Source organism: Embiotoca jacksoni, unplaced genomic scaffold (genome assembly GCF_022577435.1).
Source record: "Embiotoca jacksoni isolate LCO1_2020_lvr unplaced genomic scaffold, fEmbJac1.0.p SCAF_5, whole genome shotgun sequence".
In the NCBI taxonomy this organism is placed as follows: Eukaryota; Metazoa; Chordata; class Actinopteri; family Embiotocidae; genus Embiotoca; species Embiotoca jacksoni.
The window spans coordinates 17,744,086-17,863,059 of record NW_027185403.1 but is presented as its reverse complement, the minus strand read 5'-3'; the positions used below and the strand labels follow the sequence as shown (position 1 = coordinate 17,863,059).

The window sequence follows — 118,974 nt, the reverse complement described above, 5'->3', positions numbered from 1 at the left end:
CTGACTGGAATAGTTGGCCAATGGTAGGTTTGCAACCACATTCTACAGCCGATCACTCAGACTACTTTTAATGTCACAATGAAAACACTTCATTCACTGAATGAGACAAAAAGCAAAATAATTGTTATTTAACATACTGTATTTTTGACATTCTTTGTTTTAATTTAGACATTTCAAAATAACCTTTGGGGCTTGTTGCTGTTTTTCACTATGACCCTGAGAATGTGATGAATATTTGGTTTTAAGCATCAAGTTTTAGTTTATATTGGTTACGAGGTTAGATGCTATACACTGAGTACAGGTGTTGATACAGGAAATGTACAGTATTCAATATGGTGGTCTCATTAAAACTTCTGTGCACTGGGATTGACAGAAGTGGGCCTTTACCCACTAAGAGTCCGTATGTGATTGCTAAACACCCGGAGGCAGCCTTTATTGTTGCGGGTGACTTCAACCACTCCAACCTGAAGTCTGTACTCCCCAAATTTTACCAACATGTCTCCTGCCCCACTAGAGGAGACAAGATCTTGGACCATGTTTACATCATCATGGCTGAGGCCTACAAAGCCATTCCCCTCCCCCACCTGGGACAGTCGGACCATCTCTCATTGTTTCTACTCCCCAAGTACACACCACTCATCAAACGTGAGAAACCAGCAGTGAGAACAGTTGAAGTGTGGCCAGAGGGAGCAGACTCTACACTACAGCACCGGTTTCAACACACGGACTGGAGTATGTTTGCCACTCAGGCCACCTTGGACTACCACACGGACATAGACTCTTTTGCCTCCTCCGTTCTGGACTACATCAGCACCAACACCAATAGTGTCTCCTTCCTCAAACACATTACAACGTTCCCAAATCAGAAGCCATGGATGAGCAGAGAGGTCCGCCTACTACTGAAGGCACGAGACACCGCCTTCAGATCAGGTGATGCGCAAGCCTACAGCTCATCCAGAGCCAACCTGAAGAGGGGCATCAAGAGGGCCAAGCACAGCCACAAGCTAAGGACTGAGGAGTACTTTAACAACAACTCCGACCCCTGACGCACGTGGCAAGGCATCCAGGCCATTACGGATTACAAACCCTCCAACACCACCCCTCCATCCAGCGATGCCTCCCTCCCTGATGAGCTTAACAACTTTTACACTCTCTTTGACAGGGACAACCAGGAGGCGGCCATGAAGACTGTTCCCCCTGCAGACCACCAGGCCCTCACCCTCTCCCCCACCGACGTGTGCACTGTGCTGAGCAGGATCAATGCATGTAAGGCTGCTGGCCCTGATGGCATCCCTGGATGCGTGCTCAAGGCCTGTGCTGGGCAGCTGACTAGGCTCCTGACTGACATCTTCAACCTGTCACTGGCCCAAACAGCTGTACCCACATGCTTCAAAACCACCTCAATCGTGCAAGTGCCAAAACACTCCAAAGCAGCGAGCCTAAACAACTTCCGCCCTGTTGCACTTACCCCCATCATCATGAAGTGCTTTGAGAGGCTGATCCTGGCTCATCTCAAAACCTGCCTACCACCCACACTGGACCCCCTCCAATTCGCCTACCGCCAGAACAAGTGTACAGAGGACGCCATCTCCACAGCACTTCACTCCACCCTCTCCCACCTGGACAACAAACGTTGTATGTGAGAATGCTGTTCATCGATTTCAGTTCAGCATTCAACACCATCATCCCCTCCAAACTGAATACCAAACTGGGTGACCTTGGCATCAACACCTCCCTCTGCACCTGGATACTGGATTTCCTAACCAACAGACCCCAGTATGTTAGGTTAGGCAATCACACCTCCTCTACCCTCACCCTGAACACTGGCGTTCCACAGGGCTGTGTGCTGAGTCCTCCCCTCTACTCCCTGTTCACCTATGACTGCACGCCTGTACATGGTTCTAATACCATTATCAAGTTTGCAGACGACACAACGGTGGTCGGCCTCATCAACAACAACGATGAGTCGGCCTACAGAGGAGGTCCGGCACCTGGCGGTGTGGTGCGCCAACAACAACCTTGCCCTCAACACCGAAAAGACCAAAGAGCTTATTGTGGAATTTAGAAAGTCCAAACGCTGCACACACACCCCCGTTCATATTAATGGAACGGATGTTGAAGCGTGTCACCAGCTTTCGGTTTCTGGGTGTCCACATCTCAGAGGACCTCTCTTGGACCTTCAACACCTCAACTCTGGTCAAGAAGGCACACCAACGTCTTTTCTTCCTGAGGAGACTGAAGAAAATTCATGTCTCCTCCGATCCTGGTAAACTTCTACCGATGCACCATCGAGAGCATCCTTACAAACTGCATCACAGTTTGTTATGGCAACTGCTCTGTCTCAGACCACAAAGCACTGCAGAGGGTTGTAAAAACTGCCCAACGCATCACCGGTACACCACTCCCTGCCATCGAGACCATCCACCTCAAGCGCTGCCTGCGGCGGGCGCGTAACATCGTCAGGGACACCACACACCCCAGCCATAGACTGTTTGCCCTCCTTCCCTCTGGGAGGCGCTATAGGAATCTCCGTTCCAGGACCAGCTGTGCTCAGGAACAGTTTCTTCCCCTCAGCAGTCAACACTCTTAACTCTGCACCACAGTGATAGCCCCACCACCACCACCAACAACAACACCTCCCCTCCCACACACACACCAGACACCTTCCTCCAATGACTATACACACATACTGTTTATACTATATACAGTGGTGTGAAAAAGTGTTTGCCCCCTTCCTGATTTCTTATTTTTTTGCATGTCTGTCACACTTAAATGTTTCAGATCATCAAACAAATTTAAATATTAGTCAAAGATAACACAAGTAAACACAAAATGCAGTTTTTAAATGAAGGTTTTTATTATTAAAGGAGAAAAAAAATCCAAACCCACATGGCCCTGTGTGAAATAGTGTTTGCCCCCTCCTGTTAAAACATAACTTAACTGTGGTTTATCACACCTGAGTTCAATTTCTCTAGCCACACCCAGGCCTGATTACTGCCACACCTGTTCTCAATCAAGAAATCACTTCAATAGGACCTGCCTGACAAAGTGAAGTAGACCAAAAGATCCTCAAAAGATAGACATCATGCCGAGATCCAAAGAAATTCAGGAACAAATGAGAAAGAAAGTAATTGAGATCTATCAGTCTGGAGAAGGTTCTAAAGCCATTTCTAAAGCTTTGGGACTCCAGCGAACCACAGTGAGAGCCATTATCCACAAATGGAGAAAACATGGAACAGTGGTGAACCTTCCCAGGAGTGGCCGGCCGACCAAAATTACCCCAAGAGCGCAGCGACGACTCATCCGAGAGGTCACAAAAGACCCCACAACAACATCCAAAGAACTGCAGGCCTCACTTGCCTCAGTTAAGGTCAGTGTTCACGACTCCACCATAAGAAAGAGACTGGGCAAAAATGGCTGCATGGCAGAGTTCCAAGACCAAAACCATCGCTGAGCAAAAAGAACATTAAGGCTCGTCTCATTTTTGCCAGAAAATATCTTGATGATCCCCAAGACTTTTGGGAAAATACTCTGTGGACTGACGAGACAAAAGTTGAACTTTTTGGAAGGTGTGTGTCCCATTACATCTGGCGTAAAAGTAACACCGCAGTTCAGAAAAAGAACATCATACCAACAGTAAAATATGATGGTGGTAGTGTGATGGTCTGGGGCTGTTTTGCTGCTTCAGGACGTGGAAGACTTGCTGTGATAAATGGAACCATGAATTCTACCGTCTACCAAAACATCCTGAAGGAGAATGTCCGGCCATCTGTTCGTGACCTCAAGCTGAAGCCAACTTGGGTTCTGCAGCAGGACAATGATCCAAAACACACCAGCAAGTCCACCTCTGAATGGCTGAAGAAAAACAAAATGGAGACTTTGGAGTGGCCTAGTCAAAGTCCTGACCTGAATCCTATTGAGATGCTGTGTCATGACCTTAAAAAGGCAGTTGGTGCTGGAAAACCCTCTAATGTGGCTGAATTACAACAACTCTACAAAGATGAGTCGGCCAAAATTCCTCCACAGCTGTAAAAGACTCATTGCAAGTTATCGCCAACGCTTGATTGCAGTTGTTGCTGCTAAGGGTGGCCCAAGCAGTTATTAGGTTTAGGGGGCAAACACTTTTTCACACAGGGCCATGTGGGTTTGGACTTTTTTTCTCCCCTTATAATAAAAACCTTCATTTAAAAACTGAATTTTGTGTTTACTTGTGTTATCTTTGACTGATATTTAAATTTGTTTGATGATCTGAAACATTTAAGTGTGACAAACATGCACAAAAATAAGAAATCAGGAAGGGGGCAAACACTTTTTCACACCACTGTATATATATATATATAGAGAGAGAGAGAGAGAGAGAGAGAGAGACTGTATATATCTGCATATATGTATATATGACTGTATATATCTGTCCATACCGTTTATACTTTTTATACTTTATTTATCTAACACACTGCACTGCACTTTTATTGCTTTCTTTTGCACTTCTGGTTAGACGCTAAAACTGCTTTTCGTTGTCCTAGTACTTGTACTCTGTGCAATGACAATAAAGTTGAATCTGAATCTGAATAAACTAAATTTGCTAACCTGTTGTGTCATTATACTGAGAATCAGAAGAAAGAGTGAGCCAAAAATGGACGGGCTAATTTTGTTAGATTGGTCCTCCATTTCTGCTTCTTTTACGGTGTTTGTCTTGTTTTCTGTCTCTAAGTTTCTGACTCTGACAGACTGACCTACATTGGCAGTGCTTGCATAATGATCTGTCTTCCTGTTGGTCCAGCTCCCCCCCTCTCTCTGTCCTTCAGCTGAACATGAATACTCTGCGTATTTATTCTCTGTAGCTCCAAGATGTATGTATGTAAGAAGACAAGCTGACACTTTAACCGCTTGTGGTTAAAATTTTCTAAAGCTTGACCACCCCCACCCCCTCTCACTCTGTGCTTGGTCTCTAACATCGCCATGTATTCTTTCACACATTCTCACACACATTATTTGTATCGGGGAATTTTCTTTCTCTCAGTTTTGTTCTCGTCAACAATTTTTTTCTTGGATTCTCAAACTTGTCTATTCCGCCTTATACACACACACACACACACACACACACACACACACACACACACACACACACACACATATGCACAAACCAGCACCTTCCACCCCACCCTCTTCTTCCTTGGTTTGCTGCCTTCACTCCAGAGACCCTTAATGTTTTCCTGACCCAAACTGATGTCATGAGCATGTTGTGCAGACTTACTGTATCGACCATTTGGGTTTAGTTCAGCTCATGTTACGCCAACAGCTAAACTAATAATATGGAATAATGTTGAAGAGTGATTCCTCATTAAAGTAGTCCTGGTGTGTGGTAACATAGCCAACATGTGAACATGTGAGTCAGAGTTGCAATCATCTATATCCATCATGCTCCAAATGTTAACCTACTTCATTCCTCCACTCTGACTGTCTACAACTACAGTTTAACCTCTTCAAGTCCACCGTCTCACTGTAAGTACAGTCAATGTAAATGCATTTAGAACAGACCTGCAGAACTTCTGGAGTGGATCCGAAGGGTTCCAAAGATACCACATACATGTGAATGAGTCCGTGCAAATCAATTCAATTATATTTGATCTATATAGCACTAAATCACAACACTGGTTATTTCAGGGCACTTAACGCAGTAAAGTCTTGCAACAGAACTTTACAGAAGAACCCAACATTTCAATAAATCCCACGTAAGCTGGGAGGGGGAAAAAAAACTCCCCTTTAAGGGAGAAAAACCTCAGAGGGAATGAAGAAATCTCTTTTAACAGGAAGAAAACTCAGACAGAGTCAGGCTCAGAGGTAGGCGGCCATCTGCCTCGACTGGTTGCAGTGAGGGGAGACAATAGATAGAAAAGGACAGCATAGAGATCCAAAACATGAACAATGTAGAATCTTATGAAATGGTGCAACTGTAGCAAAAGCATGGACTTTGGGGTTTCTCACACTGTAACTATCTTATAGCTTCAATGGGCAGAAATAATAACAGGATTATTAAAAAAGAACCTTAGGAAGTCACTTAGTGGATCACAGTGAAATATAAGCAGTTAGAATCATCAGGCAGACAGAAGCACACATAACTTCTGAGTAAAACTTCCGTCTAAAACCACAGCTGACCAAGTTCACAAAGACTCGTTTCAGAAAGTATTCAGGCCATATGCTTTGGGTCACTGTTGCGTTGAAGGGTGAATTGTTGCCTCCTCCTCAGCTCGCTTCACTCTGCGGCACATTTCCTTCAAGGACCTCTACGTACTTGGCTACATTCATCCTTCTTTCGTCTCTGACCAGTCTCTCTGTCCCTGAGAAGCACCTACGTAGCACTATGCTGCCGCCACTTTCACTTTATCATTATGTTATTGAGTGTTGTACAAATGCCACTTTTGTCCATTTAAATTAAATCTACAATTCAATAAAGTGGGCTTAAAGCGAATGGGTCTGAATACTTTCTGATGCAGCCACATGTCAGAATGTGAGGGGTAATAAAGTAAAAGTAAAACAGTCAGACCAATCTGTGCACTTGTTTTGCATAACTAACTGCAGTGAGCAGCTTGAAACTATAAAAACCAGCTGCTATTTCTAAAGATACAATAAAACATTATTATTAAAACATATATTTGCTTAAAAGCAAAGCAAGAGTTTTAATGGTTTTGCTAAATACATTTATTTGTTCTTTTGCCAATAGTCAAATTACAAGTCTGATATAGTCTCATGTCTGTATGCTACATATGAAGCTAAAGCCAGAATATGGTTAACTTAGCGCAGCACAGACAGTTTTATATTCAGCTGAAACAAAGAAGATATAAATTGTTAACCATTGAATTATTGAACTTTAGAGGTGCTGCTTGGAAGATTTTGTTTGGACATAGCGAGGCTTGTTGTTTCCCCCGTGGCTGCTTTACTGAAGAATGGCAGTGTAACATGGAAGAGGACCTGCTCCCTATGTAGATATGAGGGGCTCATTATACCACATCAATTCTTCTTTCATGTGATTGTATACTATACAGAGCCCCCTAAAACCTACACAATGAACCTTTAAGAAACCAGATAAGCACATTTTCCCAAATGTTGACCTATTCCTTTGAAGGTTTGAGGCACTTGGAAACATTTACGATCCTTTAGTGGAGAGTGTAATCTTTTTTTATGGCTCTCTTAGGTAAGTCCATCATAACAGCTTTAAAGAAAGGCTGTATTGTTTTGAAACCTGCCACCTATCCCTGTATGAAAATCCGGCGAAATTTTTGTTTCAAAATTTTATTGAAAACGCTGACTCACTGAAAACGGCAACGCTCATAGACTTGTGTTTTGAAAGTATTCATTTGAGATGAAGCACATGATTCATTGTGAATTATTGAACACAAACTCAGTCATGTAACAAGTAATCTGAACTGCTACGTTCTAACACAGCCGACCCTGAAGAACAGAAAGAAAGGAGACGTCAGACTCATGTCCACTCCAGTTCGTTCAGAATCCCAAACAGGATCGAGAACACAAACCTTTTGGTTTATTCACAAGTTGTAGCTTCAGACTGTACATTTGCAAACGAACGCATACTAAAGTTTTACTGTCAAAAACAGACATGAACAGACAACATCAAAGATGTCAAGACACACATACATTCATCTTGTGTGAATACACCTGGACGCATTTAGAGGCCATGAAGTTCTGGGGGAGTTGAACAACCTTTAAAGGAGGCAGGCCATTTAGTAACGGAAGTCAAAGCAAATATTTGACAATATCGGGAGCGCTTGGTGTTTTTCTGTAAATAAAGATGAAGATTTCTAGAAGTTACCCAGAATGTTTTATCAGAGTAGGTTTAGGCAAGACAGTTACTGCCCCTGAACGCAGCACTTAGCCTCAGACACTCCTTTAATCACTTCAACAGAGGCCTGTCATTGATTTTGTTTCTAAGACGCTGCTCAAAGTGACATATCAATAAGTGTGACGTGTTTAAAACTGAAGATGTAAATTTATATTTACATTTGAGTACTGAGAGAACTCTGATGATATACATTGTTTAGACTCTCAGTTATGTACACAGTTGAAACAACAATCACAGGGAAAAAAAATAAAAAATCGGAAGCATCATTTTTCTTTTTCTTTTTTTGGAAGTTCTCAAGGAGGATGCCAGAGGTAGTTACACTTCCTAAAAGGTCAGTGGTTGAATCCTTAAAGGTCAAGATGTCACTGGTCAACAGACATTCATCCAAGAGTTAATGCATAGCTAGATGTGCGAAGATCTAATAGATCCAATTTCTTCTGCACTGTTGTTTGTTTCAGTCACTGAACAAACTGGAAGCAGGGACGTAGGATGCTCTGTTAGGCCAGCACTAAAAAACAATGAAGGAAATGTTCGTGGCAGGTCGTCAGCATGATCACAGTTATGAGATTGGAGTGCTACAAAATAAATGACACTGCTAAACACATTTAAGGAATCAATACCTGAGGCTGAGTCAAATGCCACTGTATTCACATCTCAACCAGATCACAGCCTAATACTTGTGCTATCTAATAATAAACAACTTTGCTTCTGAAATCACCTCTGAACCTACAGAATCTCTTCAATGGCAAAACTATTCTCCCATTTTATTATATTTGAAAAAAACACACACAAAAGAAAATAAATAAATATGCGCAATCATGTTGTTTGCCAGCGTGTGAAACAATTATTTGAATCTCACTGGTTTTGGAATATTGTGACAGTATATTAGCAAAGTGATTAGCTTTGATAATATCACACTGATTAATTGAAACCATCAGTTGTGTATTCTTGTTCTATGAACTCCTTTACATTAAGGAAGTCTAATTAAGCACATTTTTACATTTTGGGAAGTATATTTGCTTTCCTGCCAGGAGTTAGGTGGGAAGTTTGTTTGTATGCTAAATATTCAGCCAGCAGCAGCTTAGTTTATGTTAAAATGAACACTGGAAGCAGAGGAAACAGTCTCCTGGTTAAAAATCTCTAAAGGTCATTAATTAACATGTTATTCCTTATTTATTTAACAACTCAAAGTAGAAAAGAGAAAGAAAGAAAAAATGACAAATTGTGGTTTTAAGTAGGTTTACATGCTGCTAGGCTACGGAATTGGTCTCATCTTCATCCTGGCAAGAAAGCAAATTAAAAAAAATCCCCAAAAGTTAAAATAGCCCTAAGAAATAACGTAATGTTTTTGATATTTGATGTTTAACCCGAGATTATCACACACTACCTTATCATAATTTCCATTGCAGTTAACATGAAAATGGAAGAAGTCCGACTTAAGGCACTAGAACTGCTGTCACAAATTAACAATAAATCTCGGATATCAGTCTTAATGCAAAATCCAATACATGTGAAGTGATACTTCATCTTTTTTTTGCTTATAGGGGTGGGGGGCTTCTGGAAAAACTCCTCATTACTGTTTCGTTGGGAACTTTAACTCATGTTGACACATTGTGAAAATGAGAGCATATAGAATTACATTTTATGTGAATTTTCCCTTTACTTCAACTGCTTTACATCGATCAGGATATAGATTGTTCTATGAAACTGAAATTTATGAAAGTGATATGCTTTTACTCTGATGTACGTTTAAATGTAATTGCTGTTCCCTTTCCTGTCCAGTTTGAGCTGACTCGTCATAACTTTTTAGCAGTTTATAATATTGGCAAACATTATGGTGGCAGTTATTTAATTTTCAGGAATACTTGTTAGTTACTACAAACGCCTATTAAGACAAACATATCGCGTTACAATTTAACACTTGGGGAATTACAAAATAGATTATAATGCCATATTTGCAGTAAATGGTACAGTATTGCTGTTTGACTCCATGTCATATTGCAACCATCGGACTGCAGTGAAAAACTGAAATAGTGTATTAATACCATATTAACAAATTATTTCCAGCTTGACATGGCTTTGGCCCTTTACAAAACAAGAAAGGTGGATGGTTTGACATGATACTCGCTGTACTATTACACATGAAATCAGGAGAGACAAATACAGCAAAAACTGAAGAAAATCATAAAATACAAAGAAGCTGATTAACATAGAAACATGTAAAATCAAACATGAATATAAAATAAAAAAAATATTGAAAGGCGAAGCAACAATCTCTTTAAATTTTTCAGAGATCAGCTTTTGCCACTTAAAAATAGTCATGTCACAGACATCAGCAAGGCCTCAATATTTTACCATTAGCATATTTTTCCTCAAAAATATGTTTGCAGGTCTTCTCAAAAGGGGCTTCTGTTGTTTGTTTTTTTCAATGTATACTGTTGTGAAAAATGAGTTTTGAATGAACAACTTTCCATAAAAGGGGATAAATGAGCCTTGCATGTAAATAGGTAGATAGATAGATGTAGATAGAAGGCACTGGCCTTTACTCATAACATACTTCAGCAACACTCCCATGAATGGAGATCTTTTGCTGTTGTGTCGGCCTGCTACAACATGCAGGCAGGTTACATCACACTTTAGGGACGATGTTTACCACAGTAATTCAAACCACCAGAGCATTTAGCTGTGTGGTAATCCAAAGTCTTTCGTATTCAGACTACAACATACTGAGGCATGTCGTGCTGTTTATTTCCCTTACTTAAATGGAAGTGCAAACTAAGTCAGAATAAATACTGAATAAATACACTTAACAGATAATGGCATCAGAAATCCAAATGTTGGTGGGAATAATTCCACTGCTAGTAGCTGATAGTGTCTCTTTATGCCTGTACAAGCATCTCAAAGGTTACTGCCAGCTCGGGAATCCAAATATGTTTAAGTCAACATGGCTCGGATAATGACCAATAAAAGCACCACGTAGATTTGGGTCACCAATGGTCTAATAATATATGTTCTGGGAAGGAATCTGCATGCAACATGAGTTCCCAAAGTTTCTCCTGTGCAGTCTTCAGTGGCAGCCATGTTGGCTCCATTATGTTCCCCCATTCTGGTTGTGTAAATTATGTTTTTGTGAGTTATTGGTGACAGGAAGGGTCAGATTTTTAAGCAAAAAAAAGCCTTTGGAAAATGAGCAACTCAGCATCTCTCTCATTGCAAAATGTAAACAATGTCACTGCATGCATAAATAATGACAAAATAAATAATGAAAAAAAAAATCGAAAACATAAAAAATGAATGAATAAAACACAAGAACACGAGCCTTAAAGCAAGCCAATGTAAAGGTTCAGTCCATTCTTATTCAGTTGGATGAGAAAAAGAGAGAAATGGAAGGAAGTGATTAAGGAAAGAAGAAGGAAGACAGAGGAGCTGTCAAAACTGATTATTACAAAATACCTCACAAATGAGTAAACACTCAGGTTTATCTGTAAATAGGTTTTCATTCAAAGGATGAATTAATTTCTAAAATGAAAATAATAATATTTAATGCATATTATTATCATTATTATTATTATCATTATTATTATTATTATTATCATCATTCACTCGATTGTATTGAGTGCATTTACACAAAAAGGCAGATGTATAGTTTGGTCTCTTGCAGAATTTATATTTACATTTAAAGACATACAGTAGGGGACATGATTGGTTGCTTTAATAGCAGTTGCTCTTTGCAGTAGATGAACTTGATGCTTTTAAACTGCGGATATTTGCTTTGATTTAAAACTAAGTTCAGACAGGAAGCTCAGTTTAGTTGGGGGGGTGGAGGGAGGTGGAGGGAGGTGGGTGATAAATGTCTGTACTTTAGTTTTTCTAAGAAGTCTCACCACTCAGCTCAAACTGCAAAGTGTTGCAAGAAATGCAAGAAGAAGAGCAGAGAACTGCAAACATGGAAAAGAGCCAGAAAGGCAAAAGTGGGATCTGGACAGATGAAGACACAGTTGTTCGACAAACTTAGCATGTGCGCATTAGCTTTGTTGCAGTGAAATACAAAGTTGTAACAGAACATGATGATTTTGTTTACACCCACATTTCGACACACTCGAAAATTATAAAGACAGTTTAAGAAATCAGATTTCTCTGCTGTCTGAACGTAGCTTATGTCTGCTAGCGTGCTTCTCTGTATGATGTGAAGGGAATATAATGCATTAAAGATGTTTATCTATTCAGATCTACATTATCGTTGTTGTTGATTTTTATTTTAAGTTTGCTGTTGATGTGTCGATGAAATCTGAGCTACAACAGGGAAGATGCAACCAAATCCATGTCAGTTCTTTGTGCATCAAAAGGAAGAGCAACAGTTCAACTGCTGCTTTGGGGACGGTGTGTGCGGGGCATGTGGTTACTGCATTTGTCCCCGTCATCGGTGCCTGTTCTGGGCCATGAAGAGCAGCACCTTGCGGATGCCGCTGAGACGGTCTTTCAGCGAGGTGAGGGCCAGGAAGGGGAGCTGGGCTCGGCCCTCTAAAGGTAGAACGGCTAGTAGCCACCAACACCACGACGGGCCGTTAGGACTGGCCTGCAAGGAGACAGAAAGGTGGAGAGAACAATGAGAGGGGTTTAAAGACTAAATTAAGGGAAAAGAATTCTGGCAGTTTTTAAACTGGATCTTATTTTTCATATCTGCTGTCCGAGTGTGGGCAATGCTAACTTCTGACATCTGTGGTAGAGGCTCACAAATCGTGACTGTGGCAAAATATACAAGCCTCCCAAAGATTTCCAATAAATCAGTCCTTTTAAAAGTTGGCTTCTGACAGCAGATGATCAAATAGCTAGTTTGCAAAGCCAGCAAGTGGCCCCAAAAGATGCTAAAGTTAGCAACCATGGCTAATCCAGGTGGCTAATTTCTGTGTTGCCTTATATCAGTCATTAACAAGATTTGATGGTTTGCGAAAGACTATGTTTCCAGTTGGTAGTCAAATGCAAAGTCAGTATGATCCCTTGTCAGACTCAGATTACAAATATCAGAATTTTACAGTGATTCCATGTATTTTCCATTTCCTGATCCATGTACATTTACCAGTTGTTGATGGGTATAAATATTGTAACTCATAAAAATCACCATAGTTTTCTGAAAAATTCCCCAAAGTCCCATTATATGTAAATGCAATTTACAAAGAAACATTAGACAGATTAGAAAGACAAAGAAAAACGTGTATACCTGAAGTTCAGAGTCTTTCTCTGGCATCGGTCCAAAGTGTCCTTCAATGCGTTCCTTCTGCTCAGCCTTTAGAGAGTTGACCCAAACCAGGGCCTGGTCATACACTGCATCATGGAGAGACTGAAGCTCACACTCTGCTACACCCTCCACCTGCACACACACACACACACACACACACACACACACACACACGCACACTCTTGAGCTATAACATCTGGTAAATCTCTATAAAGCCATTACTTGTCCAGTCCACCATCGTTCTCTGACTAGCTCTCCATGAACTCCTACCTTCACATCTTCCAGGTACTCTATATCAGCCGTGTTGTATCCGTCCCTCTCGCTGTGCTGAATGACTTTAAATCTCCGCCTACCGATCGTGTCCACCACTGAGCGGCCGTCGGAGAAGAACTTGACAGCACGAATCTCCAACAGACATCCATAGTCAGCGAACCTGGAGGCAGGAAGGAGGAAAAGGGCGCAATATTTAGTTTCCTGGATTCATCTTCTCAAAATAAAACACACAGTCTTGCACTCACCCTTTGAGGTTGTCTCCCAAACACATGCCAAAGCAGTTGGTTCCCGTCTCCATGCATCGGCGAATCATCAGTCTGTAGCAGGGCTCGAAGATATGGAGGGGACATGGCACAGTGGGGAAGGCCATGGTGCACACAAATATAGGCACATTCTTGTTGAGACTAAAAAGACACAAGAAAAAGAAGAAAGTGTTTATTTCGATGAGTTATAGCTCAAAGAAATCTAAACAATTTTATTATTTTCATATATTTCTCATATGTCCCAATCCCAACTTTCTAGCCAATATGAATCAAATCTAAATGTATCAATTTTATTTCCCAAAAATGTCCCCCTACACCTGCAGCTGACCTTCAGGACGGCTGGCTGCTGTGAGTGCATCAGTTTAAGAGCAGTTAGACAACACAAGTTTGCATCGGCCTCCAGGAAAGTGATACCTGATGCCTGACATGACGTACGCTAAGAGGTCAGTGTGTCAGATGCATGTTGTACAAAATGTTTTGCAGACTAAATTTTTCCAGCCGTTTTAATTTTTTGTATCTACTGTAGGTCAGTAGGTCAAACAAAAGGGCGGGATATTCAGATTATTAATGTCAGACAGAAACTATAATCTGTGAGAAGATCTGATGAGAGAAAAAAGACAAAAACAAAGCAGAGAGAACGAGTGAGAACCGACAGTAAGACAGTGTAGCACAAACTTACTTGGAGAGCTCAGCCATCTCCTCCTGGTGGATTTTCTGTCTTTCCATGAGCTCAGAGGGAAGATACTTAGAGATCAGGTTCTCCATTAGTACCGTCTTACAGTATTGCCTCTGGACCAGGTACTGGAAACAAACACAGACAGAGAATAAACACGTTATCAGATGCAAGGAATCAGGGAGTTCCCAGTTTTCATTTTTCATGACATTCATGTTAACAGCCCGCTGTATGTTTGTCCCAAAACATCATGTTTGTCCACCTGGATTCTACATCCAGAAATCAAAGACATGGTTCGATATCAGGGCTGATAGCGAGCTCATTACGAGAGCAGGATTAGAACTACGTAAAATAAACATAATATAATTTTGAAATTCAGCATTTGTAGTTACAGTCATCCAGTCTTGTGGCTTTATAGCTCTGCCATTCAGTTGGCTTTCATAAATATGAGTTCCTCACAGTGTGGTATGAATTTTTTAAATGAAAAAAGAGAGCACACTGATATCGGATGTGTATCAAAAGAGAAAAAGATGGATCTACACTGGATTCCCTTAAGTTCATACTGAGTGGACTGTTAGGTGTAAAACTGCAGTGCTTCAGTGGAGTTTTGTACCTCCGACAGCTCCTCTTTACAGAGTGGACACTTTGCGTTGTGGTCCAGACACCTTTCCAGACACTGAAGACAGAAAGTGTGACCGCACGCCGTCGTCACTGGCTCGTAGAACAGTCTGGGTGGGAAACACACAAATACACAACACTGCAAAAACCGTGGACACAAAAGTACAAGCAACACAACACGCTAACGCTGAAGAAACTTTGTACTGCACGGTAAGATTTTGTGTATCATATCTTTTCATTGCAGGCTGCATCACTGTCAGTGGCAGTTTATGAAACCTCACACAATTGCTAATTAATTTATAAGATGGTGTGGTTCTTCTAAAGTTTCACTTAGACTGAAGTCAAAGAGAACAAGGTCTTTTTTGGAGTGTTTTAAGTTCTAGATAGACTGCAGAGCAGAGCTGTTGTGTCAGTTGTGTAAATCAAGTAAATCTCACCTCATACACAGAGAACACTCCAGATCTGCCGGGTCCAAGAGGTCACCCACCGCAGAACTCAAAGAATCCGACTCCTCTGTTGGCTCTAAATGCAGACGTTATCAGACAATGAATAAGACACAGATGCTGTAGACAAGGAGTGTGTGTTTGTGCGCAGCTATAAGCTCACCAGATTTGGATCTCTTGTGATCCTCAGTCCTCTCCTGTCCTTCCTCCTCCACCTCCTCCTTCGTGCTCCTCCGTTTCCGTTTGAGGAGGAAGCAGTGGTCGAGCCTTCGTACCTCTGGATTCTCCTCAGACCACTCGGGTGCAGAGAGAGCGGAGATGAGACCGGACTCTGAAGACGACGAGCCGGGACTGAGGCTCTGAGGGAAGAGGGGGACAGTGAAGAGAAAAAAAAGTAAGGAGAGAAGAAACTTTAGTTTGATGTCACACTTTGATTTGGATTGTGCTGACTGTCAGAGGTGGAGCATGTCTCACCTGGAAGGAGTTTTTGATGTGTGCTCTGGAAGACAGTATGTTGGAATAGTCTGAGATGTGTTCAGGGACCTGATCTGTGACCGGAGCCAGAAGATCACAGAGGAGCTGCGAGAAGACAACAAGCAATGATGAGATCTTTTTTTTTTTTTTTTTTTTTTTAATGAACAACTATGATGAGTTGCTGTGAGGCGGTGTGTCACAGAGCAACAGCTGTCTTGTTTACCTTGTGAGCCTCAGTCTTTGCCAGCCTACAGTCAGGCTCTATGGACAGACAGCCCAGGTACTCTCTGAGAGCCTCCTCCGTCCTGCCCAGCGTCACCAGAGCCTGGGCCTTACGAACATGGCCCTGCAGGCAGAGGGAAAATGTATGCTATATTTTCACAATTTACTGATAATAGAAATAACAAATTGTCTGTCAGCTGTCTGTTTGTCCCTCTCCCATACCTTGGACCAGTGAGGCATCAGTCTGCAGGCCATCTCAGCATCTCTCAGAGCCTTTTCATAGCGCTTCAGGCTGGAGTGGATCTGAGAGCGGTTACTGAACAGTATGTGGTCCAAGGGTGCTGAGGAGAACAAGAGGGAAAGTTAGTTAGTTAGTTAGTTAGTTAGTGAGGAGGTGAGTGTTAAATAATAAGAATAAGGTTGCAAGGTTTTTTTAAAGTAAAAAAAAAAAAAAAAGGCAATTCTTTCCCCCTAAGCCCAGAGGGATGAATTGTTTGTTTTATCTAGTATTTCATACAATTAATTGGGAAAATAAATGGAAGATGAATTGATAAATGGAAATATGTTCTAGTTGCAGGCCTAAAAGGAATACTGCAGAAAAGATAAAGACATGGTTATTGATTGATCTGTCAATAATTTATAAATCAATAATTAATTATTAGTCTAAACAATACCAGAAAATAGTGAACGATGTCTATCAGGATTTTCCAGAGCCCAAAAGTCACATCTTCAAATTGTTCATTTTGTCTAAACAGTCTAAAATCTACATAATATTTTAATTACATTGGAGTAAAACAGACAAGCATCAGGTATTTCACATTTGAGTAACAGCAACCAGCAATTATCTGCATTTTTTGCTTTATTAAATAAATTGTACAATTAATCTTTTATCAAAATACAATTTGACCAACTAATAATATATCTGTCTATTATTAATGATCTGTTTCAGCTCCCTTTCCAGAAGCAAAAACCTAAAGATACACTGTAAGACTCCTTACCTCTAAACTGAGACTACTGTTTCACAACCTACTGCAGAACTGAAAAAAAGAAACATGGCCACTACTGGTCTTTTTCTTTTTTTCAAATGTCTTATAAAACTGAATCTGCTGGTGATATAAGGTCTCATGATTTACGTGTGACACAAGGAATGTTTAAGATGGATCATTTTCCACATTACAAAACGTGTTATGAAAAAGAATTGCTGTCTTACAAAACCATGCAGCACTATCAAGGTCACCCACATTCCAGGTTTCGTAACTACAAAAACTTATGCAAATGTCGCAGTTAGCCCTATGGGAATCAGAGGGAAATATTTTCCAGGCTTATGTCCGGGTGGAGGAAGTAAAGCACCGACAGAGATGACAGTCAAATGGAAATGGAGGATATTACTTTATATGACAAAATGATATTAGCTGAACTACAGGTTGGAGATGTAACATGCAATAATCACACATAATATCTGGACAAGTAGGACAAAAAAAAAAACATTGTTAAGCACTGTGCTTACTGCAAGCAGCTTTATTACACGTGCCACACACACACACACACACACACACACACACACACACACACACACACACACACAGGAAAAATACTATGCCTAAATCCAGCTCACAAACTAATTTTGAAAAACAGCCAGTGCTGAGCTTTTGTGCAAATACAGTTCATGGGGCAGTGACCTTTATGTTATTCTTTGTTGATCATGATTGATATAAACACTTTTGCCGAATCACTTTGAATAACATGGGGGTGCACACTCAAGACCTCAAAACAGCCCGGGACAGTCACAGTCTAGTACTGTGGGAGCAACCGGACTCAACAACAGTGAGGCCTCTGAGCAGCTACAATGCCACACTATCTGAGATATCACTGTCCTACTGTCATACGAGACTACATATTGTCTTGTGATTGTTTATATTGTAATACTGCCATATAGCATAATTGTTGTCTTTTTTGGTTTTAAAGGCTTCATTACAGTAAAATTATGTCATTTTCTCAACTTACCACACTGATCTAGCTCTTCTGTTATTTGCCTTTAACCTCTTAGTCATTACATCCACATTATTGATGACTATATATCGAAAATCATATATTGCAAATAATTTGTGAAAGCATTAATTCCTATACTATAGTTGTAGAGGTATTTGGTCCAAAGCATCATGATACTTGGTTTTGTCCATGTAGCCCAGCCCTACTTTTAAACTTACACAACCAGCCTATAAAGTGACTGAGCTGCAGCAGCACAGCACTGTGAAGTCAAATGAGATCAGGCCAAGTATCCCAGTCACTGAAGACTTGCCCGCCTGCACCACAGATTTATTAATTTCTCTTTTATTATCACAAATTAGTTCAAACACTGCAACCATCCTGAAACAAATAAACGTCAACCCTAGAAAGCAGCACAAAGATGTTTATGCTTCATTTATCTTACAGAGGTCAACTTTATTCTAATTTAAAGATGTCTGGAAGAGCATATGGAAATGACTTCAGTGCTGTAATCCCTGTCTGAAGGTCGCAGCTCACCTGTTTTATCACCATACAAACTCTGCTGGTATAAACCTCTGGTCTTGCTGTTGGCATCGGTGTGCCTAGTGGTGACCTGCAATAATACCCTTGACCCGCATTTGCCTGATTCATTGTCTGACGTTACACAATGAGAGCGCTGAGGGAGGCGGGTTATGTGCTTACGCAATGTTTGGTCCAGTAGCCCAGCCTACATAACCCTGTTATCCAACACATGGTAATGTGGCTCTCGGATGCCAGCAGAGGGCCTGTTTGACGTGCTCCTGTTATATGACACACTTATGAAACTCATAAGTCAGTTATACAGTATGTTATAACTGTGCCTTAATATTTAATTATGGTTTCATATCAAGACAGCTGGCATGGCTCATGTTCTGAACAACAACTGAAAACAAGTTGCAAAACTGTGCACAGCAGCCCAGTTATACACGTATGCTGAAGGAAGCATGTTCTGTAACACAACCCACACATTTAGTAGACATAGTAGTTTTGTGTCTTACCTATCAGTATGGCTTGGTTATATTTCTCTAGCGCAGCCTCCATCCTCTTTTCGGTGTAAAGTGCGTTGCCCTCCCGCCTCAGCCGACCGGCCTGGTGCAGGCTGGGGAACCACTTGGCCAGCAAGTTACTGAGAACCACATTCACCCTGTAGCTCTGGACGTCGGCCACTCTGGAGCTGTCCCTGCACTCCTTGCACCTAACCGGCCGCTCCTTCTCTTTCCGCTCCCTCTCCAGACACTTTTTACAAAAGCAGTGTCCGCACGACAGAGTCACAGGCTCGAACAGAAAGCTCAGGCATATCCGGCAGGTGAAGTCCTCATAACCGCGACCTGTGGCACCAACAGCCGGGCATCCAGCTGCCACCGCCGCCCCTGCCTCCTCTCCCCTCCTCGGGCTACTGTGTAGACTGTCCCCGTCGTCCTGCCTCCTGATGCTCCCCGACAGGTACTCTATGAGGTTGGCCAGGTGAGCCGGTCTCAGCAGCTCTATCTCCGAGGCGTGTCGGTACACATCGAGAGCTTCGGAGAATTTGCCCCCATACGCGAGCGCGTCAGCCTGCTTCACCATCAGCTCCTGCCGGCTTCGTGGATCTCCGAGACACGTCAGCTGGCACTCGTAGATATCCGCAGCCAGGTCGAAGTTTTTCGACTGGAAAGCCTCTGCTGCAAGATGCAGCATACTCTCACTCTCGGTCCCCATTCAGAGCAGCTTGTTTGTAGTCTGTAGTCTATCCGTGTGGAGCATGTCTGCTCAGGACCACAGTTGCCGTTTGCGTCCTCTGACGGGAAGTACTGACTACGCTGACTGCACGTTAGTGGTCGGGTCCAGGAAGTGCCGATATTATTCTCAATGGAGCAAGGGGAGGGGAAAAAAACTGTTATGTAAAAGTTGTGTCATGTGACCGCGCCCAGCTGTTCTCATTGGACGAGTTAAGAAAAACTGTTACAAAACAATCGGCCATGTAACAGTTTGAGTGTCGGGGCAGGGGGCAGGAGCCTGTCTGACCTGCATTCATGGCCCAGTAAACGGTGAGGGTCAGTGTGGGACCGCGGGTGGGGGCCATCAGGGGTTTTATGGAGTTTTATACACAGTCTATGGAGGTCAGCCGTGGAGGAGCAGGAGCTGGAGGGTTTCCAACATAATTATTAAATTTACTGGTATTACATTTCTCAAAGTTATTCCAGGGAAATAATAAGTAATCCTGACCCACTTCACCACGAGTTTCCTCGTCTGTACTCTGGACTGTGACCCCCCCTAACAGTTACCAAGTGGATAGATCAGTGAAATATAGTGCAACTATGTGGCAAGTCATATGTAGAAAATGTTATATTTGTTTTTACAAAATCGGAGTTTGTTGGTCTGTGGTTGCATACATTTTATGTAAATCAGTAAACCGTCTATTCATGGTGACAGAAATCAAACCGCAGGAACACCAAACAGTGGTCAGTGCTGTAGCCTGCTTTGCATGTTAAGACAGTCTGAAAACAAATGGCCAGCTGATGTTGTACAACATTGCTTCAGTGACAGACGTCTTTTCAGTAACATTTCTTAATGTAGGATTAAGGATTAAGGACTCGTCGGTTCGGTTATAAAACTGTTCTGGTGCTCTTTTTCAAAACTGGTGGGGCAAAGTCATTAACACCGTTTTGGACATTGTCCCCCTGTTTTAATGCCGCTAACACAAGAAAAATAGCAAATGCGTGACATGCAGACAGCCTCTGTGACGTTTCTGTTATGTGACTGCAAAACTGCTTCGCATAAGATTTTTAGTGGCAATCTTAAAATCTCAATAGGATTATTACGTCTTTTATGGGTCTAACTCGGGAAAAGCTATACAAAGAGTTATGGCACGCATATGGGCTCTGAGGACCGTTTACATACATCATTGCAGTTTATATACATCGTCGTTGTATAGATTGGGGAATTGAATGCTTCTGCTCAAGAGCACTTGTATAGATGCAGTCTCAGAGATTTTACAAAGATTTTACATCTGAAAACAAATCATTTAATCATCCGTAACAACACAGAAGGATGTCATTGCTCCTTGTCACTGCCAGAGATCATTTCGCTGGGTGTCAGATGAAGCAACGTAAGATTTCCAGTTATCAAACTGTGAATGTGTGTCGGTTTGATAACTGCGACAGCTCCTCAGAACTTTGAAGTTTAGCCAGTCATTAAAAGTGCATCAAAGTGTTTGCATAAGGACACTTACCTACTTACCTAGAATTGTGTTAAGTGAGATTGTATAAAGCAAAATATGTCACCTACATTGCTCGTTGTTGTTTTATGATCCTGTACGTATCTATAACGAGTGAGTTTACAAGGAGTCGTTGTTGACTGCAAGTGCACGACAGGATTATTTAAATTTACAGTTAATGCTGTGACCTATTCTCTATGTTGCAAATGAATGAATGAATAAAACTCATCTTTGCTCATGAAGGTGCTTCGCTGCTGCAGCCGGACTCGATCTGGAATGACCAGTAGCTTATGGTGGTTAACATCAGATCGATATTTCAGGGCAAGTAACATTACTGAGTGAGTTTTTGACCTGCTATCTCCTTCCTACGTGCAGCACTTCTTGGCTACATTTTAGCGTTTGACGTTATCCTGTAACTGTGACTTCAGGCCAAAGTGGGTGGGGTTCAAAACTCACTACAAGGCTAGAATTAGAAGTAGGTAATGGTTAAGGTTAGAGTTTAATGACTGCAGCTGAGGGATTGCCCTCCAAATGGTTCTGATACTAGGCTACATGTTATTATTAACCTCACCTGAAGCCTATTATATTTCCTGCAGTCTCAAAATAAGACCTGTTTGCTGAAGGGTGTCTGGAGTGTGTGTGAGTGGGGATTACAGGCCAGTGAGTAAATCAGCGTCCATCTAGATAGTAGCGGTTGCTGATAATATAGGTCGGCCGGTCTGGCCCGTGAACTCAATCCCACACGCAGACACAAATGCTGACTGACATAAACACGGCAGCGGACAGAATGACACACTTTGAAAAAACAGACAGACTGACATATATGCAAATGAGGACACTTACAGAGTATTACACAAGCACATGAACACACATTGGCTGATTGGCGGGCAGTCACACACACACACACACACACACACACACACACACACACACACACACACACACACATACACACAATACTCTTAAGATACTGTTATACCTTCACACTTTGAAAATTTGTTGTGTGTGTTTCTAAATAGGCCAACAATGCAGCGTTGGCATCTCTTCCAGTACAGACTGTCTGGATATTGTATACTGGGCTGGGACGGCCTGTTATCTTTAAAGTCAGCCACAACACTATTATACAAGGTCTTACTGGGCTGGAGAGAAAGATGGATATTGATGTTGTGATGGAAGACGACACCCACTTGTGTGTCACTAAATCATTTGAGGTTCATAATTTCACACTGAAATAATTTAGGAAAGAATGTGGACAACTATTGAGGAATGAGAGGCATGACAGAAGCATCTGTAACACAAAACAAGTGTCTTACATCAGATTTGAACTTGAAAATGTGAGTTGGAGATACTGTGTGAGCTGAAGTCTTGTATGAACATGAAAATATTTGTTTTGCTGCTTTGCTGATTATTCTTTTCCTTTATGGTTTGATAGACGAGGAAAATCAGATTAATGCTGGTTTCTGTTTGGTTGTTGTAGACAAAATCAGGTCTGTTACTCATTCAAATAATTAATGTTCTGTTTAAAAACTAGCCTTTTATCTAAAATCTCATTATATACAGTAGCATTTATGATGGGAGGGAGGTTGAGCTACAATATTACAGTGAGGAATAATTTCACATCCAAATACTATACAGAGAAAATGATTGTTTTCAACCATACAATTAAATATTTCACATGCCAGAAAAATATAGTCAGTTATTGATTACAGAGATAATTAAGATTATCTCCTTGTGTCGATTTTGTTTTTATTAGTGTTTGTGCATCACCTCAATAAGAAATTAGTTATTTCACATCTAATTAATTTTAAATGCCACAGAATATTTTTGATTAACATTAATAAATGTATGTTTTTGAGAATATCTGCTCCCTGAAAGAAAACTTCCTAACACAGATGAGAGGCATCTTGACATTTTATCTATGTCAGGATTCCTGATGGTAAACAGGATTAACATCTGACACAATAATATAAAAAAAGACTTTTGCAGTCATGCTAACTACTTTTTGAAGCTGCACTAACATAACAATGTATCTTAGCTAATATTTGCAGTTAAGCATTGGGGAAGATATTAATTTTGCAACTATTATGTAAAGTATAAGGAGGTTATATTTTTAATAGGACAAATGGAAATTTAGGGTACCTTGAATCTGTGCAGGGTATAATGAAATCACAAGGCACTCTGGAGCGAAACGTGCTACCCAGTAGCTGTGTCTCAGTCTCAGTGCATGGGTTCTCCAACAGGATGACCCGAAACACTCAGCTAAAATCACCCAGGATGACTAAGAACAAAACACTAGACTATTCTGAAATGGCCTTCTATCAGTCCTGATCTGAATCCTATCAAACATTGATGGTAAAAAAATGAAACATGTAGTCTAAAGAAGGCACTTCTCAAACCTGCGATGGCTTGCTCTGGAAAAGTGAACTACTTATGGACCAGTACAGAAATCTCACTGAGAGCTACAGAAGTCTTTTGTTTTCAGTAATTCCCTCTAAATGTTGTGCAATAAATTATTAGATTAAAGGTCCAATCAATTTTGTCATTTTCATTTGTTTTATTATTTAAAAAAAATTCTGTTAAATCAAATATCAAAAGCAAATTCAGATTCTTATTAAATTTGAAATAAACAATGATGGAGGCTGATTTTACTTTTTTACTAGGATTCATCACCTGGTAACTATGAAGATCTGTGTAAAATTTCACTGGAATCCATAGGTGTTAAGACATTTCACGAAGAGCCAAATGTGTCAACGTGCTGATGGTGCTACAGCAACACCGACCGCATGGCTTAGTGGCAACCCAGCGTGACGTCACCTAATGGTTGACGAATTGCTGTTTTGAAGCTATCAGTCTGGCATTTTGGCCGTCGCCATCTTGTTTTTTTGGAGCCAGAAGTGACCACATGAGAGAGTTGAGGTAGCGGAGGATCGGATTTAGGAATCCAATGACACTATAACTGCCCACCTATATAAAAACATTACTGCAGCCTGCCCCGAAGTGGCATTACACTTTAAAGCACTTTCACATTAAATTTTCAGACCTGGAGACTGCGTCCATTGTTATATACAGTCTATGGTTTAGACTCAGTGCTGTTCAATCTTTTTCCAGCTGAATTTTCACCCAAGTTGACCAACTGTTGGAAAAATTACTCAGAGGCTTGGTTCAAAATCAAACACATCGGACATTTATTCTTGCAAGAAGGAGCAACTACATGCACCCTCAAAGAGAGGTGTGCAGCAGTGCCCCCCCTCCCCCCTCCCCAGAAGTGCTCCCCCCAGCAGTGCTCTCCCCATCACTCCTCCCTAGGGCAGCTTTTATACAGTTGACAAACAGTTGACAGTCACTCCCATTCCCTTTGTATCTGCTTTCGTATGGTAATACTGAGTTGGTTGTAGGTCACAAGATAAGGACACCGGGGAGTCGTCAATTAGATGCGGAAAGTAAAACAAAAAGGAATCACTTGCAAATAAGACAGAAAACAAAAGAGACTTTTCGGAGCCTGCTTGACAAGAGACTTTCCGGAGCCACAATGCAAACAAGAGGAAGAGATAAATCTTTTTTTTCCCATCACCAACCACCAACCTTTAAATGACCTTCACAAGGATTGATGGTTGCAAAGAAATTGTTTTAGTGTCAAGTGGTGAGGTTTTCTCAGATAATTTGTTGGGGAGAGAGTGTGGCATTTAAAGCAATGTCTTTCATTTCATTTAGTTACAGCATAAATTGTATAAACCTTCAGTCACTGTAATCTTTAAAGCTTGGTTAACTGAGAGCTTCTGAAACAACTTCATGATGACGTATCATCTGTTTGTTACTCGTGTTGAGGCGACTACTTTAGCTGTTTGTGTGTTGACACATTTCCGTATGAATGGGGTGGTGTTGAACGGGTGAATGGTGTCAGAGGAATTGTTACCTTTCTGGTAGTATTATAATCTGAACAAATTATCTATTCTTGGCAAATATAATGATGGACAGATTTTATTACAGAAATGTGGTTCTAGAGGAAAACATATTGATGTTAATTTGGAAAAAGCGTGAAATATTACAAAGAATTTGCTTCTTTTTTTTTCCATTAACACAATGGTGCTCTAACCTAAAAGACAAGTACATCATTTGCTCTGTTGTGGTTTGAATTGTATGTATAAAAACATGAGTAAAAAAACCCCATCACCTTGTTCCCTCTTTAACTTGCACATCACCATGTTTCAAAAGCGGGTGAACAAAATGTTTGGTCTCTAACAACAGTGCATGTCACATGACACAAGTTAAAGAGTGCTTACTTGACTGCATTTGGATTTTGCCACATTGGAGGCTTTGCAGGTGGCTCATATCTCCTAGCAACCATTGTGTTTAATAATGCAAATATATAGAGTTAGGAAAAGTTTGATAAAATCTCATTTTATAGATTTGGTTTTAAATCTAGGCTGTAATGCAAGCAGTTATCTTCTCCACGTTTGTCTTTTTGCACTCTGTCGGCAGTCAAGTATGTTTGATGCCACACCATCACAGCATAAGATCATGATGGGCAGGTTATTATTTTCATCTTTTTTTTAATATCACATTTGAAATTACTAAATAAAATGTACAAAACTCCAGTTGATCTCAAAAACTAAGCAGAGGTGACGGTTGATTTAAATAACAGTCCTGGATGGTGTTTCAGTCTTGGATCTTGAGGATGCTCCTCTTCTCCAGATCGTTCATCTCTTTGAGAATCAGAGCCACGTTGTAACGGAGCTCCTGGAATTTAGACATTGGCACCTGGACAAGAAAACAACAATTCACTGACAGTGTAACAGCAGTGGTGGAAGAACTATTCAGATCCTTTTATTAAGTAAAAGTACCCATACAGCAATGTATAAATACTGCATTACATGTAAAAGACCTGCATGAAAAATCTTAGACCAGATGTTTTAACAGCAAAATGTAGTTAAAGTATTAAAGTAAAAGTACAGGTTGTACTCTAAAAGCCTGTTGTATCATCCATTGTGGCAAATCCTCATCTAAAAAGTAATTAAAGCTGTCAAATAAATGGGGGATTGAGCCTATCCCAGCAGACTTTGGTTGCCAGTCAATCTCATAGCCAACACATAAAGTCAAGCCATTACTACTCTTATTAACACCTTTGGCCGATTAAGAATCCCAGATTAAGCTAACGCACGTCATTGGATTTTGGGAGGATTTATGAGAACCTGAAGAAAGCCCACACAGGCACAGAGAGAACATACATGCCAACCCAGAACCTTCTTGCTGTGAGGCAACAGTGCTAATCACTGCACCACGGTGCCACCAGAAAGCATAATATCTCCCTCTGAAATGTAGTGGAGCGGAAGAATAAACTAGCATAAAATGGAAACACTTAAAATTGTACTCAAGTACAGTGCTGTAGTAAACGTACTTAGCTATTTCCCACCATTGTGTGCACACACAATAATATTACTGTTAACCACCTGTTTGCTGTGTGTGCATCTGGAATTTATAAATGCAAATGGCAACTGGCAGAGTTCTTGAACATTTTTAATTTCCCTTTAAAGGTTTCTTGAGTTTCTTTCCACATGGTGCAGATGGACGAATAGAAAACCTATGTATTGTAAACTACTACTCAAGCACAGTTATTTTTAACTCCTCTAATTTATGTCCCCCACATCTGTGTGTTAAAGGTTCAAGCTGTGGTGAGTCATCATGTGTTTGCAGCTGCACTGGAGAAGACACATCTGCTAATTCCAAGAGAGGCGCGAGAAGTGTCTTCAGTTGTATGCAGAGATGATTTCTGAGAAGCACGTATCAGGTGAAGATAAAGTGCATCAATCAATAGGATCTGCACATCGGATGTTGCTGCGACTAATCTTCTAATTCTGCTGTAATCTGATTATGTAACCGCTGCACTAGGTACATTACTGCACATCCATAGTAGGAGTCCTCCCCCTGCTTCTGTCCACATTAGTAGCTTACTGTAAAAACAGTTTTGGCTGAAGTCTGCATTATATCTATTCTGTTATTACGAGGCAGGTATGGAGTATGGCGCCCCCTGCAGAATGAGGTCTCCTATTAAGTTGTTGCTCAACATTTTGCTGCTGAGTTTCTTGCTTTTATTTGCCCAGTCTGTGTATTAAAAAGTAAATTCTAACGATTTTCTATCATTTCTTATTACTACACGTGTTACAATACAAGTTATAAAGATTATTAAAGTATTATAGTGGCAATGAAGCTGCTATAGTTGCTGGCAGATTAAAACTCCAATTATTTGTGTGATTTGTGTCTCCTCTATTGTAGCTTCATCTAATAAGATTGTGTTGACAGTTTAAAGACTGTAGACAGCCAAAACAGAGATACAAAAATATGTTTTACAATATGTGTAGAATCATGCAGTTTAACAAAGAAACAACACGATCAAATTGTATCACTTGGTCAAGGACAGTTTGTAGGTTATCCTGCAGTTGATTAACTGTTACTTCAATTATTTCACTGTAATCCGATTACATAACAAATGGGACCGACCTACATTAGCCCACTGGCAAACTACCAGGTTCTTTAATCTACAGGCTAAAGATAAACTGGGAACTACAGTGCACAACTAATGCCAGTCATGTGGACAAAAACAATCGGATATCTCTGGGTTTCTGGAAGCCCCAAATAAAAAGGCTTTGATAATGCAATTGGGAATAAATTTGCATACGTGTGCAAAATCTACAACCCCGTTTCCAAAAAAAGTTGGGACGCTGTGTAAAATGTGAATAAAAACAGAATATGATTTGCAAATCATGTAAACCCATATTCAAATGAAAATAGACCAAAGACAACATATCAAATGTTGAAACTGAGAAATTTTTGTGTTTTGTGAAAAATGCTCTTTTTGCATTTAATGGCATCAACACGCCTCAAAAAAGTTTGGACAGGGGCAACAAAAGACTGGAAAAGTTGTAAATTGGTAAAATAAAAAAAACACATCTTACATGGAACATCTTACAATGAATATGGTTAACTGGCAACAGATCAGTAACATTGTTGGGTATAAAAAAAAACATCCCAGAGACCACTCTGTGGAAGACTGCATAGGAAAATAGTGCAAAGAATTAAGACATAAACCTAAAATGTAAAATTGCAAAGAATTTGGGGATTTCATCATCTACATTGCTTAAAATTGTTAAAAGATTCAGAGAATCCAGAGAAATCTCAGTGCACAAGGGACAGGGTCGAAAACCAATATTGGGTGGCCGTGATCTTCGGGCCTTCAGGCATCACCGCATTAAAAACAGACACAATTCTGTAGTGGAAACGCCAGCATGAGATCAGAAAATCCTACAAATTATTGTCTGTACACACAGTTCATCACTACGTCCACAAATGCTGGTTGAAACTCTACCACATAAAGAAAAAAACAGATATAAACAGAAACAATGGCATTTTCTCTGGCGCTGAGGTCCTTTAAGATGGACTGAGGTCAAGTAGAAAACTGTTCTGTGTTCTGACAAATCAAAATTCAGGATTCTTTTTGGAAATAATGGACGCCACGTCAAGAGGAGAGGGACCATCTTTCCAGACCAAGTTTCCAGAGTGTTGTAAAAAGAAGTCATGCAACACAGTGGTAAACATGCTCCTGTCCCAACATCTTTGAAACGTGTTGCTTCCTTCAAATTCAAAATAAGCACATTCCTTTCTTCAAACAATAAAATGTGTCAGTTTCAACATTTGATATGTTGTCTTTGCTTCGGTGTATTTGCATTAAATGTTCACATTCTGTTTTTATTTACATTATACACAAGGTCCTTACTTTTTTTGGAAAGAGGGTTGTAAGACAGCATGCACAATCAAAAACAAGTCAGTTGTTTAAGTACCTCAAAACGTTGAAAACTTCCATCTGATAGTTTCATCTGCATAAGAACAGAAGGCTGCAGGGCTCTGGCCAAAGAACTGGGTAGATACAGAAAGACACAGACTTCATTGTTACATGAAGTTTCAAATTACAGTTACTTGAAAAGATGTACTTAAGCATCCTTAAAGACTTTAAAATTACAGTAAAGAAATATTGTTCCAGAAAAGATTTACCAGAAAAACAAACAGAAAAGTTTTAATGAACTAGATACCTCTATCAGTCACTCACAGTTATTCAAACTATTTCAACATAGTTTGAACATTTTGCAGATGTATGACAAAAGTTATATCCATTAATATGTTCATCGAAATTGCCCTTCATTCCTTCGGTGTCTTACCTTGTAGAGATGGCAACATCCACTCTCCATTTAAATTCCTCTACTGTGGGCAGGTGAGGATCCTTCTGTGAGGCAGCTGCCTCCAGAGCAGCGCGGCTAAAAGATACAAAGAGTGATGGAAGTACAGAAAACTGTTCCAGAAAGCAGCACCGTTCTGAAATACGGATTCTAGACATACAGAAGTGGGTTGAAACATTATCCAGTTTTCCCTGTACTGTAATTGGCTACATGGGACTAAATACACCAACGTGTAAGTTGTCAGGTTGTAAATTTAACATACCGATTCCCAAAAACCACACTTGCGAAGTCTGTGATGAATTCTTCAGGTATCCTGACAACAACATAAATCAGAAACGATTCCAGCATTAGTGAATGAAACTGTGTCAGTGCTAAGCAGGAGTAATAATGAATAAAACAAACAGTGAGGGGGCCTTACCTCAGTTCTCTTAGGTCTTCTTTAAAGGCCTGAACAGGAACACAAACAAAGTGTTGAGGAATATTCGACCGGAGATTTACATTGTAAAATGTGAATATCGTCATTTAAAAAGGAGCGCAATCAGTAGTTGTTGCCCTGGGTGACCACGCGAAGTCTCTGCTCAGAAGTATAACACTTTCATTGTTTTCACATCGGCTCACCTCCTGTTTAAGTAATGGTGTGGGGATGCGGATGGCCTCAGACAGCACTCTGTGCATCCCAGCTATGATGTGACTGAGCCTCTCCTGTGGGACGACACTGCTCTCCACTATCGACTTCATCACGTCTCTGCAGTCCTTCCCCTCCAGGGCGCTGACCACAGCTGGACAGACGATCATTCACAAGCACATTACACTCACTTTTAACAGCTGGCACTCGTTTCTGTGTCTCAGTGACTGCATCGTGTCACAGCATGCACAGACAGTGACCCCGGGCAGTTCACCACACTCCTGCAGATTCATTCATTTGGGAGGGTTTCACCTCAAACTCTCACCGATAGTATTAGCTGAGCAGTTCTAAACTTTCAATTTAGTTTGAGGTCGGTTCATACCACGTGTTTAAATAGATAAACATGCTATAAAACAACGGCACAGGTCCATAATTAGAGATATCGGGGATATGTATTTGTTAAGGGCAGATGTTTTGGAGAGACACTGACGACTATATCATCTCGAAGATGATTTAATTTTTACCTTTCAGTATTTTTCTGAACAACTCTTGATCCACATCCTTCAGCATTTTGGACATTGACTCGATCTCCGGTGGTATCCTGCCGCCCAGAAAACTGGGGTCCTTCGCGTGGCTCGAAGACATACCCGGCCGTGCACCAACACGCACTTCAAACAGAAAACAAAATCAGAAATGTACGTACAACCGTCCGCGTTGACTAATTTACACAGTTGTCTGTTTATGACAGCTTCCGCCTTCATGTCACGTGACGCTCGCCTTTCTCCCGGGAGTCTCGCGGTGACGATTTAGCTCGTCGCTAGTAAAGAAAGGATTTGCAAATGGAGGTGGCAGAAGTGGTCGGTCCTTAAACGAGAAGAAAAGGTTGGTGTTTTAACGTCGATAGCTTCTTAATTATAACCTCCCCCGGTTTACGAGCCGCTCAGTATTCGTTATCGTGGGGGAAATATTAGTCAGCTGTCGTTTTGTATCTTTGTAAACGCGACGTGGAAATTCGGAGCATTAGCAACCGGCTAACGGTGTTAGCTTGTGTTGTGTTGTTTCGGGCTTCACGTTCACGTTTGCCTTTTTGTAAACACAATACGGGTTCACGTAAGTTGTAGCTGAGCTAATGTAGCTGGCCTCATCACCCTGAGTGTAAACAGTTAACCGCCTTTAACATCCCTTTCAGATCAAAAGAACACATTACGAGCAAATAGCTTTACTGGCTTTGCTCCTGACGTCACTAATGGGAATTTCGACCCAGAAATGAGAATGAGCTTGATGATCCTTCTCACTCATGTTTTGATCACAGAGTTTTCCCTGAGTGTTTCTGTGTGGCATTTTTGTAGTTGCTATTTATATTAAAGTGAAATGAAACAAAACCCTTCAAAAACATTGTGAGGCATGTTTACTTATGTTCACAAAACATGAACAGAAGTACCTTTGAATTTCTGAACGTGAAGATGTCTTAAGATGAATCACAACTGCGTTAGAAAGATATGTTTATAACCCACAAAACACAGATGTCACATCAGATACATGATTGTGCATATGTTCCTGTTGAACATGTATTTACATATCTTCTCTACCAGCAGCAAAAACAAAACACAAATTTGATCATAAATATAGATGAAAAATATATCTTATTAAACTTGAAACTTTTGAGCATTTCCTTTGCAAGAAAGAAAAGAAACTTGAACAACTTTATTACTCACGCACCGTTGTTGCATTTTTGTTGACTTGTAATTGGCTAGCTTGATGAAGTTTGTTGACACTGTGACCTTCACCAACAAAAATCTGTCTATCCTGCTAAGTGTTGCGGTTGTAGCTGTGTTAAAAGGTATCCTGTTGTTTTGTTGTTGTGTGTCTCCTTTGTGTAGCCATGTCAGAATCTCTGTACGAGAAGTTTTTGGCCCCGGAGGAGCCTTTCCCTCTCCTCTCCCAACGGGCCAACCTCAGTGATGTGGGAACGCTGGACGTCAGTGACTTTGGCTGTCAGCTGTCATCCTGTCACAGAACAGATCCTCTGCACCGTTTCCACAGTAACAGGCAAGTAGAGAGTGTGTTTGTACATGTGTGTCACCTGTCTGTGAGGTAAACTACTAAACATGCCGATGTTCTTGTGCAGTTGCATATTTTATGGATCAGTACTGTGGTAGTTCAGTGGCACTGATGTGTTTCCATCATGATTGTATGTTTTTCACATCCAGATCTACAGCATATGGCCAATATTAACGCACACTTTTTCCAGCCGCTGATTATAAACTACAGGTTTCCACATATCCCAGAACTCCATCATGCCTCTTGTTATTCGAAAAGACTAGAGTAGGGTAGAGTAAATCTATATCATGCGCCATATTTTCTCATAACAGCTCAGTCACTAAACATCCTCACATACATTACCACAATAGGTAAAAATGTAACAACAGGGACAGTAGAATCGTTCCACTTTTAGGACAGTAGATTAGATCAAGAACTAAATTAAGGTAGCGGTTAGAAAATATGGCTACTCCTTGTTTAAAAAGCCAATGGCCGAGCATCTACTGCTTTTAGCCCTTTTAGGGATGTTGAACCTGCACTCTGATGAAAGTAACTGAATCAGATCAAAGTCTGTGGAGCAGGAGAGAAGTGTATGATTGTTATTTCCCTCGAAATCCCCAAGAACCCAATTTAAAGGGTTCGGACAAGTGAAAGAGAATCAACACGAGTCACAGTGTGTGTAGATTTACAGATTACTGCCTGAAACTGGCACTGAAAATTGCTGCCATCAGAGAAAGTGTACAAATTTAAGATTTTCTTTCTTTGAAGGGTTAGTAAAGTGAGGTCTAAATCTCATCCTCACTGGACTGTGCAGGAGCACATGTGTTTTTTGTATATCCCCTATTAAGATGGACTTTGTAATGTGTTTGATAAAGATTCAGTTGTATGAAAGGCATTTACTCTTCTGTATTTTGTGTGCACATTACTTACCCTCTTAAAAAGACATTTCCATGAATTACTCCCAACGTTTCCTTTGACGGCCACTCTCTGTCCTCCCCAGGTGGAACCTCACTTCCTGTGGGACCAGTGTTGCCAGCTCAGAGTGCAGCGAGGAGCTTTTCTCCTCCGTGTCTGTGGGGGATCAGGACGACTGTTACTCCCTCCTGGATGACCAAGAACTGACATCACTGGATTTGTTTCCTGAGGGCAGCGTTTGCAGCGACGTCTCGTCCTCCATCAGCACATACTGGGACTGGTCTGACAGTGAATTTGAGTGGCAGGTAGGTTATTAGCTAGTCTGTTGGCCATTCCCACAGCTGATTTTAATATACTGTAGGTGCTTAATAGATACTGTAATCTTATACGCTGTTAATTAGTAGAACCTGGTTAAATCTTTTGTTTTAGTGTGGATAGATGTTTTTTTTATTGAATTAAAACTGTTACTGGCAGTAATTTCTAATCAGTCAGCCTTCCTTTGTTGTCGAAACACCTCATTATTGATGAGATCAACTGCCTTTGTTGTTTTCCCAGTTACCAGGAAGTGACATCGCCAGCGGCAGTGACGTCCTCTCTGACATCATCCCGAGTGTGCCAAGTTCGCCATGTTTGTTTTCCAAGAGGAAGCCGAAGCCCCACCCACATCGCAACCTGGATGAACTGCCCTGGAGCGCCATGACCAACGATGAACAAGTAAACGAAACAAACGCACCTCTTTGTGCTTTTGTCAGAGTGCTCCGAGTTAGCAGCGGTAAAGTTGAAAAGCTCAGTCTGAGACTTCAAAGGGAACGAAAGTCAAATGTCCGTGTGTGTGCTTGGTCCTCCAGGTGGAGTACATCGAGTACCTGAGTCGGAAGGTCAGCACGGAGATGGGCCTGAGAGAGCAGCTGGACATCATCAAGATCATCGATCCCTGCGCTCAGATTTCTCCCACCGACAGCGAGTTCATCATCGAGCTCAACTGTCTCACCGACGAGAAACTCAAACAGGTGAAACACAAAGACAACTCCACCTAGAAACGATGAAGTTCCTTCACACGTGGTTGAACTGGAGCTTTAACGTTTGGTTGATGACTTGATTCATTTTGATGATCTTTTAAGTCTTTTCTCTGAAGCAGAAATTCCCAAATGCAAAGAATTTATCATTTTGTTTTCATGCGTGACAGTAAAGTGACTGTATATCTGAAATCAAAGAATTTATAGAAGTCGTCCTTTGATATTTTGTATTTTATACATAAAACAGTGAATGAACGGAGGGAATAATCAGCACGTGGCAGGAACATGGGTGAAAATAACTGCTTTAGTTGCAGCACTTGACCAAACTGAGATACAAAAAACACCTCGGAAATGGCAAACCAAGACTTTTTGGTTCCTTTAGAGTTTGTTATCCATTTTATGGCTTAAATGCAGATTAAGCATAGATATAAAGACTTTTTTTTTTTTTTTTTTTTTTCAAAGCCACTGTGTGTAAAAGATTCCACGCGTAGCATCATCAGCTGTTCTACTGATGAAGGAGTTTAGGATTCGTTCAAACACCACTGTCACTGTGTGTATCTACTGAAGCGCCGTGCGGGTTTAAAAGGACACACTTGACCCGACTTGTGTTTTAGCCGTTGGCTTTGTTGCGTGTTGAAGAGCAGTGCTGCACAGAGTTGTGCAGAAGTTCTCTTGTATTGACCTGAGTGACGTCGCCAGGTGCGTAACTACATCAGAGAGCACGGCCCCCGGCAGCGGGCCAGCAGCACCAGAGAGGGCTGGAAGAGGAGCAGCCACAGCAGCGCCAGCACCGGCGGGGTCAGCGGAGCCAGCAGCAGTAACGCCAGCATGGTCAGCTCCGCCAGCTCCTCCACCGGCTCCACGGCCTCCAACTCTGTCGCAGGTGAGACGCTCCCCCGGCTGACCAGAAAGGCCCTCAAATTGTTGAAATAATACAAAAAATAAAACGTAAACGTGGGAAGATGGATTTTCAGCTCAGTTTGTGTTATTGTGGGAACGTCCTGTTTGTAACGCTCTGGTACGACCGTGTGTTTTAGGTGGAACGGCCTCGGCCTGTAGTGGAAGCAGCGTCGCCAACATAAGCAGAGCTCACAGCGACGGCAACCTCTCCAGCGCTGCTGAACGTATACGAGACTCTAAAGTAAGAAAAACGAACTTGGAGTCGAAGCTGGTTTACCTCAAATGTTTCTTTTGCGCAGAAACAACAGTTATAACGTATTTGACACGCTTCATTTTTCACAAGCTACTCGATCCAAACCTTTTAAGGGGATATGCTTTATTGATTGAGAAATTATTGATATGAGATTTGAAGTGGAAGAATGAGACTCCTGAAACTGACGTGACGCCGTCAGCTACAGAAACGTCTTGTCAGTCTGTTGGAGTGAAACCACGTCCACGTCGATGCTTCTTCTATCTCGGCTACAATTTCTGTCAGAATACAAACTGCAGAGAGATATGAACCCAAAACCAGAGACTTATTTTTGCTTGTCATCTATAATCATGAAATCCCTGTTAATAGTCTTGATGACTTTGTCCTCTTAAACATTGAAAGTGACAAATCCGTGTTGACTAAAATGAGAAGCTGCTCCCTGATTGGTCCGTCTTCAGTAAGTTAAGTGGTTCGACAAATTTGCTGCTCAGGTGTCACAGCAGTCAATCGACGAATATTCTTCCGGTGTAATTCTCGCTGACATGCAGTGAAATGTTGGCGGCGTAGAACCCGGCTGCTGACGAGAAGAACCGTGCAGCAACAGGATCGGCCCGAGAGACGCCACGCAGTCGGGTCCTGGAAAGAAAGGATCCGATTGGTTGTATTTGAGCCTGAATCCCGAGGATCAGCTCGGGTCGTCACACAGGAAAGGATCCCCGAGAGGACAGGCGTGTTTCGGCAGCCTCACTTCTAACCTTTGATCCTCCTCTCCCACATACGTGTAGTCTCTGCTGGAACCAATCAGTGCTGCTGCTTCTTCTTTTTAGTTGCAGTGCGTAGCTGCAAACTTTTTATTCTTTTTTTTTTTTTTTTTCCCCCTACGACTTAAATCCTCCCTTTAGCAGCTGCTTATCTCCCCAACCTCCGTGTCCTCTTGTCTTCCAGAAACGTTCGAAGCAGCGTAAGCTCCAGCAGAAAGCTCTCCGCAAGCGGCAGCTCAAAGAGCAGCGTCAGGCCCGGAAGGAGCGACTGAGCGGTCTGTTCCTGAACGAGGAGGTGCTGTCGCTACGGGTGACGGAGGAGGACGATCACGGCGACGACCTGGACATACTGATGTGACACCAGTGAACGAATCAGTGCTCCCTCTACGCCCGCTCCCTCACCGCCCGGCCGCTGCCGTAGAGCTTTAAAGACCGCGCTAACCCGCGCCGCCGCATGCATTAGCGCCGAGTCGGCGAACATGCTTAGAATGCATTTTGTAAGATACTGTGCTAGGCAGTAATAGCTTCTAGTAGCCTGTGACATATCGCTTGCTTATACTAATGTAACATGCCAGTGCTTAAACCGCCAGCTGTACTGCTAGTCACAGTGAGAATGCTAAACCCACTGCTAACGCTTTGATAAGACACTGCCCTCGGTGTCGGAGCCCGAGTCCAACGCTCCACCGGCCCGGGAGCTGCCGATCAAACACTACTGATGACGGTTAGTTCAGTTTAACAGGTAAACAGAGGAGCGCTTATAGATGCTGAAGCAGCGTAAATCCACCGCTACTAATACGAGCACCACTGGCAGAAGGACAGATCGGGCAGGGGACGCGGCTCGGACACATTATGCTGCTCCGGGACGAACAAGTGACGGCGAAGTTTGTCTTTTTCCCGCCGCCACTGAACGGATGCTGTTCTAGCTAATTCAATACCCCCGTCTGCCTACAACTACACCCGTAGTCTGCAGGGAGGCGTCACCACTGGCCGAACCCCCGTTTAAACTGCTGCGTGTCAGGTGACGTCAGCGAAGAGTAAATTCCTCAGTGTTGTCCGAGTGAAAAGTATCCGCGTCGGCACTTTTAAAGTTCTTCTCTTGGCGTAGATGGAAACTCTAAAATTCACCCGTGTTCATAAAATGACTTCTTTACAAGTTTTCTTCCAAGAAAAGCCAACACCCCGTCCCCGAACGCTCTTACTGCGGTTTAAAGATGGAACTCGACAGCTCGGCCTCGGTTCAGCGCGTGCGGATCTGCGAACGTGCGAACAGCCTCCGCCTCCTCAAACAAGAAGGTTTTAGGTGTGAAAAGGAAGTGAGCTGGTCTGTCTTTCTATCGCTGAGTGCTGTGGTCCCATTTCACCTTCAAGGCTCAGAGGGAGCACTGAAACACACTGAAACACACTGAAACACACTGAAACACTGCATGTTTAACCGGTCACCCACACCGACTCCTCGTGTGGTCCAGTAACTAACAACTCGCGTCACGGTTTGCATCCACCTGTTAAACTAGTTAACCCGTGTTGTAAATAAATGAGAAATAACATCCTATTTACTGCTTGCTTTCAAGTTTTCCTTGGTGATAAAGGTTTGTTTTAAACGTTTATTTTTTTTTCCTTTTGTGTGTGTGTGTATCTATTATGACAACACAGTGAACTGATTGGTCATCACAGCTTCAATGCTTTCACTTGAACGCTGCAATATTTGGAGTCTTATTTTGATGGTTGTTGGCTCTGACATTTTTTAATTCTGACCTTTTGAAAATTCCTTTTTGATTTTTTTTTTTTGTCTGCGAGCTCTCCTACTTGAATGATTTGTTCACTGTGACGTTGGAAGCGTTTGAAGTTTTTTCAGATCCCACCGTACTGTACGGCTGATTTGGTTGTGGCGCTAAACTTGAGCTGGTTTCTTAAGCGTGTGCATCCAAGACGGAGCCATTAACTCAGATTTCAGAGGTGGGCTCAGTTTGCCGTTAAGATGTTTCGCATCAACAATAAAGTGTTTTGTTTTTTTTAAACTCCACCAAACCTATTTTTTTCTGGAGTTTTAGCGACTTTTCTGTTTTCATATTTGCTAGATTTTGTTTCTTTGTGTTTATTTTCCTGTTGACTTGGTTACGGAAACACTCCCACAGCTCCTCGGCTGTACCGTGATGAACCACTGCGGTTACGGACCCTGCTGTCGTTTTTAATATTTCACGTGAACTGAGTTCCGGCTCTCGTCTATGTCTTGTGTATAAAGTTATTAATTACAGCAATTATGTTAAAAAAAAAATAATAATAATAAAAAAAAAACAAAAAACAGCTTTATGTATTCTGTAGCAATGAATTAGTAAAACTCTATTTTGAAAAATGAGATAATTTTGAAGAAAAAAATTAAAACAAGTGTGATGCAACAAAATTTTTTGTGCAAATGAAGGTACCATGTAACTGCTGAAAATGAATGGTATTAAACATGCTTAAAAAAAAAAAGTTGATCTGGTGTAAACAGAACTTTTTAATTGAGAAAATCACTCTACATCTCTTAATATATTACAGCAGACAACAGTTTTATTACATGTATTTGGTCCTAATAAACCACCCTGGGACACCGTGTCCTTTATGTCTTGAGTGCAGGCTACTCACTGCTTCTCACTGTGAACACGACCAATAAACATTCCCTGTTGCATCCCAAAATATATTTGACGTGTGGCTGTTATTTCAACTAGATGAGGACCAGATGACGAGTGAACCAGATGAGTTTGGACTGTTTTTTTCCAGCTTGATTTCACTCCTCACTTCCTAAAGGAAGTCTTGGACAGAAGAGAGGATGTCTGTCTGTCTTGACCTTCGGTGTCACCGTCACATCCCTCACACCGGCTGCTTCCTCCCTCGGCCCGCAGGCTTCCTCTGCTTGGTACATGGCTCGTTTAGTGATTTAAATAAACGTGCACACAAAATGTCCTTTCAGCTTATCTACGTCTCGGAGCAACTTCATATTTGTCCTGCTCGTGTACACGAGGCCGTTTGGACTCTTTGGTTCACCGTCTTTCATTCTCTCATTCGGGGATGTGTGCTGTTGAAAAAGACCTTCATCATAAATATATACAACACATTTGAATTGCTTGGTCGATTTGAGAAGCGTGAACTTTGTAGAGAATCATTTGGACGTTCGTGTTGAGCCATCAGCCCTGTAGGAGGCAGCAACACGCGCCGGAGCGAAACGAAAAGACGAAGAAGAAGAAGAAGAAGAAGAAGAAGAACGCGGATGTGACGTAATAGTGTTTACAATGCGCAGTTCAGTTGGAGGAAGAAGTACGAGCTCATGAAGCCAACTTAACACATCTTTTCTCATTGTAATTACACATCGACCTGCGGAGTTTGGGCGCAGCGGTCGTGTGTTTGATGGGTGCTCACGGGGTTCTGGGGAACGAGCCGGAGTCCATCGACTACTCGGTGCACGAAGCCTGGAACGAGGCCACCAACGTCTACCTGCTGGTCATCCTGGTCAGCTTCGGCCTGCTCATGTACGCCAGAAAGTAAGACCGGTTTGTGTTCATGGTCCTCCATTAACGGTACCGAGCTTATAAAAGGCTCCGGCGCGTGATCCGGGCTTTTCTTCTTCTTCTTCCTTCCCGTCGTGTCTCAGATTAAAGTCGCTCCTTTGAAAAGTGAAATATTTACTCGGTAACACGCTCCCGTCTCACATCCGTGACACTTCATTTGTAAATAATAAACAGTCTATAAATGTAATTCTCCAAATCTTAATTGTTTACAGTTCAGTGCGGACTTGGTGCTTTCCACGCCCCATCGTGACTTCTATCGGACTAATGGGGGGAAAAAAAACGTCCAAAATAAACATTCATCATGACATGAACAAATATAGATGGATTAAAACTGGACAGAAACAAAAACTCTTTTTTTTTTTTTTAAATGGCCTTTCGTTTTACACGTAAATCATATTTCATGTATATTTTCAGAATAGCGAAGTGTTTCACAAATAGCCTTATAAAACGCAAGTATAAACAACATTACAACAGGATATCTACAGTTCAGTAGGGAAATGATAGATTCTAGTTCTGATATCATTTATATAGTTCTATAACATGACTAAAATATTTGTTGTGTGGTTGTGGACTGTATTTTCTGTTGGAAGTATGAATACAAATCAGCCCATATTTAATGACAAAATATGTCATTTGCATATTAAAACACAATACGTAAGAAAACTTACAACACGAAAGTGTCCATAGTAATGAATCAGCTGCGGAAGTTCCATTGTGGTATTTATCATTATTTAATAAGCAGATCAAACTGCCGAGGGCCTTCGCGATCTTATTATCCCCGTTTGTTCACGTTCAATTTAGAAACAAGAGGAAGATCATGCGGATCTTCGCGCTGCCTCCCACCGTCGGCAGCAGCCCGGAGCCCAACTTCTACGACAGCCTGCAGAAGGTCCGCCTGCGGCAGCAGCTGGAGATGTACTCTCTGGGTGAGGACCAGCGGGATTCACGCAGGATGGAAGAGCCCGCTGGATCTGGGATGTGTTGGACAGCAGTGTTTGCATAATGTTTCCCCAAATATAGAGACTTCTTTTTTTTTTTTTTAGCTTCCTACATCCACATCGGGTTAAAGCTCTGAAGGCAAAACATGCACCTTTCATCTTTTCTTATGTTCCACAAAAGAGGGCTGTAAAAACTGTCACTTTAAAAATGTTTACTACACATTATTGTTTGGGTTAAACGTGAGGAGGGTCTTTAGATGTAAATCCTCTTCATCACACTGTGCAAGCAGCAGCGTCTGTCTCACGTTGAGGTGAACCTGTCTTCTGTGTTGTCTTCCAGCCAGGAAGTTTGAGCAGCAGGGTCAGACGGAGAGCGTGCAGCTCTCCATCGAATGAGAGCAGGAGGCCGTTCACCTCCTCCCCTGGCGGAGCAAACACTCCGGCGTCTCCGAGCCTCCTCCGTGCCTGGACTGGAGAGGACTTGGATGTTCTATCCACACCGTGTCTCGTCACTCACCGTCTGTTGTCCCGTCTTCATCAGTTAATCACCAGACAGGGTTGAATGAATGAATGAATGAATTAAAGTCAGGGGCGCTTTGAGGAGTGAGGCATCGTGCAGGTTTCAGCGTTGATTTCGTTGTTGTTGTCACCGAGGTGTTTTCATCAACAACAACGAAATCTTCCACATCAGCTCCAGATGTTTTTGTTCCATTTATTTGTACTGGTTTGTTAGATATGTTTAGATAGTGGTTGGTCAAATAAAAAAAAAGTGAAAATAAAAGCACAAGCTTTCGTTTGTCTTTTTTTACATTTTGATGATTAAACTTTGTTTCCACCCTAAATTCCATTCACTTTAGTATTCGTGTAGCACATCTTCAAACAAGAACTAACTGCATAGTTACAACAGTATGAATCAGGTAAAAAAAAGTTTGGTCAAATATATTTAGTAAAATAAACCTTTTAGAAGCTCTTAAACATTATTATTCTGTAATCTAATCAATCCAAAATAATTTGTAGATGAAAGATAGTAAAGTCCGTATCGGGTTGATATTCCTGCCCGACTGGCAGCTTTCTCTGCGTTTTAATAAAATGTCGAGGGTTTTATTTCATGTTGAAGAAGTTCTGTAAGAAAAACAATTCACAGAATCTAAATGACTCAAGAAACTCAAAGGTCACTGACCAGGCAACAGATTTAATTTGTAGTGAACCATCCTGAAAACTGCTCTGATGGTCAGAGATCAAGTGAAATGTTCTTTCTTACATTCAGAGGCACGAAGTCGTCGAACAGATTGAAATGACCCAACACGTGACAGGAAGAGATGTCAAACATACAACAGATCACCATGGTGATGGACTGATTAGGGAAACAGTGCAGTAATTATTGAAGAGATTCAATTAGCAGGCAAGAAAAAAGTGTCTTTCAAATCAACAACAAAACATTGTCACTAGTTTGAGTGAATTATTTTCTTCCTGCAGTTCAATCTGAATGTGTGCGAGTCAGCCTTCAGTTACAAACGGAGGATCGATCGCATTTACAAGAATCTTACTGCTGGACTGAGATGACATCGAATGGTTTCATTCCACACAAACATCAGCGGCTGACAGCGACAGCAGAGTAAACATGGCCGCGGCGTACGCACCTCTTTGGAAATGTACGGTTTCCTGCATTAAATTATTAAAGCTCAGGACCAGGAACAAAAAAAAATATACAAAATGCTCCAGGCATAAAACAAACTGTACACAGGGAGTTCCCTTTAACAATTCAACTAATGAGACAAAAAAACAAACAAAAAAAAGAACACGTCTGGAAACCAAATATGAAAAATGCAACTATATACAGAAATAGGCAGCCAAGCGGCAAACAGCGATACAACAGGCTGAGTGTTCCCGGCGAGCTGATCCGGCACAAATAATATTAAGTTCAAGTAGCAGGAACGAGCGAGTTGCTCACTTACAATGCAATGCGCTTTATTGAAGGACAGCCCGTCAGCGGCAGCCGCGGGAGCACACGTGCACGTCGGTAACAGAGAGCGCGCTGGCGTACGCCGACTTCCAGTCTCTGAGGAACAGCTCCTCCGCTTGGCTCTGCAGAGTCTCCTGGTGCTGCTGCACCACAGAGCCCGTCTGGTTCACCACCAGGCCCACACCAGCGGTGCGGGTGAAGTAGTTCTCCGACCAGTTGGACGTCCCTGCGCACATCATCGGTTACAGCAGTCAGACTGCAGGCCAGTCGCTACCAGCACGTTGTATTATGAACATATATTACTTCTCTTCTGGAGCCATCACTGAGAACCTAATTCATTCGGTCGCTTTATTCTGAAAAGTTACCGAGGAAAAGGCATGCTGGGAAATGCTCATTTTCGCGTGATATGTCGTTTGCGGGGTCTTCGGGGCAAAAGAAAACGATTTGCCCCGAAGACGATCGCATCTCTTCCTCTGCTGTAGTTTAACGGCACGAGAGGAAACTCGTTGTCTCCAACTGTTGTTGTAGCTCGTGTCATATTTTCTCAAGATTATTGTCACTGCATTTTTCTGCAGTTGGTCGAGGTGGAGCCGTCGACTGTCTAAAACAAGTCTATCTGTTACTGAATCCCAACAATCTTATTTTGCAGCGCAGCATTACAAAAATATGAATTAACTTTCATTTGAATAAACTGTTTGACGTTGTGAAATTTGTAAACTTTTGAAAACATTCAGGAAACGAGTTGATCTGAAATATTCCTGCAATGCCGGAAGATTTGTTTTCAGTTTCACTTCTGTCCAAGTTGTTTTTTGTAAGTAAAATATCCACAAAAGATATATGATAATATCAATATAATAAAGTATTGGAGAACAAAGCACAGCAGTGAATGAGTTGTAGAATTGCAGTGAGTGAGGCAGCGTACCGATGTAGAGCACTCGGTCCGTCACCATGAACTTGGCATGATTGACACGAGCGAACGGGATCTTCATCTGCTCTGCTGTTGAAGGCACGTTGAAGATTTTCTACAGAGACAAAAAAAAACAAAACAGGACTTCAGGATCCATCCTATTTCCAGTAATTATGTTTTAGTCAAGGAGGAAATTAAATTCTCCGAACGTACCACATCAACGTCACATCTGAGCGGAGGAGCGTTGAGCACCAGCAGAGACTGCAGGAAGGTGAACATGGAGGCGGGCGAGTGCTCCCAGCAGCTCACCAGCAGCCGGACCTGCACCGCTCTGGTGCACGCGGCCGCTCGCAGCCTCGAGTCGATGGCCGGCCAGAACCTGAGGGAGGGAGGGAGGGAGACCACAGCGGACTCAGAAGGCTTCGGGGAGGCACGTTTTCCAGGAGACACGCCTACGCCGTCGACAGCAAAATGTCTGTTGTGCTCGCCGGCAGGGGACGAAAGAGGAGCCACGACAGAACGATACGGTACCCTGTCCTCGGCGTACGGGGGGATCTACACCTACACCTGATCAAATGTGGACACCGTTAAAGAAATCGCACAACAGCTGGCTTTACCCTGAACGACTCTCTTCTGGTCAGCCAAGTGTCGGGTTTTAGTTCAAATGTCTCTAGTCAGCCTTTTATCTTAATGAGAAAAAGTGCTTTGTCAGCCCATCGTGGTGGTGATGGTGGGTGTGTGTGTGTGTGTGTGTGTGTGTGTGTGGGTGGGTGGGTGTGTGTGTGTGATGGTGGGGGTTGGGGGTGTCAGTCGCTTCAATAAATCCCCTTTAATGAGTCCGCGTTACATCCGTAGGGGACATCGTCATGTTTTGGGAATCGATCTGTGTCTGATGTTAAATGTGCAGTCTGTACCTGACTGGATCGGTGAACTGAGACAGTGGAAGATAGTCCATGACGGAGATGTAAATGAACTTCTGGGCGTCATCGATGACAGACAAGATGGTGGAGAGATCGTCGGAGCGGCCGCGGGCGGAGATTTGTGGAGGAGCACTCTGTAAGAAACAGACACGACACAGGCAGTGAGGAAGAGGAGTCGGTGTACCCTTCTATATATCACTATATCTATATATATATCTATATGTCATATGATGATATGCGGCTTTATATTTGCCTGAGCCTTTAAAAACAAACAGTAATCAATGCTACAAAACAAACCTCATTAAAACAAACAAAAACAAGCAGATTTTTAAAGCATTCCTCTTGAAGGAAGTGAAGTCCCAGTGAACTTACAGATAAGTAGACCTGAGCTGGGACGCCGTTGAACTTCAGACGCAGGGGGTTCTGGGAGCTGGACAGGGCCGAGAGTCGAGCGGGCCAGTACGGAGGCAGAGAGCCGTTGTTCACGCCGCCGATGCTCCAGTACATCCCGAAGATCCGAACGGCATCCTGAGCCAGGCAGCTGCAGTCCTCCACCGACAGGCCCACCTCTTTCACCTTGGTTCAACAGAGCACACAGAATTGCATTGATTCTGCTGAAGCCGCATTCGGACCGTGTTAGTACGCACACGGCGGCGGGATCGTCTGGGGCCCGTTGAAGCGAGTCCAACCCGGAACCCGTCAGACCTGGAAGCAGAACAGTTTCAGGCTGGATTCCACCTGCGTCTGAAGGAAGTGTCGAGCAGCCGGTCAGACGCAGGAACGACGCAGCGTCCAGAACAATTGAAAAGGAAAACACCCTGATCTCCTGACTACGTCCACATCTTTATAGGAGGAGAGGAAATGGTGCCAACAGTCACCATACGTGACATATAGACACAAAACGATGATGAGGATGAATGTGTCTTTAACAACAAAACCACTGCCATAAAGCTTTTATCCATTTTGTTCATAAATGGACTCGACCGTATTAACTTTGTCTGCAGACTTACAGCACAAACATAGGAAATAACAACAATAAACACAAAACAACAACAACAAAAACATTTGAGTGTATAGCACTTAATCACACTAAAAGCACAAACATCAAGGAAAAAAAAATCAGCAAATCAACAAAAATAGAACAGACAAACCTTCTGTGAAACAATCCTGGTGGAGCTTGAAACTGCAGACAACGGAACAAAACAATATCACAGACCCGTGTCCAGTTCAATTCACACCTGACAATACTTCGCTTTCGCATTCACATCATAATAAGATCTGATATTAAGCTACTTTAAGATGGAATTAATAAACAGTACATTATGTTGCCACTACTGTACGCAGTCAAAAGTTTCCCAACCATCAGTCTGAAGCGAACCCACAACCTGCTGCCTGACTGCAGCCGTCTTAAAACCTTTGTGGAGGAAGGATGTTTTCCCAGAGAGTGAAGGTCGTGCTATGAACTAAACGAGACATCAGTTCTGAGACCTACTGGACCGAGATGTACTTTAGTGATGCGCCGCTTCCTTCCATTAGATGTTGTGGACACCACTAAACACAACGCGATGCCTGCTGAAGGGCTAAAGACGACAGAGACTTAGTGAGGATGCATTTAAAACAAAAAAAAGAAAGGAAAAAAGAAGCCGTTTTCTTTCTTTCCATTTTGTCCAACAACAGCTGCTGTACCTGAGTCAGAGAGCGCCAGTCCATGTTAGCGCTGCCCAGGTAGAAGTGCTTTTGGTCAACCACCCACAGCTTGGTGTGGACGATGCCTCCAGTTACAGCCATGAGATCCACCTCTCTGACCTCTGCACCTGGAAAACACAACATGGGACATTATCCACAACTCTACAGATGTGCTGCTCCTAAAATACAAATATAACACGCTCACCCATTGCAGCCAGTTCTGTTGTGTCTTGGGTTGACGTCTGGGGGGCGTTAACAGCAATCTGGAGTTTTACACCTTTGGATGTAAGCTGCTTCAGCTGCTCAAAGACCTTTCTGCCCTGCAAAACAAGCAGAAACAGGACCGCACCAATCAGAGGCCAGATCACTCGATGTACAACATGCGAGGCGTACAGGCCACTGAACGGACCTGAGAGTCAGAGGATTCAAGCAACTCCAAATCACTGTCCCGCAGGGAGAGGTAAAAAGCAGCCATGTGGACCGAGCTGTTGGCCTTGTTGAGCAGATGCAGCCAGCTGTCTGTGACGCTCCGTCTGGACGAGGGAGAAGATAGATGGAGGCCCGCGGGGATGCTTTCCACCAGATGCACTCTGTACAGGAGAGAGGGAAACTCAAGTTCCATCTCTTACACTCCACATTCAACAAGACACGGCGAGACATTTCTTGCATATGACTTTTTAAAAATAAGATTAAGAATTTTTTTTGTTGAGTCCCTCGAGGTCAGAATCACAAACTCTTTGTTGTATCATAAAGAAATAAACGGGTCAGAAAGAGGGATACTGTGTTGATATTTCTTACCGACAGTCGGTGCTACAAGGCTCTGGTACCAAGCCAAATCCCTCCAGTCTGTGCAGCTCCAGCTGGGCCACGAGGTGAGACACAGACATGGGAAGCCCATAGTGCCAAACATGGTGACCGAAACCTCCGAGGAGCAACAAGGGCAGGAAGTAGAAGAAGAGAAACCTGGAGCATCCTGATCTCTGGAAAACAAGACAAAACAAGTTTAACTTCTGGATAAATGAGTTGGATCACACTCGCGAGTTAATGAAAACACAGCTGAGGACTGCGTTGCATTCCAACACTGCTGCTGCAGGCTGGCGTCAAATTCCTTTATATGACTGACTCGGATGAGACAACAAAGAAAACACAGTGACTGCTACCAGGGGAAGAGTGCAAGAACAGCAACCCGACTCACCTCAGACTTGGTTGATGCCATTTTAGCCAGCTTCTCTGGTGTTACAGGAGGGCTGGATTCATTAACAGAGGCTCTTTTCTTCTCGAGGTTTGGAAACTCTGTTTGGCTCATCGGCGCTTCATGATTCTCCTGCATGTCGCCTGAAGCGGGGCTGCTTGAGTTTTCCCCTGCCAAATCATCATCACATTCAGCATCGGATGAAGATCCACTGCCCTTTAATTCAGCTATGTTCACCAGCTCCGCCTCCCACGGGGGTTCTTCGTCCATGATGGCCTCCACTAGGCTGATCTCATCTGTGTGAACGATCTCTGAAGACCTTTCGGTGCCTCCGGAGGCAGCGCGGCCGGTCCAACCGTGAACCTCAGTGTCGTATATCTCTGCAGTGACGTCCTGCAGCTTCTGGCTGAGGGAGCCTTCTTTTGGAAGGCAACCTACGGGGCCTTCTGGTATGACATCAGCTTCAGCTTTTGAGGTTTGGCTCTTGTCATGCTGCGCTCCTCGCTCTGGTCTGAGGGCAGGCCGGGGGCTCGCAGTCATGAGAGGGAACTGAAAGGACTCGGACAGACTCCAGCTCTTGCGTGCTGTTGCAGCGGCTTGTTCTGTGCTGCTAAACACAGAAGAGGTTTGGACCGACGGCAGGAGGAGTGCCGTTTCTCTGGCCTCGGCTGTTTTGGACTTCGAAGCCTCCGCAGTTGCAGCTTTCTCAGGAGGCTGAGCTACCTGGACGGGAGGATCTTTTTTGGGAACAGGCGACTCCGTGCTCTGATTGGTTCCGCTGGGTCGTTTATGGAAAGTAGGGATTCTAGAGACGGGTTTCCCACCTTTGCGGTTCATGTCTTCTTTCTCCTCGAGTTCTTTTTTTGCAGCGTTGTCGTCAGCCTGGAGACGGTCGAGCACAACACTACAAAGCTTCAGTCCCTGTGGAGGACAAAGCATGCATCTCAAGAGAATACCATTTTTCTATACAGCTCTCATCATATGCACACGTTTAAACCAGTGACTTTGAAACACCTCATGGAAATACACTCATTCACACAACACCTTTGGCTATCTAAAAGGATTGCAGCAAAACATCAACAAACACTTCTAACCTTGATATCCTCAAGTCTTTTTGCTCCTTGTCTTGAGGCCCGTAAACAGCAACATTATAACACTGTATATTTACCCTGAGAGGCCAGCATAGCACAGCAATGAGTACAATAGACACACCTATTCAAATGAGCTCTCCCGACTGGACCATAAACATGACATGAGCGTTACTGTGGCAACAGCATCACTCAACTTTCCATGTTGATGGTAGTCAAACTTTCTGCTTCAAGTTCTGGCTACAATGTTAACTTTCAAAATACCGATATTCCATGGCGACCAAACTTCAGTGTTCCCAAAATCTATCTATCTATGCCACCAAACACTGACATGTAACAGCTTTTCTAAACTGACTTTATATTAAATGTTTAGGGAGCTGTATGTCTGCCAAAACTTTTAACATGCAATATTTTTTTTTGCTCTCCAGTGGTTTTGTTTTAAAATATAAATGAGTTGAAAACACAATAAACATAAACTCATAGGCATACATCTATCTATAGATAGATAGATATACAGTGCATCCAGAAAGTATTCACAGCGCTTCACTTTTTACACATTTTATGTTACAGCCTTATTCCAAAATGGATTAAATTCATTTTTTTCCTCAAAATTCTACACGCAATATCCCATAATGATAATGTGAAAAAAGCTTGTTTAAAATTTTTGCAAATCTATTAAAAATAAAGAATGAAAATATAACGCGTACATAAGTATTCACAGCCTTTGCTCAATACTTTGTTGAAGCACCTTTGGCAGAAATTACAGCCTCTAGTCTTTTTGAGTACGATGCTACAAGCTTGGCTCCTATTCTTGGGCAGTTTCTCCCATTCTTCTTTGCAGGACCTCTCAAGCTCCATCAGGTTGGATGGGGAGCGTCGGTGCACAGCCATTTTCAGATCTCTCCAGAGATATTCAATCGGGTTCAAGTCTGGGCTCTGCCTGAGCCTCTCAAAGACATTCACAGAGTTGTCCCAAAGCCATTCCTTTGTTATCTTGGCTGTGTGCTTCGGGTCGTTGTCCTGTTGGAAGATGAACCTTCGCCCCAGCCTGAGGTCCAGAGCGCTCTGGAGCAGGTTTTCATCAGGGATGTCTCTGTACATCGCTGCATTCATCTTTCCCTCCATCCTGACTAGTCTCCCAGTTCCTGCCGCTGAAAAACATCCCCACAGCATGATGCTGCCACCACCATGCTTCACCGTAGAGATGGTATTGGCCAGGTGATGAGCGGTGCCTGGTTTCCTCCAGACATGACGCTTGGCATTCAGGCCAAAGAGTTCAATCTTTGTTTCATCAGACCAGAGAATTTAGTTTCTCATGGTCTGACAGTCCTTCAGGTGCCTTTTGGTAAACTCCAGGTGGGCTGTCATGAGCCTTTTACTGAGGAGTGGCTTCCATCTGGCCACTCTACCATACAGGCCTGCTTGGTGGAGTGCTGCAGAGATGGTTGTCCTTCTGGAAGGTTCTCTTCTCTTCACAGAGCAACGTTGGAGCTCTGTCAGAGTGACCATCGGGTTCTTGGTCACCTCCCTGACTAAGGCCCTTCTCCCCCGATCGCTCAGTTTGGCCGGGTGGCCGACTCTAGGAAGAGTCCTGGTGGTTCCAAACTTCTTCCATTTACGGATGATGGAGGCCACTGTGCTCATTGGGACCTTCAATGCTGCAGAAATGTTTCTGTACCCTTCCCCAGATCTGTGCCTCGATACAATCCTGTCTCAGAGGTCTACAGACAATTCTTTGGACTTCATGGCTTGGTTTGTGCTCTAACATGCACTGTCAACTGTGGGACCTTATATGTGTGTGTCTTTCCAAATCATGTCCAATCAACTGAATTTACCAGGTGGACTCCAATCAAGTTGTAGAAACATCTCAAGGATGATCAGTGGAAACAGGATGCACCTGAGATCAATTTTAAGTGTCATGGCAAAGGCTGTGAATACTTATGTACATGTGATTTTTTTTTTTCATTTTTGATTTTTAATAAATTTGCAAAAATTTCAAAAATTTGTATTTCACGTTGTCATTATGGGATATTGTGTGTAGAATTTTGAGGGAAAAAATGAATTTAATCCATTTTGTAATAAGGCTGTAATATAACAAAATGTAGAAAAAGTGAAGCGCTGTGAATACTTTCCGGATGCACTGTATAGTGAAAGAAGAATGTCAAAATCAATTAACTAATTCTGTAACTTAACAAACTATGTACTTTATTTTCTGCTTTTAAGTTATTTGAGAAATTCTGGTTTGCAAATTCTTGCCAGCCTAGTATTCCTGCAATACGCTCCTTTTGGCTTTGCTCAGTCATGTATATTAGTGGAACTACTTTGTGATGTCTGCTTTTAAAAGTGGTTATATATGAATATATAAATGTATGGCCTGATCGACTTATCTAAAGGTGGTGGATATTGTTCCCGATATGTCAGCGAAATTAAAGAGGAATGGAATAGATTCATATTTCATAAGATTCAAATGTTATTTATTTCAAATATCTATTCATATTATTTCAAATAAATGTATACGTGTTATTTAAGTTAACTTTTAAAATCGTCTCATAATTTAAGGAATTGTGATATTTTATGTAAATGTGATAATGTCCGATGTGTTTGATTTTGAACCAAGCCTCAGAGTAATTTTTCCAACATAATTGGTCCTTCGAGCCGGATCCCAACATCTCCTCGCCTCTCCGGACACATCCTGAAACCGAGTCTGGGACTCCTGAGGAAAGACCTCCGCCCTGTTTCTTTATCGAAGCAGTTTGGACATTCGTGAGACCAGGACTGACTGGAGAGAGGACGAGTGACGGGATCCTAGAACAAGGCTGATTCACCATCAAAACATCGGACACCTGGGTAAGACAACTTCTTTTGTTGTTGTCACTGCTGGACACCTCTCTTTGAGGGTGCATGTATTTGCTCCTTCTTGCAAGAATAAATGTCCGATATGTTTGATTTTGAACCAAGCCTCTGAGTAATTTTTCCAACGAATAATGATAAAAAAAACGACAACACATATTAGCCAATATAAAAACCCAAACAAATTGATTTAGACTTTGTTCTAAAATCTTCAGTATTGGCGGAGGTCTCCTGTTTATTAGTAAATAAGAAACTTGGTAAATAGCTAATGTAGAGGTTTCACATGGGGGAATCAGCTCGATCCATATATGAGGGATTAAGGCACTTCCGCGTTAGCCTGCCCACATGCTGCTGCACTCATACAGTCACAAAGCATTATTTCTATTAAGTATTGGAGCCGGCGACACCAACAGACTTAACAAACTGGTTAAGAAGGCCGGCTCCATCATTGGCTGCAATCTGGACAGTCTGAAAAAGGTGGTGGAGAGGAGGACGCTGAGGAAACTATTATCCATATTGGATAATCCTGACCACCCTCTCCACCACCTGCTGCAGGGACAGAGGAGGACGTTCTCCAAAAGACTCCTCCAGCTCTGTTGTCACAAGGACAGACACAGGAGATCATTCCTGATCCAGGAGATCATTCCCGATACAGGAGATCATTCCCGATACAGGAGATCATTCCTGATACAGGAGATCATTCCCGATACAGGAGATCATTCCTGATCCAGGAGATCATTCCTGCCCACTGTAATAAGACTGTACAATAACTCACCTCTGGCAAAATCCATCACACAACAATAACACTGTTGTCTGTTTTTCTTGTTTGTTTAAATATAAAAACAAAAAAAACAAAAAAAAACTTTGAACTATTGTTTAGTTAGTTTTAATTTAATTATTCTATTTTATTATATTATTGTATATACTCTGCATTTTTATATTTAATATTTTTTACTGTTATTTTATTGCTTTCCTGTATCTATAAATGCTGCTGTAGCGAAAAAATGTCCCTATCTATCTATCTATCTATCTATCTATCTATCTATCTATCTATCTAACTATCTAACTACCTACCTACCTACAGCAGGGCTGTGCAAATAAGAGCTCCACCACACCCATGCCTACTTGGTAACGCTGCTTTTTCCTGCCTCAACAGAACAGCAGTGTGTGTGTGTGTGTGTGTGTGTGTGTGTGTGTGTGTGTGTGTGTGTGTGTGTTTGGACAGTGAATTATAGCCTACCGTGAGATCTGCCTCCTCAGTAGCTTCCTCCTCCGGCTGAGCCTGAGGACTCTGTTCCTCCATCACTCGGCTCTGCTCGAGCTCCGTGTCTGACTCCTCTGATTCCTGCAAACACCAGCTCGGTTACAATCCCAGTTAGCATGAAGGAAACAGCATGGTACATTGTACATGTGTCAGACTAATAGACACACGCGTCGGCTGTACTTTTGTACCATGAGTACAGTAAAGAAAACAGAGACTATAAACCGTTTTACAGTCTTTTTTTTTTTCACGTTTAAACATCTTACCATGACGTAATGGCTCGCCGAGTGCCGCTAAATAACTTTCACACTCACGGTGCAGTTTAAAGGTTCGCTCCCAACAGCTAGCTGAAGCTCACCCGTTACGTTAAGCAAACACTGAATCAGTTGAATTGGTTTTGTCAATAAATAGGTGGCAGTATGGTCCTTTTTTAAATAATCCTTCCTTCAGAAGATTTCTCGGGTCAGCCAGCTAACGTCGCTACCATTAACGTTAGCTCGCAAGCTACGTGGCCGACTGAAGTTTTCAGCAGTAGAGGAAGAGGAGGAGGAGGAGGAGGAAAAGCTGAGTAATACCCACCTCATTTGCTCTACCCTGACGGCGGACCGACCTTCTGTGCCTTGCCGCTGTCGCGGTGCTTCGCCGAGCACGCAGTACCATCGGCATCTTGGGCCGCTTTTAATAATGCAGCACCTTTAGTGGCACGAGAGTAACGGACGCGGCGGGGCAGCGCTCACGTTCGTGGTTTTAATGTCCCACCGTGACAAACGGTATGTGCCGAGGTGCGGTCGGCTAAAGTTGCATTGAACAGCTGCTACAGTTATTAAAACACTGTTCTCAGTGAGTTAAAAACAACTTGTGCGTTTAATACAATTTTAATGCCCCTTCCTTCCAAAAAAATACGTAAACAACAACTTGAAGAGACCGCGGTTTCCTGTTATTGCTGATTGGCGGTTGGAATCAAATCCGTGGCTCCGCCCATCACTGCGGCCGCTCACTCTGGCTCCGCCCATAAGACCATACGCAGATCGCAACACGGAAACAAGGGATTACCGCTGTGGCTGCGGCTGAACATCCCCGGAGCTTCTTGTTTACCTGAAAAAAAGGTCTGTATTTTCCTTAAATTACTTCCGACATCTTAAACATCCGATGACTTTTATGAGCGAGCTGCGCACGACTGACAGCTGACAGTACAAATACTTAATACTGTCATTAGTTGACGGTTAGTTTCAGTTAGCCTAGCTGCCTTGAATGGGTTGTTTACGTTTCAAAGACGAAACTAAAGACCAAAGAGCTGCTGAGTTTCAAAGGTCGCTCTAATATAGCGATGTTATGATGTCATACATTACGAAAGTTAGAAATGTGTTTTTAATATATGTACCTGTCGAATCTGACAGGATGTGTGTTCTGTATGGCACCTGATGTGATTATATCCAGCTGTGATCAGTGATAGTTGATAACCATCCAGCATAATGTCTGGTCTAACCTTCTTTAATTTAGATCATTATAATGGATCAATAACATCACTGCAATGTCGTAATATTGTTATGAACGATAAACCTTTTTTACAGTCGGAAGAAATACACCTAAAAATATATATATATATTTTTTTTTATTTTTTTTTTTTTTTAAATTTCCTGTCACCAACAAGTCAAATGTGAAGATTAGCATCTGGACAAATATTATGATATTTAACACTTTTATTCATAATATAACGTTGTAAAGCAGATTTACTGTCATATATATCAATATTGGAGCCGTTGTGGATATTGCAGAATTGACTTACAATATTTGCTGTAAATACCTGAAAGTGATCATTTCTTCTTGATAAGTAGGTTCAGGAGCTCAGATTTTTTTTTTTTTTTTTTCAATTTAGGGATACATTATTCCATCATGTTTATGTAAAATATAGTGCTAATCAAAAGCTTAGTCACTTATTTTCTAGATTGTAGAAGAAAACTGAAGACATCAAAACTATGAAATAACACAACTGGATTTATGTAGGAAGCTCAAAAAGAGAAAACGAGGCTTTTCCAACAGTTTCAAAAGAGCTCCTGTATAAAGTATGCTGACTACCTTTCTGCTGTTTTCACGTCAGCTGGGTTTCGGAGGGGTGATTGTGGAGGTCAGGTCATGTGACGCAGCACTTCATCACTCTGCTTCTTGATCAAACAGCCTTTAATGAGCCTGGAGGTGTGTTTTTGATCATTGTCCTGTTGAAGAACAAATGATAGTCTCACTAAAGTCGGACCAGACGGGATGGTGTGTTGTTGCAGGATTAAGTGTTGGTAACTTTAATGAGCGTCTCCTCTGCAGCAGAGGGACCTCTTGGTCTTCATTTCCTGGGACGGTCCACAGGAGAGCCAGTTTCAACACAGCGTTTGTTGATTTCTGTGAATACACAAGAAAATGTTCTGGACTGACCGACCTTTAAGTCTTGAAGTAATGATGAACTGTTGTTGTCTCTTATGCGATTCTTGCCATAATCTAGATTACTACTGTAGTCAAACAAGTCTGTTTGCTGTGTAACGATTTTACCTCGACACAAACACAAAGACAAGAAATTCCACCGTCAAACTTTTGACAAAACTAACGTGTTAACTAGAAACCATCTCAGATGATGACCTCATGCAGCTGCTTCTTACTAGTGTGAAAAGCTGTCATCAAGGCAGAGTGGCCACTTCAAGGAATCATGTTTTACTTGTTTACACTTTTTCACTCACTACATGATTCCAGTATTGCACGAAAAAGTAAAAAATAACGAAAACCCCTGGAATGAGTGGGTGTGTCCAAATGTCTCTCTAGTTTTGTGCATCATTACCATATTCACAACTGACGAAATACGGGGCTTTATCACACTGCTGCGTAATTTAGACGACCATTATGTGGTCATCTAACCACACTAGTGTTACAGAGGTTATTTACAAGTTATTTCCTTCTTGTGCTCAGTGTTCACGATCAGCTGACCACTGGTGAATTCTCTCCTCAGGTTTCCCAGGTAAACCCTTCAGTCGGCGACGGGCAAATTTGTCAATTTCTGTGTGACGATGAGATTTAATTAATCCCGTCAGCAGTCCAATGGAAGCTCCAGTCACGGCTGCCCCTCCTCCCAACTCCTCCACTCTACCTCCGCCGGTGCCCCTGCTTCCGGCCGTCACTCCGTCCGTCCAGCTCGGCTTCACCATCCTCTACACCTCTCTCTACGCCGGCCTCTTCCTGGCGGTGTACGTGCAGCTGTGGCTTCTCTACCTCTACGGACACAAGCGATGGAGCTACCAGAGCGTCTTCCTGTTCCTCTGCCTGCTCTGGGCCGCCCTGCGCACCACCCTCTTCTCCTTTTACTTCCATAACACCCTGCAGGCCAACCACCTGCCTGTCGCGGTCTACTGGCTGCTCTATTGCTTCCCCGTGTGTCTGCAGTTTTTCACTCTCAGCCTTATCAGCCTGTATTTCACTCAGGTGAGGAGAATGGGACAGGGCTCGGACACACCAGCTGTCTGGTGGAAGACGAATGCTCAATAAAACTATCAATAAAATGTAAAAAAAAATAAAGTAAAATCAAGGATCACTTAAACTTTTAGAGCAAAATGATCTTTACGTAGTCTTTGAACAAAGGGTTCCTTTCAGTATCTGTCAACATGAAGGTGGAGTTTGTGATTGTTTTAGAAAGACTGAAAACAAGTTGTCTATTGAACATCTCTTTTGCTTTCAGTTTTATTTTGTGTTTGTTTACTCAGGCCACCTGTCTTTACTTGCCTCTCTTGTTCCACAGGCATTACTCAAAGCAAGAGAGACTTACAGCTCAGAGGTGGAGAAAGAACGGTGAGTTTCACACGACTGCGAAAAATAACAAAATACTCAGCAAGAATAGTGCTGAGTCAGGTTTCTGTTTTGAACCCTGGTCATCTTTGATTGAGCCTCTTATAGATCCTACAATATCACTACGACTAATTCAGTCCGCACTCTGTCTTCCTCAGGCGTCTGGCGCGGTGTTTGTACGGCGCACTGAGCATCATCTTCCTCGGTGCCAACGCGGTGTGTGCAGCTCTCGGGGGCCGAGGCAGCGGCGGCCAGACGGGGGAGCGCACCTGGACTCTAGTCCTCGTCCGTGTTCTCGTCAACGACCTGCTCTTCATCCTGGACGCTGTGCTACTGGCCGCCGTGCTGCTGCTCCTGACGCGGCACTCGCGCTTCACCAGCCACATCCTGATCAGCAAGGCGAGCCGAGCGCTGTTACTGCAGAATTCAAACACAGCAATGAACACAAGCTAAAGGAGAAATTCACCGATTTTTTTTTTGCACAGGAAGATTAGCCTCCTCCTGGTATGTAATGTGGTTCTGGAGGAGCCGTGTCACGTCTGAGAAAATGACCCCAGTGATATCACTGTGACATCATCAGGGAGACGACACGTATAACTGATCTGCATTATGAAGTGGATGTGTGGAGTTTGAAAGACTTGGATGGGTCTAATGCTGCCTTCAGATGGAAGTCATCACTTCAAGTGTTTCTAGACGTTCCGGAAGTGAAGTCGTGAGAAAGCCGCTCGCAGGGCAAGATGAAAAGATGAGGCTGTTGGAACATCAACGTTATCCTCAAATGTATTATTAATTATAAAGAAAAAACTGCATGAAACTAAAATTATAACGTATTAACTTACCATCTGTTGAAAAATGAACTTCAGTGTCCTCTTCTGAAAATGTCAGCAACAACATCACAAGTCGAGAACTCTCAGCTTTCAGAAAACTCTGAGGTTGTGAATATTACAAAATTATTGTCAACGCGATAATTGCGACCACATTTGAAGGCAGCATTATTCAAGGTAGTTTTGAGTTGCATCATGGGAGTTGTAGGATCCAGCATTATTAGAGCAATACTTCTGATGAAACCTCGTGATATAATTGATTTGCTGCTGTATTTATTTTGACCGTTGTTTTATAAATACGACTCTTCTGAGTTCCCATATTTGATGGAAGTGTGATGGTGCTCCGGGATAACAGAGCCCTTTGTACCTGACCAGGGGACCACAGTGTGCCGCACAGCAGCACTGGGAGCTGCAGTCATCTTCTTGTTTGCCAGCCGAGCCTGTTACAACCTGACCGTCCTCGCGCTGTCGCAGAACCATCGAGTTGAGTCCTTCAACTTTGACTGGTACAACGTTTCTGACCAGGTATCTGATGGGGAAGCCAGACCTGGCTCACGTTAGCTGTTATCATTGTCAGTATTTTCCTTTTTCAGAACATTGAAGTCCTGCTGATTGATCATGATGAACTTAACAGCTATGACCAATAAAACGTCACTCTGTGATGAAGCTCTCTGTATTTGTTGCTAGGCTGACTTGCAGAGCGAACTCGGCGATAAGGGCTACTTGGCCTTCGGCGCCATCCTCTTCGTATGGGAGCTGCTGCCAACCGGCCTGCTCATCCTCATCTTCAGAGTCCGCCAGCCTACTCAGGAGGTGAGTCCGGCGTCCCACACGCATCTGGACCGGATGTCTACTAATGACACACGTGACAGGATCTGTACATCTGAAGCAGAGGAAGTCATTTTAACCAGCGCCTCGTCTCCTCACAGATCAGCAGCCTGGCCGTCAACAACAGGGTCCTACCTCGGCCATATTTCTTTGATGACCCTCAAGGCAGTGATGAGGACTCACCTGTTCCGTGGGCGCGCAGCTCACATCCACACTCAAGGTGCGACCAGCACAAACACCTCAGACTCCCGCGTAGAGCTGAAACGATTCATCGCTTAATTCAATCAAAGGAGGTCGAGACGCTAAGAGAGACTGGATTGATGTAGAAAAGATCAGGAGGGTGAACTCATCTTTTCCTCTTCTTCTTCTTTTCCAGCTGGTACGGATCGGAGACCGCTCCTCTCCTGTTCGCCAGCAATCCCCCCGGGCAGGACCACCAGCACCACTCTTTCTACTCCACCCCTCAGAACTGACCCAGCCCCTCTCAGGCATCTCTCATGGTCGTGTCCTCCATGAACTGAAGGAAAAACCAGCCACACAGCTACCAGCCAGTCGTACCTCCCTCTGAGAGCAGATTTGCACTGAAAAACTGAGGAAATCATCTCTGAGGAGTGAATATGCACCTTATAGTTGTTGAACAAAGGATATTTAAGATGCGTTGCTATTCCTCGGTTAAAAGGGAACAAACTTGGTGGGTGAATCCCTGCCAAACTTTTACAGTCTAAAACTGTTCTCAGTTAGCACCTTATTAAGGTAAAGCTGAGGTGTAGCCACATGTTGTTAGCTTGTTTTGTACAAGTCATTGTCCCGTTGTGGATATAAAAGGTAAACAAACTCTGACAATTCCTAAAAATGGCACATTTAGCTTCATTACATTCCTTAAAACATGCGATGCTGATTAGTTCATCAGCATGTGCCAGCACTTGATGATACAGACTCATCGTCTGTCTCTTTTGGCATTAGAGAAGTGTTTGTGAAGACCAGTAGTGTTTTTTGACAAGTAATGAATGATTCCTTTTCCATCAGCAGACTCTTTATTTCCTCACTTACAGTACACGTTGCTGCAGGTTTTTTTTCCCTTTATTTTATTATACCTCGTTCTTTTGGCGTTCACGCCGCATTTGTAAAAATTGTAATTATTTAAAAAAATTCTAAGTTGATTTTGATTCTCGTTCCTTCCTGTACGATTGCATTTTGATCCAAGTTTAACTTATTTTATGATTACGGTTTTAACCTCTAATTGTTTCCTGGAAGAATCTTCCTGGAGTCACTGACCTGTGGATTTGATGCATGATTTGACGCAAACATCCAAATAAACTTGCTTGTTGCAGAGCAGAAAATGCATGAATGTGTTGTATCTACGCCGGTGTTTAATATGTTTTAGCCCTTTTACTACAAAGAATATTTTCTTCATTAGGCATATTATATACTGTGAATATCAACTCTACTTTTATTTTTGTCTTTTTGTTGTGGAAATGTACTTTTTGAGAACAAATGTATTTACTTTTTTCAGTCTGCATTACCAGTCACGCTTTGATTTTTACAGGTTTGCCGTTTCTGCATAAATTCCCAAGTCTATGAGGAAGTTCGGCACAACTTGTGTGCAAAATAATTTGTTACGCACGCCAGCTGAACATAAAACATAATTCTGAAAAATGCAGGGATAAAAACATCTAATTCAAGAAATATGGTGAATGCATTTTCCAGTAAAAAATTATAACTGACTTATTATTTATTTGGGTTTAAAGAGAGCCCGGTAATAATTAATACCAAAACTACACTCTTCTATCCAGGGAACGGCAGGCGAGATACTTCTGAAATAACAGATCTGTTCAATAAAGCATTACGTCGCAACAATAACATTCTGACAGCGAGAAAAGCCGACATTATAATTACTGAGGCTCAACCTGTCTTTGTAAAATGATGTGTATGAAATAGAAGCTAAGTCTTACTCAGACCTTCATCTGGCTTTAATTACAGTCTCACTAGATTCTGATATGGATCCATTTTAAAAAGGGACGTGGCCCAATCTGGTCTGTTAAAATGATCTGACTTAGTGCACCTAAGTATAAAACAGGAGGTCTGTTTAGTAGCTGTTCTTGTGCTTTCAGTCACACCACATGAACTTCATCTGCAAATAAAGTTGCCCAGTCGTTATTAAAATGTAGATTCTTAAATTTCCATTCTTTCAGAGCACTTACTCTGCTGAGGAAGATCTTGTGGCAGAACTTCTAAATGGATCTTGTGGTCAGATTGTTTTGGTTAGGAATAAACTTTCATCCAACCATGGTTTGTCTAAATCCCAGTGTTCTGTACATTGTGCAGTTTTCTCGATTGCTTTTAATTGTTGACACTTGGTCCAAATAAAATGAACACCTTTTCAAGAATTTGCCGTTTTACAACACTGCAAAAAAAAAACAGCCAACGTGTCACGTAGCTACACACGAATAACAAAAGGAGCGCCTTATACGAAAACTAAAATTCAACCGTTCAGCACATTCGAGTAAGACGAGTCGGGAGTCAAATGCTGAATGTGCTCCCTTGAACAGAAGTGATGTCTTCTAATCATGCAGGTAAGTTGTAAGTTTTAATTTAACAGCATGATATTTTCACTCAAAGGCGACAATGAAGAGTTGCAACAGAAGACCTGAAGAAAAGAGCTTTCAGTTGATGAGCTTCACTGTAACACATCCCACCTCTGTGCCATCAGCCTGCCGACATTCAAACCAACATACATGCTGTCACTGCCATTTCAGTCAGTTTATTCTGCATTATGTACAGATCATCCTATTAAAACTCTTTATACAATATGTACATATTCAAATAAATCAGTATGTTACAGTGTCTGCAGTGGCAACATGTTGAGAACCAGACATAGGAGCGATGGATGGTAAAGGAAAAGAAAGCTGATGGGTTTCCCTCCATTTAACTTCACCAGATCTGTTAGCGATCCACGTGCTGCGTAACAATGTTGACGTGGCGAGCGGGACCACTGTTATACTGAGGACAGCTGAATTCAACAAAAAGTGCAGGCAAAGATGTCACCGACAACAAAACTAGCAAAAACAAATCCAAACACAGCCTCCCTCACATTGACCAACCACAACTCAATCCTTCATAAGTCTTCCTCCGCTTCATCAAACTTACAGACACCTGCAGTACTTCTATCCCTGTAGTCCTTCTTGGGGGGAGGAAATGTGGTGAAATCAAATCAAAACAAATAAACGAAAAAAAAGAAAGAAAGAAAGAAAAAAAACAGAGGTGCTATTGCTTTCTGACACAAAATCGTCCAGAAGCGTCTTCCGACAGCCTGAGTCCAACTCGGCACAGTTAGAAACCTGAGCCTGTGGAAGGCGAGAGCCACGAGGAAGAGAGGCAACGAAGAACCAAAGCAACCGTGTGTCAGCTCAGAGTTCCTGTTGGTCCACAGCGATATGTCTGAGCCGCAACACGCGGATCAGTTGTCCGGAGGGGGGGATGAAGATGAAGACGATGTCTCTAGCTTACGGAGGCGGCGGCGCCTCAGCTCAGCAGCACTGGGTTCTCCGTCCTCGTTCTCCTCCGCTCCTTCGTCCATCTGTTCTTTCCTTTCTGTGTCGGAGGCGGTGGAGGTGGAGTCAGCGGGTTGAGAGGAGACCGTCGCTCCGCTCGCTTCATCAGCTGGAAACAAGGGAACCGGTTCGAAAATATCTTCCATTCTCAGCTCGTTTAACTTTTGCTTCTCCACTGCTTGGATGTCATTTCAAATAATGACCTTAAAATACCACTGAAATAATGTTTTTGTACAAGTAAATTATTTTTTACAGCTAAGATAATAATAATAATAATAAGTAATAACCTTTATTTGTAAAGCACTTTTCTAAACTTCAGTCAAAGTGCTTCACATAGTAAAATAAGCCATTAAAACAAAACGACAAGTGAATTCTAACAAGTCTTAACAACACAACGATCGTATAAAACAACCATAAGAACAAATCAAAAAGTCATTGAAGAGGTGATGGGAGTTGTGATTTACTTACAGATGGACGAGTCCTTCTCCTTGCTGGGACTCTCCGTGTTGCTTCCCGCTGTAGAAGCCGACGGTGTTTGGTTTGTCCCACTGGCTTCTCCAGCGCTGCCCTCAGCCCGAGGAGGACTGTGGAGGAAACAGCAGCAGGACGACAAAGAAGCATTCAGCTGAAAATCACATTACGTGGAGAAAATAACAGACAAGAGACCTTCGGACAGTGTGCGCTTTAGATTTGATCTCCAGACAACGGGACCCTTTCTGCATTCACTCCTTTCTAACTTTAAACTTTCAGACAAAGTGAACATTTTAAAACTATGAAGTTAATCAGAAGAACGGAGACTAATGTGAATAAATTCAGGTGAATTTCCGAGAAGTTGGAGAATCTTTCTGGTTGAGTTACGTGAGTGTGGCGACGGTGCTGAGGTAGTGGTGGATGTTGAGCATGGCGGCGTCCAGCAGGGTGTGGATGTTTTGGAGACACTGGAGTCTGGCCTCCAGGCCCCGCCGGCCCTCGGCCTCCAACTCCGTCAGCTCCTCTTCGGACAGCCGGGACAGAGACGGCGGTGGAGGCGGCATTGATGACACTGGAGGATAGGAAAAGTTGACTTTAACACTCTTGGAAGTGTTGAAGTTTGAAGGCCAGTTCCGACCAAAGATTCACGATTAGAAGATTTAAAAACTCGCGTTTGTCCAGTCTGTGACTCTGAAAGCTGCCGGTTCACACCAGCGCAACGAGAAGAGACGTTGTGACATCTTCTGTTCTAACCGACGTCTTTTCAGGCTTTTTTGTACATGGAGATCATTTCTATCGTCTTGAAACATGAATGAGGATAGTGATGGAGAGTTACTTTCAACAGCTGCGTTTATGGCAGTGATGAAATGGCGAAAACATAAATAAAACCAAGAGGCCTCTGTACATTAGTTACCCGTTTAGTATAGAATTCATTTGAACATTTTATTATTCGTGTATAAGTGACTAAATGGTGCAGCCACAGTTTAACTGCTTAGATCATTGGACCAGGTGCTCTTTGTTATTCCTAAATCCAGATTGGCTCTGAGGGCCGACCGGGCAGCTCCAGCCTCCCCTTCCGGATCAACTTCATGGCAGTCTTCAAATCATCATTAGAAACTTATTTATTTTCGAGAGCATTTACAGATTAGGTCCAATTCATTTTTAAGTACTACTGATCATTATGCAGTGATCATGTATTTTCCTTCTTTCTGTTTTACGGCTTGTTCTTGTTTCTTCTTATTTTTTTTTTATAAAAGGCTTCATGTCTTTGTTTGATGTTGTGCAGCATTTTGGGAAACTCTTGTTGTATTTAAAATGTGCTGCATAAATGAAACATCTTCTGCAAAAGGAGTTGGTGTTTCCTCTAATAAGCAGAAACACACTAACTCTGGTTCCTTACATTCTCAAACGGCCCATTTACGACTTGACAATGTGGTTTCTGCAGAGCTGCAACTTTTCTCTACAATGTTTTGAAACAGTTTGACCTCGTTGTGAATCGCATATCATTATTTATTGACACTGTAATTTAAAGGGTCACTTTCAGATTTCACACTGTCTGAGCCTCAAAAAACTGGATACATCCAATAAAAAACATTCAAAAACAATCTACTGGAACTCTGAGAGGTCCGAAGTCCCAGAGAGTCATCGGTGTGTGGACTGAATGAGCCTCTCTGAGTCGCTGGGCATTAAAAACCATCTCAGGTGACCTCAACTCAAAGGTTAGATTTTCAACAGAAATGAGACATTTTGACAGAGATGACAATGATGTCATCAGAGATTATCCCTTTTAGATGTTTGGCCGGAAAGGTCTGAGTCTGGCACACAGTGTGTTGCTGTGGTGGCGTTCTGCATTTCTTTAAACAAGTCTGACAAAAGAAAGAAACTATCACGTGTATATAAAATAGTGTGTATTGTCATCCAGACCTGAAACATCACTGTACTTTCTACTTGTTGTTATGAACAACAAGTTATCTTCTATCAACAGACAACTATGACGTATAAAAAAAAAGGTATTGAGATGAAAGTATTTGGAGAACTGCTGATGCTTACCAAAGGGAGGAGGTGGCGGCATGGGCAGCCAAGGGGCAGTGGGGAATGGAGGAGGGGGGAAAGAGAAGGGGAAGCCTGGGATTGCTGATCCTGGAGCAGCTGCTGCTGTAGGAGAGTCTGCAGTAGCTGATGTGGGCTGGGTGGTGCCTGGCGGGAACAGGAACATCACACATTAACTTCCTGGGCAGACGCAAAAACCCTCACAGAGAAGACAAAAGTATCAACACAATTATGATCATCAATAATTACTGTGAGCTGTCGATGCGGCCACAACCATTACAAATCAGCTGATCCGTTTTACCTCCATGGAATCGGAAGGATCTGAATAGCTTTTACTGGGTGCATTTAATGAGGTCGTTTGAGGCGTCCTCACCGGCTGTCTGCGTCGCCTCCGTGCTGCTTTGTGAAGTATCAGTACCGGGAGCTGGAGCTGCAGCCGCTGGGGCAGGAGGAGGCACCGCAGGGAAGGGACCCCAGAAGGGGAAGATGCCAGGAGGGAAGCCTGGTAACATGCCTGGAGCCACTGGAGAGCAACACAGAACAAAAGAGATCCTAAACAAACCCTGGAAACGCATCCAACTCAGGTCCAAGTACCACAGAGAGGTACACAAGCAACATTTGTGGAGCAGCTCCACTCGAAACACAGCGTTTCCAACACAATAACCCGTGGTAATATGGAAACACACTCAGGCAGACTAAAGACTCACTGTGACACTTTTCACCAGGATTTTCTCACTTCTCTACAAATAAAACGATGTACCGTCTGAATAATGAATAATAAGATGCGATAAAAATTCAACAGAGTATATTTAAGCCTGTGAATGAAAATATTTGTGTAGGTTTAACAGTCTTCTTACCATCACTCACACATTGTGTCTGCAAAAAAACGATGTACCCAGGTGAAATACAGTTTTGTTTCTGTAATGTGTTTCTGCTGTGACTTATTCTTGAGCGATGGCTGCTTCAGAGCTGAGGGCCTCCCACATCACAGACGCTCTGCACTGTCAACCGTCAGGCGGTAGGTATTCTTCATGTAGAGCTGACGGCGACATGAAAAGCAGCGTTTGACTCTCACCATTGGGAGGCGGGGCTGCGGGGGCGTTGGCTGGGGCTGCCGGGGCAGGAGGCGGAGCCTGGGCCGCAGCCGGAGTCTGGTTGTTGTTTGACGCTCGGAGGACGTCCATGCGACAGGTCGGGCAGGTCTGCTGCCTCTGGAACCAGGAGCGCAGGCAGCTGTGGGGAGGACAGTGGTGACAACGCTATTTGAAGTGCAAAAAGAACAAACACAACGCGGCAGCCGGGGTTCCTGCTTGAAGTCCGTTTTCATTTACCACACTGATTCGTTTTTATGTTTAAATACTATGTTAAGTGCTGACTATGTTGAATTGTTTGTTTTTCCTTTGCAACCTCCCATCTTTCCTGCTGACTCGGACCGTTTACCACAGGACGTACCTGGAGTGGAAAATGTGATTACAAGGTAGCTTCTTGGCTCCGGTGACCATTTCCTCCCGACAGATGATGCAGACGTTGTCTGACGCCTGAAGATCTTCAGGAGTCGCATCGGGATATCTGAACACGGACAAAAAGGACACCATGTTGTATTCTGTCTCTCTGCTTGTTGCCAGCATCACTGAATACTGACTAATTAAGCTTCCAGACAAAAACAAACTAACCACACATGTTTACACATGGCTTGGCAGTAAGTACACGATGCTGAGGGCTGTCACTCACAATGTGTCTTTCATCATGGTGTACATTGTATTGTAATGGGACATTCCTTAAATATTAACATCAATCCACACAAACAGTGATCAAGAACCGACATTAATTTGCATCTATAGTCCTCGTCATTAAGTCAAAATAAGATCAATATTTTGGCAGTTTACCATTTATGGGAAAAAATGTTTTTATGTTTTATCAAATCCAGACCAGAGGTGTACTTACAGTGTATTCATGTTGCGGATGGCTCTCCGGGACATTATAGCATCTGTGACAGCTTTTTTGAACTGCCTGAGGGGACAACAAACAATAAACAAAAGAATTAAAACATGTCGTAAATAAACATTCAGAATATCAAGTGATGTTAAAAATGAATGCAAACTTGTCAAGTAATGAAATACTGTTTAAAATAGGAGTCAAAATGAAGTACTTTTTGGTCACACTCTTCAGTGAGGGGAACGCAGAGAGTCCTCTACTAATGAATTGGCGTTAAACTATACAGACTAAAGGTCCTTTGAGGAAATGAACTTGTTCAACAGAAAGCATCATATTGTTAATGAATGCTATCATTGAGTTCCTCACAGACAATAATCTTAAAATACAACATTTACAGTAAATAATGTAAAATAAAATACCAATCAGAAAACTCAATGACTGATCTTATCTCTCAGTGGATCTTTAAAAGACAACAAGACTTAGAAATTACTCTTTTTTTTTTTATATGAAAACTCTCGGAAGTGTGTTTAAAAACTGACCAAAAAACGGCACTAGTGGAAGTAAGAAAATCACAAAGAACCTTCTGGCCTTCATACAAACACAGAAGCTGCTCACCTCATAGCCAAATACATGGGGCGGATGGCAAACAGGGGGAAGGTGTGGACCTTTATCATGATGGTCATGAAGGCAATGTACAGGAGCACTTTGATGAATCCTGTAATTAACACATGTAATAACATTTCAGTATGGCTTCCCACGTTTGTTGGAAAAAAAAAAAAAAGAAAAAAGGAGCAAGCTCAAGTAAGTATTCAAAAGTAAAATATTCAAGTTTTAGCCTTTGAAACGGATCTATATTCACACAAATGCACCTGAAGACAACAACAAAGTCAATGAAACAGTACTTTTAGTCACACAAAGCTTGTACATGCAAAGAATATTTCCCCTTTCTGTCGATGTATTCAGCGATTTTATCCTGTGGCTGTTGAATTTTTGATGTGTGTGCAGTGAATTGATCTGAAGTAAAGTGTGTTTGGTGCATGCAGTAAAAGCAATGTGTTTTCAAACGGAAACAGATTAGTGTGGCTGTAGTCTCTAACGACACAAACGTTTTCTGGAAAAAACAATCAGAGAAAAAAATATTCTATAATTCATTACATTTTGAACTGCGGTAGAATACAGCACCTGTGAAGAGCTCGGTGTAGAGCATGTAGACGGCCTTGTTGTCCCAGGGATTCTCGCTCTGCAGGTCAACCGTGTGCAGAATATACTTGATGAAGGTCGTCAGCACCATGGTCAGCAGGATGGCATACTGAGGAGCGGGGACCAGGACAGTATTGTAAATATTGTTGTGCGTAAATCAGCGAGGGATATCTTTAAATTTCAATCGTGAGAGGGCACAGAAATGAAGTATAAGAAGGAATCTGGTACTCGGTAAGCATCGGACCATGACCAAGTACAAGTGATTGTCATCATCAAGTTATTCATTATGCCGCTGCACCAACATGTAGCATCGGACTAACTTAGCTGTGGTTGAGAATGTTTCCTGGGGTTGAAAACACAGCTGTGTGCTCAACTAGACCCGACTGCTGCGTCAAAATGAGCACATGTTCAACTCAATCTGTCACAGCTAACCAGTACAGGCGTGTCTGAGAACGTCAACATCTACTGATAATATTTTTGCTATCCATTTCAGTCAATTTAAAAAAAACACCGTAGACATACTGAACTGTTGCTCACACCAGGGACATGGTGTTGAGAAGTCAGTCTGGCATCGAGCACTTGGACATAATTAAAACATCATTTTATCGACCTATCATATTGGCAGAAATGTTCATTTAAAGCGGATGATAAAAGCCTTCGTGTGCCGATATCTATGATGTGCAGAAATTCTCATCACCCCTATAAACAGCTTCACAGTAATGAGTTTTACATGATCGTGTGATTCCGACCCAGACAACACAGGTTTAAATCCCAAGAGAGCAAATATGACTCTCAGCCTGACTGAGTCAAATAACCAGAGATGAGTTAAACTATCTTTTTGTCGACAGGTAACAAAATAGAACTCAGATTCAACATCAGCCAAGTGTGACAAACCTCAAATCCAAAAACCAGCTGGACTGAAGCTCCTCGGGTGATGATGCTGTGACAGGCATGGTTGACAAACAGGAAGTCCATGACAGCCAGCAACCCCATGAGAGCTGCAGAAAATAAAAATGATATTCTCGGTGTTTTGCTAAATGGTATATTCATTTCTCGGCTGAGGGTTTGCGTGCAGAAGTTTTGCAGAAATGAAGAAAAAGATAGATAAGTTTGTTAATATAGGCTCGATATGATTCTGGAAATCTAGCTGGGAATAACCACGTCACCTTGACAGCTACCAGAGGTCCAGTATTCAATTACATGAGTTTGTATTAAATCAAATAGGTCCTTAGCTCCTCCTCAGCTAATTATGGCCGAGAGGATCATTGAAACACGTCTAGAAACGTGTTTGGTGGTCTGTTAGTGTTACCAAGTCTGACGTTCTGGGGTGTTAAGGCGTGGAGCACCTGGCCTCATGCGCAATACAGAAATATTTGCATTTTGCATTCAGTTTCATTTTGCTAAATACTTTCTTCATAAGTTCAAACAGAGACACAGAGAGAAGTGAAAGAGAAAAGTAAGACATGTAGAAAGAATGTTATCTGACTGGTCAATAAAGTGTACTTACATAATACTCTTGTGTGAAACACCCATGATATGTTGGGACTCCGTTCCATCTGTTTAAAACAGAAGAAAACATGAAAGCACACAAAGCTACACGTCGACTCAATGACTGAGAGGCGAGTTGTGCTTCTGAAGGATCACCGTATCAATGATCACCACATGCAGGAGCACACAAACCTGCTACATGTTCCACTTTGCTCGATATTCCTCTCACGCTCGCTGTCTTGTAAAAGCAGTTTGGTAAAACTCTCTCACTCAGTTGCAGCATCCTTCTCAGCCAAGTGATTGTTTTCACAAACAGTTTCAGTTGAAACTCAAATGATTCACCGCACATTCAATTGAATTATCAGTTGCAAAATCTAAATTGATGTTTACTTTACACTTGGATAAACCCTCAACCGCCCGCCATCTGTCCCTCGCTTCCTCTCTACCTTTAAACGGCGCAAGTAAGACGTTTTTATGATCTACTGTGTAAGATGGAGGCTGTTTCTCGCTCATTACTTACAAAGTCCACCCGGTCCTCAGCCAGCCAGTGGAAGCACTTGAGGAAGAGCAGGAGGGTGAAGAGGGCAACAAACCGGGGGGAGAAGTCATCCCTGAACACAGTGAAAGCCAGGCACGTCTCGGTCACCGCGTACCAGGAGCGCTCGATCAGATGCTGATGGTGGTGAGAAAAGACATTTTAAAGCACATGAATAAAAAGGCTAATCCTTTTCATCTACAGCACAACTCGGGTTGTAAATACAGGTACAGGTAAATACGGGTATTAAATACTAAATTGAATATGTCATAATGAATCGAGTCATCAATCATATAACGAGAACTCTACCTCCATTTCTGCAGCCCTTAGTTGTCCGAAGAAGACCTTCCTCATGAACTTTCCCAGCAGGAAAACCAGCACGAATGCCTGAATGTACAACACCTGATGCCGGAAAGAAAACGCTCATTGCTGATAATGTCACACTAATATTACAGGTGAAGTATTCAAACAATTTAAATGGAATCCAGAGATTTGACTCTTACCGCCATGCTGGGGCTGCTCTTGGTGAGGTAGACCACAGTCGGGTAGAACTGGTTTTTGAGGATGTACGCGTGTGCCACCACAGCCCCAGTCAATGCCAGACTGGTGGCCGTCACCAAGAGTGCTCGCACCATTTTGGATCTCAGCTACAGAAACTGTGGAAGGGAAACAGATGAGGGAGAAAAGAAAAGCAGGCTGTTGGATGTGAAAGCTGACAGATGCAGCAGAGAAATATGCAAATACGCAGTAGCACTTCGCTAGAAAGTGATCGTTTTGGTCAGATACCTTGAAGCTATTTCATTTTACTTATATGTACAGTTAAATGTTAATATTTTAATACTGTAAACTGTGGGTGCACTATATGGTCACAGAGCTTCCGTAGCCCGTCAGGAAACTATGTGATCATCATCTATTCATTGTAGGGCTGACAACGCCATCATCTTCCTCACTTTTACACCAGAAAGGCAATACTTTAAGGAACTGAAAAAAAAACCAAGGCTATCATTCGTTTACATCTGCTGCACAATCTCTGAAATTTTTTACTTTCGTCTTTCTTCATCCGGCATCATAATTTATGCATCTGATTATTTTATTTATCACAAAATAATAAATGTAGTTGAACAACAAACCAGGAGACACAGCTACCCGTCCTGTATTACTGTTGTAGCCTTAATGTCGTCTTCAGAAAATAAGCCTACGTCAACCTACATACGGTTTTAATTTTTAATCAGGGTGATCTCTGAGGTATTTCCTGGTCATTTTATTAATCAGCCGAATCTAAAATGCTACCGCCCAGATTGAAAAGTCCGTGGAGAGATTAAACACCTCACTGATACAATTTGTCTTAATTTACGGTGACCAGCCAAAGGCCAGACCTCCATTGCCGAGTGCGTGTACCATGGTCCATATGTCATACAACACTGATGTAACAGCCACTGAGCATCTGGAAATCTCACTGAACCAAAGCAGTATTTTTAGGGCAGCATCGCTGACGGGAGTCAACGCGAGTTGTCTTGTCTTGTGTTTCAAATGCGAGTGAAAGGATTTCCTCCAGTTTTACAAAGACACCACTCGCTCTCAAGCACATGTTGATTTTGGAGTGTTTGAGTGAGATCTGATGAGAAAACACATGAAACACACGACTCGCCAACCTGACTGGACAAAAGTGCTGATTTTAAGATTGGATCCCGAGTATCAACCCTTTACAATGGATGCGATAGGAGAGGAAAAAAAATTATACAGCATTGTCTTGAGCTATGTTGTATGCTAATATTACACAGATACCGATATAGATATTTTATTATATAAATATGTCAATCTGTAAGGTACATTTAGGACTGTTTCTTTGAGTCTGTCCTCTTAACAATCCCAATTTGCTACAATAAAGTGATTCAATTAATAAACGAAAACAAGATGTTGACAAAGTTTTCCTTTGGGGACACAATTTGCAGTTGGAAAACGGAATAAATTACAATATATTTTATTGCATAAATCACTTAAATATCACGATAACACGGTATCATGGAGCCTCCTATGATTCCCATCCCTGACACCCTTAATAACCAAGATATTTTAATGACCGTTATTTACTAATGAGTGTGGTAGGACGAGATCAAATATGCTCTACAAAAGCAAAAATAAGTGATGCAAGAAACAGTAATGAATTACAATAACTCTTGAACGGGCCACCTCCTGAACGAGGAACCTCCTGGGTGTGTTTTATCCACCGGGCCGGGAGGAACCTCAGGAGGAACCTCCTGGGTGTGTTTTATCCACCGGGTCAGGAGGAACCTCCTGGGTGTGTTTTATCCACCGGGTTAGGAGGAACCTCAGGAGGAACCTCCTGGGTGTGTTTTATCCACCGGGTCAGGAGGAACCTCCTGGGTGTGTTTTATCCACCGGGTCAGGAGGAACCTTCTGGGTCATGGATCCACTGGCTGCTGTTGAAGTGAAGTTGGTTAGCATTGTGTGCACTGCTGCAGCTAACTTCCCGCTTCACTCCCTTCCTCACGATGCTTCTCGACTTTAAAGCAGATGTACTGGAGAACCACTTTTGTCAAAGTATGTTAACGTAAACATTTCCAAGTGAAGAGTTTTCTTCCGGTTGAACAAGCTGCTCTTTTAGCGAACTTCGTGGTTTTAACCTTTACAGCTAACGTGGACCGATTGTGTCTCAGAAGTCCGACTGGCCTCGTTACAGCTTCCCGGGACATAGTGGGAGTTAACTCTGCAAACACGACCCCGTTACACCCCCTCCAACAGCTCCACACACACACGTATCTGCACTAGTAACGTTACTTCTTCAGACGACCTGTCAAACAGAGACAATCGAGTTCGTTAGCTGCTGCTAGCTCGCTAGCTGGTAACGTTACAGCTGTCACTGCTCCGCGGGACTCACCGACTCGATGTCCGGGAGACTTGTTCCTTGTTCCTTGGTTGTTTGACGGACGTCTCCTTGGCTGATAAAACCTGTATATTCTTACCAGCTACTCCATTGCGATCATTTTTCAGTTGCCTCTCGAAAATATGTATTCTCTTCGCCCTGTTCGTGTCTACGTGTTTATCTTTGGCTTGCTCCTTGGGAGCCACCTCACATCCGGTTATTAAGGTAATTTGGCGCAGAGCACTTTCATGCATTACCGACACCACCGGGTTCACGACGGGCAGCTCGTATGAAACGCAGCTCGACACGAGACGAAGTCTCACATTTTAACCGAGATCTAATGTTAGCGTGAAATCTCCCATTTTCTGAGCAGTGTTTGTAAATCCATCGTGATAATGTGTATTACGTGGCACACCTTCACGGGGATTTACGGTAAATACCAACGTGGCCCAATAGGAAGCTGCCTGGCTGGTTCTCTGGCTGTTAATCCGAGACTCAGGAGAACCTCTGAAACATGCATTTCAGATTTAGAGAAATTCATGTTTAGCTTGGATGTTTCAAAACACTGATTTAAAGCAACCCAACGAAACATTAGACAGAAAAAAACACCCACTTCATGCACGGTAGTGATTTTGAAAACAACAATATAAGACTTTCAGACATCAAGTAATCAGCCCTGTTTAATAAAAAAAAAAAAGGAAAAATAAATTCTACACCGTAATATTACCTAATTTGCAAAAAATGAGCTAAAACTGTGCTGACAAGCTGTCAATTATTTATGTATTTAAATACCATAAAGAAGGTTATTATTGTACGCCATAGTAATTTATTACACACTAAAAGCTTTACAGCAAACAGAAATAAGCTGCAGGCTTCATGCACTCAACAAGTCCTTAAATTCCCAGTTGTTTCTTTGCTGTGGTGCATTTCTAAATCTGTGTTCACAGTGTTTTAATTACCTTGTTTAACAACTTTTTTTTAATCTAATCAAACAAGTACAATTATAGGTGTATAGGTTTAGTGGAGAAAACTGGGTGATGCATTGATCATCACTTTTTCATTAACAGAATAAACCACTATGTTTACATCAGCATGCCTGCCTGGTATTATTGTTGTAACACTGGACCATCTGTTGATAGATCATGTTTAATCTTGTCAAACATTACTAAAATGTGAGGAGGCAAACAGAAACACAGAAAAATCAGCAACCTTTGTTACCAAATAACCTGTTTATTTCATTGAGCTAATGAAGTAAATTATCTATCAACATAATGCCTTGGTACCCACGCCAAAACTTAATATGCCTCCACAAAATCCATGAGTGCACAATATTGTTAATACAGTGAGTATGGAAAATACAGTCACTCTTACTTGAACTCGAGAGAACAAACAAGAATCAATAATGATGGTGTCCATTTTCTGATTATATCATAAATGACTACTTCTATTGCAATAGATGTAACATTCACAATGTTGTTATCTTATGGCATGTTAAACTTGTTCAGTGATTGATCTCCCATATCAAAAACTATCAGGTTGGCATACATAGCTTTCTTAAAAGGCAGTAGCTCAGTGTTCATTTCTAGCAGTAGAGACTATAAAAAGAAAAGCATTTATTATATCTGATTCTAATGGTAAACATAATCGTGTCTATATCTTAATTGTAAATATCTGACATTGAGACAACGATGTAAGAAAAGTGTTCCATAAAATTCCAATTGTCTGTCTGACAAAGCAGAGCGGTGAAACAGTTCTGCTTAATTAAAAACTACACAGAGAAAAAAAAAGGAAAAAAAAATTGTCAAAAACAATAAACTTGATGCAAAAATTAACATTTGACAGATTCAAGCTTGACAATGGAGCCCTCAAATTTTGCACATTGTAGCATTGTCAAGCAGTAGTGTCCATGTTGTTCCTGCTACTTGGGCGCTCTTCTTTCGCCTCTTGCAACGGTGCGTTGTTTCAACTGGATTCTGGCTGCGGCTGCTGTTGATTTTCCAGCCAGAGTTCAATATCCCTTCCCAAAGTAAGTGTAAACAGTTCAGCCATTAAGACTGCTTTAAATTATAAATCATTGAGGGGGAGAACATTTTTTTTTTTAAAAAAGAACAACAACAACAACAACAACAAAAAAAGAAAAAAAAAAAAAAAAAAAAAAGAAAAAAAAAAGGAAAAGGCTCTTCCAAGCTCCCAGAGGTCCATTATTAGGACACAGAGGAGATCGGGTTGAGAGGCGAACCCATCTGTGTTAGCACCTTGTCCAGCCACTGGAGGGGCCCATGCAGGTGCACCTCGATCCAGCAGGGGGTGCTGGTGACATCCTGTCGGTGATACTCAGCTCCCCAGCCCTGAGGAGAGGTAGAGCAAATTGTAAAAGGATGACTATGATAAATGATGTTGGCAGTCATTAAAAAAGATATTCCACATTTTTTTATGACATTTTTTTTTAAGTGTTAGATTCTCCTCACCTTGACAAAGCTCATCCTAATGGTACACATCTTAGTGAGCTCATAGACGGCCTCAAAGCCGTGGTTGACCGATTGAGCCAGAAGCTGAGCAAACTCCTGGTTGTTAAAAATCTTGAGGCTGCATCCGCTGGGGATCTTGCAAACGGTGGTGGGGTGGAAGCCATGATGGTAATTACAGTTACGACTCTGGACAAAAATGCTGGTGTCACTGAGGCACTCGGCGTACACCTCCCCTCCCACGTAGTACAGGTGCACTCCTGGTAAACACAGACAGAAAACTGATTGTAAGAATATTTGAATCACAATTCCCCACAAGAACAAAATGTGTGCTTTCTTATTCTCTTCTGCCATGGTACGTGGCTGCTGGGTTTACCTTTGCCAATGTGTCTGCGGGTGTTCTCGATTGTAGAGTTGCGGTTGACGTTGGACAGCAGCCCGAGGCAAAAGCGGTTTTTGTTGTTTGAAGGGTCGGTGAAGCCGTCCACAAGCACACTGGTTGACGAGGCGTGGTAAGCCTCTCCTACACGATTGTTAAGTTCATAGTAGACGATGGAGCACCAGTGGCTCGGCTCCTCGTACTCCACCGGTTGTACATCTGAGAACAACAGGTCAGATTAAAATGGGTGTCTTATGGGAGGCTGTGGCTCAGGCGGTAGAGTGGGTTGAACACTAATCGGAAGGTTGGTGGTTCGATCCCCAGCTCCTCCTATCCACATGCCTAAGTGTCCTTGAGCAAGACACTGAACCCTAAGTTGCTCCTGATGGCAGCACCTTGCATGGTGATCTGTCTCATTAATGGGTGAATGGGAAAACTATGTTAAAGCGCTTTGAGATACAAGTACAGATACAAGTATTTGCTCAGGACATTAAGATGCATCATATTAAGAACTGTTTTGTTTGTTTGATTTTTTTTTTTTTTTATAAATCTATTGAGACACCATGGGACTGTGAGCAGTTAAAGCAAAACTGTACTGGACTCATTAAGTAAAAATGTTTAAGTGGATGAACTTCACTGAACTTATTATGGAAAAGGTATTTCATACAGTGCAAATTTACCTCACGGGGTTGTAATCAACAATACACTCCCAGTCATTCACATATCAAACCAGATACATGGACGCAGTCTGGAGAGAAAACAGACTGGTCGACTAGTTTACATTACAGAAATTCATTTTAACCAGCTCCTCAATGCTTTTAGCATTGAAATATAAAATCATGCTGATTTCTGTGAATGATTATCTGCCTAAGATTGACAATTTACATTTATTTTCATCTTGACCTCGTTTTTGTAATTTAGTTAAATCACAGGAACTGCAAAGTGCACTGAACTCCATCACAGTCCTCAGATACCATACAAATACAAAATATACAGAAACCCTTAAAGAAAAAAACCATCCGGCAAGATTACTTTTTTTTCCTTGCAGAGCTACCAAGACATCAAACAAGTCTAGACGGCTTTGCAAATTTTTATGAATTTGGTGAGCATGTAACTTTGAATTTATTTTTCACCTGCATGATGCATAAGAAACACCTTAAAGACTCAATATTCTGAACTAAAGGCAGTGTTTCCTCAAACCATTGGGAAACGCCACCCACCTACACAACACAAGCCTCCATCAAAACCTAGCATAGGCTGGACTGCGTATGAAAAGCTTAAGGGCTTTTAATTTGAAATGGAGTATTTTAATTTAAACGGATAGAAGAAACAGCAGCGTTGGAGCAAACAAAGGTGTAACTTTGTTATTTACCTCTCTTCTGTGTACTCGTTTCATTTCAGCTCAGTGTGCAGAGTCTCTAATATGATTTGTTGTCAAAGACAGTTGCATTAGTTTCTCTTCCTTGATCTGTTTCATGAAGGGCTCCGCCCCCCCCCCCCCCCCAACTCACACAGCACAGGAGAGACAGGTGAAGAGAAAATAATGTTGTCCTACCTGCCGACAACAATGACTTGTTACATTACTTTAAGTACTTTAAGCGAGAGAGAGAGCGAGAGAGGCTCTGATCCATCTTGGCGTTTGGAGGAGAAATACCTGTCTGTAGAAGGTTTGGCGCAAAGTTAAATCCTAAATTCAATGTTTGTTTATTACAGGCCCAAATGGCCTGTAATATTTTAATTCATTGGGTATAATTTGGTAGCACAAGCCCAGAAAAGAGCAAAAAATGAGTCATTTCAGCAAAGAAAGCTGTTCAGGCCTATCTGGAATATCCTGTATTTAGTTATATGCAAAGGTGAAGACACAACCACTGCTGTTACTTTCCATTGTAGTCAAATCGTGCAGCCTTCAGAGTGGACTTTCTGGTTAAAGTTTCAACCTTTGACTGGTGGGTTCCCTGTATTGTTATTTTTGTTTGTTTTCATTTTTGGGTGCAGTGCTGCCGTTGCTCTAACTGTTCGCGCTCCTCACCTCCTCTGGCCATGTTCGGCGGCACCACGCTGCTGCTTGTTTCCATGGACTGGCTCTCCTGGCCCAGCTGCTCATCAGGGGGCATGTAGGCCGGGGGTGGGGTGTCAGCTGAGACATTAAGAGAGCAGTTAGTGAGGATGAGACCAGTTGCTGCTGCTGGCAAATGGTCACGCACGCGCGCACACACACACACACACACACACACACACACACACAAAGTCTCCCTAGACTCCAACAATCATCACAGGATCTGTACCCCGGAAATGGTGTCAGATTACACGTATCCCTCACTTGCTAAGCCACATGCTAACCCATTCCCAACAGAAATGCAATATGAGCCTTTTCGAGCCCTTACTGAGGCATACAGGGAAAAAAAACAATGCAGAAAACATCTACTTGGATGTTTCACAGATTATGATGCGTGCTCGTGGAGACAATGATGACTGAGGCTTTACAGAACAAATAAACTCAAATCCTGAAATCCTAAATTGCTATTAAAAAGCCTGACTGCCTGCAGCCACCGGATGTGTCAGCAGATCTGGACTGGAGCAGAATAGAGCACTAGTCAACACACACACACACACACACACACACACACACACACACACACACACACACAAAGTATAATTCAAACAGCCAATGATATTTCTACAATATACAGGGACTACTGAAAATGACTGAAAGTATGGTCTCGGCTGAGTGATGTTTTGTCATGTTAGATGTATCCGTCGTGTCCTCAGTCAGTAACAATGAGGCAGAAAAGCTGCATGGCCCACTGAGTTGGTGGCTTGACAGCAGCCAGCAGCCCTGGCTCTGCTGCACACTGCCGAGTTAGCATTTCCTTTGTTCTTATTTAGTAGCGTAGCTTGATTTGGATGAATATAATAATTTGACCTGTTAAGAGTACTGTTTAAAATTCATCATGAATGGGTTTAAAACTATTAGGAAAGGATAAAGATGTAACTGTATAATATTTTGAATATTAAAAAAAATGTCCCTGGACTGAGAGTGTTGGTCATGATGAAAATCTCAAACTTCATTCACCTTAACTTTGGCTCAAGTTTTGCGTCACTTAACTGCAAATAACATTTTTCCCTTACATTATACAACTTTAAAAAGAAATCAGCAGAGACCAGCTACAGTTAAGAGAACACAATAGTTTGGCATGTTTCCCAGGGTCAGGTACGTGAGGGCGTTTGGTGTACCTGGTAGCTGGAATGGACTGGAGGGCCCCGAGCTGGCAGGAGAGTTGGGATAAGTACCACTGCTAGCTGGAGAAGAAGGATATGGAGAGTTGGGAGAAATGGGAAAGGAGCCGCCGCCGCCGCCGCCTCCTCCTCCTCCTCCTCCTCCTCCACCGCCTCCACTGTGTGGCTGTTGGAAGGACTCTGGAAAGGTGGCGTTCAGGGGCATGTGTGGCTCGTTGTGAGTGAGGTTGCGAAACTGTACCAGCAAGCTGTGCTGAGGGTTGAACTCGCTGTGCCGCGGTACCAGGACAGGAGGGAGCACTGGAAGGTGGAACCAAACAGGGAGGGAGGACAATGAGTTGAAAATCCAAAATTCAGCAAACACACATACATACTCATCAATCAATAAGAAGCCCATGTCTACCATATGCCATTGACCAGAGAATCTGATTGAAGTTTGGCTTTTCCTTCTTAATAATGTATCCCCCCATTACCATGGAAACACAGAAGATTACACAAGAATCAGAGAAACCGACAGCAGGAAACAGAAAAGTTGACATTCGTACTCGATAAATGACTTAAACTCTTGAACAACTAATTGCAAATGACTGATAATATGCTCTAATACATACAAACACTTGAATGGTTTTATGGCCATGTCACTGTGGGCATTATTGTATCCTTTCAGCATGATGGTATTCCTGACAGTAGGCAGCAGAGACATGTTACTGTTAATCAAACTACAATGGAAACTTTACTATCCACCAATCTGAAATGACTTCATATAACTCCAATCTGAGACTTGATGTGTAACATTAAACACAAACTGCTGCCAAACTCCAGCAATCACACATTCCTTAAAAGCTACTTTAGACCTTGGTAGATATACAGCCACAAAGGCCCTTCATATTTATTTTTATCTCCACATTTGCCAAAAGGATAGTGTGTTTCCCTGGCCTTGATTTTCACCGACTGACTTTAAAAGTCCTGTCTCCAAGGCTAACCCCCCAAAACTACCCATTTGGCTTTGCTTTGAATGATACGACGTGCCGTCTCTCCTGACCAACATGTGATCCACATCTTCACATTGGTCAATACAGAGCTGGCAATCCCAAAGCAGGCTGTCCCCTCAGGGTCATCCATGAGTGTATGTGATGCAGTGTAGGAGACACAGAGAGAGAGAGAGAGAGAGAGAGAGAGAGAGAGAGAGAGAGGGAGAGAGAGAGGGAGAGAGAGAGGGGAGGGGAGGAGTAGTAGTGATGAGAAAGTGCTGGAAGTTTAGTCTGAGTGGTTTATGCATTTAGTAAGCGGCTCTCTGATGCCACACCCCATCTGGAGTGCCTGAGGCATATAATCTAATAAGACTCCTCGAGCTAGTGATATTGATTTTCTGTGAAATGGAGGGGGCGGGTAGAACAGGCCCGTGTGATGACAGCCTCCTGACCTTTGTGGATTTGTTTACCAGCTCTACAGTTTACTCAGAGCTCAAAGGGATGTGCACAGCTTCGCATTGGTTTCATCCGTCTTGTATTCGCAAGTCAGAAAACACCGATCCTTGTTTTTCCAGTTACAAATTCAAAGACTGTCGCTTACAAAACACATTTTAAATAATTTTTTTAAACATTAAGAAGCAAATGTTAAAAAGTAGTGCGAGTGGCAACAAGTGTGCCGTGACTGTTTATATTTCCATTTAAAAAAGATATATTGCAGATATCTGAACGGCCTCTTCTTCTCCTTCAAAGCATGAAAGAGAATCTGCAGTGTCTGTGGAAAATGTAAACAAGCCCTCTCTGGAGCCAGTGTTTGGTTTGTCCCTTTTAGGCTACTGTAGAAACATTGCATGTCCCGTGAAGGAGGACCTGCTCCCTACGTAGATATGAAGGGTTCATTGTAGTGCTGTCCTAAAACAATCTCAAAAATCAGTATCAGGGTCAATCAAGGATAATCTGGTTCCTCCAGACGACCGCTAACAGCTTCAGTCTTCTTTGCTATGATTACAGTCATTAGTCATGTTAGTGAGGCTGTGGCTCAGTCGGTAGAGCGGGTTGCACACTAATCGGAAGGTTGGTGGTTCGATCCCCAGCGCCGCCTGTCAACACGCCTAAGTGTCCTTCAGCAAGACACTGAAGTTGCGCCTGATGGTGAGCCATTGGTGTGTGTGAATGTTCTCCTGATGGTGAGCCATTGGTGTGTGTGAATGTTCTCCTGATGGTGAGCCATTGGTGTGTGTGTGTGTGAATGTTCTCCTGATGGTGAGCCATTGGTGTGTGTGTGTGTGAATGTTCTCCTGATGGTGAGCCGTTGGTGCGTGTGAATGTTCTCCTGATGGTGAGCCGTTGGTGTGTGTGTGAATGTTCTCCTGATGGTGAGCCATTGGTGTGTGTGTGTGTGAATGTTCTCCTGATGGTGAGCCATTGGTGTGTGTGTGTGTGAATGTTCTCCTGATGGTGAGCCGTTGGTGCGTGTGAATGTTCTCCTGATGGTGAGCCATTGGTGTGTGTGTGAATGTTCTCCTGATGGTGAGCCGTTGGTGTGTGTGTGAATGTTCTCCTGATGGTGAGCCATTGGTGTGTGTGTGAATGTTCTCCTGATGGTGAGCCATTGGTGTGTGTGTGAATGTTCTCCTGATGGCAGCACCCTGCATGGTGATCTGTCTCATTAGTGGGTGAATAGGAAAACGCTTTGAGACCAGAAGGTGATGAAGTGCTATACAAGTACAGACCATTTACAGTCTGGAAACCCTGTTCGCAATAATGTTCTTAGCTTCTCTGGCGGCGAAACAATCGGTGACTAGTGCTCAGTGTGACTAGTAGCGTCCAGCAAAACGGAACAAAAGTCTTCTCCCAATATATTTTGGCTGAATGGTGATATACAATATATATCTCGATATCTTCCACAAAATGAGGGGAATATACATTTGTAAGTCAAAGCTACATGTGAAATGTGACAGTGATCAATATGAAATACAAACGCAACGATTCCTCCACCGGATGAAAATACACTGCTGCAAAACATGTAAATGAAAAATTCTATGGAGGTAAATAGCCCACATAAAAAAAAAAGAAGATAAAAGAATGAATGAAAATGAGTCTTGTCTCATTTTAGGTTTCTGGCACAGCGGTGTTACTGGTGGTGGTGTGGTGGTGTCCATTCATTTGCTCTATTCTTCATTACGTGCTGTACATTAAAACATACACTAGTTCTGCTCATGCACACATGGCTCTTTTACTTTTGCCGTGATGAAGGTGCGGCTCGGATTATAGGACTCACAACATCAACATCATAAAAAAACCCAACTGTTAACCACTAAATCACCGGGGAGCAGGGTTTTGGTCCCTCCCCTCACCCCCAAAACATTAGCATGTTCCCATCATGCCTTACTTTTTCCTTCGTAACTGTTAAGAATAAAGCAACTAAGAAAATACGTCTACGTGACGACTCGGAAGGAATTAGATACTTTTGATTAGCCATGCAGTTTTGGAACATTTATTGAAGATAAAAATTGATACACAAAATGGGCTGTGATTGATATACACAAGTGTACAAGATGGGAAGGGACTAATTATCACACTCTTACCATTGTAAAGTAAAAATGCAAGATTAAGTCTGCTGACATTGATTTGTTTCTAAATTTTGTTGCAGTGGTGGCAGAGTTTTAATTTTAACATTATCATGAAATTTTTATCCCATTTCTGCCAAAAGATCTGTTTACATTCCCACAAGATGTTAATTCAAATATATATATATATATATATATATATATATTTTTTTTTTTTTAATCGTTGAGAGTGTGTGTCAAATCTTCCCGTATCAAAAGTGAAGATGCATTCAAGCCATTATTTGACGACGCTGTTTGAAGACGGCACAGGTACCTACCAGGGCTCTCCACTCGCTTGTAGTGATATGGGTTGATGCAGACCTCCTTCTGTTTGGAACCAAACGGGTACTCGCACACCTCCAGGGGCTTGAGCTCATGGTGGGACTGGAGGTCCGGCCAGCGCCACACTCTGCAGTAGATAACGTGAGGAAGACCTTTCCGGTGGGAAACCTGCAGCCGGCCGTCCAGTGATCTTGGAATGGTAACACACTTGCTGGGCTGTCCGGGACAGCTCAGGGCTTTCTCTAGGTCCTCCATGGCGCCTTTCTTCTTCTTCAGCTTTTTCACCAGCGCATCTACCGCCTTTTCTGCCCATTTCTCCTCCTCGTCTCCCTGTTTCCAGCCAAGCAGGCGTTTGACTGCTGGGCTTGTGAAGGAGAAGAGACTGGACATGGAGGTCATTCTGCAGGCTGTAGTGTAGGTAAAAAGCAGGAACTCTGTGGTGGATGGTCACTCAGTCTGTCCAAAGGTGTTTACAAGCCACCTGCTGATGATCTTCAAAGAGAGTTTTGGCCTAAAACAGTTTGTGAGTGTGTGATCAACAAAAGAAGCCACTCCAGAGTGTGAATGTAAGTGTATGTGTGTGTATGAGTATGAGAGGCCGAGAGATGAGGGGTGGGGTGAGGGGAGAGGAGAGGAGAGGAGAGGAGGCTTTAGCCTTGTCTGACCAAGGACAGGAAGCAGGGGAGGGACGGGAGTCAGCAAGCAGGACGCAGCTGCTGCTGCTCAGGAAGGGCCCTCCAGCAAGCTGTCCGGACTTGGGTCACCACCACTGATGGAGGAGGAGGGGGGAGGACGGGAGAGGGGAGGGGGAACGGGGGGTGGAGAGGGTGCGGGCTGCTAGAGCTGAAATCAGGACCTGTGCTGAACCGACACGCTGCAGCAAGTCTCACCGGGGCAAGTTCGACACACGTCTTAAAGGGAAGTGATCATTTCTCAGCAACACACAGCTCCTCTCCAGACCGACTTCAACCAGAGCAGTCAGTATTTTTGCTCCGTCACCCGTCTGTAAACAGAAAAGAAAGCAGATTTATGTACAAATCAGGAACACAATCATTTGTTTTAAATTACGTGTAACTAGTTTAATAAGCGAGTCTTTCCTAACATTTGTAAATAATATCACAATTAAAAGATTTTCTTAAAATCTGCCAATAAATAGTCTTAATATCAGAAAGGCATGCGACAAGTACTATTCTCAATCAACACAATAATCAAAAGCGCCTCTGTCCTCTTTTTGATCTGACACATCATTTCCATAAAAAAAGCCTCAGGCTTGCTGAAACTTGATGACTCAATTATCTGGTAGGTGTTTTCTGCAGAATGTCATGCAAACGAAAAGATAACTGTGACAGTCACACTTACAGCCAAACAAATTGAGGAAACTAAATGGAAAGGAGGCTCTTAATCTCAAAATATTAAAACGGGTAACATCTTTAAATGGTCAGTTAAACTGTGATTGATTGGTACAAACTATTTTCCATCAAGAAACTGGGGCGAGTCAGGGAAAAGAAGCATTATATATAAACTGTTTGATATATTTGTATGTTCAGGGGACATTTTTTAAGTATGTTGCAAGTGGGTAAAATAACACTTATGTGTGAGCTGAAACAACAAACCGACATCCTGTTTGAGTGAGCGCACACTTTACAGAAAGCAAAAAAATACAAAAGTGAGGTTGCCAGCAGAGATAGCAGCATCTCCTTTAAATAATTAAGTTCCGCTTTTATCAATAATGTTATTATAGTTCTGCACTGCACTCACCCAAAAAACGAATAAATGCTTATGCTTGATCATAATCATTAATGCAGTATTGCATCAGATGTCTAACGACGTCCCCAACAAACTGCTGTTTACAACTAATGTCTGGATACTGCGTGTTTGAATGTGTTCCTGACTTACTACTACACATGGGGAAACAAACCACGCCGTGATAAATGACACTTCAATCCATATCGCAAAGGCAAAAGTAAGCAGAGGGTCAAACACGGAGCATGTAGCAGCAGAAGCAGCTGTTTGGGGGCTTGTGAAACTGGCCTGGTCAGAAAGGATATAACCACAAAGAGCTGCTTCCTCCCTCATCCCATCTCTGCCCGATCCCTCCCTTCCAGCACACAGCTGTCCAACAGCGCTGCACCCAGCGCCGCTGCTCATTGTTCTACACGCACATTAAAGTGGAGGGAAACCTCTTAAAAGTACGACATTTAGGCATTAACGACAATTTGCAGCCTGTAAATGTTGTGGCTTTTTCTGGTGCTCCAACAGGCAATGTTAAAGCAGTCGTTTCAACGTAGGCTGATCAGATTTGGATCAAGCCGGCCTCGTTTACACTCGACGAGGAGGGTTTAATCACTTCATTGTTGACTTCGCAAAGACAAGTAACAGATTTACAATTTAAGGACATATCCACTTACTACTGGACAGTATGGATATAACCAAATAAATATTTTTGACCACATAAATCTAAATTAATATTGCAACAGCATTGTAGGGATGATTTCTGATGCCTTCACAACATATTTACAGAATGAGATTTTAAAATAAATCATCGTCATCAGTAATGTGGATATAATGACCACGATTAAAATGACCATGTTACTGAAACACATTCTTTAAAACCAGAAAAAGAGAACACACATCACAATATTTAAAATCTAAAACAATATCTAGTCTCATATTTTGATATGGACACAGTATTGCCAAGCGCAACATCCAACCTGCCTCAAACAAGCACAAACATGTCATTTGAACACTTCTTAACCTAACTTCTTTGACTGGAGACCTGAAGCACACAAAACAAAATGTGTTAATTGCATCTAAATAATAACCCTTCAGATGAATCGGATCATCTTTACAACCTGAAAACAGTTCATTCTGATAACTCATTTAGTTTTCACCATCAAAGGCTGGAAATCAAATCAGTCTTGACCAAATGCACATTTTATAATGCCACATTTTGAAAACTAAATGGGAGCAGAACTGAAACCACCGATTGCTGATCGATTCCTAACTGCATCATTTAAAAGAAGATTTGTATTCCCACAAAAACGATCAAGAACTTCTGCACACGTGATAGAAATTTACTCCACTGAAGATGACCTCCATTCTGTATATGGGAAAATGCAGTCCTCTTTATTTTGACACATTGAAATGACATGACCAAAAGAGGGCCATTTTGTTTAAGTTTCCAAACGATAACATGTCAAGAAATCATAATATAGGATTTACGAAAGGAATCAGTACACCTCTTGAGCTCCGTTCAAGGCCCAAACCACTCCATTCAAATCGGAAGAGAAACCGATTGGAGGTGATAAATAATAGAGATCATCCCGTAATCGCTGATGGATTATCCCGCATTAGGAGCTCATCACAGTTTGGACTCTTCTCCTCAGAGTTCAACGACTGAATTGACTTGAACCGTCATTTAAAATCTGTAAAAACTGGAACACCGGAAAAAAAAAAAAAAAAAACTACTGCATTTCTTTACTGTGTGGAATCTGTCTAAAATACTTGACAAGTTTACGTGCAAGTAAAAGACAATATGGAAAAACAGTTCAGTGAGAAGCAAGCACCCCCCCTCCACACACACACACACACACACACACAGAAAGAGAGTAACGAGATTTAGAAAGACGCATCTAATGTTACACAACTCCCCAAACAGTAGTAAAAATAACTCCAGATGCCGCTCTCCCCTAACTGTAACATAAATATAAACACGGTCATGTGATCATGAATTAATTGAGAGGCATTAGCTAACTTTGGTACGTAGCAGGCTAACGTGGAGTGTGCTAACGAGCCGAGCTATCTTTACCAGAACAAGTTCTGGTCGGACACCTCGTAACGTCCATCAACATCTACTTTTAGAGGCCAACGTCTCGGGATAATGTTTCATACTCAAAAAAACCCAGCCTGGTGAGCCGTCGTCGCGTCCCTCCCGTCGGTTAACATGTGTTACTTCGCCCGTCCTCCTCTTTCCTCCATTCCGCAAACTTTTTGAACTTCTCCCAACTGAAGCTAAGCTAAGCTAGCCGCTAGCCCAGCGCACCGCTGATGGACTTCAACTTTCCGTTCAAAGCGTCAAACATCCATGAAGTCACAAACCTGTCAACAACGCACCGGAGCCACGCAGAGGATTTTCTTTTTTTCTTGATAACATTTGGGGCTCGACTTCCTACTTTGTTGTCCAGATTCGTCTCGCTTCCCACCGCTGCTTCCCTCCGTCTCCCAGAGACATGTCCTCCGGGTCCCGGAGATAAGTCGACTGGGAGAGGCGGCGTGCAGAGATATCACTCCGCCGTGCTGACAAACTAGTGCTCGCTTCGGCGCTAACAGCGAGGGGAGATTTAATCGCGTATCCCCTGAACCATACTGCATGAACACAAAGTAAAACCATCGTTTTATATTTTGCTCCAAAAGTATGACATTCGATAGCTTATTTTTATTTTATTTTTTTCTCCACATATTCATTGTTTTTTTCTGGCGCATGTGGGTCAGTGTGTTTCCGAGTCAACAAACTTTTCTCCCCATCTTTGACAGTTACGGCCACATTATCACGGAGAAAATGTCAAATAATACACGAGCAGCTAAACTTGTAAAAATAAAAAATAAACGTGCTCACTTTTACGTGTGTATATATACATATATATATATATATTTTTACATTTCAATGTTTGAAGTGGGAAGTCTTACGGTGGTCGTGCTGCGGCTCTGGGACGTCTCACAAGTTGCTGGCTCCACTCAGTCTGGAGCGCTGCGGTTTGTTGTGTATTGTTGTCCTTTGTGTTCAGTTGTTCGAGACGGGAACAGTCCCCGCGTTGTTAACCGCTTTATCTTTAATTAATCAGACTCACAGTTACTATTACACATCCATTTCCGTAGACGAACCGCTACTCTCTGACAGGATAATGTTGGGAGTGCGGACTCTCCATTCAGTCTGTGGGTTCCACACTAACTGCAGTGTTCATGTTCAGCCACTAGTGGGCCACTGGCAGCCTGAAAAAGGGTCGAGTTATTTACTGGCGTGATTAATACAACTTTATTCTCTCTTTCTGTCTCTTTCCTCATGGAGGCAGAGATGTAACCAGACCTCCATTCAAGTTTACCAGGCCTTCATTAAGAAAATTCAATATTTTTGCAAGGTGAAGTGTTTCCTGATTAATTTTGGTTGATTGTCACTCTAGATGATATCAAGTAATGAAGTTTGTGAAAGATATCCCTAAAATTGTATATACTGGCCACATTATGGTTGTATGTTTACTGAACAAACATTTTCATGCATTTTACAAACCTAGACTGACTTATAGCATTCATGCTTTCTAAACTTGTGAAGGAGCCCTGCCTGCTGATAAGACACAGAAGACTGTTTAAAGGAAGATGAGCACTATTCCAGATATGAACACACAAAGACAAGTTTACTGTTAACTTAATGTCAGGCTGAGCTTTGATGCAAAAGAAATACATGCAATTATTTATGGGATTGCTCATAATTATGAACACGGAGCATCAGTAACCTTTACTCAAGTCAAGATAACCAGTCATCACACTCCGTCATATCCATGATAAAAGTAATACAGTAAAAAAAAAAAAAAAAAAAAAAAAAAAAACGACATCCGATCATTTAGGTACCGGTTTATTTTGAAGCCGGACTCACTGCAGTCAAACAAAAGCCAAGATGCTGCATGCCAGAAGACAAATCACATCTTGTTGTGAATAATAATCAAAACGTTGTCTCAATAATGACGAGAAATTCATTGGTATCTGTGCTTGTTACCGGTAAACTGTGAGAATTTGTCACGTATGAACCCCTATAATCCATGGCAAAAGAAAAATGCTACATTCCCTCTTCTCGTCTGAAACGGTTTGTACCTTTTAAATATGTCCCCGTTAAAGAAACCTCTAGTAACATGTTCACATATAAACAGAAGAGGAAGTGATTGGATGGTATTTTTACAACATAACCCCGGTGCCAAAGGGTTGCCGCAATGCAGCTTAGGGTTTATAGTGATCTAATTAAATATTCACAATGTTGGCTGAGTCTGGAGGTTGCACTCACACATAAACACATCTTTCAAAATGCAAAATACACAAGAGTCAAATAATACCCATTTATGGAAAAAAAAGAAAAGAAAAATCGAAAACAATTGTCACAAGCTTCTCCCTCATGTTGTAAAAAGATGGCATGATGACAGAAACATGCAAAAACAACTTTTATTTACAGAAAAGTCCAACCTGCAAATAAAGCATGTAAAGATATTCAGCCTCTGGAGGAGAAACCTACAGGATTCTTAGGAGGAATATCCACCCTAACATCTATATCCACATTAATCAGGTGCACAATTTAGTCCAATTTTATGACAAACTCTATTGATACATTCCATCAAGTTGCAGGAAGTGATTACAGACATATTAATGCATTTTTTTCCTGTATCGGTAATGAAAAACACACTTAAAATGCAATGAGAAGCTGTTGTTACATTAACTGGTCTTTATTGTTATAAAGACTGAATTTACTATACAAGTTATTCATTAGTATTGTTACACACCTTTCAACCCTTATGAGGTAACAAACACTTGGCTGACATGATTGTGATATTTACTCGGTAACATTCCCGAGATCAGCCGTCAGTCTAACCGGTTTGACTGACAGCTGATTAAAGACGTAAATAATCAGTGTTCTGATGGGCTTGATTAGTGTGTGTGTAATATTGACATCGTTCGAGTTGTATAGCTGTGTGTCACACTCTTCTTTGGCTGTCCAGATGTTGTGTTTTGTCAGGATCTGTGAACGTCATGATTCTTCCCGCGTCAACAACACAGAAATATACAATCCATCACTTCCTGTTCACAAAGGATTTTTCTCAGCAAAGCACATAATGTTCAGAACAGCCAGTGAGTAACACATTCGTGAACTGGCAGGAAGCTGAAGCACTGCTATGTTTTTAAGACACAGAGCGCAAGTATGAGGTTTGTTTTGACAGCCAATCATTCCTACATGTTGAAGGAACAAGAGAAAGCAACCTTTGTAAAGGCAACGCGGATGGAAGATGATTGTGGATGACCGACAGAGTGCTCCACAGGGAGCATTAAACGTTGAAGAAGAAAAGTCTGATTTGAATGTGTTCTGCTGCTGGTTGTGTGTTGCTGGATCCAGAAATAAATCCTGGATCTGCTGACATGATGAGTCTGTGTGGGGGCGACCCAATCAGTGAGTGATTAGGATGGACATACTTTGAGCAGCAGGTCCCTGGTTCAATTCCCGGCAGACCCTGCAACTCATTCCCTCGTTTCCTGTTTCTCTCGCTTTCTGTATCAAATGAAGACAGAAATGTCCCCAAAATAAAACCTTAATCAAATGAGTCTGTACTTTATGTACTGTGACTTGTGTGAAGTAAAAACTGTCAATTTCGTACTAAAAAACTCCACGATCACTGTGCACATACTGAAAACGCTACTTTACAGCCAGTTACTTCAATTCCCTATTTGCATTATTCTTCTCTTTCTTATTTAATTCAAAGCAATGAATGCTTTCAATTTTGCAGCACACCTTTAAGGAGGAGGTTTGTTGGTTGTTTGTTTTCAGCAGTAGCAATTTATAAAAAAAAAAAGCTTTGGTGTAGAGTAAAAAGCCTTTGGTGGATGAATTTTAATTTCAAGTATGAATTCAATCGAAGGGACTCAAGCCACTGAACCAAAGTGGTGCCAACTCAATCCAAGAAACACACACAGCACTGTGGAAAAGAGAGAGGAAGCCCTGTCTCTTGTCTGACAATACATACTAGCTCTAGTTAAAGTCATAGTTAATGTTTTCACATTTGAAAAGGCTAAAAGATTTATAATTTGTATTGTGATGTACAATAGGCATGACAATGAATTGGTTTCGGAGCCGTCTGTTCTCTTGAAGCTCTTACTACTTTGGTTTGTCAGTCTTGAGTCTCGTATTTTGGGTAAGTTTAAATAGAAAAATGTTAAATATCCCTTTAAAAATGAAAATGTACTTACAGTAGCAGCTACCAAGAGGAGTTAAACTCATGATGGTTTCTGTTAAATAATGTTCATTACAACGAACCAAATCCCAGCTGTGTTTGGTGCACTACAGTGAATGTACGTGATATCCAACACTTTTTTTGGGGGGGATTTTATTTTTTGTTCCTTAAGCTCAGTGTGACAAGGAGTAGTTTTTGTTTTTTGTTTTTGTACAGAAATTTACAGTGATTAATCAAAGATAATAATAATCACAGCAAAACATAATATTGAAATGTGACCAAAAAAAAAAAAAAAATTTTTAAATTACACACTCAAATATTAAGAAGTAAAATCTCTGCAAATGAACCAGTGTCTGGTCTACACATCGACGGTAGTGCACATTTGTAAAATCACTTTACTCTTCTCACCAGTGAATCATTTCAGTGAACGTCTTTTAAAAGCTGATCAAAATAAAAATCGAATAAAATCCACACATTGGAGTGCAATGTGTAAACTAGTGATGATTCAAACTAATTAAAAAGGTCCCATATCATATACATTCAGATTTCCATTTCTTTTTTGATTATAAAGCAGGTCTACATGCTATATAAAGCATAAAAACACCCCGTCCACAGAAAAATACACAGCCCGTATTCAGCAACCGTGCTGTTTGGACTTTCATAAGATTTTGTGATGTCACAAAGTCACACTCATGTCATATGCTTGTCTTCACCACAGCCCACTGTCCAACCTTTTGTGCATGAGAAAACAAGCCGAGTGGTCATTCTGTCACGGAGCGAGCAAGAGAAGACCAAGATCAATGAAAGGTTGAGGTGGGTTGGGCGTGTCTCTCAGAAAAGAGTCAGCCAATCAGAAGAGAGGGTCATTGATATCACTGCCTCAAAGACACAGGCACAAAAAAAGCCTGTTGTTGGTGGAGCTCCAGAGCAGCTTAAAAGAGGATATGAAAAATTATACCAATGTTTTTTTTTTTTTTTTTTCTGAAACCACAAAAATATTTTTAATGGATCAAAACCACGAATAAAAGACCTGAAAAGTGTAAAATATGGGACCTTTGAGTGATCAATGTGAAAAAGTATGGTCCCAACTCATAACTCTCTGTGATGGGTCAGGATCTGAAAAAGGTAATGCACAAGAATTAGAAAAATGTACACGGCATTGGATAAATCATAGGAACATGAGAAAGTTTTCACCACAGACTCATCTCTGCATGTTTGGTCATATTGATTTTTTCAATCTAATCTCAGACACCAAAAATATTGCTTTCATTATTTGCAATCAACATCAATCAGATTACTACATATGCATGTTTTTAATCGCAAAGGAACGGGTTTTGATTTGCATACTCATGACACTCAAAAAGAATTTGTCACCCGAATCAGCAGAAATCCTCGATACCTCCGTTTGTAGCAGCTAAAATCAGGGATTTGTGGTTGGGTGAAGATTATCTCCTGTTATGTTCCACATTCTGCCAATATTCTACTGCGTTTCTGACCAATTATCCCCATTGACAATTCAATTGGTGGTTGTACGTAAGTGTAAACTTCTATTGTCACACAAACTAAAATTGGTTGACCTTAAAAGTATTTTAATACTGAAATTCAAATCAAATTTCAGAACCTGACTATTTTATCAGTCGGGCAAATGTTATCTCAGAAACATTGGCATAGGTGTTGTTTGATATGAAAACTTCTTTTTATAGAACGCAAAAAAAAAAAAAAAAGGTGTTTAGAATAATTTAGAAATTATTCTATTAGTGATTTTTCTTTTTTTTTTTTTTTAAAGAGTGAACGTTTTCAGTGCACCGATGTCATTTTGGACAATAAGCTTGAAACTGTAAAATATTCTGCCCCATTACATATCTTTGTCAAATGTGTTTGATACCCACATTTTGGCCGATATATTCGTATCAATTTGTTTTGTTTTTTACTTCCTAATATTGGTATTTGCCCCAAAAATCAAGTATCGGTTAGGTTCCCATTTTTTAAATTTTTCTATCATACATGGTTTTTGATTGACAGGTTGTATATTACTCATTTATAAATAGGGCTGTTGTTGTCGTCTTGAAATATATACAAGCTTTGTAAATGATATTTGCATATTTGGTCTCAGGAACGTCCCTCTTTAGTGTCCAGCGATATCCTGCCAATATACAGGGGCTCCACTTTCCTTGGTCGTGCTTCTCCACATCCATGTGATTATACTGGAACAAAAAACTGTGATGAAGAAATTCTGGAAATATATTGGGATTCATCAAAAATATGAGAAACAGGAATCTTTTTTGTGTAACTTTTGCTGATACAGAGCTCTTAGGTCTGCGGCAGGTTGATTGGATTTAATTATACGAAAAGCTGCATTGAGCCGGAATTGGAGAAAAAAAAGAAAATAATTTCTCTTATTTGTCAATCTATCAAATTATATATAAAAAAAAACAAAAAACAAAAAAACAAACATAATTTGACAATTTTGTAGCATTTTTTTCATTTGATGCATCCCATATTGGCAGTATTACACCGTATCACCTTTCAATACAAGAAAACAGATTTGGGCTCACTGCAATGAGCAGAACTTTGTTGTCAGAGTGCATGCACTGATGACGTTATGAAATACATGCCTTGTTTGAGAACGCTGCTGAACGCTGTCCATCAACGCTGTTCATCAACGCTCACGATCAAACAAATAGGAATGACATACAGGTACCAACACGTTATTTCATGTGATCAATCTTCAGTTCCGAAGAACTATTGATGATTATCAACCACCCAACCAATCGACAAATCAGTCATGGGCCCTGTCCCAAAAATCTGCACCGAAATGTGAAAACAGAGGCCTTTATGGATGGAGGCAAAGTGAGGATTGTTTTCTGAGTGTATTTTGTGCTTTTGTGGGTTTCTTCCATCCCCAAAAGACATGAAGGAATTCTCCTGGCATTTCCAGTGAGCGAGGCACTGGCCCATGAACTGCATTTGGTCCCCGGGCTCTGCTCTGACTGTCTACCGCTGCTAAATAGTTCAAACAGGTCAAACGAAAAGAAGTGATTCCTGTACTGGGATTTAAAAAGTATACATTGATAAACGATTCTTGTTTGACCACTTTCTTCACAACCAGTGAAATGAGTCCAGAAACAGCTGTCAAAGCATCCATCTGCTACAACAGTAAAGTTTCACCTCAGAGCAATTTGGCAACATGATGGTTTGTTTACTGAAGAAAAGCACTTATTGAACAATGTGTACGGACGTAATCGATCAGTTACAATGCTTTAAATGGTCGGTGAATTTAGCAAATGAAGGCACTGAAAAAATGAGTATTTGATAAAAACATCACTCCACTGTAGTGAAGTGAAGTGTCAGACACACAACGCACTCCTGCAGCATCACAGTCTCAGTACAGAATATGAAGAGCATGTATTTCCACTTCAAGAGGCAAAAAGCTGGTGAGCTTTAACGGGAAGAGGGCGCGACAAACGTCTCCTTTGATGCGGGACACTATCTGTCCTGGTTGTCCGGCCTGAGTCCGCGGTCCGAGGCGTCCTCAGAGGGCGTGTCCAGGACGGGATTGACAAACCCTTCAAATTCAGTGTCTGCATTGTCCTCTGGGTGGGTACTCACAAAATCATTCTCCCACTCCAGTGCGTTGGAGTCCTCGGAGGCCGAGGCCGGTCCACTGGCCATCTGCTTGCTGCCGGGCCTCAGGGCCGCTCGCAAGATGTCCTCCTCCGTCCGAGACCTCTCCCAGGCTGGAAGTGCACGATTGATTCCTGCAATGCAAGGACACGAGCTTTTACTCTGACAGCGGAGCGCTAGCGGGGGTACTGAAGTCACAAACTGCTGCAGGCAGCAGTCTGGTGGCTCACGGGGGCGCAACTCTGAAACCTGCTCCAACACACTCTGAGCAGATCTGAAGACCTGAAGTGACACATTTCACTGTATTTGTTTATTTCAGGGCACCAGCGTGAGATATTACACAAACAAGATCATTTATACTCTACGAAGACATACTGTACACCGGCTGAGCATAAATGCAACGCAGCTGTTAGAAATAAACACTGTAGAATCAGTACATTCTACAGTCTGGAATATAATCAATATATCTCCGGTTTAGGACAGCAAAAATTAGGCGATGAATTGATGAGCTGATGATGAACAGAAAACTAACTGACGACTATTTTGGCATCGATTGAAGTAATTTCTCAAGCAAAGACGTCAAATATTTTATGGTTCCAGCATCACGAGACGTTTTTCTGAAGATCTTTGGGCTTCAGTGAAAAAGTAATTTGATAAAATCACTCTGGGAAATATTACACTCATGTTTTAATGTTTCTAATGACAACTGCAATAAAAGTAGGCAGATAAATTAACATGGAAAATAATCCTTATTTGCGTCATTAGAATTTCAACCAGAAACCCTTACATACAGAATTGTTTCACATCTTTGCTGTAAACGTTTGCACGGGACCTCTGAACATATGCAAACATACAGGTTATGCACACATTTGTTTTTCTGCCTTCTCTTCAGGTGCAACACCACCAAAAATGTGAACCGTCCTGGCTGTGGAACAACGTCACTGCTGCAGCTGAAGCAGAGACGGCTCCAAACTAGTCAATCCAACTTGTAAAGCTCAGTCAGTATATTTCATGGATCTTTGACGGATCAGTGATTTGTGACAGAAGAATGTGCTGCAGGTTGTGCCAGGCGCACTTAGATGACACTCAAAGTCGTCACAACTGCTCACACGCTGCAACTTGTTGTCTTGCAATCGGGAATCTTGAAGTCATTGTGGTTTGCTCACTCCATGACTGATCGGCGAGAGGAGCCACACATTACAAGATCTTTGACCAAGACGAGTCCCAGATGAGTCTGTACTCCCCAAACTATGTATTGCCACAGAAATGATGCCATGCCGTGCATGAGACACCATTCTTCTCTTAAAAATGACAGGGGCTCATTTTGGGCACAAAACTGCATCATACTACAGCTTACAGACATGTTTTTGCTTTAGAACTATTAAACAGTAAAAACATGAAGGAGAAAGTTCTTTCAAGTTACTTTGTCTGAGGGAAATTCACAGGAGACACCCAATGTGTCTCTCAAGTCCTCCCCCAGGTTTCCCCCTCCACCCCTTGTCTTACACTCTCATTGGCTATAGTTCACTGCTGTCCTCATTGCCAGTCACAACTGGGTCACAACACTTTTGTGCCAGGAAAAACTTCTCAATCTTAACAAAAGTGTAACCTCTTACCTTCCTCATCCTCCCACTCCAGATCCAGTGAGGTCCCGTCATCGTTGGTGGAGCGGGTCTTTGTGGTGAAATCCCAGCTGCACTCCGTGTTGGGAGTCACCACGTTTGTGTCAGAGGGAAGTCCTGGTAACGCACACACAGTTATTATAACACAAAATATGTATCTATTATTCTTGTCTTATTATACGTTGTTGGTTTTTCTACTTTGCAATGCAGTTTGCATAGTTTTATGTGATTTTCTTTGAGGTAAAATTGGGGAAATTAACAAAAATTGCGAGTTTAGGGAATTCTTTTTCATAAGTCATCCCTTTCTGTGATAATAATCACACTGCATATCAAAGTAGCTGAAATTATATATATATTTTTTAATTTCTGAATGCGGTAAAGCTGTATAAGATTTATGTAACTAAACACACGCTGAATGACTGGACTGATGCAGGTTAAGTATGATGATTAGGAGCCTGATTCTCGTCATAAGACCTCATTTCCCATAAACCTCGATGCTTCCCGTTTTGCCGGTCAACAGGCAAGTGGTTTGTTTTGATGACAAGAGGATGAAGGGCCTTACTGCCTGTAAATGAGGAGTTATTTTTGCTAAAAAGGCACGATTTGTTTGGAAAGACTGACTTTGTGCCGTAATACCTTCAGCAGAGCTTCTGTTTGAGTAACTTTAATGGAGAGAATTTTGTAAAATTGCAAACTCCCGCAAATATTGTGGAGACTGTTTGACTTTGAATTGATTAAGCGCCTGGTTGAGGCATGAAGGTTCACTTACTGTTGCTCCTGAAAGCCTCGGACTGGGCTTTCACAGTCTGGAGGTAGACGTCAAAATCCTCCCCGGAGGTTTGTCTGAAACGAGCCGTGATAGAGTCAACACAAGAGAAATTTACTCACAGCAAAGCAAAAAAAAACAACAAACAAACAAACAAAAAAAAATCTTCCTGAATAAAACCTAAGACTTTTTTTTTGGAAGCAATGAAAGCTGATACTGTGCTCAGCTTTGTCTGGCTTCTTTCATTACCTCTGCAAAGTCAGAGGATTTGTGAGCTCATAGCTCCCTTCTGGCACAGTGGAAATTAGTTAAGCATCGAATTCAGAGACTGGATGCCTTATAGTGCTTTAATATGTGATCCGCAGCCTACACACTGCGTGACTGCAGCAGGAAACTGACTGCTCACATGATTAAATCAATGTCCCCGTTGAGAGCTTTGAAAAGAAAGATACAGTAGAAGAATCGTTCCGCCAGCCTCAAACGTCCGATACATACAAATGACTAAACAGCTGTTTTGCCAGATGCTGGAAGACTTTCTCTCTTGAACATGCAGCATTACTGTCCACTTTATTACCTACCGAAACATATGCAGAACCTCATGACCGCACTGCGTCTTCAGCCCAACAACCCTCCTGTTGTCTAATGAACTGAATAACTCACTTTCTTTGCTGGCTTTCACCCCCGGAGCCGTCCGCTCTCCCCCGTGTCCTCTGGGCAAACAGCTGATAACAAACACACCCCAGGTCAAGAGAAAAGATCACCATTACATCTTCCCACAATTAAAATGCAGACTAAATTCATTTAAAAACATTGAAAAATGTTGGCACTGTAAAGGAAACGCAGGAGCCATATTTTTACCACAACATAGCAAACACCAGAGCAGCAGTGCAAATGTGGCATGAAAAGCAGCAAAGAAATCTCGGCCTCGGCAGTCGTTGATGCTTTTCACGAGAGTGTCGTTTTCTTTATATCACACAAGCAGAAAAGTCATTTTCAGGCCTTTTAATGAAACCGTTAGGAAATACGAAACCGTGATAGTGACCAAAACTCTTTGGTCAATACTATTATATGCCAAGAGGCCAAATCTCTCTATGCAGGATGTGACTGGGGTGTCTGCAGTGGCCTTCCTCCTTCATGTCACTGCTTGTACTGCTTTAGCAATAACCCATTGCAGCTTTGATAACAATGCTAACAAGTGGTTTGTCAGGTAACTGAAGCACTGAGAAGAAGGCCGTGTTCACACCTGGTAACGTGGGTTTGGGGTGATCCAGTCACAACGCACTAAAGACGCAATGAAGGCGCATTAAGATCAGATCTGCTCAGATCACATTCAGAGGTGGTCTGAGACTCTTATGGCCACATTCATTGACCAGTGGGAACACTAATGCGTCCTGGGCCGGCCACTCAATTAACATCCTCTGTGTAAGCAATAGGAATGTCCAATAGCAAAAATATCCAGATTCTACGAAGCGCAGCTGAACTGTGCAGAACTTAGAGAGATGTGCTGCAAACTGAACTGGTGGCTGCAAAGCTGCTTTTTAATGAGTGAAAACAGAGGCTGTCTGCTGATGCTTGTTTCATCAAAGCACCTCTGCCTTGTTGTTTTTTTCAGTTTACCTCATCTGTAATTCTCGACACACATCAGACCCGCAACTGTAGAAGAACCTGCACCTGCTTGCAAACTTCATTCATAAACTTGCGAATTACAAACTCGAGTGCTCAGACATTTACAAACGTGAAATACGTCGTCAGCCGGCGAATTGAAAATAAATTGAAATGAGGCTGAAGTGAGCAACAGTGTCTCATTTTGTGAACTGCCAGTTGCTTCGACTCCTCTCTCGCCTCACGTTTTTAGAAGCATTCACACGTTACATGTACAAGTTACTTACTTATTCACGTGATGTACGTGTTCATTTGCGTATAGAGTGGGGAATTTAGATCTGATCACAAGTGGTCACCAGAGACGCATGACAATAGCAGGTGTGAACAGGGCCGTACGGTAATTTCACTAACTGGTAAACAAAGGCAGGTTAATGAGGACAAAAAAAAGGCCGAACAGAGAATGAATATTATTGTGACCCTTTAAAACACTGGAAGTCGAGGACTTGAAATGCCGGGCAGCCTCTGCGAAGGGCCAGTAGGTCAGAGGAGACGTTACGTTAGCCAAGCAGTATAAAAGGTAAACTAGCAGAAGGGAGCGCCCAGTGCCGCCTCACCTCCTTCAGTTTTCGTTCTCGTGCCAGCCTGGCAGCCTCGCGCTGGGCGACATTTCTAGCCTCCTCTTCTAGCCTTAACTTCTCCTCTTGTGCCTCTAACTGAGCAGGAATAACAAAAATGAAACAAACACAAAACACAGAACAGAAAATTATAAAACAGAAAAAACAACGCAGCAAATTAAAAGTAAGCCAAACTAGGTTTAAAACTTAAAATGAAATAATGGGGGCTGTTAACTGTAACTCTTTAAACTGAGTCTCACCTCCGCTTGGATTTTTTGGTCTATCAGGATCTGGTTGTCTGAGATTGCAGCATAGTGGTGATCTCTGAGGTGCTTAATCTCATCTTCACTGATGGGCCTTATATAAGAAGAAGAAGGAGAAGAAGAAAACATATTCATTCAAAGTTTTCATGTCAAAGAATACTCAGAATTATTCTTTTTAAGATTCAGCCCAGATCTCTTACCTCGGGCAGGACTGTGGACTCTCAGCCTGCAACACAACAAACACAACATTTTACTAGACAGCAGTGAATAGTCCCCTGCTGCACTGTTTGACTCAAGTACTTCTACTCTGGGACTGTGTGGACGGTAATCGAGTTACTGCCATATTACAGAGCTGGGTGCACCCAATCATGTTGTATCCATTATAGGTTGGCTATCAGGGAAAGTCTGATGGCTAACATCCTGGGAGGAGCGGCATCATCCAGCTTTTAATTAGACCGGGCGGCTTATAAAACACTTACTCAGGCCTTTACAGTGCAACCGGGTCCTAATCAGCAGAGCTGAGAGAAAACACGATACTTTATTTAGGTATCGAAAGCTTTTAAATAGAAACCAGACTCACCTCATCGCTTTCGACCAGATTTTCAAACTGCAAAAGTTAAAAGTCACAATGAGCCATGTAACATTATAGATAAGACATCATTTAACAAAACATAATGAATAACGTATAACTCCTACCTCTATTGTGTAATGCTCCCCTGTGGTGCTGCTGCGGAAATATTTCGACCTGCAGGAATAATTACGGTCACACATACTTTAAAAGTCCTATTTCAGAGTGACAGTTAGCTGCAATCACAAACGAGTAAACGACATCTTCAATATGTATTCTGAAACACTGAAATTTGACATGAGGGAGTAACCGTTGAAGGAATATCGCCAGTGTTCGATATAAGGCACCGTAGTCTGAAGTTGATGTCTGCTGTAAGAGCACCGACATGAAAATCCCTGTTTACCAACCAATTTTTTTTTTTTTATGAAATCGAGGAGGGAACTGCAGGATTATGCACAATTGAAGATCACAGTGACGCTCCTGAATATGTCACTCATGGTAACATGGCCCAATTAGACCGACTACCTCGTATACAGTCGATATTATACACCGTACAGCCTGGAACAAATCGGTTATTGTAAATAAGTGACTGTGACTTTGTGAATTATGTTTAGGTGTTAGTCTGAAGCATATCAATCAACACAATCTCACACAACCAAACTCGTGCCTCGATCGCTAATCACAACATTTTGTCTCATTTAAAACTAAATCAGGCAGATAATTAATTGTCCTTAACTGACACACTAAGTGATGCCAATGATCCAGTGCGCACAATACCAGGACCCTGAAACAGGATAAAACAAATGAGGCTATAATTCATGTTAATGTTTACAACGGTGATCTTTCAGCAGGATCCTTACAGCATGATGACACGCATAAGTGATGTCACAGCTGCTGTTTTGCCTTAGATCACAGGAATTCATTATTATTCATTTCCCTTACTAATATTGATTTAAGATTTCCATCCTCATGCCAAATTGTGACTGGACTAATAAACTGAAGATTACATTTAGGTAAATGTAATCTTCAGTTTATTAGTCCAGTCACAATGATCCTCACTTTACGTAGCAGGACGTGACCTCATGCCTGCTGAGGAAGTGGTCATCATGAGGTTTCCAGACTTATACTATTAATACTACTGTCAGCTCTAACATGGAAACATGTGGCAGTAACTGAGTGTGAACAGCTTCTCTTCACTTGAAGCACAAGGTCAAATCTGACTGAAAGCATCAATTATTAACATTCAGTTTGGAGACACAACAGCCTGCAACTAACGCAAGAATCAGACAGCTGATCTGCATCTGGTCAGGAACGAGACTCCGGACTGAGCCACCGTGTCCACAGTCACCGTGTCCACTTATTAGTCCACAGCCACCGTGTCCACAGTCACTGTGTCCACTTATTAGTCCACAGTCACCATGTCCACAGTCACTGTGTCCACTTATTAGTCCACAGTCACCGTGTCCACAGTCACTGTGTCCACTTATTAGTCCACAGTCACTGTGTCCTGCTCAAAGACTCCAGCTCAGTCTGTCCTGTGTGCTCGTGCTTCGCATTGAAGTGGACACCAGCTAGCCTCCACGGCCAGGCTGTTGAAACAGGGGTGGGGTCCTGCTGTCACCGTCGGGCTGCAGGTGAGTCCACAGGCTGCCTGCTCGGCCTGCGTCTCCCGGGTGAAACACGGCTACGGGACGAAGTCCCAAAGCTGTCCGAAAGTCTTCAGACAGCAACAGCTCTGCCAGCGGAGGTGTTAGCTAACGTTAGCAGTAACCGGATACGCTGGTTCAGAGGATGCTAGTTAGCAACACCTAACTAATGTGCCATGTGTCACGTACCCGCCTCCTCTCTGGATCCTGTTGGCTTCCCTCCTGAAGAGCCCAGCGCAGTATGCCCAGCAGTTACCCATCGCATTGTCAAGTATTATTCTTATCTAGCTGCCAAGCTAGCAATCTCCTGACAGCTGCTGGTGCATCCGTGTGGACAGCTTCATCTCCAGGTCGGGTCCTCTGCTCCAGACACTTCCTCATCCTCCTTCCTCTCCGGTTGATGACGGAGCAGGCGGGGGGGCTGAAAATGAAACAGCACCACCTACTGTCTTGTTCTGGAAGTGTTTCAAACATGTGAACACGTTTCGACCCCAAGCTGAGGCAAGATTTTAAAAGTGTATGATTGGAAGATGTTTGATGAATTGACATGATCATTTTGGACACAATAAACAGTAATAAACTGCAACCAGGCTGCTTTATTGTACTTTACACTACAAACCCTTTCAGCTGATGCTGATTTATTGATTTGATGTCACGATGACTGGAGTAACAGCTGTCTGATACATAACACGGGTTCACTCCTCAACTGTTGTGTTGATTGACTTCATTCCATTTGTATTATTTGTTGCAAATAATTTCCGTTGCATAACTTTCTTTTCCTTTGTTTTACTCAGTGTCTTCAGGCCCAAACAGGAAGTCTTGGATCTCTTCTTCAGCAGGGATGTTGTCCACATTGCTGACTTTGACTCTCTGGGCAACAGGCATGCATCTGGGCATGAGCTTCCTCCCACTCTGAAAGACAATTGTCGAAAAGTGTGCAGTTGAATCAGCTGCCGTTCATTGTCTAAATCATTAAAGGTGAATAATGTAAAATAGTGTTTAAAAGAAGGAAGTTGTTTTTGGTTTTGTAATAAGCTGTAATACATTTAAACAGATTTCATTCAGTGTCACCCCTTATAAATGCAGACCAGATATTCAGTTCAGATATTTACTTGTGCTAAAATCAAATTTGGAGAAAAGGCAAATGACTTACTATTTTCTTGGAGTCAGCGAGGGATCTCTCCAAGTACCTCCTCATCCTTTCTTTTTGTTTTTCTCTCTGTTCTTTCAGCTTTTCTTCACGCTGCCTGCAACATTGTACAGGAAGACAGGTTTAAAAAAAAAAAATAAAAAAATGATTCTAATGTATTTTTTTTATTCAGTTTGGAAATAATGTTTTGAAGTAAAAAAAAAACAACTCCCTATGTACCGTGCATCCCAGGACTTACATTACTGCCATTACTTTCAGAAGAGGCTATATTTACTTAGAGAGCACAATGTTTGTTTTAGAGAGCACAATGTTTGTTTTCACAGTTATGCAGATGATACACAATTGTACATCGCTGCTGAACCAATGATGATGCAGCTACGCGCTCCATCACTGAATGTCTTTTAGCAATAAATAAATGGATGAGCAATAATTTCCTAAAATTAAACGAGGATAAAACAGAAATCCTCCTCGTCGGCCCCAAAACAAAAAGGGAAATCGTAGAAAATGATCTGGGGCAACTAACTCCGTGGGTACGATCAGAGGTAACTAGTCTTGGTGTAATCTTAGACTCTGATCTAAGTTTCAAGGCCATTGATAAGGTGACAAAAACTTATTTTTTTTCCACCTCACAAACAAAGCCAGGGTTTAAAAATCAGACAGATGGTGAAAAGTTGATTCATGCCTTCATTTCTAGCCAACTGGACCACTTTCATGCACTTTTTACTGGCTGACCAAAGAAAACAACAGAGAGACTTCAGCTCATGCAAAACTCTGCAGCTCGAGTATTAACCAGAACCAAGAGCAGAGAACACATCAGTCCAGTTCTGGCTGCTCTGCACGGTTTACCTGTCAGACACAGGATTGACTTTAAGCTCCTCCTCCTCACATATAAAGCTCTTAATGGGCTCGGACCAAGTTACATCTCTAACTCTCTGGTGAACTATGAGTCTTCAAAAACACTGAGATCATCTGCTGCTGGTTTATTGGAGGTTCACAGCAACAGTTGAAAGAACATTGGGGATTCAGCTTTTGTCAGCGACGCTCCAAAGCTGTGGAACAAACTACCAGTTAGATATCAGGGAAGCTGCTCAGTTAATACCTTCAAAAGAAAGCTCAAAACATATATTATCTTTACAATAACCTTTAACTAGCTACTCTTGAAGCTGTCTTGCACTTGAACTACCACGCCTTTAAAATGCATGTTGTTCATTTTATATTTTAACTATATATTTTGATAAAACTTAAAAAGACTCATATGTAAGTGAAAAGGGAATTTTAGTAGTGTACGAGCGGGTTGGACCCGTGTGAGCTTTTAACCGAGGTTGAGCAGAAACCTGGAGGTACACTGACGAGTCTCCCTTAAAAGTATTTACTAAGACCACAGCAGAAAAGGAGATTTAATCTCCAGTGTATTACTGGATAATATTAGATCTAGAAAAGTGCACAAGACGTACAACTGCCACAACGGCTTTTTCCATTACTTCATATCATAAATTGAATCCTAGAGAACGACCCAAATCAATCTTGTATTTAATTTTATGTTTTTTAACTGTTTCTTATGCATTTGATCTGTTTTATCTCATTTCTTTTCTATATTATTAAATGTTCCTTTATTTCTGTTTTTATGTGAAACACTGAATGTAATGCTCTTGCTGTGAAGCACTTTGAGCTGCATTTCTTGTATAAAAGGTGCTATACAAATAAAGTTTATTATTATTGTTATTATTATTTGTTATTATTTTTTTTTCCTGTCGTTAACCCCGTACACACTGGAGGTCCCTGTACTGGGACCGGGCGGTTATATTTCATTTTGTGAAGGTTGCAGAGTGTTGCACATCCACTGAAGAGGCCTCATCCTGCTACTACGACTAAAGTAGACGTAACATGGATGTTTGTTGTGCTGCATTTACTGTGTGTTACATCAACTCTGGTAGAGATGCAGTTGAGAATGTTTTATAACAGATTCAGTACCAGCAGTGTTTACTGAAAGTCTTTGTTGTAGATTTCCAGATCTTACTCTGGCCTGGTGATGTGGACAACGAGACTTATTTCAAAGTGTCCCACAAGTCTTCTCCATAGAGCCCAAGAGTGATCAGTCTGACCTCAGTTTTGTAGCTGTTACTGACTGAATGTTTTTTCAGGTATATTTTTCAGAAAATGGCCAAGGCCTCAAGGAGTTCAGACAAAGTAAGCAGAACAGAGTCATGACACATACCTGCTCCTCTTCTCGCTGTCCTTGATCATTTTCATCAACTCCAGTTTTTCCTCAGGGATGCTCTCGAGGCCCTGCAGCAGAACAGAAATGCGCTTCTCAATATTGGCCAGCTTCTCCAAAGTGCTGAGGTTGGTCATCCTGTCGTCCACGCAGCTGCGATGCACCTCCGCCACCTTTTCACTGAGAGCTTCCAACATCACATCCTGTAAGCAGGAGAAACACACTCAGACAGTAAGCATTAACAAGCTGTGGACACCACTTCTGTGATTTTAGGAAGTTGATAACAGACATTCCTTTAAAGATTTACAAAAGGCTGATCTTTGGTAAAGATGTGGTCAAACCGTGCATTCTGTTTCCTTACTTGGTCTTCTGTGTTTAATGACACATGGAGTTGAACCTTCTGTTCCAGCTTGGCACTCCTCGCCTTCTCCTTGCCGATTCTCTGGTTCATGTCATTGACCTGCAGAGCTATCTGTTCTTCATCCTTTTCACTTGAGACAGAGAGAAATCAGGGGTGCAGGGATGTGATCATGTAGAGAGGAACCAATAGTAAATGATAAAGTGTAATAAGAGGTCTGAGATTCAAAAGAAACTTCGGTATCTGGTGAAAATGGAACAATAGCACTTCATTTATTCGAAGAGCCTCGACACTTTGTGCTTACATCTTCTTCCTGGTTCTCTCGGTGGACTGTTGGAGCTCCTCCAGTGTCTCCTCCACCCTCGTAGAGTTCTGGATGAGGGACAGGTTCTGCTCTGTCAGCTGTGTTAACAGATCCAGTAGCTGCTGGGGATCAGTGAAGTACAGCTCTGGCTCATCCTACACAGCAGTGACACAACAAGGTGGGTAAAACACGCCACTCTGAACACTGCGAGTAAACATTCAAGATTGAAAGTAGATGCTCCGTTAACTTTGTAAATGATTTATAGTTACAAACACTGACCTCATATTCTGAGCTGTCATTGTCCGGTTTAGAATTTGTGACTCTGAAATGACAAAGTAAAAGTTTTAGAAGTGTGAGAATGTTTGCAGTAGCATTTAATGGAAGTACTGAATATTGCTTTTATGATTTATGATAATTATTACTAACAGTTAACTGTATTTATGACCCTCTGCAGCATGTTTATTACACAAGCATAGTGTGAAATATTTTTTGCAATTGAATGAACCAAAAGCAATATCATTAATAAACATGGACATTTAATTCATTAATTTATTTGTTTTTAAATTAAATTATTTAGATATATTTCTTTTATTATTTTCTAATGCATTTCTGCATCATTATGCAAATGAGGGGTGTGTCATTTAAATTGAGGTGGCCGGGCTTGGAAGGAGTTTGGTTTATATTTCGTCGGCCCCACAAAAAACTTGATAGTCCTGACTGGCAGTATTATTTTCAGCTGGAATATAAAATGTGCCTGTGATGATCTGCTGACTAGAGGTAGCCATTTCTGTTGTGAGTCTGGCCTTTGGTGTGTTAATAAGTTAAGTATATTTGATACACTAAGCGGAGAGCTATCCTGCAATCGATTTTCATTTTTGCCTCAAACTGGGTTTGACTCCATTAATTCAAGATCAAATAACAGTATAAAAATTCGGTCTTTAAATGTTAAAAATGACTTTTATGTATTTCAATGCATTTTGCTGAACACTTAGTGAAAACATTGATGACAAATCATATTTGCCACCACATCAAAATGAATGAGTCTACAAGAGAAACACTGGATGTGCACAAGAACAAAAGGATGCTGTGATTGAAGTGTGCTGATGCTTCCATACAGAGTGTTGCTGTGAGCTGAGGACAGTCTGCTCTCTGTGACGGACGGCAGCTCTCTACCTGGACTGGACACCTTGTTCTCCAAACCTGTGAGCATGTAAGTAATCGAAGAATCCTTAAAAATAATAGCAGAGTACCGTGATGCTGATCCTGATGATCTATTTTGTGTTGATTTACTTGGTTTTAACATGCACTAAAGGAAAGTACTTGCCATTCCTGGTCTCCATCTCTTCAGGCTCCCTGTTCTGGTTGTCTTGTGGGTCTCTGTCAGAAAGGACTTTAACTCTCAAAGCTGTTGTCCTCTGGGCCTCCTGCCACTCTGGAGGAGACAGCTTGAATAGAAGCTCCTTGTATCTCTTGTAGTCGATCAGGATTTCTTCAAACTTGGCAACTTCACTATGAAAAAGAAGGACTACATTTTAAACCACAAGACTTAACACTGTCCATTTAGATGCATTCACTTTTACTCATAGTTCCTCTCAGTGCACCTTTTGGGTAAACACTCTTATGCACTAAAACATGCAAAATGTACACACTCACAGAGTATTTGAATGCTACCTTTTAATGGTCCCTATTTCACCAGTTAGCCTCTTGATCTCAGTGTTCTTCTCCTGTTTGGACTTGGCCTCCCGTTCAAAACTGACAACAGAGACAACCGTTTACACATCATAAAAATGTCCTCTTGTCAGCGCCAAAGTAAGTCTTCATCCAGGAGTAATTTTAGAGTAAAACACCATTGCAAGAACAGCATGTGCAGTGACAATAACAACGTATGTAGATTCATCTCACAGCGTTCGGGCCTCCACAGACTTCTTCTCGTTCTCCCTGAGAAACTGTTCAAAGTGGAGGTTGTCTCTCTCGATGCTCTTTTCGAGTTGCTTCAGCTGCCTCTCCTCTTTAGCAATGGCCTTGTCCATCTTCAAAATCTCAGACCTCTTTGTCATCAGAGATAGCTGAGGAAAGGAGAATGGGGGTAAATTAAGGAGAAGAGGACAAAGTCAGACACATAAAAAGAAGATATTAAGTTGCAATCTCTGACCGTCCTGGTCGGATTTTAGTTTAAATCTCACAAATCCTTCTTCAGTTTCCTGCTTCCATTTTCATGTATTTTTGACGATTTGTTGCTCTTATCTTTGAACTTTTTGTCTTATTCAGTACCTCTGGGATCAATGACTTCAGAAATCAATGCTGCTCATTACACATTTTAGTTTTAGTCAGAGAGAACAGCGCTGCACCATTACTTCTAACAGTTGTCATCTGCTTATTCTAATTCATGGGCAACATTTAGGAGTAAATCATACACATTAATGTGAAGATGAAAGCCTTCTAGTTGGAACAAACTCCACAGTTTACCCTCACACTCACAACGGACCATGGTACAGGAGATCAAATTAAAAAAGACTCCACATTTCAGCAGTTTTCAGCATGTCATCGTTTTTAATTTGTCTCTTGCACACCACTAAACCTCATGGAGATGCGATCTTACATCACAGGAAAAGTCCTTTAATTCTGTTGGAACAACAGATCTGGTACATACAGCAGCACTTGTCTGAAGGAAGATTGAAAGTAACAGAGAAACTATCAAATATAACTGAAGATCATAAAAATTAAATCATGATGAGTGCTGTGAGACGATATCCACCTTTTCAGATCAGGCAAAGATTTAGATCCACTGAGTTTAGATGATGGTTGTGGTTCAGTAAGATTAGATAGCAGCGACAAAGTAAAACCACTCATTCAAAAAGCATCACAGGTACAGTTGAGTCAGACGATGAGTCTAGATTGTTTTAATGGCTCCACGACTTTTAAGATTTTAAAAACTCCAGAAATCCTTTACCTCCAAAACTGCCTTCTGCCGCTCCATCGAGATTAAGTCATGTTTTCTGTCCTTTGTCAGATTTTCTGGGGACAAAGCACAGCCAGTAGTTGGCATCAAAATCAGCAAGATTTTTTATTACAAGTAACGTACACAGCTAAATGAAGAGCCTTTATTTTGACTCCACTTACGTTGTTTCATCGTGACCATTTTCAGCTCATGTCTGTCTGATCTTGGTTTTGGGAGAACTGTCTTACTCTTGACTTGTTTTAAATTCTTCATCTTTTCATTTTCCTCCTCCTCCTCCCCCTCCTCCACTTCTCCCACCAGCTCATTCTTCAGCTTGGCCATCATTCTTGCAGCGTGGGTCGTCTTCTGATCAATCGGCTGAGCCAGAAATTTACGCATCTCCTGAGCAAAAAGGCAAACAAACAGCAGCTTGAATTCAACACAGCAATGTTTTACCCCCTGAAAATGCCGATATAAAAGTATAATACAGTGGAGAGAAAACCTTTCATTTGTACATACGCAGTTGTACTCAAACACACAGACTGACCTCTTTTCGGGCCCCTCTTTCGTTTACACTCAGTAGAAAAATGCTGTCACTGTCTGGCACTTTGAAGGGGCTCAGTTGTGCCTTCCTCCTCCTCGGCCCTACACATGGAAACAAAGACGAACAGTGCATGACGTTTTCTGTTATCTCTTTTCTCTTTCTACAGTTGTAGTTTATACAGATTTATCACTCTGCCCACTATACCTATTTTTGGTGATTTGGCAGCACCATTAGTCGCTGAAACAACAAGGCTGCCTGAAGAAACCCCTGCTCCTTCTGTTGAAAACATATTCTTAATAATGGTACAAATTCATCTTCAGCCACTGACTGTACTTATGTGTGAAACATGGCATAAGAGCAGAAACTTACTCAGCTGCGTTGACGACATCTTTGAGGCACAGCAGCACCAGCTCAGCGTTTAATTTGACTGCATGTGTAAAACAAACAAACAAAACAAACAAACAAAGTTTTCGAAGGCAAAACAGCATTTTACATTTCTGAAAATTACAAGCCAGACTGACATCCTCTGGCAGGGAGTCCTGGCTGTTACCTCGAAGACGTTGACTCAAAGTGACTGAACCATTGATGTCAAGGCTTCTTAACTTTGATTTTTAAGCTGTAAAAACCTTTCCTAAGGAATAACATCCAATTTACAAACCGGACAGTTTGAAATGTATTTATTATCATTAAAAGTTCTGCACACTCAAAATGTGTGTTGCTGTTTTTTTTAGTTCGGCTTGTGTTGGACGGAAACGTGATCTGACTGCACTTATCAGAACTATGAAGGTCGTTAGAAGAGACACAACCAAGCAAACATGAAAACAGCTGTGGGGGGAGCCTAGGTGTGTAGGGTTTTTATTTTATCAGAAAGTTTTAACTCCTTTATTCTCCCCTCCATCTCTAATGTTATAGCCCTTTTTATACACCTTGTTTGGGTGCAAAGGCGTTTTCATCTATACCATAGAAAGTGTCAAACAGTCCGGCCTTTGAGGCTTTGTATTTTCTTGTAACCCAGGTACAAAGTCTATTATTTTTTCAATATGTTTGCAAATTGTAGTCTATATTGAGGTTATACGCTGCATATTCCCCCCCATAAAATAATGTTGAATGAAATTATCAGAAAATAACTCACATAAATCAAACCTTGGGATAGAGACGGAGAGGAAACAACACGTTTGTTGGCTGACCTTTAGTTTTTATGATTTAACTTAGTCTACATTTTTTCTTCTAAATTAAAGCTAGTTATTTGGTATATTAATTCCGTTTTCAAAAGTTGTTCAGACAACTTTCTGAATTCTGACCAACAAAAAAACAAAAACAATTTCAGATGTTTCTGACAAGATAAATGTGATGAACAGAAAGTACAGTCCTCTCAATAGGCTATGCCAGTTTGCTTGCAAACAAGTCAGCCCCGTCTTTACCAGGATAAACAAACTGGGCCGAGCTGCTCTGCAGGTTATCATAGAATAAACTGTTTTTAACACTTCTTCAGTTTGGTGTCGGGGGAAGTCAACCTACCGTCTGATAATGCTGTCCATAATCACAACAGAGCTTTCTTCTCCCAGATCAACAACAACTGGGTTTGTGTACTGTTGTCATGGTAACTGTTACCTTCACGGTCTCCTAATAATGTTCGTAGTCACTGCCTCGTTTAACTTCCTGGCTTTTATGCATTATAGTTTGAATGAATTATTTACTTGTAATTGTTTCTTCAGGCTATATATATATTTTAATTTATATATGAATATGTATTATTATTATCATCACATCAGCATATATCCATTTTCATTGGTATTTTAGCAACTAAAAGTGTACAACAGGCTACATCAAAGAAAGTAAGCAGAAGGCTTTAATTCTCTCACATTATTTATTACTAACACAGTTAACTTGTAGTTACTGTGAGTGATCTTCAGGACCATATCAATTCTCCACTAGATGGCATAGGCAGGTCATAAAATCTATCTCAGGCTAAACTCAATATATTGTGTTTACTGTACGGATGTCTTCATAAGAGAAACCCCGATTTCCAGATTAAAAGAAATGCTGTTGAAAAACATAGATTGTATTTGTAAGTAGAATCTGTGTCAGTGATCATTTCTTCCGAAGTTAACTGGACTTGATTGCCAACACTTCTTTTAGTTCATTGTTTATACCAGTGAATAAACTTAGAAGCTGATACTGTACATTCACTCCCACGCATCCACACATGACCCTGCACATCTCAGCTCAACAAAGCAGCCCACACACAACACTTGCTTGTAGGAAATCCCAGTGTCAGATTGTTGGGTTAAAGTAATGCAAACACATGGAGGAGTGTTGGCTCACTCAACAGAAAAGGGCATGTTGTGTAAGAAAGGAGGAACAGTGTTTTATTCAGTTTTGAAGGAACAGCTTCATGAGCCACTTGGATAGGAAACCTACAGCAAGCACAGGGAAAAATACTTTCTTTGCATTTCCAGCAATGTAAATGAAACAAAGTTTACAAAGACTGTTCTCCGGCACAGTTGCTCAGAAAGTTGTTTTGTTTATCACCGCTTTACATTATAGATAATACTGATTACTGTACCATGAAGATGCTGTGAATACAGCTGGTTTCTTATATAGCATTGCATCAGTTGTTTGAGCATTACAGATTGCTTTTACCTCCTCCGCCTATGCAGTCCAAAGATGGTGGATATTTGGTATTATATAAGAGGTGAACATTCAGCCCTTTATGGATGATGAAACAAACAGATTGTCTTTAAAAATAATTTACAACGCCACCTTCAGTTAACCTTTGAAGATAAAAAAAAAAGGAAATGACCAGATCAATGAATACACAGAAAACAATACACTTCTTGAGGATAAATGTGAAATTAATGTTTTTTTTTAAAAGCTGCCTCCCTCCCTCAGGTCTTGCAGTAGGTTGAGGTGGCTGAGTGAAACAACAGCCCTGACCGCCCGTCTTGAAACAAACATTGAAGCTGAGTTGGAGCTGCCACGCTGTCAGGCAGCTGCTGAGTCCATATGAGTGGATTGCACGGCTTCAAACTCAGACAGCATTTCATGACGTGTGGCTGTTTTTGTATATCTCCCTGAACTTAATTTATTTTAAAATCTCAGGGATTGTTTTTTTTTTTTCTTCCCAGAATCAATAAGCAATTTTTACAGCAGTTTGCAAAGCTTCTGGTCTCATTATAAAAGCACAAATCAAAGTTTGTCATTAATCGATGGGCTTTGTAGTTATAAAATCCTGTTATTAATAACCAATACCTCTTAGTATCAAATGATTACTAAGTAAGGCCCCTTACACACATCATTACGGGCACATGGCATGAACTATGTTCACACTGATAACTGACAATACTTTTAATAATTTGTACATGAAGATTCAGTCTTGTCATTGTGAACACAGTTTATTTGTTTTAAAATTATCTCAATTCAAGGTCTCTTTTTTCCAATAACTTTCAACCATACCCCACAGTCTTCTTCAGTGAATCAAACACAGGAATTTACTTGGGTCATCACATTAACTTTGTGGACCACCTTTTACCACTCATGTATAACCAGTTGTTATCATGTGGCTAAAGTTCTGAGTTCACCTGACTGAAGGTCTGGAGTGTGATAGAAAGCTGTCAGGAAAAAGTGAGTGAATTGAAAATGTGATCATTTGTTTTTCATGATTTTGTAAAATTGTGTATTCTTGTTCGTAAGAAGAGTCTTAACAAAATTAGAAGTTAGAAATGTAAGCTTGTAGCATCATAATCAAAAAGACTTGAGGCTGTAATTTCAGCCAAAGGTGCTTCAACAAAGTATTGAGAAAAGGCCATGAATACTTATGTACATGCTATATTTTCGTTCTTTTATTTTTAATAGATTTGCAAAAATTTTAAACAAACTTTTTTCACTTTGTCATTATGGGATATTATGGGGTAACATAACAAAATGTGGAAAAAGTGAAGTGCTGTGAATACTTTCCGGATGCACTGTGTTTCGAATGACTTGTAAATATTTAATAAAACTTGGAGGGACACGATTGGCAAAGCCTCAAAATTGAATGAATATGCTCAAATGATTATATTTGGTATTATGATTATCCTTGCTTGTACTCTCAAACAATATGTCTAATTGAATGAATTATTGCACTGTGAATTGGGAAAGGCACTTTCTAAATATAGGGTACTCAGAAGCATGTCTAATGCCAGTTTACGCAGAATAATTATTTACCGTGGAAATGAGTGAAGCTTCAGCTTGACGTAAAGCACAGAAATTGAGACATTATTCAAATCCTCCAAATGTCTGTACCGGCAGAGCCAGTTCAGTTTATACTTCTCTTTTCATGCAATGGAGGTTTAATGAAAGGTAACAGCATTAACATTTACATTTTTCTCAATCATAAAAAATATATATAACTTTTGATGAAAATGAACAGCATTCATTTTATACACAATGCCTTGAACTTGGATGAGTTAAAAATGTGTATTTTAGGGATATAGAGCTTTTATAAAAGTGTGGCATCATTATTATTTTTTGACTTGTGGTGACTGTCACTATTAAGACAGTAAAAACGATTAGTTTTTTCCAGCAGCAGCTGTTTTTACTGAAAAACTGTACACAGAACATTAAAACAAAGTTAGCGACTAACTGGTGAAGAGAAAAGTCTCCCAAATAAAAGAACTAAATATATTTCCAAAGGTCAGGTGGTCAGACTGAACACTAATATTTATTTAGGTATTGAGTATGCAAACATGCCATCCAGAACCAGTGTTGGTGGCCATATTGTGGCTGAACATAGATACATCTTTGTTTTCTCTAATACAGTTGTTATGGCGCTCAAGGTCTGTTAGCTGCTCATGTGCTGAGAAGGTAAAGTGGTTGAATCTGTTTCACAAACCTTCGCTGGAAGTCTTATTTATTTGTGTTGCTTGGATTGAAACCTTCTTAACTGTTTTTTTTGTTGTTTTTTTTGCCCACCGGCTTGTTTTTTCTCCCAAGTGTTTTGTATTTAGAGTGAGTAATTAAAAGTCTTTCCTTAATTCAACCTGCCTGTTGTCTTTTGGGACATTCCCTTGTTTAATTGTAACAGCTTTGTTCAGAGTTGGAGGGTATCTAGCTGGAGATACACTTACTCTTTAACCATGCATCTGTGTCGAGAGCAGGCTGTGTTGTGAATGTAACTGTTCACGTTCTTGCCAATATCCTTTGCGTGTTACTGCTAAATTCTGCTGGAGTGCGAAGCAGAAAACTGAGTGGATAAATAGAACTTCTGGATTTGTACGATGCAAACAAGATACATCGGGACATTAATGTATTGTTCTGTGGAAAATTGGTCTCCATGAACCAATTACTGTTAAAAGTTGCTCAGCCCGCTCAGCTGTCTGATGGCGGGGTAACAAACCATCTCAGATCTATTTTTCCTAAATTTTTCTGATGTATGTGAGAGTAATAGATTTGAACTTGATTCCATTTATTTTTACACAAACTTCAAAAATGTTACTGATCTCACGCTAACGATTCTGACAAACATATGTGGCATACTTTGCAGGAGCAGTGACATGCCGTTCATGTATAAATCACATCTTGTGGACACGTGTTAATTTGCACTTGCACAACAACCCTCCTAACGGATGCAGGATACATGAGGCAGTTATCATGGGCATGCGAAAACACATAAAAACAACATCTCCAGCCTGTGTATGTGTGCAGTTTCTTTGACTAATGTAAGGCCAGCCATTGATGGTCAGTCTTCTGCTTGTTAAACCACAATGTCTCATTTTATCTTTCTTATTACAGATGAATGTCTATTTGTGGCAGGAAGATGTCATGGTTGTGTGTCTGTTAGCTTGTTTTGATGTCCTTCTTTAACCATGTAAAGAAATCAATTAATCCAACTTTCAAACAGAAACCTAAAGCAAAACACCTGTTTCTTTGTTTGAGCACATACCACTCTGAGAAATTGTATAAATTATTTCTTTAGCATGTTGCTGAGGCCTGACATGAATAACACACCTTCACCCATATTTCAATCTATCTATAAAAATAGCTTTTTTTTGTTAGTCCCGTGAGCCCTAATCATTAATACTTTTTTTATATTTGCATTTCCATTTGCAAACTTAAGAACTTGTGAATGATGCATACTTCTGTTAGTGGGAATGTACAGCTGAATATTTGGGGAATTTGTCCATGCTTGTCGGCTTTGATCCCAGCAGAATTAATCCTCATATAATTAAAAACTCGTTAGCAGACAGACGCCTGGTCTTGTCTGGAGAAAAGGCTGCCTGCATTTGGATAGCCGGGTGACTATTTGGCAACAAAGGGACATCTTAGAGGAAAATTATTAACTGCTGAAAGGAAATAGACAAGAAACTTTTTGTATTTCTTCTGGCCGTATTGTGGGGACAATTGTCGGGCACATGTAACAGTATTTTATTTTGTGTGACCTGTGACTACACTCTACAATATTGTCTGTTGTCTCTGCCTGATGAACGCTGTTGGCATCTTGAGTTTAACATATGAGAAAGCAGTTTAAGTGTATCGTTGCCACCTTTTGTACCCCAGGAAAGTTAATTGCCATTGAGACAGCAGAGAATTATCGGATCCACCTCTTTGACTAAACCCCTAAAGACGAAGGATAATGAGCTCTTTCACCTTGGCCCACAAATTTCCTTCATTTAAAACCAGTAATTGTTCCAAATCTGGAATAATTTACACTGGGAGGATACTAATAGTCTTTAATGCTTTCATCAACACTTTGACATTTGTTTTTCCTCCAGTGGGGTTAAAGAGATAATGTGACTGACTTTGATACTTTGGTGTCCTCTGGACATTCAGCTCAATTTACCGCCCACTGTCTCCATTGCTCATGTGTCCAGAGGTACGTTGGGTCACCACAGGACAGTGTAAAGCAGGATAAAAGTCACTGAGGCAGCATTTTGGGGAAGTTCAGCACTGTTGTTTTAAAGACATTGAGATGCGGAGCAGGGCATTAAAACACCAACCTACAATAAATAATCAATGCACTTTACCACCTCAGATTTCTGTATCAAAGAACTTGTGCCAGCTTCCAGTTTGTAATGGTTGCATCGTTCACGGTCGCTTGGCATTACCAGCCCCGAGAGGATTTGGCCATCCTCCAGTGGAGATTGTTTCCAGTCGTTGCATCCTGATGTGCCATGGACTTTGGTTCATTTTAAAACTATAGGAGCACGCTTTAACCAATGAGCATTGACCACCATATACTGTATGCTGTGTGCTGAAACTCAAGCTGTAAACAACAGAGACCCTTCCACAATGTGAGCAGAGTGCAAATCCATGTTGGTACATAACAACATGTAGACCTTTTTGTTTTTAAATTTTAGGCCTTGTTCTTGCTCCAGCTTCAATTCATCAGTATTTTCCTCAAACCGTTCATATTGCTTCATTTTGCTCTTGTGGCTATGCAAACCTTCATGCAAACAGGGTTTCCAGACTTTAATCACAGACAAGACTGAAGCTGTGAATATCAGGTGGGCTTATTTTGTGAGTATCTAAGGTTTCATCAGGTGGTATGTTAATGGCTGTCAACATTGGTGCCAGTGTTGGAAGTACTCTTGAAACCTCTTTAAAAGAGGACTTATGTTTCATCATTGAGGTGTAAAAATAGATTAGGATTTAATCAGAAGACAATTGCATGCAAATTATTTTCCCTTGAAGTGCTGTGCCACTCAAGGGACAGAAAATGAGGAAGATTTGGGTTAGATTCCTTTCGGCAGCCATTTTACTCCTCTGAGATTTTTTTTTTGCTCTTCCTCTTCATCACTCTCTTTCTGCCAGAATAATAATGCAGCTAACCCATTCACTGCTAAATCTGACCCCTTTTATTTTTAAAAACAAATGTATTACTTGATAAGCATAAAATAATTGTTAAAAAAAATAGTACGGTGCTGACAATTGCAACCAAATCATACAATAAAAGCCTAAGGTCCTCTACCAGTATCATTACTTTGGAGGGGACATGTTCTGTGTGTGTGGTAGTGTAAATTAGTTTGACATGACATGACGGTAAATGTTGTTATTACTGTCTGAGTTTCTTTGTCTCATGGACAGGTGTTAGAAAGCTTCTTTCAAAAGGGGACATTTATTGTAAAATACTGAAAACATGGCCTTAGTGTTTCCAAACACATCACCCTGTTCCATTCAGAAAAACAGGGCTAATCCAAAATGAGATTTCTGTCAACGTCATGAACATTTTTGTAGATATTTTCAACTTAAATTTCATTGTCATTTGCTCTTATAAACATAGTATTTTCAGTAAAAGAAAATGTGTACATGACCTACAAACTGAAGAGAAACTAGTGACCGTAGGTGGAATTTTTGTCAGGAGTTGGTGGAGACCAAAGCAGAGCGAGAAAGTGTGAAAAAAAAAGAACTGAAACACAACTGTGTTGTTTAAAACTGGTTATGCTACCCGCCTTCAAGCGGCCAAAGAAATCTCTTCTGTTTTAAGTTTAATTACTAAATGTAATAGTAGCTAGTGAACATTTTCTGGCTTTTATGCCCAAAGTGGTTAAATCTTCTAATTAATTTACTGAATCCTTAAACTTGCAGTGTCAAACTTCAGTCTACCAATGAGAGGAATTCTAAAAAAAAAACGTATATGCTTTTGTGATAGATTCTGCTGCACCTACTCCGTTGCTACTATTGTGCCTATAATGCATAAACCAAATAAAGGACGTCACAACTTCTGCAACTGACTCAATTATCTGTTGGAACTTTATCCATTTGGTCCAGTAACATTTGGAAGCGCTACAAGAAGTGCATGATTAAATAATTGTATCCCCATTCAAGCTAGCACAGGCACAAACCGGGAATGTCATCCCAGAAATCACGTTTAAAAACTATATACTGTGAGATTCATGTGGCAGAGATAGGTTTTATCAGCATTGTGTGAACTCATCTGGCAAAGGCTTGAAGGGATGTTCTTTTATGTACCAGTCTCGAACTATAGGTTTTAATTTTAACACAAGTTTAAATAATTGTATATTAAATCCTCAGTACATACTGATGAACAAATGAGAAACCAATCAGTGAGTACTCGTTAAGTGTGAGATGTTAACGAGCAATGAATCAGAGAATTTATTGTTTATTCTTAGATCCGTTATTCAAATGCAATACTGTAGTTCTCCAAAACCAGGGAAAGGTAAACCAGTGAAGGAAAGTTTCTTAGGATGTCTCATGCAGAACGTTTAATTTGTTAAAAAGTTATATGCTGGAGCGTCACAGTCATCAGATTTGGAAAGATACTGTGAGATAGATCGTCATTCATTGGAGCCTCGTAAATAACACGGACGTCTTTGGGGGGAAAACATGTCTGTTCATGCACAACATAACTGCTACAGCATTATGCTGCACAGGGACTGAGAAGACCTGCGCACACTGCTGAGGATAACAGCTATGGACGACATGATAGACAGTAAATGAGGCAGAGAAGAGCAAATGGATAGTAAATGAACACATGTTTTGACTGCAGGACAAAAAAAATATTTTTAAAACAACTTCACTGCATTAAGAATTTGTCTAGTTTCCTTGAAGGAAGGTTTTAAACTTCTGCTTACAACTATTGCTTCTGAAAATGTGAAGGGATTCCACAAAACACAATCCAGATGTCTGTAATGTTCTGGCCTATATTTCAGTGTTGGAAATCTGGCCATCGGTCCAGGCCCCACTCCTGAGAAGCTCCTTTGAGAGTGAAAGTCTATTTCCTGTGTGCCTATTTATACAGCGCCTGTCTCAATAGAGAGGCGAAATGAAGCAAGATCTTCCCAGCAATCAGGCCAGTGAAGAGAGGGCTTCGATGGAAAAACATCCATTTTCAATTATTAACTTATTCCAGCACTGCAACAGCTCCCAGAATCAAGTTCATCAATGCAACATTACATCATTTATGTTTGTAACAGTGCGACAGTGAATGTGTAGATAGATAGATAGATAGATAGATAGATAGATAGATAGATAGATAGATAGATAGATAGATAGATAGATAGATAGATAGATAGATAGATAGATAGATAGATAGATAGATAGATAATAGATAGATAGATAGTTACTTTATTAATCCCACAAGGGGAAATTTTTTTTCGCTACAGCAGCATTATAGTCACAGGTAAAGAAATAAAAATAACAGAGTAAAAAATATTAAATATTAAATATGAAAATGCACAATATATACAATAAAATAGAATAATATTAAATTAAACTAACTAAACAAAAGTGAAAAGATTTAAGCAGCAAACATACAACCAATGGTGTTATCGTTAGGTGATGGATTTAACCAGAAGTGATTTATTATACAGTCTGATAGTGGTGGGCAGAAATGATCTCCTGTATCAGGAATGATCTCCTGTATCTGTCCTTGTGATAGCGGAGCTGGAGGAGTCTATTGGAAAAAGTGCTCCTCTGTCCCTGCAGCGGGTGGTGGAGAGGGTGGTCCGGATTATCCAATATGGATAACAGTTTCTTCAGCGACCTCCTCCCCACCACCTTTTCCAGACTGTGCAGTTTACAGCCAATTATGGAGCTGGCCTATGTAGTGTATGTATGTGTAGACAATATTAATAAGTGGGAGGTTAATTTTAAACAGGATAAACAGAGCACTCACAACTGTGAGAATGTCCTGTTTATTTTATATTTTGAAGGAATATCTCAGATTTTATATCACAAATAAATGCTTAATCGATTAAGTGTTTATCTCTGATTTAAGTGATTCAGTGTCAGTGATGTGCACAAACCCTGTGGGGGAAATGGGCAAACATGAAAACATGACACTTTTTGTCTCAGAGGAATGAATCTTAAGTGTCGCTCTGATGGGAGCAACATTAAAACACAGACGTTTCCCATGTAGGAGTCAAAGTCCAGATGTAATCTCTGGGCTAACTACTGT

At 41.5% G+C, this 118,974-nt stretch overlaps 10 protein-coding genes across 15 annotated transcripts; 3 read left to right on the top strand and 7 right to left on the bottom strand.

Annotated features, from left to right (window-relative positions):
• Window positions 1-7,485: 7,485 nt before the first annotated feature.
• On the bottom strand, window positions 7,486-19,883 carry LOC138211232 (LON peptidase N-terminal domain and RING finger protein 3-like). Its single transcript, XM_069170973.1, has 12 exons — window positions 19,084-19,883; window positions 16,283-16,401; window positions 16,062-16,184; window positions 15,839-15,943; window positions 15,528-15,723; window positions 15,359-15,443; window positions 14,917-15,031; window positions 14,310-14,431; window positions 13,613-13,771; window positions 13,365-13,527; window positions 13,077-13,226; window positions 7,486-12,434 (listed from the first exon to the last, which is right to left on the bottom strand). Exons 1-12 carry the CDS (start codon window positions 19,781-19,783, stop codon window positions 12,276-12,278), a joined length of 2,196 nt encoding a protein of 731 aa, XP_069027074.1. The 5' UTR covers window positions 19,784-19,883; the 3' UTR covers window positions 7,486-12,275.
• Window positions 19,884-24,554: 4,671 nt separating this feature from the next.
• Window positions 24,555-30,875, bottom strand: commd5 (COMM domain containing 5). The gene is made up of 7 exons (XM_069170430.1): window positions 30,656-30,875; window positions 30,125-30,285; window positions 29,925-29,953; window positions 29,769-29,819; window positions 29,489-29,584; window positions 29,114-29,189; window positions 24,555-26,039 (listed from the first exon to the last, which is right to left on the bottom strand). The coding sequence occupies exons 1-7, from the start codon at window positions 30,774-30,776 to the stop codon at window positions 25,938-25,940; spliced, it is 636 nt and encodes a 211-aa protein (XP_069026531.1). The 5' UTR covers window positions 30,777-30,875; the 3' UTR covers window positions 24,555-25,937.
• Window positions 30,876-30,900: 25 nt separating this feature from the next.
• fam199x (family with sequence similarity 199, X-linked) lies at window positions 30,901-38,620 on the top strand. Its single transcript, XM_069170429.1, has 8 exons — window positions 30,901-31,013; window positions 32,012-32,180; window positions 33,172-33,391; window positions 33,642-33,800; window positions 33,935-34,096; window positions 34,802-34,985; window positions 35,140-35,243; window positions 36,198-38,620. Exons 2-8 carry the CDS (start codon window positions 32,014-32,016, stop codon window positions 36,369-36,371), a joined length of 1,170 nt encoding a protein of 389 aa, XP_069026530.1. The 5' UTR covers window positions 30,901-31,013; window positions 32,012-32,013; the 3' UTR covers window positions 36,372-38,620.
• Window positions 38,621-39,243: 623 nt separating this feature from the next.
• Window positions 39,244-41,280, top strand: smim19 (small integral membrane protein 19). Of its 2 annotated transcripts, none has more exons than XM_069170432.1 (3): window positions 39,244-39,516; window positions 40,357-40,481; window positions 40,834-41,280. In XM_069170432.1, the coding sequence occupies exons 1-3, from the start codon at window positions 39,395-39,397 to the stop codon at window positions 40,887-40,889; spliced, it is 303 nt and encodes a 100-aa protein (XP_069026533.1). In that variant the 5' UTR covers window positions 39,244-39,394; the 3' UTR covers window positions 40,890-41,280. The 2 variants fall into 2 exon arrangements, with proteins under 2 accessions (XP_069026533.1, XP_069026532.1); XM_069170431.1 differs by having other exon boundaries at window positions 39,250-39,528.
• A 395-nt stretch (window positions 41,281-41,675) lies between these two features.
• On the bottom strand, window positions 41,676-53,240 carry pld7 (phospholipase D family, member 7). Of its 2 annotated transcripts, none has more exons than XM_069170472.1 (12): window positions 52,940-53,240; window positions 52,340-52,444; window positions 47,165-48,082; window positions 46,768-46,949; window positions 46,379-46,559; window positions 46,175-46,289; window positions 45,970-46,097; window positions 44,656-44,859; window positions 44,278-44,417; window positions 43,577-43,742; window positions 43,379-43,478; window positions 41,676-42,682 (listed from the first exon to the last, which is right to left on the bottom strand). In XM_069170472.1, exons 1-12 carry the CDS (start codon window positions 53,024-53,026, stop codon window positions 42,480-42,482), a joined length of 2,529 nt encoding a protein of 842 aa, XP_069026573.1. In that variant the 5' UTR covers window positions 53,027-53,240; the 3' UTR covers window positions 41,676-42,479. The 2 variants fall into 2 exon arrangements, with proteins under 2 accessions (XP_069026573.1, XP_069026574.1); XM_069170473.1 differs by lacking the exon at window positions 52,940-53,240 and adding an exon at window positions 52,627-52,873.
• Window positions 53,241-53,382: 142 nt separating this feature from the next.
• On the top strand, window positions 53,383-60,210 carry gpr137 (G protein-coupled receptor 137). The gene is made up of 8 exons (XM_069170475.1): window positions 53,383-53,466; window positions 55,350-55,819; window positions 56,133-56,182; window positions 56,338-56,578; window positions 57,379-57,528; window positions 57,691-57,816; window positions 57,933-58,051; window positions 58,208-60,210. The coding sequence occupies exons 2-8, from the start codon at window positions 55,439-55,441 to the stop codon at window positions 58,302-58,304; spliced, it is 1,164 nt and encodes a 387-aa protein (XP_069026576.1). The 5' UTR covers window positions 53,383-53,466; window positions 55,350-55,438; the 3' UTR covers window positions 58,305-60,210.
• Window positions 60,211-60,570: 360 nt separating this feature from the next.
• Window positions 60,571-72,147, bottom strand: syvn1 (synovial apoptosis inhibitor 1, synoviolin). Its single transcript, XM_069170474.1, has 16 exons — window positions 71,960-72,147; window positions 69,564-69,716; window positions 69,370-69,462; window positions 69,046-69,198; window positions 68,545-68,593; window positions 67,932-68,035; window positions 67,020-67,146; window positions 66,453-66,552; window positions 65,847-65,912; window positions 65,355-65,471; window positions 64,978-65,135; window positions 64,276-64,425; window positions 63,903-64,049; window positions 62,241-62,424; window positions 61,851-61,966; window positions 60,571-61,491 (listed from the first exon to the last, which is right to left on the bottom strand). The coding sequence occupies exons 2-16, from the start codon at window positions 69,693-69,695 to the stop codon at window positions 61,289-61,291; spliced, it is 1,899 nt and encodes a 632-aa protein (XP_069026575.1). The 5' UTR covers window positions 69,696-69,716; window positions 71,960-72,147; the 3' UTR covers window positions 60,571-61,288.
• A 1,003-nt stretch (window positions 72,148-73,150) lies between these two features.
• Window positions 73,151-86,798, bottom strand: smad5 (SMAD family member 5). Of its 3 annotated transcripts, XM_069171287.1 has the most exons (8): window positions 85,983-86,118; window positions 82,775-82,887; window positions 81,881-82,395; window positions 78,023-78,325; window positions 76,818-76,925; window positions 74,786-75,007; window positions 74,413-74,669; window positions 73,151-74,292 (listed from the first exon to the last, which is right to left on the bottom strand). In XM_069171287.1, the coding sequence occupies exons 3-8, from the start codon at window positions 82,281-82,283 to the stop codon at window positions 74,149-74,151; spliced, it is 1,437 nt and encodes a 478-aa protein (XP_069027388.1). In that variant the 5' UTR covers window positions 82,284-82,395; window positions 82,775-82,887; window positions 85,983-86,118; the 3' UTR covers window positions 73,151-74,148. The 3 variants fall into 3 exon arrangements, with proteins under 3 accessions (XP_069027388.1, XP_069027386.1, XP_069027387.1); XM_069171285.1 differs by lacking the exon at window positions 85,983-86,118 and adding an exon at window positions 86,571-86,798 and having other exon boundaries at window positions 81,881-82,887; XM_069171286.1 differs by having other exon boundaries at window positions 81,881-82,887; window positions 85,998-86,118.
• A 696-nt stretch (window positions 86,799-87,494) lies between these two features.
• ap1ar (adaptor related protein complex 1 associated regulatory protein) lies at window positions 87,495-100,958 on the bottom strand. 2 transcript variants are annotated; one of them, XM_069171067.1, is made up of 10 exons: window positions 100,758-100,958; window positions 99,051-99,099; window positions 98,935-98,961; window positions 98,555-98,580; window positions 98,352-98,448; window positions 98,092-98,190; window positions 96,536-96,597; window positions 95,879-95,952; window positions 95,104-95,226; window positions 87,495-93,621 (listed from the first exon to the last, which is right to left on the bottom strand). In XM_069171067.1, exons 1-10 carry the CDS (start codon window positions 100,826-100,828, stop codon window positions 93,350-93,352), a joined length of 900 nt encoding a protein of 299 aa, XP_069027168.1. In that variant the 5' UTR covers window positions 100,829-100,958; the 3' UTR covers window positions 87,495-93,349. The 2 variants fall into 2 exon arrangements, with proteins under 2 accessions (XP_069027168.1, XP_069027169.1); XM_069171068.1 differs by lacking the exon at window positions 98,092-98,190.
• A 207-nt stretch (window positions 100,959-101,165) lies between these two features.
• On the bottom strand, window positions 101,166-109,651 carry LOC138211317 (cilia- and flagella-associated protein 100-like). Its single transcript, XM_069171095.1, has 16 exons — window positions 109,596-109,651; window positions 108,447-108,504; window positions 108,282-108,353; window positions 108,081-108,178; window positions 107,716-107,935; window positions 107,546-107,610; window positions 106,498-106,661; window positions 106,267-106,347; window positions 105,920-106,104; window positions 105,711-105,795; window positions 104,875-104,917; window positions 104,596-104,750; window positions 104,295-104,424; window positions 103,934-104,136; window positions 101,722-101,815; window positions 101,166-101,480 (listed from the first exon to the last, which is right to left on the bottom strand). Exons 2-16 carry the CDS (start codon window positions 108,463-108,465, stop codon window positions 101,355-101,357), a joined length of 1,740 nt encoding a protein of 579 aa, XP_069027196.1. The 5' UTR covers window positions 108,466-108,504; window positions 109,596-109,651; the 3' UTR covers window positions 101,166-101,354.
• Window positions 109,652-118,974: the final 9,323 nt, after the last annotated feature.

What these genes read in the sequence shown, in the direction of transcription:
- syvn1 (XM_069170474.1), bottom strand. Translation starts at nt 69,695, where the DNA reads ATGGTGCGAGCACTCTTGGTGACGGCCACCAGTCTGGCATTGACTGGG. An exon ending in GCCGCCACCTCCTCCCTTTG is followed by an intron (nt 62,425 to 63,902) that starts GTAAGCATCAGC and finishes CCTATCCTCCAG; the next exon opens with TGTCATCAATGCCGCCTCCA. An exon ending in GGAGAAGGACTCGTCCATCT is followed by an intron (nt 61,492 to 61,850) that starts GTAAGTAAATCA and finishes CCTTGTTTCCAG; the next exon opens with CTGATGAAGCGAGCGGAGCG.
- ap1ar (XM_069171067.1), bottom strand. Translation starts at nt 100,828, where the DNA reads ATGGGTAACTGCTGGGCATACTGCGCTGGGCTCTTCAGGAGGGAAGCC. An exon ending in ACCAAAAAATCCAAGCGGAG is followed by an intron (nt 98,191 to 98,351) that starts GTGAGACTCAGT and finishes ATTCCTGCTCAG; the next exon opens with TTAGAGGCACAAGAGGAGAA. An exon ending in GGAGTGGGAGGATGAGGAAG is followed by an intron (nt 93,622 to 95,103) that starts GTAAGAGGTTAC and finishes CTTGCATTGCAG; the next exon opens with GAATCAATCGTGCACTTCCA.
- smad5 (XM_069171285.1), bottom strand. Translation starts at nt 82,283, where the DNA reads ATGACCTCCATGTCCAGTCTCTTCTCCTTCACAAGCCCAGCAGTCAAA. An exon ending in CCGCAGACACATTGGCAAAG is followed by an intron (nt 74,670 to 74,785) that starts GTAAACCCAGCA and finishes TGTGTTTACCAG; the next exon opens with GAGTGCACCTGTACTACGTG. An exon ending in TTAGGATGAGCTTTGTCAAG is followed by an intron (nt 74,293 to 74,412) that starts GTGAGGAGAATC and finishes ACCTCTCCTCAG; the next exon opens with GGCTGGGGAGCTGAGTATCA.
- fam199x (XM_069170429.1), top strand. Translation starts at nt 32,014, where the DNA reads ATGTCAGAATCTCTGTACGAGAAGTTTTTGGCCCCGGAGGAGCCTTTC. An exon ending in ACAGTGAATTTGAGTGGCAG is followed by an intron (nt 33,392 to 33,641) that starts GTAGGTTATTAG and finishes TTGTTTTCCCAG; the next exon opens with TTACCAGGAAGTGACATCGC. An exon ending in GGCCTCCAACTCTGTCGCAG is followed by an intron (nt 34,986 to 35,139) that starts GTGAGACGCTCC and finishes CGTGTGTTTTAG; the next exon opens with GTGGAACGGCCTCGGCCTGT.
- gpr137 (XM_069170475.1), top strand. Translation starts at nt 55,439, where the DNA reads ATGGAAGCTCCAGTCACGGCTGCCCCTCCTCCCAACTCCTCCACTCTA. An exon ending in TCAGCCTGTATTTCACTCAG is followed by an intron (nt 55,820 to 56,132) that starts GTGAGGAGAATG and finishes CTTGTTCCACAG; the next exon opens with GCATTACTCAAAGCAAGAGA. An exon ending in GCCACATCCTGATCAGCAAG is followed by an intron (nt 56,579 to 57,378) that starts GCGAGCCGAGCG and finishes GTACCTGACCAG; the next exon opens with GGGACCACAGTGTGCCGCAC.
- LOC138211317 (XM_069171095.1), bottom strand. An exon ending in GGCAGAAGGCAGTTTTGGAG is followed by an intron (nt 106,662 to 107,545) that starts GTAAAGGATTTC and finishes TCCTTTCCTCAG; the next exon opens with CTATCTCTGATGACAAAGAG. An exon ending in GACAGCGAGAAGAGGAGCAG is followed by an intron (nt 101,816 to 103,933) that starts GTATGTGTCATG and finishes ACAATGTTGCAG; the next exon opens with GCAGCGTGAAGAAAAGCTGA.
- LOC138211232 (XM_069170973.1), bottom strand. Translation starts at nt 19,783, where the DNA reads ATGGGGACCGAGAGTGAGAGTATGCTGCATCTTGCAGCAGAGGCTTTC. An exon ending in TGATGCCTCACTGGTCCAAG is followed by an intron (nt 16,185 to 16,282) that starts GTATGGGAGAGG and finishes CTCTGCCTGCAG; the next exon opens with GGCCATGTTCGTAAGGCCCA. An exon ending in GAGATGGCTGAGCTCTCCAA is followed by an intron (nt 13,772 to 14,309) that starts GTAAGTTTGTGC and finishes GTGTCTTTTTAG; the next exon opens with TCTCAACAAGAATGTGCCTA.
- pld7 (XM_069170472.1), bottom strand. Translation starts at nt 53,026, where the DNA reads ATGCCGATGGTACTGCGTGCTCGGCGAAGCACCGCGACAGCGGCAAGG. An exon ending in CCTTGTAGCACCGACTGTCG is followed by an intron (nt 46,560 to 46,767) that starts GTAAGAAATATC and finishes TCTCCTGTACAG; the next exon opens with AGTGCATCTGGTGGAAAGCA. An exon ending in ACTGGCGCTCTCTGACTCAG is followed by an intron (nt 44,860 to 45,969) that starts GTACAGCAGCTG and finishes TGTTGAACCAAG; the next exon opens with GTGAAAGAGGTGGGCCTGTC.
- smim19 (XM_069170431.1), top strand. Translation starts at nt 39,395, where the DNA reads ATGGGTGCTCACGGGGTTCTGGGGAACGAGCCGGAGTCCATCGACTAC. An exon ending in CTGCTCATGTACGCCAGAAA is followed by an intron (nt 39,529 to 40,356) that starts GTAAGACCGGTT and finishes CGTTCAATTTAG; the next exon opens with AAACAAGAGGAAGATCATGC. An exon ending in GCTGGAGATGTACTCTCTGG is followed by an intron (nt 40,482 to 40,833) that starts GTGAGGACCAGC and finishes GTTGTCTTCCAG; the next exon opens with CCAGGAAGTTTGAGCAGCAG.
- commd5 (XM_069170430.1), bottom strand. Translation starts at nt 30,776, where the DNA reads ATGTCTTCGAGCCACGCGAAGGACCCCAGTTTTCTGGGCGGCAGGATA. An exon ending in AGTGTGGTTTTTGGGAATCG is followed by an intron (nt 29,585 to 29,768) that starts GTATGTTAAATT and finishes TGTATCTTTTAG; the next exon opens with CCGCGCTGCTCTGGAGGCAG. An exon ending in GAAGTTTTCAACGTTTTGAG is followed by an intron (nt 26,040 to 29,113) that starts GTACTTAAACAA and finishes TTTCTTGTCCAG; the next exon opens with GTGCCAATGTCTAAATTCCA.